Source organism: Urocitellus parryii, chromosome 9 (assembly GCF_045843805.1).
Source record: "Urocitellus parryii isolate mUroPar1 chromosome 9, mUroPar1.hap1, whole genome shotgun sequence".
Classification (NCBI taxonomy): Eukaryota; Metazoa; Chordata; class Mammalia; order Rodentia; family Sciuridae; genus Urocitellus; species Urocitellus parryii.
In genome coordinates, this window is record NC_135539.1 from 20,594,669 (window position 1) to 20,712,369 (window position 117,701).

Sequence of the window (117,701 nt, forward strand, 5' to 3'; positions counted from 1 at the left end):
TCCATTCATTCATTCATTCATTTTAATTTTTAGACAGTCTCAAATTGTTGCTGAGGCTGGAGTCTCCTAGAACGTATATAATAGGTGCTTTATAAATGTCATTGATTGATTTCTTTGAAGTTCCAAGCACAGGAAGTATTTTTATCTCAAAGGAAAAATAAACATGACTGATAGGGAACCTTAGAATATAAGTTTGGGAAATATTCAATAACTGAACAAGCTCAATAATAACCCCCTCCTTTGTTTTTCATATGCTAAGCTAAGGCCCAGAGAGGATAGAGACTTACCCCAAGTCCCTCAACCCAGTTAAGCCTCAACCAGAACTTCAGCCCTAGTTTCCTAATACCAATTTCTTTCCCACAAGATTCTGGTTCACTGGGTGAGGTCCGCAGACCATTTGGTCTAATCCCAGTGGTTCTGGAGGCTGAGGCAGGAGGATCTCAAGTTCAAAGCCAGCCTCAGCAAGTTAGTGAGTCCCTATGTAACTTAGCTGCCGCAAACTGCCCGGCCCCGGGCCGGCTGAGTCCCGCTCCTGCTGCCGAGCACTGCCTGCGGCACCCCTGCTGAGCGATCCCCTGCTGAGCTGTCAGTGCACGCGGGTTTGCAATCTTGCAACCCGGTTGGGCACAAAAACACAAGCCAGTCAAACTGAGACAAAGTTTTATTTAGAGAGAGGCCGTGTGCGTTCCCTAACAGGTGGGTCCGCCACGTGTGTGTCTACCTGAGCCGGGGGGTTTCCACTTCCCCCGGAACACCCTCCTACCATCCTTTTCCAACCAATGGGAACTCTCCCATTACAAGAGTGACATGAGTAACCTGAGTCCTGAAATTGGGCCCAGCTGGACAGCATGAGTCCAATTACCATATGAATGTGAATTGCTGGCTGGCAGTCAAATAAAATCCAAAGGTGCCTGTATCAATATTTTTGCTGTGGCTCCTAACATCTGCCCCCTACTGTTAAAATAAACAACAGGCAAATGTGGCTAGGGACCGTGCCTGTTAGGTATGTCCAATTCACATATGGTTCTTACCCGTCATGGGAAAACTGACCTTATTGCGTCAGTCTCCTGGCTTAGGTTGATACCACTGTAACCGAATCATACCCGTCACTGACTACCGGTCCAGTATATAGCCATACCTGTGTAATAGGCCTATGCACCAGTGGGGGGGTGAGGTTCTTGCCTCACCTCTGTTGGCCCCCAAATTTAACCTTGGTGCCAGTGGGGGGGTGAGGTTCTTGCCTCACCTCTGTTGGCCCCCAAAATCAGACCATCACTAGCAGAAGGGAGAAAGACGCAGAATTGCCACGACACCAAGCCAATTGACGGCTCCTTTGGAAACACTGGTGACACATCGGCTAAGATATTTAGCACTACCAGTTCGCTGTATCAACAAATAGAACACAATGCATACAGGTGATACATAGTCCAGACAAGTTGTGTAAGCAGTTCAAAGTGGAGGAGTCTATCAATATGTCCATTTCCTCCCAAGGTAAATTAAGTCCTTGATTGAGCAGTTAAAAACAAAATTTAATAACAGCTGTTTACCTAAAGTAAATTAAACCATATAAGTCACGTGACTAAAATTTTTTTTTTTTTTTTTTTTTTGAATACTTGTATCTATATATACATGAGCGCTCCTTATAAATGAAATATGGACATACACACATACAGACATACAACACAAAACAGCATACATAACATAGAACATATAAGACAATAGTAAATAAAGGCCTTGTAGCTATAGCTAGGTGAAATCTCCATTGCAATGTTTAAAAACTTTACAGTTAAAAAAAATAAATAAATAAAACACAGTCAAAAAAATAAAACTGATCAGAAAAACATTAACCTAGGTTTGTATGAGCTTAAAAAATAAGGTAAAATAAAATAAAATAAAATAAAATAGAACTTTATGATGTGGGAAAAATGCAAATAATAAAATAGATATTGAAAAAGGCACCGTGGTAAATCACTGTCGCAGATGCAAGAATAGCCAGGCTGGAACTCTGGATATCAGCTGTTATGGATTTGAGTCAAATCATCTTCTTTTTCTGTAGAAATTGTTTTAGTTAATCTCTCTGGAATCCAAATTGGTTGCTGTTCCTCCTGTGGAAAAACACAGACGGAGCCCCGACTCCAGACTATTACTGGGTCTGGACCTTTCCATTGTCCTGTTAGAATATCTTTCCAAAGTACCTTAGGCTTATGTACATTTTTCGGATACATATGTCTTTCCGCAGCACTAAGTCCTGATGAATCCAAATTTAGAAAGTTTAGAGTAAAAAGGGTTATTTTAAGTTTATCTTTGGGGGATATATACCCCTTACTAATTCCCTCCCTTTGCTTTAATAAGTACATTTTTATAGTTTGATGAGCTCTTTCAACTATGCCTTGTCCCTGTGGGTTGTATGGGATTCCTGTTATATGAGTAATGCCAAATGATGAGCAAAATTGTTTAAAAGACTTGGAGATGTAACCAGGACCGTTATCGGTTTTTAACTGTTTAGGAACACCCACAGTGGCAAAATTTTGTAAGCAATGAGCTATAACATCTTTAGTTTTTTCTCCGGGATGAAGGGAGCCCATCAAAAATCCAGAAGAAGTATCAACTGTAACATGTAAATATTTTAATTTTCCAAATTCTGGCAAGTGTGTGACGTCCATCTGCCAAATATGGTTAGGTATCAGTCCTCTAGGATTGACTCCAAGATTAATTTGTGGCAAAAATGTCACACAATTTTGACATTGTTTTATTATATGTCTGGCTTGTTCTTTAGTTATTTTAAAACGTTTTTGTAAAGTATTAGCATTGACATGGAACCTTTTATGAAAATTTATAGCTTCTTCTATTGTGGAGAAAATATGTATGTCATGTGTAGATTTATCTGCTAGTTCATTACCCAAACTAAGGGCTCCAGGCAATCCTGTATGTGCTCTGATATGTCCTATAAAGAATGGATCCTTTCTATCCCAGATTAGACTCTGTATAGCAGAAAACAAAGAGAAAACAGTAGAGGAAGGAGAAATCCTACCAGCATCTTCAAGAGATACGATAGCATTAACTACATACTGACTATCAGAAAATAAATTAAATGTAGAATCTTTGAACATCATAAAAGCTTGCAATACTGCATTGAGCTCTACCTTTTGAGCTGATTGTTTGGGTACTAAAAATGTAAAAGTTTGATCAGGAGTAACTACTGCTGCTGTACCATTATTTGACCCATCAGTGAATATATTTGGAGCATTTATGATAGGGGTTTTTCTTGTCATTTTTGGAAAAATTACAGGATGCTTAGACCAAAAGGACAACAAAGGATTAGATGGCAAGTGATTATCAAATGCAACACTAGATTTACACATGATTATTGCCCAAGTATTTAACTCATTAGCTAACTCATCAATTTGATCCATAGTATATGGAGTAATAATTTTATTGGGAGAAATCCCAAACACTCCTTTTGCTGCCTTTATTCCTTTGAGTATTAATTGCCCTACAGCCTCAGGATATCTAGTAAGAATAGTATTAGGAGAATAAGACAAATGTATCCATAATAATGGACCTTCTTGCCAAAATACCCCTGTAGGAATATTTTTTGTCGGTAGTACAATAAATAATAAAGGCAAACTTATATCAATTCTATCCAAATGCATATTTTCCATATATGTTTCAATGATTTTTAATGTCTTTCTAGCTTTAGGCGTTAACATGCGGGGTGAATTTGGATCTGATGGACCTTTTAAAATATCAAATAAAGGTCCTAATTCTCCTGTTGGTATGCCTAGATAAGGCCTTATCCAATTTATATCTCCCAATAACTTTTGAAAGTCATTAAGTGATTTGAGTTGATCTACTCGTATTTGAATTTTTGGTGGACGGACCATGGTTGAGGATAATAGAACTCCTAAATAATTAATTGGAAGATTTAATTGTACTTTATCTATTGCTATCTCTAGATTATAATTTTTTAATAAGTTTGTAAGCGTGGCATAACATTCTAGCAATGTGTTTTTATCTTTATGTGCCATTAACACATCATCCATATAGTGAAATATCTGTAGTTCAGGGTTTTGAATTCTAAGTGGCTGGATTGCTTTATCAACATAAATTTGGCACAAAGTTGGGCTGTTAGCCATCCCTTGAGGGAGTACTTTCCATTCATATCTCTGATCAGGACCTTCATGATTCAGTGCAGGGATAGTAAATGCAAAATGTGGACTATCCTCGGGGTGAATTGGAATTGAGAAGAAACAATCTTTAATATCTATAGCTAGAATATGCCACGTTTTTGGTAAAGCAGACAGTTGGGGAATCCCTGATTGAGCAGGTCCCATAATAACCATCTCATTATTAATGGCTCTTAAATCTTGTAATAATCTCCATTTACCAGATTTCTTTTTAATAACAAAAATGGGAGTATTATGGGGAGATACGGAAGGTTGTATATGTCCTTCCGCTAATTGCTGTTTGACCAGATCATGGGCTACTTGTATCTTTTCTTTAGTTAGGGGCCACTGAGGAACCCACACTGGTCTTTCTGATTTCCAAGTAATTTTGATTGTCTCAGTGGCCCTTTTTGAAAACCCAATCCATGTTTATCTATCTCTTGATCTACTTGAATTGGTGCTGTTATATCTTGTTCTTGATCTTTTAATCTCTTTTCTTTTCTAAAGCCTTGTTTTGCCCTAGTAGTGGGCGCGTTAGGATTGACGTTATTTGTTAATGTCAATCCTAATTGATCTAGGACGTCTCGTCCCCATAAATTTATGGGGAGATGGTCCAATACATAGGGCTGTATAGTTCCTTCACATCCTTCAGGATCCCTCCAATCTAATACCATTGCACTTCTATGGGGATTAGTTGCCACTCCTAGGCCTCTAAGTGTTTGGGTCGCTTGCTGTAATGGCCAATGCTTAGGCCATTCCTGGCGAGATATGATGCTGAGGTCAGCGCCTGTGTCCAGCAGTCCATTAAAATCATGCCCTTGAATATTTAATTTTAGCATAGGGCGAGAATCTAAATTTAAAGATAGCATAGCCCAATCTACACCTGTGGAGCCTAATCCCTTGGAACCTCTTTCTACATTACAACTGGAAAATTTATCATGTAGGCTTGGTATTATTAATAGCTGTGCTATTCTATCTCCTGATGAAATTACTGATATACCTCTTGGAGAACTAGCTATGATTTTTATTTCACCCTCATAATCGGGATCAATTACCCCAGGACTTATCATAAGTCCTTTAAGTGTAGAAGAACTGCGTCCTAATAATAAGCCTACTGTTCCCTGGGGAAGAGGTCCTTTTACTCCTGTGGGAATGATTTGAACTCCCATCTCTGGAGTTAATACTGCTCTGGCAGAGGCACAGATGTCCAACCCTGCGCTCCCTCTAGTCTGTCTGATGAGGGATCTGATGGATAATGCGTCCTGGGCACCACCTTGATGGTGCTGCTGGGTTCCTCCATTGCCCCGTATATTTGTGGTTTTGGGCCCCGGGGCATTGGGCCCTCCAATTCGTTTTTTGACAACGGGGCCTGATGCCTTTCTCCACGATATCGTGGGTAGACATTTGGTCTTTGTCCATTTTTTGATAACGGAATACCCTCTATGGTGGTTTGAGAATGGCATTCATTAGCCCAATGTCTCCCTCTATGGCATCGTGGGCAAATACCCGGGATTCTACTCTTTTGATACCTAGCTTTGTTAAACCCTCCTCCTATGGGGCAATTTCTTTTAAAATGCCCTTCTTGATTGCAATTATAGCATGTTTTTGGCTTGGCACTTAAAGCCTGTTTTACTTCAGCTGCCATGACTTGTCCTTGTTCATTAATGTCTCTACATAATTTAATATATGTGTTTAAATCTTCCTGTTTCCACGGTCTAATGACCTCTTTGCAGCAACGATTTGCTTGATCGTAAGCCAGCTGTTTTATAAATGGCATTGCCTGTTCTGTATTTTCAAATGTCTCAGAGGCTGCTTCAATAAGTCTAGCTACAAAGTCAGCGTAGGGCTCATTAACTCCTTGTATTATCTTAGATAGTTGACCTTGAAAATCCCCTTGTCCCTTTAAAGTTTTCCATGCCTTAATTGCATTTATAGCGACTTGAGCGTATACGCCAGGATCATATCTGAGCTGTTGCATTTGTTCTTGAAATTCTTCTTTTCCCAGTAACATTTTCAGGCCTCGTTCAGGGTAACCTGCTTCTGCATTTTGCCTAGCTGTCTCCTTGCAAAATTCCTCATTGGCAATTTTCCATAATAAATACTGTCCTCTATTTAGCACAGAATTACACACGTTAGCCCAATCTGCTGGTGTTAAGTTCCAGCCGGTAATAGATTCGACCATACTGACTGTGAAGGGAGCGGCCGGGCCGTAGGCTGCTACAGCTTCCTTTAATTGCTTTATTATTTTGAAATCTAAGGCACGGTAAACTCGTTCTTTATCTTCTCCCTGCTCAACTACAGGGCATGCTAGTTTTTGGGGTCCCGCCTCAGGATTCCGTTCATCATCTATGGAGGCAGGTAAAGCTGTTGGTTGAACTATGCCCTCTGGTGGTGGAACGGAGTTAGTAGCAGCCTCCCTATCTGACGACCGTTTTTTCCCTGAGCTTGCCTTGTTCAAATTTTCTTCTATCTGACTAGCTTGAGAGACCTTTTGTTTTGCTTGACCTAATATGTTTTCTGCCATGGCTTGGACCTCTAACAATTTACTTAACAGTTTTTCGGTTTGTTTTTTACTAGATTCTAATCTACTATAAAGGTAACGTAACCCAATAAGATAGGATAGAAGAAAGCCAAAACAGAATGAAACAGAAACGGAGAGGAGGAAAATGATTATGTCAATTTTCTCTCTCTCAGGGCCGAATAACTTCAAACCTTGAGCTAGCCATTTATCCCAACTGGTCTGGAAAAATTGTAAGGCTAGAGAGCCTGAAATAAGAGCAGAATAAATCAAAACAGAAATACCCATTCTGTCGCCTTTCCTTAGGGGCGAGCGATATTACTCACCTTTAAGTTTTGGGCGTTCCCAGTACAGGGCCACCAAAATGCCGCAAACTGCCCGGCCCCGGGCCGGCTGAGTCCCGCTCCTGCTGCCGAGCACTGCCTGCGGCACCCCTGCTGAGCGATCCCCTGCTGAGCTGTCAGTGCACGCGGGTTTGCAATCTTGCAACCCGGTTGGGCACAAAAACACAAGCCAGTCAAACTGAGACAAAGTTTTATTTAGAGAGAGGCCGTGTGCGTTCCCTAACAGGTGGGTCCGCCACGTGTGTGTCTACCTGAGCCGGGGGGTTTCCACTTCCCCCGGAACACCCTCCTACCATCCTTTTCCAACCAATGGGAACTCTCCCATTACAAGAGTGACATGAGTAACCTGAGTCCTGAAATTGGGCCCAGCTGGACAGCATGAGTCCAATTACCATATGAATGTGAATTGCTGGCTGGCAGTCAAATAAAATCCAAAGGTGCCTGTATCAATATTTTTGCTGTGGCTCCTAACACTTAGCCAGACCCTGTCTCAAAGTAAAAAATAGAAAAACATGCTGGAGATGTACAGGGAGGTTCCCCAGAGAACTCACCAAATTCTAGTCCCATTACAAAGCTAGGAGCACATCTGCCCATGCTTAACCATTTTTGAAATTTAGTTTAAAACCCAAACAGTTTATTCAGTTAACAGTTTTTTAAATGCATGCTATGATCCAGTTACAAAATTAATACCCATCTGGCTAGATCTTTGTCAATTCTTTTATATACTGAGAAGTCTAATTTCAAGGTAAGATAGGCATCAAAGTGCCCAGCATAGTACTGATATACCACAGGAGAGCAACAAATGTGAATTTCCCTCATTATTCTTGTATTGTGAAGTCATTATGCATACTTGGACAGAGTTCTTGTAAATGATCATAATTGATATTTTTATGTGGCTAAACTAAGTAATTCTGTGGACTAGTAGAGGCAAACTGATTAGAACAAGGAATGGACTTGAGACCAGAGAATTCTCATCTACTGCCATGAACAAATGGCTGTTTTGTTTGTTTTGTTACTGGAGTTTGAACCCAGGGGCAGTTTACCACTGAGTTACATTCCCAGCCTTATTTATTTATTTAAGGTACCAGGGATTGAACTCAGGGGCGTTCAATTACTGAACCACATCCCCAGCCCTATTTTGTATTTTATTTAGAGACAGGGTCTCACCAAGTTGCTTAGCACCTCACTGTTGCTGAGGCTGGCTTTGAACCTGGGATTCTTCTGCCTCAGACTCCCGAGCCACTGGGACTACAGGAGAGCCCACCTTTTATGTTTATTATGAAACAGAATCTCATTAAGTGGCTTAGGTTCTTGCTAAGTTGCTCAGGCTGACCTCCAATATGTTAACTCCTGCCTCAGCCTCTGGAGTCACTGGAATTACAGGTGTGACCCATGGCCCTCCCTGTGAACAGATATTTTACAAAGGGAAAAAAGCACGTGCGGCAGGGGGAACAGAAGACATAACGTTAGTTGTACACCTTAACACTCCAATGCTATGTCATCCCTTTTGAAGAAATCCACCCTACAGGCCTTCAAGGTGAATGTTACTATGGAAACCTGCTCTCTAGCCTAAATAATTTAATGAAGGTCACACAGATGGTAGGTGACAGAAGTCGGTTTATGAATCAAGCTTGGCACAGCCTAACCTGTGAGAATCAGAAAGCCAGTTGAGAATCACTTAGTCCCTTAAAGGAGATGGAGGGAGGGTTTCTTGATCATTCCATGTTGATAAATTCCTCCCAGAGCTCTGGCCTGCATAAAGCTTTTCCCAGAGATCTGTTTTTTTGGTTTATTTTTTCCTTCTAGGTTATTTGAAAGGTTGAAAAAAAAAAAAAAACCATTTGAGGGGCTGGGATTGTGGCTCAGTGGAAGGGCACTTGTTTAGCATGTGTGAGGAACTGGGTTTGATTCTTAGCACCGCATATAATTAAATAAATAATTTTAAAAAGCCTTGAACTGGGCGTGATGGCACACACCTGTAATCCCAGCGGCTCTGTAAGCTGAGGCAGGAAGATCACAAGTTCAAAGCCAGCCTCAGCAATGGTGAGGCACTAAGCAACTCAGTGAGACCCTGTCTCTAAACAGAATACAAAATAGGGCCCGGGATGTGGCTCAGTGGCTGCGTGCCTTTGAATTAAATCCCTAGTACCTGCCCCCTGCCCCCCCACCCCCCCCCAAAAAAAAAAAAACTTGAAGATCTGATGAAAGCATTTCATCCAGTCATAAACATCTCTTGGCCACCAGGTTCTATGCTGCAAGCTAGGAATACATTGGTGGGCAAAGTATTTCTGATCCCTGGCCTCCTGGAACTATAATCTGACTATAGACTCTCTGAAGAAAAATGCCTGCTCACTTAAACTTCTACTATTTCAATCAGTAGAACCTCAGTCCTTTTGGAGCCCATACTTGAACAAGAACCCATATAGGTATTAAATAGTTATATCTAAGTTTTTTCTCTGCCCTAGTTTTACTTTAGTTTTGTGTTTAATTTCATATAAAAACTGCTTCATATTTATTCATTTCCCCTTTTATACTTTTGTTGTTGTTGTTGTTGTTACCAGGGATTGAACTCAGGGGTACTCAACCTCTGAGCCACATCCCCAGCCCTATTTTGTATTTTATTTAGAGACAGGGTCTCACTGATTTGCTTAGCACCTCACCATTGCTGGGGTTGGCTTTGAATTCTCAATCCTCCTGCCTCAGCCCCACAAACCGCTGGGATTACAGGCATGTACCACAGTGCCCAGCTTGTACTTGGTTTTTATTCTATGTTGTTCATCCATTCAACCAACAAATCCATTCATTAAACAAACATTTAAACACTTGCTAAATGGAGGAAACCATATTTCCTATCACTGAAGACAGGCTTAATGAAAGAGCCAGATACACAAAGGATTAAGGTAAAATGTCAAATGCCATAACACACAATTAATAACATAATAGAGTGGGGGTGGACATCAGTGCTAGAGCACTTGCCTAGCATACAAGAGGCCCTGGGCTTAATCTCCAGCACTGGAAGCCAGGCACAGTGGCATACACCTGTAATCCTAGTGACTCAGGAGGCTGAGGAAGGAGGGGATCACAAGTTTGAGGCCAGCATGGGCAATTTAATGTGACCCAGAATTGAAATAAAATTAAACAGGACCAGGGATGTAGTTCACCCCAAAGTTCAAGTACTGCAAAAAAATATTTATAATAATAAAGCAATTGTTACCCTCTAAATAGGTCAAACAAAGATCATTGTATTGTCTCGAGCAACTAATAAAAAATAAAAAATAAAAAAATAAAATAAAATAACAAGAAAAAAATAAATAAATAGGTCAAACATTTAATGGCCTATTCAAACATATGAAGAACAAAATATTATCCCTACTTAATGGATAAGAAAACTAAGAGTTGGCAATACTAAGAAAGTTGCCCACCATCTCCAGTTAATCAATAGTTAAATTCCCCTCCCTCCCTCCCTCCCTCTCTCTCTCTCTCTCTCTCTCTCTCTCTCTCTCCCCCTCTCTCTTTCTCACACACACACACACACAAAAAAAAAAAACTATAAAAATAATGGAACAAATATGAGATCATGTTTCTAAACCTGGAATAGAAGAGATATGTTCGGAATAGGCAAACAACTGGGCATGTTTGCACATATCTGTAATCCCAATGACTCAGGAGGCTGAGGCAGGAAGATCACATAGTCAAGGCCAGCCCAGGCAATTTAGCAAGACACAGAAATTTAGGGAGACCCTGTCTCAAAAGAATAAAATTGTCTGGAGATATGGCTCAGGAGTAAAGCATCCATGGGTTCAATTCATACTACCAAAAAGAAGAAAAAGATTTACAAACATAGACCCATAAATTAAGCGAGGCACAGTGGTGCAGGCCTATAATCCCAGCAGCAGGGGAGGCTGAAGCAGCAGAATGGCAAATTCAAAGCCAGACTCAGCAAAATCGAGGCACTAAGCAACTCAGTGAGACCCCGTCTCTAAATAAACTACAAAATAGGGCTGGGGATGTGGCTCAGTGGTCCAGTGCCCCTGAGTTCAATCCCAGTACCAAAACAAAAACCCATAAATTAAGAAAACTGACATAAAATTTAAAAAATACATAAAAACAAAAATTGTTAAATTTAACAATTTAAATTAAATTTAAATTTAATGATTAAAGACCCCAGAGAAGTGAAAAGAGGGAGAAAAATAACTAAATTAGCTAAGGCTTAAATTGGTATAACATTTAATTAATTAATTTTTTTCCAGTACTGGAGTTTGAACACAGGAGTGCTTTACCATTGAGCTACTTCCCCAACTCTTTTTATTTTGAAACCAGGTCTTACTAAGTTGCTGAGGGCCATGCTAAATTGCTGCAGTTGGCCTCCAACTTGTGATCCACCTGCCTCAGCCTCCCAAATGGCTGGGATTACAGGCCTGCATCACCACAGCCAACTCATTTAATGGCCTTTAAATGTTACTTTATTCGAACACGTCAAGAACAGTAAATGAAAGGATTAGTAGTAACTAATCATGTTTCGTTTTTTACTGAGGTAAAACTTAATATAGAGTGAAATTCACAGAAGTTCAGTATAAAGAGTTCTGAAAAAATGTAATGTTAACACCTTAGTCACTTTCTGCACCCAGAAACTTCCTTAACTCCCTTTCCCACTCAGTTCCTACCTCTCAGGTCTAAAGGCAACCACTATTTAATTCTTTTTTATTTATTTATTTGTGGTGCTGGGGATTGAACCTAGGGCTTTTTGTTTGCTAGGCAAGCACTCTACCAACTGAGCTATATCCCCAATTCTTTTTTAAAATATATTTTTATTCTTAATTGACACATAGTAATTGTACAAATTTAAGGGGTATGGTGTAACATCTCAATATATGTATACAATGTATAATGATCAAGGTAATTTGCACGTCACCTCAGATATATATATATATATATATAGATAGATAGATAGATAGATATAGATATAGATATAGATATATAGATATAGATATATAGATATATAGATATATCTATATCTTTATATATAGATATAAATATATCTCATTTCTTTGTGTTTGAAACATTCAAAATCCTCTTTACTAGCTATTTTGAAACATACAACTAATTGTTATTAATCATAATTACCCTGCTGTGCTATAGAACATCAAAGTTATTCTTCCTATCCACTGTATCCCTGTATCCACAAACCATCCTCTTTTATCCCTCCTTCCCTTCCCCTACACTCTTCCCAGACTCTATGAACCTCTATTCTTTTCTCTCTCTCTCTCTCTCTCTCTCTCTCTCTCTCTCTCTCTCTCTCTCTTTTTGAGACAGGGACTCACGAAGTTGTGAGGCTGACTTCGAACTTGCCATCCTCCTGTCTCAGCCCCCACAGGTAGCTGGTATTACAGGTGTATACCACTGCTCCTGGCTAATAACCACTATTCTATTCTGTACTTCTATGACATCAATTTTGTAGCTTCCACAAATATGTAGGAACATGCAGCATTTGGTTTTTATCTTAATGTCCTCCAGTCCCATTCATGTTGTTCCAAATGATTGAATTTTATGTTTTTTTTTTTTTTTTTTTTTAGAAAGAGTGAGAGAGAGGGAGAGAGTGGGAGAGAGAGAGAGAGAGAATTTTAATATTTATTTTTTAGTATTTGGCGCACACAACATCTTAGTTTGTATGTGGTGCTGAGGATCGAACCCGGGCCGCACGCATGCCAGGCGAGCGCGCTACCGCTGAGCCACATCTCCAGCCCCATAGTTTAATTCTAAGTTTAGTTTTTTGAGAAACTACCAAAGTGTTTTCCAAAATGGCAGTACAATTTTACATTCCTTTCAGTAATGTACAAGAATTCCAATTTCTCCATCTTTACCAACACTTTTCCTTCCTTTCTCCCCTACCCCCTTTTGTTTGTTTGTTTGTTTGTTTCTGCTGGGGATTGAACCCAGGACCTCCAGTCTGCTAGGCAAGTGTTCTACTACTGACCCACACCCCCAACCCACTTATCATCTTTTTGATAATATCCATTCTAGTATACTGGAAATAGTATCTCATTGTGGTTTTAATTTGCATTTCCCAAATAACTAATTATATTTAACATGTTTTATGTGTTTATTTATCATTTGTTTATCTTCTTTGAAGAAATATCTATTATCTATTTCTGTTCCTTTGGAGAAGTATCTATATCCTGTGCCCTTTGTGTGTAGTGTGTGTGTATGTATAGGGGGTGTTTTACTGGAGATTGAACCCAGGGGAACTCTACCACTGATCCACATCTCCAGCTCTTTTTAAAATTTTTATTTTTATTTTTTATTTTGATACAGGATCTTGCTAAGCTGCTTAGGGCCTTGCTAAGTTGCTGAGGCTGGCCTTGAATTTGCAATCCTCCTGCCTTAGCCTCTCATGTCATTGGAATTATAGTCATGTGCCACCATGTCTGCCTGTGCCCATTTTTGAGTTAGGTTATTTGCAATTTTGTTGTTGAGTTATAGGGATCTTTGTGTATCATGCAAATTAGTCTTATCAGATATATAATTTTCAAATATTTACTTTCATTTTATGAGTTGTCTTATTCCTAAGTATTTTATTTTATATTTTTATTTTTTGTAGTGCTGGGGATCAAACCCAGGGCCTCCCACATGCTAGGCAAGCAAGCATTCTACCACTGAGCTACACCCCCAGTCCTATTTTATTCTTTTTGATGTTATTGTAAAAGGCATTGTTTTCTTAATTTTCTATTTGGATTTCCTGTTCCAGATAGGTCTTTTAATGAAAGCTACTGTATACTAAACACAGAGCTACATGCCTTTCAGGAATTATTTAATTTACATATCAAATGAAAACCTCATGAAAAACCTCCTATTATTATCCCCACCTCCTACCCCTTTTTAGATGTAGAAAATGAGAGGAATTTGCAAAATTCCTGTCTAATAAGTGGCAGAGCAAGTATTTAAACAAAGGTCGTCTAAGTCTAGAGTCTATGCTCTTAGTTTCTATAATATTTGTGTCCAGGTAATATGTTTAATATAAAATCTAGGTTCAGATTTTCCAGGCAGCACAGAACCAAGTGGCCCATGGTCTGTAGAGCAACAGGCCCAAGTTTTATTGCAACTGCTGTGATATATCCCTCACCCATGATGCTCTTCTGTGAGAAAGAAACATGGCAATGATAGGAAACACAAGAGAATATGAAAGACTCCTATCAGAAATGAATGGAGGAAGCTGGGCATGGTGGTGCAGGCCTGTAATCCCAGTGGTTGGAGAGACTGAGGTAAGAGGATCACAAGTTCAAAGCCAGCCTCAGAAACTTACCAAGGTCCTAAGCAACTTAGAAAGACCATGTTCCAAAATTAAAAATAAAAAGGGCTGAGAATTGAGTTTAGTGGTTTAGTGCCCCTGGGTTCAATCCCCAGTACGGAAAAGAAAAAGAAATGGGTGGAAGAGTAGGCTCAGAGCCTGATTGATGCAGCAACGGCTGTATTCAACAACAAGGAAGCGTTCTCCTACTCCCTTCTCTGCAATTCCTTTGGCAGATCCCACCTCCCACGGGTCCTCCTCAGCCTGGTAAGATGCCAGCACCCCACATGGAAGACCCTGTCATGATGTAAGTGATGGGCCCTCCTCTTCCTGGGATGATGCTTATGGAACCTGCTCCTGGAATGAAGGCATGCATGGGAGTCACATGCCACTGATGCCTGTCCTCCAAATGATGAGACCTCCTGCTTGTCCCATGATGGTGCCCACTTAGCTAGGAATGATGATCAGACAGCAATGGAGGGAGGGGAGCTTATTTATTTATTTATAAATAAATCCAGGGAAACTTTACCACTGAGATACATCCCAGTCCAACCTCCTTTTTTTCTTTATTTTTAATATGGAATCTTTCATGGATTTGCCTGTCATTCTTGCCCAGGGGCCATGATAATCTTATCTGTAATATTCCAATTTTTGTTTATATGCTGCTGAAGTGTGCACCCAGTCCTTCTCTGTTTTAAGGGTGGGTCTTATGAAATTGCCCAGGCTGTCCTAGAACTTGTGATCTAACTGCTTCAGCCTCCAGAGTCTCTGGGATTACAGGTGTGGGTCACCGTGCCCTGCAAGGGGACCCTCTTTATATTACGTATTCTACTTCACTAGGAGATCACAGGGTTATGATTCGGGAAGTTTTCTAACAGCATGACAACAAAGACTTGCTCCCCATTCTTATCAGACAGAGAATAGTTTTGGAGGAGATAACTTAGAAAGGAAAAGTGCAGTTTTATTTGTATTGTGAAATGTAAAAATGAGGTCAGGTCTTTTTGTTAAAAGCCTCTTCCCTTTTTTACTTCACTCTGTATTCTTTGTGTATTGTAAAGGAGATCAATAAACTAGATATAAATCTTTGCTAATGTGGATAGATCTCCAAAATATACATATTAAATGGGAAAAAAGAATAATATGCATATATTATGGAGAAGGAGAAAGAGGGTCTGGAAGGGCACAAAGGGCCTGTCATTAAGCTCAGGAGGCAGGTAGGAGTTAGAATTTTGCTTTCTCCTCAGGTATGGTGGCACACACCTGTAACCCCAGCAGCTTGGGGGGCTGAGGCAGGAGGATCACAAGTTCAAAGCCAGCCTCAGCAACTTAGTGAGGCCCTAAGCAACTCAGGGAGACCCTGTCTTTACATAAAAAATTAAAAAGGGCTAAGAATGTGGCCATACTCTGAGGCCAAGGTCAAGGTTAATATTTTTAAATGGCTACTGAAAAGCTCCATTTATTTAACAAATCATTTTGGAGGGTCCCTGTGTGCTGGGGGATCCAATGGCAAGCATAATAGTTAGCCTCAAGAGCTAACTTTGTGTCATAGAGACACCCGATTTCATATGGTTGAAAATAGTGCAAAAGTCGGAGTAGAGGGGCTGGGATTGTGGCTTTGGGCTAGAGCACTTCCCTAGCATGTGTGAGGCACTGAGTTCGATCCTAAGCACCGTATAAAAATAATAAAAGTATGTGTCTATCTACAATTTTAAAAAATTAAATCAGAGTGGAGGCTTTTTATAGCCTATTTCTCCCTAGAACTGCCAAAAAACCTGGTAAAAAAAGATGGGATGTAGCCAGGTATGGTGGCACATACCTTGGGAGGCTGAGGCAAGAGGATCATGAGTTCAAAGAAAGCCACAGCCACTTAGCAAGGCCCTAAGCAACTCAGCAAGACCCTGTCTCAAAAATTTTAGAAAATAGCCAGGTATGGTGGTGCACTCCTGTAATCCTAGTGCCTGGGGAGGCTGAGATGGGAGGATCACAAGTTCAAACCCAGCCTCAGCAACTTAGTGAGGCCCTAAGCAACTTAGTAAGAGTCTGTCTCTAATAAAATATTAAAAAGGTCTGGGGATGTGATTTGTTGGTTAAGCATCCCTGGGTTCAATCCCTAATATAGATGATAGATAGATAGATAGATAAAATCCCTGTCCTTTCCTCTTCCACATGTCCCTCTCCTCAACCCTCCCGTCCTCCCTCTCTTTCTTTCTCCCCACCTCATAATATTCAAAATATTCTGTTTGGGGAGGAAAATAGGAAGTATACAGGAAGAATACAAGAAAAAAAAATAAGTAGAAACTGTACCTGAGGAAGCAGAGACTTGGGACTTACTAGACAAAGACTTCAAGTCAACTGTTTATAATGTGCTCAAAGAACTAAAGGAAATCATAGACAAAGAACTCAGGGAAACCAAGAGAAGAGTGTCAAAACAAATATAGAATATCAGTAGAAAAAAGTTATAAAAAGGAACCAAATAGAAATTTGGGAACTAAAAAATACAATAACTGATATTCAAAATACATATAAGATTTGTTTTAATCAGTTAAGATATACAGACATGGAAATGACTGTCAGGAAGGAAGAACGAGGGCTGGGACTGTAACAGTGGTAGAGTGATTGCCTAACGTGTGTGAGACCTTGGGTTCAATCCTCAGCACTGCTAAAAAATAAAAGAAGAAGAAGGAATAATAAGTATGTTGCCCAGGAGGGTCTCAAACTCCTGGGATCAAGTGATCCTTAACAGGAGGCACCAAATACCATGCAGGAGCACATAGGGAAAGTTCTCAGGTCATTCATGAGGCAGAGGAAACAGGAAGACAATGTGGGCAAGAGCCTTTATTATGTTCTTTCTTTATTATATTCTTTCTTTCTTGGTATTAGGGATTGAACCCAGGGGTGCTTAACCACTGGGCTACAGCCCCAACCCCTTTTTATTTTGAAATAGGGTCTCACTAATTCCTATGGCCTCACCAAGTTGCTGAGGCTAGTCTCAAACTTGTGATCCTCTTGCCTCGGCCTCCTGAGTCACTGGGATTACAGCTATGTACCACCACACCCAGCATCTACTGTAGTTTCCATGGGAAGGACTAGGCAAACTGGGATAAACAGGTTTAGGACTGGCAAATTTGAATAATTTCAGCATGCTTCTGGGATTAGGGACTGTCCCAAATTGTCTGTTATCTGGCCAGGGTGTGACTATTACAGGGGTATTGTGCCTTAGAATGTAAAAGTTCAATAAAGGAATTGGTTTGGAGTATGGGTTTTGGACCATTTGTTTCGCATATGAAAGGCACACTTGCAGATGAGTCATTTATCATTTCTAGGAATTGCCTGTCCCAGATCACCAAGGCCCCAAGATACAAAAATATCAGGAAATACATAAAATAAAAAACAGGATTAATGTAAGAAAATGAAAAATGAACAAGATATATTCAATAGCAGACCTATAAAAGAAGCAGTGAATTTGGAGATAGGTCAAATGAAACGAAATTACCCAATCTTAGGACTAGAAAGGAAAAAGAATGAAGAAAAATTAGCAGAGCCTGAGAGACTTGCTAGACATCATAAATCATACCAATATTATCATAATTGGCATCTTAGCAGGAAAGGAGAGAGATTGACAATCTGAAGAAATCATATTTGAAAACTCCCCAAATTTGATTTAGAAAACAAAGAAACAAACAAACAAACAAAATATGAACTCACACATCCGATAAACTTAACTCCAACTAGGGTAAAGCCAAGAGGTCCACACTGAGATACATTATAATTAAATCATCAAAAGTCAAAGCTAAACAGAGAATCTTGAAAGCAGAAAAAAAAAGAAGAAGCAACTTCTAATGTACAAAGGATCCTCAATAAGATTAGTGGCCAATTTCTCACCAGAAAAGTGACAATGGGGTGACACAGTTGAAAGTGCAGAAAGAAACTGTCAATCATGAATTCTGTATTTGGAAAAACTGTCCTTCAAGAAGGAAAGAGGAATTAAGATATTAACAAGGGAGTGTGTCACTTGTAAACATGCCCTCCAGGGAATGTTAAAGGAAGTCCTTCAAGAGATGTGAAAGCACACTAGATAAGTAACTCAAAGATGGGGGGTGGGGGGGTGGGAAGGTGGTGGGTGTTGGATGAAAACTAACACATAGGTAGCTGGCCATGGTGGTACACACCTATAATCCCAGCAATTTGGGAGACTGAGACAGGAAGATCACAGGTTCAAGGCAGCCTGGGCAACATAGCGAGATCCTGTCTCAAACTAAAAAAATAAAAGGAACTGGAGATGTATCTCAGTGAGCACCACTGGCTTCGATCCCTAGTAGCAGGAAAAAAAAAAGACAACTATATAGGTAAATATAAAAGCCAGAATCTTTGTATTTTTGTGTTTGTAATATCTCTTTTCTTCCACATATAAAATAATTATGTCTATGTTCTTGGGCATACAATGTATAAAGAAGTAATTTGTGACAATAACAATATAAAGGATGAAGGATAGAGCTATATAGGAGGAGAATTGGATGTTTTTTTTTCACTAGTGGGAATTGAGCATAGGGTTATTCCACACTGAGCTGTATCCTCAGCTCTTTTTATTTTTCATTTTTGAGGCAGGGTCTTGCTAAGTTGTCCAGACTGACCTCAAACTTGCGATCTTCCTGCCTCAGCCTCCTGTGTTGCTGGGATGACAAGTATGTGCCACAGGAGGACAGTTTTTGAATAGTATTTAAGCTATATTGATAGTAATTTAAACTAGGTTATTTTAATTTAAGATGTCAATTGTAATTCTAAAATTAACAGCTAAGAAATTAATTATAAAGTATACAAAAAGGAAATAAGAGAATAAAAATGTACACTATAAAAAACAAACACAAAAGAAGGACATAATGGAGGAATTTAGGGAAAAAAAAGGACATGAGTTTCACAGAAAACAACAAAATGGTCAAATGAATTCTTATCAATAATTGCTTTAAATGTAAATGGATTAAACTCTCCTGTTAAAAGGCAGAGTTTTGGGCTGGGGTTGTGGCTCAGTGGTAGAGCGCTTGCCTCACACATGTGAGGCACTAGGTTTGATCCTCAGCACCATATAAAAATAAATAAATAAAAATAAAGGTATTATGTCCATCTACAACTAAAAAAAAAATTTAAAGGCAGAGATTAACTAGTTCTAGTGGTACATGTCTATAATACCGGCTACTCAGAAGGCTGAAGCAGAAGGATCATGAACTCCAGGACAGACTGGGCAACTTAGTAAGATCTCATCTCAAAATATATGACTGTGTATGTAGCTCAGTGTTAGAATGTGGTAGAGTGCTTGCCTAACATGTTGAGGTTCAATCCCCAACACAAAACAAACAAAACAAGCACACAGAAAAGGCAAAGAATATCAGAATGACTCAAAAACAAAAGAAGACAGGATTCATCAATATGCTGTTTAGAAGAGACTCACTTTAGATTCAAAGAAACAAAGAAAATTAAAGTAAATGGATAGAAAAAAAATGCTGCATGAAAACTGTATCCAAAAGAGAGCAGGGGAGGCTATGCTAATATCAGACAAAATAGATTTTTAAGTAAAAAATTGTTCAAAGAGTAGCCAGGCACAGTGGCATATACCTTTAATCCCCACTACTCAGGAAGCCAAGGTAGGAGAATAACAAGTTCTAGGCTAGCCTGGACTACTTAGTGAGGCTCTGTCTCAAAATGAAATTAGAAGGGCTGGGGATATAGCTCAGTTGTAGAATGCTTGCTTAGTAAGTACAAAGTCCTGTGTTAGATCGTAAGTGTTTAAAAATTTGGGGGGGGGCGTGTACAAAAGAAGAATATCATATGTTTTTGAAAGGGTCACTTCATCAAGATGACGAATTATAAACATTTGCACAAAGCTCCAAAATAGAGGAAGCAAAAATTGACACAATTGAAGGGAGAGACAGTTCTGCAATAAAATTTGGAAACTTCTATACTTCACCTTCAGTAATGGATAGAACAACTAGAAGGAAGATCAACGAGGAAATAAAGGACTTGAACAATGCTATAAACCAATTAGACCTAGGATTTTAGAGAACATTCTACTCAACATTAGCAAAATACATTCTTCTCAAATACAAAGGAAGAGTCTCCAGGATAGACCGTTAAAAGAGGCATAAATCAAATCTCAAATTTAAAAGATTAGAAAAATACAAAGTATATTCTCCAACCACAATGGTGTAAAACTAGAAATCAATAACTAGACAAAAACTGGAAAATTCACAAAGTGGAAATTAAATACCAAACTCTTAAACAACAAATGATTCAAAGAAGAAATCACAGGGATATTAGCAAATACTTTGAGACAAATTAAAATGAAAAAAGTCACATACAAAAATATAAAGGATGAAGAGAAAGCAGTGCCCAGAGGGGCATTTATAGATGTAAACATCTACATTTAAAAAGAAAAATTAATAACACCAGAAGAAACTAAAAAATGAATAAACTATATATGAATTTATATATAAAACTATATTATAAATTTAGTAAACAAAAGGAAAAAATGAATTGTAGGGATAAACAGAGAATAGAAAGAGTAGAAAAACAACAAAATCATAGTTAATTCTTTGAGAACACTAAGAAAATTTACAAACCTTTAGCTAGATTGACAGAAAGAGAAAACTCAAGTTGCAAAAATCAGAAACAAGGGAGGGACATTACTCCTGACCTTACAGAAATAAAATTTTATCAGAGAATACTATGAACTATTGTACGCAAACAAATTAGATAACCTGGATGAAATGAATAAGTGTCTATGTCTGGAAATACATAAAATACCAAAATTGAATCAAGAAGAAATAAAAAAAATTTGCACCATCTTATAACAAGAAATTACATTAGTAATAACAATTTAAAAAGAAGCTTCCCTACACAAAAAGTTTTTATTGGTGAATTCTACCAAACACTTAAGGAAGAATTACCCAATCTTTCATAAACTCTTCAAAAAGAGAAAAGGAGCCAGGTGGGATGGCACATGTCTGTAATCCCAGCAGCTTGAGAGGCTGAGACAGGAGGATCATGAGTTCAAAGCCAGCCTCAGTAAGGGAGAGGTGCTAAGCAACTCTAGAGAACACTCTACCCAACAACAATAGGTAGGTCTGGGGATGTGGCTCAGTGGTTTAGTGCCCCTGAATTCAATCTCTGATACCCCCCCCTTAAAAAAAAGAGAGAGAATAAAAGAGGGGATACTTCTTAGCTCATTCTATGAGGCCATCATTACCCTGATATCAAAGACAGAGACATCACAGGAAAAAACAGAAACTACAGAATTATGAACATAGATACAAAAATCCTGAGCAATATACTAGCTAACAAAATCCAGCAGCATATTAAAAGGATTGCAAACCAAGACCAACTGGGATTTATCTAAGGACGATTCAACATACAAAAATTAACTTTTTAAAAATATTTTTTAGTTGTCAATGGACCTTTATTTCATTTATTTATATGTGGTGCTGAGAATTGAATCCAATGCCTTACACATGCTAGGCACTGAACCACCACTCAGCCCCCTAACATTCATTCTTATAATACACCAAATTAATAGAATGAAGGAGAACAAACCCATGAGCATTTCAACAAATGCAGAGACATCTTTGACAAAACCAACACCTCTTCATGATAAAAAGTACTCAATAAACTAGAAGTGAAAGAGAACTTCTCCAGAAAAATAAAGGCCATAGATAGGTTTAAAAAAATACATAGCTAACATAATATCTAATAGTGAAGACTGAAAGCTTTGACCTTAAGATCAGGAACAAGATAAAATGTCTGCTCTTTCCACTTCTATATGACATAGTACTGGAATCTCTAGCTAAAACAGTCAGTCAAGAAGAAAAAATAACAGTCTGACAAATTGGAAAGGGAGTAGTAAAATTATCTCTTTTCACAGGTAACATGATCACATGAAGAAAAATCACAAATCTACAAAATAAATTTAGAACTAATAAATTCAGCAAAGTTGCAGGACATAAAATCATCACACAAAAATCAGCTGTATATTTATGTATTTACAATAAACAGCTAAAAGGGGACTTTTAAAAATAATTCAATTTGCAGTAGCATCAAAAGAATAAAATAAGAAGAAATTTAACCAAGATGGCCGAAAACATGTATACTAAGAATTTTTTTTTAAAGAGAGAAAGAATTTTTTAATGTTTATTTATTTATTTTTTAGTTTTCGGCGGACACAATATCTTTATTTGTATGTGGCGCTGAGGATCAAACCCAGGCCGCACGCATGCCAAGCAAGCGTGCTACCGCTTAAGCCATATCCCCAGCCCCAAGAATTTTTAAAAGACCTAAAAAAGAAAAGATATCCATGTTCATGGATTAGAAGACTCAATATTGATAAGTACTACCCAAAGTGAGCTACAGATTCAATGCAAATTTGTATCAAATCCCAATACTAGTTTGTATTTTTAATTTGGTTTGGTTTGGTTTTGCAGTGCTTGGGATCAACCCCAAAGCCTTGCACATGCTAGGCAAGTGCTCTGCCACTGAGTTATATCCTCAATCTTCCAATGGTGACTTTTAAAAGAAATTGAAAAATCCATCCTAAAATTCATACAGCACTGCAGGGGATCCAGTGTAGTCAAAACAATTTTGAAAGAGAAAAAATGTTGGAGGACTCACTTTACTGATTTCAAATTTTACTTTTTCAAAGATACAGTCTGGTCCTTACACAAGGATAGACAGATAAATCAATGGAATAGAATAGAGAACCCAGAAATAAACCCTTATTTGTATGGTTACTTGATCTTCAACAAAGGTGTCAAGACCACTCAATGGGGAAAGGATTCATCTTTTCAACAAATGGTGGTAGAGGAAGAATGCCAAATAATGAGGATAGATCACATGAGTACCAAACCCCAAATTTAACTCACATAAAAAAAATCAACTTAGCTGGGAGCTGTAATCACAGCAGCTAGGGAGGCTGAGACAGGAGAATTGTGAGTTCAAAGCTGGCCTCAGCAAAAGTGAGGCGCTAAGCAACTCAGTGAGACCCTGTCTCTAAATATAATACAAAATAGGGCTGGGGATGTGGCTCAGTGGTTGAGTGCCCCTGAGTTCCATCCCTGGTACCCACCCCCCCGCAAAAAAAAAAAAAAAAAAACTCAAAGGTCAGAGATATAAACTTAAATGTTAAAACTATAAAACTCCTAGAAGAAAACACATAAGAGCAAATATTCATAATACTGTATTTGGTGATGATTTCATGGATATGAAGCAGGCATAGGCAATAAAAATAAAAATAGACAAATTGGGGCTGGGGTTGTGTCTCAGTGGTAGAGCCCTTGCCTAGCACACGTGAGGCACTGGGTTCGATCTCCAGCACCACATAAACAAACTAAATAAACAAAATAAAGGTATTGTGTCCATCTACAACTAAAAAAATTTTTTTAAATAGACCAATTGAACTTTATCAAAATAAAACAAATTTTTTGTGGGCTAGAGATAAAGAACTTTCCTGGCATGCATGAGATCTGGGTTTAATTTCCAGCACCTCGAAATAAATGAATTGATAAAATACTTTTGTGCTTCAAAGAATACCAGCGATGAGTAAAAAGACAACCCCCAAATGGGAGAAAATATTTTAAATCGTATGTCTTATAAAGTGTCTGTATCTAGAAAATATAAATAATTCTGACAACTCCATAACCCAATGTAAAAATGGGAAAAGGGTCTGAATAAACTTTTCTCCAAAAAGATATATAAATGGCCAACAATCATATTTTAAAAGTTCAACATCATTAGTCCTTAGGGAAATGCCAGTCAAAAACACAATTAGATAATACTTCATACCCACTAGGATGGCCATAATTAATTTTTTAAAGGAAAACAACAGGTGTTCGCAAAGAAATGGAGAAATTGGTGCATTCATATATGACTGACGGGAATGTAAAATGTTACAGGTGCTATGAGAAAAGAGTTTGGCAGTTCTTCGATAAATTAAATATAGAAATATCATATGATCCAGCAATTTCACTCCTAAGCATAGGCTCCCAGAATTTGAAAACAGGTGTTCAAATAAAAAACATGTACATTAATGTTTACAGAAACTCTATTCACAATAGTCAAATGGTGGAAATAGTCCATGTGTCTGTCACCAGATGAATGGATAAACAAAATGTGTTGTATACAAACAATGAAATATTGTTCAGCTTTAAAAAGAAAGGATATTCTGTCACATGCTATCATATGAATTAACCTGAACATTATTATTTTTTTAAATTATTATTATTATTTTAGATATGGGAATTGAACTCAGGGGCCCTCAACCACTGAGCCACATCCCCAGCCCTATTTTGTATTTTATTTAGAGACAGGGTTTCACTGAGATGCTTAGCGCCTCACTTTCCCTGAAGCTGGCTTTGAACTTGAGATCCTCCTATCTCAGCCCCCCAAGCTGCTGGGATTATAGGCATGTGCTACCGCGCCCGGCTCTTCTGAACACTATTTAATGAGATATGTCAATCAGGAAAAGACAAATGCTTTATGATCCCACTTCCGTGGTGTACCTAGAGGAGTCAATCTCAGAATAAAAAACCAGAATGGTACTTGTAGGGGGTTAGAAGGAGGGGAATGGGAAGTTAGTGTTTAGTGGGTATGGAGTTTCAATTTGGGAAAATGAAAAACATCTGGAGATTGATAGTGGTGAAGGTTGTATAACAATATATACATATGTATTGTCAATGAACCACATACTTAAAAATGGTTGCAAGTGATAAATTTTATGTACATATTTTATCACAATAAAAAAACATGGAGACTTGGAAAAAGAATGAAATCCTGATGCATCCTGTGTAGATGAACATCGAAACATTATTCTAAGTGAAAGAAGCCAGACACAAGGAGTCACATATTGTATGATTCTAATTTAAATGAAATATCCAGAATAGGCAAAACTATAATCAGAGAAGGGAACAGGAAATGGCTGCTTAATAGGGTTGGGGTTTCTTTTGAGGTAATGGAAATGTTTTAGAACTAGATAGAGGCAATTACACAACACTATGAATGTACTTACTGCCATTAAATTGTGTCATTTGGTGCCTATTTAAAATGGGTAAAATGGTAAATTGCATGTTATGTGTAATTTACTAAACTTGCTTAAAATATTGAGTTATAACTTTTTTTTTTTTTTTTTTTTTTTTTGGTACTGGAGTTTGAACCCAGGCGCACTGAACCACTGAGACACATCCCCAGCCCATTTTTTTATATTTTATCTAGAGACAGAGTCTCACTGAGTTGCTGAGGCTAGCTTTGAACTCACGATCCCCCTGCCTCAGCCTCCTGAGCTTCTGGGATTATAGGCATGGGCCACCGCGCCTAGCTGAGTTTATGACTTTCTCTTAAATATTCTCCTCTTATCATATCTCCTTCTTAGGTAACAGTATTACCATCTCCCAAGCAAGAAATTTCTGAGTCAGCCTTGACTCCACCCTCTGTCCTTCTCCCACACATCCCATCCATCATCAAATTATCTCTGAAATCATCCACCCTCCCTCCACTTCTACTGCCATTGCTTACTTAAAGTTCTTATTAGCTCACATCAGAACCACTGCAGCTGCCTCCTATCCTCACTGCCTCCAGGTTCTCCTCCCTTCAATGCATCCTCCACATTACCTACTGGTTTCATTTCCCAAATGAGTAACCTTGAGATTCTGCTGCTGTGCCTAAAGACCTCTGCTGACTTCAAGAGAAAGTCCCAACTTTGGATACAGACAAGATCCTTCAGAACCTGGCCTGGACTTCCTGCATCGTCTCTCATTTTTCACTCCAATTACATAAATGTCTTGCAATTCTACAAATTCTACATCTCTTCATGGGATGCTCTTACTTACTTCTGCTTTTTACACTCTCTCTTCAAGACCAACCTTAAAAGTTACTGACTGCCTCAGTTGAGCCCTGTGGCTCAGGCCTGCAATCCTAGCAACTGGGGAAGCTGAGGCAGGAGGATCCCAAGTTCAAAGCCAGCCTCAACAACTTAGCAAGGCTCTAAGCAACTTAGCAAGACTCTGTCTCAAATAAAAAAAATAAAAAGGGCTGGGGATGTGGCTTAGTGGTTATGTGCTCCTAGGTAATGCTCTACCCCACTCTCAGGATTGAGCCAGCAAGGAAGGTTTCTTTGTGAAGGTGACATGTGAGCTGATTCCTAAAGGTGTGGATGTTTGCTGTGTGAAGGAGGTTTGCTTATTTGTGTTTTGTATGAAGAACTGAACTCAGGGACATTCTACCACTGATCTACATCCCCAGCATTTTTTATTTTTTATTTTGAGATAGGGTCTTGCTAAATTGCTAAGGCTGACCTCAAAATTGGAATCCTCCTGCCTCAGACTCTAGAGATGGTGGGATTATAGGTGTGTGCCATACCTGACTGCCAAGGGAGATTTTTAAGGAGGAAAATGATGTAAGATATTTAACTAATTTAATTTAAAAAAATATGCATTTTTAAAAGCTCGCTCAGCTTCTAATTGGAAAACAGTCTAAAAGGATACCAGAGTAGGAGATGGGAGACCAGTTAGGAATGATTCTTAGGATGCAGGGAAGACAGGGCAAGCTAAAGACAGGGGCATCATAGTGGAGTTAAGAGACAAGTGGGTGAACTAAGACATTGTGGAGGCAGAGACAAAAGGATTTGGTGACAGAGAGGAAAGGAGAAACCAGATTCCTTTCTAATAACTTTAACTAGCAACTGGGGTCTAATACTAATCCAACATCACAAGCACAAATTTTTGGCCAATATATGCAATTTCCACCTACATGGTGGGCAGCTCCTCAGTCATCTCCAACTCAGATACCCCAAATTGGACTTATAATGAGCTCATGTTCTGTCTCCAACTTATAAGAGCTCACCTTCTGCATCCTCTGTCCCTTGTGTTGGACAGCTGCATCATTTGGACTCTCAAAAGCCAAAAACCTAGGAATCAGGCTGGGCACATGGCACATGCAGGTAATGCCAGCAGCTTGTGGGACAAGAGGATCGCCAGTTCAAAGCCAGCCTCAGCAAAAGCTAGGTGCTAAGCAGCTCAGGGAGACCCTGTCTCTAAATAAAATACAAAATAGGGCTGGGGATGTGGCTCAGTGGTCAAGCACCCCTAAGTTGAATCTCCAGTACCAAAAACAAAAACAAAAACAAAAAACCCTAGGAATCAGCAGGATGCAGTGGCATACACCTGTAATCCCAGTGACTCAGGAGATTGAGGCAAGAGGATCACAAGTTCAAAGCCAGTCTCAGCAACTTAGCAAGGCCCTAAGCAGCTCAGCGAGACCCTGTCTCTAAATAAAAATACAAAAAAAGGGCTGGGGATATGGCTTAGTGGTTATGTGTTATGTTCAATTCCAGGTACAAAAATAAAACAAAATAAAAACCTAGCAATCATCCTCACCGCTCTTGATTCCTCAGCTCCTTGTCCCCAATCTGTCACTGAAATATCTGTCCTGCCATACAGGTATTCCCAGCCTAGTCTTTTCTCTGTTTTTCTGCTGCCGTTACCTTTGCACAGCGCCCCCAACATGCCTGTTGCTTGGACTGTTAAAACTATCTCCAAATTTATTTCCCTGAACTGCTTCTCTCAGAGGCAGAATGATCCTTCCAAAATATCAGTTTGATCATTCATTGTCCACCACTTTCAAGGTCAGGCTGGTTTCCTGGTTTGCTCCATGAGGCCCCCAGAGGTCCTACTCCTGCTTACTTACCTCTGCAGCAGCAGCCACATTGCTGTGATCCTTCTTGCACTTCAAGCTCCAATGAGAGCCGGACACTTATGTTCCCCAAAGACAAGCTGCTGTTTTCAATTCCTGTGCCTGTGCTCAACGGCTCCCTTCACCTAAGTTGCTCCCCACCCTGACAAACTCCTACTCATCATCCACGTGCTGAATTTATACCTCTAGTTTCAAACACCAGATTCATATATTTCACTAGCTACTTGACATCTCCACTTTAGATGTCTAATAGACCTCTGAAACTTAACAGATCCAAAACTGAATTCTTGATCTGTCCCCCTAAAAATTCCCATTTCTTCAGTATTCCTTTCTCAATACTGATAACTCCATTTTATCAGAAGCTCAGAAGCAGGAATTCTTGAGGTCATTCTTAATTCCTCTCTTTCTCTTTCATCCCTCTTCCATTTTTATAGCTATACCTTGAAAATATACCCAGAAATCTGTGGCTTTTTAAAATTATTATTACAAGAGCAAAGTCAGACCTGTCTGATTCGTTTCTGCATTTCTTAACACAAGTACAATGAGTTCGATGAATAATCTAAGTGACACCAAGATTAAAAGTCTGGAAATAATACTTATTGGGGAGGATATGGGAAAACAGGCCCACTCATAAGTGTCTATGGGAGCATAAAATGATCTCAACTCAGTGAAGGACAAAGTAAAAATAACTATCTAGTGGAACATAATCTTTGACCTAGCAATTCTACTTCTATGTGTTTATCTGGCAAACTTCTTTATGTGTTCCAAGAAGTATTACAAAGATATTAATTGCAGCCTTGTTTATCCTAGACCATGTTATGGTTTGGATATGAAGTATCTCCCTCCCCCTGAAGCTCCTGTGTTAATGCAGGAGTGTTCAGAGGTCAAATGATTACATTATGAGAGCTGTGACCTAATCAGTCCATCCTAGTTTGAATAGACCAACGGGTTGGTAACTGTAGGCAGATGGGGTGTGGCTGGAGGAGGAGGATCACTGGGGACATGCTCTTATCTTGGCACCCTGGATACCCCATTTTTTTCTGGCTACCATGAGGTAAGCTGCTTTCTTTTTCTATGCTCTTCTGCCATGATGCTCCACCTGACCTCAGGCTCAGAGCTATGCAATCAGCCAACCATGGACTAAACCTCTAAAACTCTGAGCTCAAAATAAACCCCTCCTCCTCCAAGTTGTTCTGTAGGTATTTTGTTCACAGTGACAAAGAACTGACAATACAGACTAGAAACAACCTAATCATCTTGCCACTGGGGTTTTAAACAAATTATGACATATCCATAAGAGAATACTATACAACTGCTAAATAGGATGAGACACATCTACATGTACAAATAAGATCAAAGATATATCAAGTGGAAACAATATAATGTAGGGAAACAAAGTATGCTGCTATTTGTGTTTTACAAAAGGATTAAATACATACATGCTTCTATGTGCATAGGAAGTTTTGAAAAGATAAACAAGAAACTCTGAACAGTGGTTGCTTCTACAGGGGAGAATTGGAGTGTCAGGGACCAAGGTGGGGGAAAACTTTATTGTACACTGCTTGAGTTTTGTTTTGCTTTGTTTTGTTTTAAACCTGTATTACCTTTCAATAATAATTTAAAATTTTAAAGAAATAACAAGTGACCTGGGTGTGGAGGTTTACGCCTGTAATCCCAGCGGCGCAGACAAGTTCAAAGCTGGCCTCACAACTTAGCGAGGTCTGGTCTCAAAAAATAAAAATGGCAGGGGATGTGACTCAGTGGCAAAGCATCTCTGGGTTTTATCTCCAGTACCAAAAACAATGACAACAACAACAACAACAAAAAAAAGAGCTTATTGGGGGCTGGGATCGTGGCTTAGTGGTAGAGCTCTCGTCTAGCATGTGCGAGGCCCTGGGTTCGATCCCCAGCACCACATAAAAATAAATAAACAAAATAAAGGTATTGGGGCTGGGGATGTGGCTCAAGCAGTAATGCGCTTGCCTGGCATGGGTACGGCCCGGGTTCGATCCTCAGCACCACATACAGACAAAGATGTTGTGTCCGCCAAATACTAAAAAAAAAATAGTAATAAAACATTAAAATTCTCTCTCCCCCTCTCTCTCACTCTTTAAAAAAAATAAAGGTATTGTGTCCAGCTACTTCTAAAAAATAATTTTAAAAAATAGCTTATTGGACAGGAATCGAAAAAAAGAGATTCAGCACTCCATTATGATTTAGGGGACTGACTGATAGAAAAATGTCAAATCTGTAGCAGCCTCTGTGTTTTCTGTCTCCCTGTCCCTCTCCCTGTCCATCTCTCATCTTTCTATCTCTTTTTTTGGCCATCACTTTCTAAATGGGCAGCTTGGCCAGAGAGGCATGCAGGATCTCAGGAGTATGGTTAGGTGGGAAAGGGGACATGTCTGAGACTAGAGGCCCAGACTTTGAATCTGATTCACTCCATGACACATGTGGCCATGGCCTACAGGGCTGTGTCCAAAGCGGCTTAAGAAAGGCTGTTGTTAAGATTAATATAAACCCGGTGAGGTGGCGCACACCTGTAATCCCAGCAGCTGGGGAGGCTGAGGCAGGAGGATTGTGAGTTCAAAGCCAGCCTCAGCAAAAGTAAGGCTCTAAGCAACTCAGTGAGACCCTGTCTCTAAATAAAATACAAAAACAGGGCTGGGGATGAAGTTCCATGGTTGAGCGCCCCAGAGTTCAATACCTGGCACTCCCCCTGACTCCAAAAACAGATACACATAGTATGTCAGAGGCAGTGAGAGAATCCCTGGGTGGCTCTAAATTATCAGTTTCTTCTACGACAAAGCCTGGCATAGTTTCCATGAGCACAGGAAAATAGTGGGCTAGCATTTAGCCAGGGGACTTTAGGATGGCAAGGGTCAGAACTAGCTCCAGTCCCAGGGACACAGCATTGTCAGATTGGGAAAGTAAGGGAGGCATCTTGGCTCACAGAACAGAGGAAAGGGGAAAGGCAGGGGTGTATGGGCCTCAGGTTTCCCAAGACTCAACTGAGGCAGTCAGAGGAAGGCAAAGTTCCCAGGGTGTGGCTTTTGGGAGAACGGAGTGACAGACATATTGTGTGGGAAGTGTCAGGGATGCAGAAAAGGAGATGAGTTAGAGGGGAGTCTAAAGCTTTTCCTGTTCCCTCCTATCTTCACAGGCCAAAGCAGCCATCATCCAATGGGGTCCCTTGCTCCTGATCCTGGGGCTGCAAGGGTCCCTAAGGATATTCTAGCCAAGCATACTGGAATTCATTCTATATTCTAGGTTTGAGTCACACCCTCACAGAACCAGTGAAGCCTTCAGAGACCAGCTACCCAAGGCCTCTCTCCTGCTTTCATCTCAGGGAAACAATCCTAAGGGAATTTTCCCCACAGTTTTCCTTTGCTTGGCCAAAATCCCAGCTCCCAGTAAGAAGCCCATACCTGAGAGAGTTCCACTTTCTCCTCCTCCGGAGCCAGCTTAAAGCCAGGAGGTGGCCCAGTGCTGAGAAGCTCAGAAAGTCCCCCAGATTCCTCTATGGTCAGGCCAGCAGCATTCAAATGAACTTTGTTCCCTGAGGATTTGCTCATGGAGGAGTTATTGTGTACTTGATCACAGTTCCCATGGCTACAGGCTCACAGTGAGAAGGGAATGGGTATACATCAGCATCTCCTGTAAAATGGGGGTTTTGACCTCATTTACAATCAAATTTGCAGCAGGAAACTTTGCAAATGGCACAGCATGAACAGAGTTTAGAGAGAGTTTTGAATGACTTAGAAGGAAAGAACATTAAATAAATAGTACATGTAGAAGTATGTACTCTATCCCTGGTTCAACCTAGGTGCTTAATTGCCTCTGATTGTTCATAACAGTACACATTTTTATATCCAGAAGGGAGGCCATCCAATCAAAAAGTTGCCAACTGGTAGCTCTCAAGCTAAATCCAACCCATAGACCTGTTTTGCCCAGAGTGTTTAAAACTCGTTTTGAATATATAACTTTCACTGAAAAAAGAAATCCAATTCCTTTTCTTGTTTGGTACCAGGAATTGAACACAAGGGTGCTTACCTGCTGACTCACATCCCTAACCACCCCCCCTTTTTTTAAGTTTGAGACAGGTTCTCACTAAGTTGCTGAGGCTGGCTTGGAACTCATGATCCTCCTCCCTCAGCCTCCTGAGCCACTGGGATTATGAGCATGTGCCACCACTCCCAGCTGAAAAATCCAATTTCCAGTGTTAATACCCTCTTGTCAAAGGCCACCAAGAACACACCTAAAACTAAATAAAGTTGGGTTTATTGACTTATTACAATGAGGGAAACCAAACAATCTGAGAAACTGTGAGGTGACTCCATAAGAGGGTGCTGAAAATGACTTACTATAGGGTTTATGTTGTGTTAAATTTCTGGGAAGAATTCAAGAGAAGGGCCTTTGCTCTGCTTAGAATGCTGTTGGGAAGCTGGGATAATTCTATGATCGGTTATCTGAATAATTCCTATCTAAAAGGTGGGAGGAAAAGAGCAAGACTGGGCTGGGGATGTGGCTCAAGCGGTAGCGCGCTCGCCTGGCATGCGTGCGGCCCGGGTTCGATCCCCAGCACCAAATACCAACAAAGATGTTGTGTCCGCCAATAACTAAAAAATAAATATTAAAAATTCTCTCTCTCTCTCCTCTCTCTCCTCTCTCACTCTCTCTTAAAAAAAAAAAAAAAGAGCAAGACTAAATAGTTTGGATAAGGTTCTTGGTTTTGTCTGCGTTCAGACTTGAGTACAGAGTTGTCTTGAACCATGGCAGTCACAGTGTGACCTTGTCTATGTGATAGTGGTATTCCATAAAATCGTGTATGTTCAATAAGAGAAAACAACAACCTAGTGTCGTTGTAGTACCTTCAACACCAAGGCCTGGATGGTAGTGCCAGGCTAGATCTGGGCTCCTAGGGTATGCTTTCTCTTGCTCATTCTCCCCACTTGGCCAAGGCAAATGGATTGAGGCTCTAAGATTTTATTATCCAGCTCTTTACCATTGACAAGGCTTTGCCTACCAGGAGATTGGAAAGAAAACATCTTTAGTTGGATTAAGTTTAGTGTCTCCTTCTCCTTTTATTGCAGGATGAGTTCTTGAATCCTCTGACATGAGAATGATTGCACAGTAGCATTTAAGACTCTGGACAGAATATATCAACCAACTCTATCACGGGCAATGACGAGAAACAAAAATGGTTATGATCCAGGAACACTGACACTTGCCTGTTAATCCCAGCAATTCTTGGAGGCGGAGGCAAGAGAATTGCAAGCTTGAGGCCAGACTCAGCAATTTAGCTTGTCTCAAAATAAAAAAAATAAATAAATAAAAAGGACTGGGGATGTAGCTCAGTAGGAGAGTGCCCCTGGGTTCAATCCCTAGTATCACATCCCTCAAATGGTTATGGATCCTTGCAAGAGACCCATTATCAAACCCAGGCAATGAGAATATGTCTAAACAAATCCAGCTCATCTTTTTTAGAGCTCCAAGTAACTTTTTCTTTTAGCACAGACCATTCTACCTGATCTGTAGTATTTAAATAGATTCGACAAGGAATATTTAATATAGATTTCCCCTTGGTTAATGAATTTCAATTTGAATTTAGTTATCAGGCTAAAGTTGTATCACTTGTGATGTCTGCTGGGGTTAGAGACAAGTTTGGGATCACCTTTTCTAATTGTGTTATCTCTACTCTGAGAAACACAGTACAGATAATATGCATGATAAAGGGACTCAAGTATCCCTCCTGAAATTTTTTGAGTAGTTTTTTTTTTCCTTTTGGGGCCAAAAGGAGCTGCCTGATTTTCAGTTTTTGAGATGGACAGATTTCTAGAGTAAAGCCACACAGTTCCTACAAAGTAGGTTGGAGTTACTCAGAAGAGAACAAACTATTGTAGTGAGAATAGCCCCAAATTTAGTCCCCATACCTGATGGATTAGGTTTTACCAATAGGTTATTAATGACCTCAACAGAATCTGAACATTTTGTTCAGGTTCAATTTTTATAAGACGGAAGTTTGGAATTAATCATGTAAAGAACATTTTAGATGAGAAAATATCTGTAGAAGGAAATCTACCCCCTGAAGTGTTTAAAGCTGTAAGACTGTTGTCAATAGGATTAGATCATGGGGTAGGGCAACAGATCCAACATTCAGTTGAATTCTGAGAAGTAGAAAGGTCTGAAAAATACACACCAGCTTTTTTTTTTTTTTTTTTTTTTTGTTGTTGTTGTTTGTTTGGTTTTGGTCTTAAATATCAAAAGACCATAGGAGTCAAAATTAACCGAATAGTTGGGCATGGTGGTGCAGTCCTGTAATCCCAGCAGTTTGGGAGGCTGAGGCAGGAGGATAGGAAGTTCAAAACTAGTCTCAGCAATTTAGTGAGGCCATAAGCAACTTAGGAAGACACTGACTCTAAATAAAAAATAAAAAGAGCTGGGATGTGGTTCAGTGGTTAAGTACCCCTGGGTTCAATCCCTGATACCCAAAAAAGAAAAAAAAAAAGAAAGAAAGAAAGACAAAAGTAACAGGATGAAGATAAGGAAAATCATATTTTAAAAAATTTAATTAAAGCATTAAATATATACTAGGCAATATAAGTAAAAGAAAAAGGTTCTGCTGTCTTCAATGGGAGAAAGTTATGTATGTTTTCTCAGTTAGAAAACACAAATCCAATAAAACATGGAGTGTCAGTTGCCTGTTAAGGTACTTTTTCTAGTGGTTCAAGGGCAGTTTTTTCCCCCGTTATTTTCCAAAAAGACCAAATCTCCAGGTTTCAGATCACACAGAGCTGCTTAAGTGGGTGTTTTGGAAATGCAGCTGGTACTTATTGGTGATAAATCTGGAGGTTTTGTGGTAGTGCCCTGAAGTAATTACTCATATAAATTTATAACAGCATTGAACAAGGATTGAAAGGAATTTCTAAATTCATGGGGCAATCTGTAATTAACTCAGAAGGAGATAACTTATGGGTCTCAGGGGGAATTGATCTTATTGCCATCAAGGTCAGTGGCAAAAGTTTGGATTTATGAGAGTTTTGATAAACTTCAATAATTATATAATAATTTATCACTAAGCAACATTCCAAGACCTTTTTATTTTTCATCTTGAAATAGGGTCTTGTTAAATTGCTGAGGCTGGTCTCAAACTTGCAATCATTCTGCCTCAGCCTCTCAAATCACTGGAATTACAAGCATGTGTCCTGTACCTGACTGATTTTCTTTTTTTTTTTTTTTTTTTAATTGTATACTGTGGAACAAATGAGCCAGGGGATGTTCTACCACTAAGCTACATCCCATGTCCTTTTTTACTTTTTGAGATAAGGTCTCACTAAGTTACTGAGGGTCTCACTAAATTAACCTCCAATTTGCAATCCTCCTGCCTTAGCTGTTGGGATTATAGGCATATGCTACCACACCTGGCTGTATCCTGATTTTTGACAAACAAAACAATCTCCTCATGAGCATTTCTTCCCTTCTGATTTTAAGATACCTCCCAAATCAACAATCCTGTTCTTATCAAAAGTTCCCCCCAAAAGCCACTGCAGTTCCAAATTGTTCCTGGTGAAATTTTAAGGGTACAAATTAGTGTAGTAATCAGAAAATAGGCAGGGAGAAGATCTTTGGCCCAGTGCTAGTTGAGACAAAGACCCACTTGTCCATTCAGTTTAGACTTTTCCTCTTATAGATGAACAACATTCAAAACGCTAGACAAGCAGATAAACTATAAGAACAGGGATAGAAGCCCAGAAGAGTTTCATCAAGGAAAAGTAAAAATTTGATAACCAAAAAAGTCCAGAGAGACCTTACTCCAAGGGAGAAAAACAGAAACAAAATAAACCCAATGCTTAAGGATCCCAACCAAATATCAGAGCTAAATTCAGCAAGATTCACCTCTAAGCCATGAGTAGAATGGTGCCTCAAACAGAAACACAAGAGGTTTCAGCTGTGCAAGATCTTGTGTCATGCTCCACGACTAAACACCTCAGGTCACTCCAAGTGAACTGGTCTGGCACGGAATAATCACACAGAGACAGAGAGGTACCTTTTTCTTTAGGTCCTGTGATGGCTCCTCTGACTTTAGGGGTCCATGGAAAGAGAGCGAGGAGCATGTGCTGAACCCCTTTTTTGGGGGAGAAGACATTCAAATGAGGCAAGGAGTAGGATTATAAAGAAACAGGTGAGGGCTGGGGATGTGGCTCAAGCGGTAGCGCGCTCGCCTGGGATGCGTGCGACCCGGGTTCGACCCTCAGCACCACATACCAACAAAGATGTTGTGTCCGCCGAGAGCTAAAAAATAAAATATTAAAAATTCTCTCTCTCTCTCTCTCTCTCTCTCTCTCTCTCTCTCTCTCTCTCTCCCCCCTCTCTCACTCTCTCTTTAAAAAAAAAAAAAAAGAAACAGGTGAGTGTAGCTCGACCCCTCTGGGTGCCACTTACTCCTGGGGCCACTCCTTGTTATCCAAGCCAGGGAAAAGCCCAAGTCACAAGTCATGGCACTACTGAGCAATCTTTCAGATCCCCTTGGTGCATCAGACTTAAAAGGGCATACATTTAGAGTGGCTCCCTGAAATCTTGTGCAGTCAATTGTATTTCACACAATTGAGGATTCCAGTCCAAGGTGGTGAGGGCTTGAGTAGAATTAAGGTGAACCTTGTATTTCTGACAACGCCCCCTAGCGACAGGCTACCAGGAATGCATCCATAGTCGAACAAGGGAGGCTGCAAATGCTGGGGAACCACTGGGGTACCTCTTGCTGGACATCTCAGCAAGAACATGTTTGAGGAGAATTATTATAGGATTTGGGCTCATGTTAGGTGACTTCATAGGTGAGTTCAAAAAGGGAGGGATTAAGCTGGATGCTGTCAGGTAGCAGGGATAATTATTTTTTGTTATCTTGATAATTCTTATCTGTAAGATGGGAAGAATGAACACCATACTAGGTAAAGCAAAAGCAGTCACATTGTGAGAGAGGGAGTTGTGTTTGGTCATTTTTGTGATTTGGACAATATTTTTGTTTTGGGTTCACATATATTATGAAATTTTCTTTTTCTTGGTCTATCAGTCAGAATGTGACCTTGTCTGATGCTGGTGTTTTGTGAAATTCTGCTCAACCGGACAACACCACAGCTTCACCCTTGGTGCCAGGCCAGCTCATAGCAACACCAAGGCTTGTGGAGGGGGAGTGAAAGCCAGCTCTCAGCTGTTAGGAGCTGGGTTTTTTGTTTCTTTGTTTTTTGTTTTTTTGTCTTTTTCACTATTACACTTGAAAAGCCAGAATTGACAACCTCTTCTGGCAGAACATGAGCTCTCCATGTTACAACATGCCCATTTCTCTCCAATCATTGACCCACTTCACTCGTTTCCACTCTTGTCTACTGAAAACGTTTAAATTCGCATCCCTCGCTAAATGGGAAAAGAACCAATTAAGCCCAGGGAGAAATGACTGGCCTAGGATCTCCCAGTGAACTGGTGGAAGGACTGTGGATTTCCCTCCAGCAAAACCCTTAGATATACATTAAGCCTCTGAGGTATCAGCCTCTAAACAGGTCATTTAAAAATACTTCTCACCACTTTATCTACAGTGGATTCCTATCTTACTGCTTCTTTCTTTCATGACTTTAGCTGGGATTCTAAGATCTTTGCTCAGTTGCTCCAGCCACCCCTGACATTCTCTCTGCTCCTCCAATTCACCAGACGTGATCACTGTATTTAATCTTCTCTCTGCCTGGACTCTCTTCCCTCTCATTTCCACCAGGCTACTTCTCCTCAGCTAACATTGAGAGCATCACCTGCTCAGCCACACCTTCCATCCTTGGCGCACTAGTACCACTGCTATCTCCTCTGGGATCTCCCAGCCCTTGGCCTCCTTTGAGAGCTTCCCTTGAATTTCTGTCGGCTGTTCTCACAGTCGGCCAAAGGCATCGGGGCTGCAGGCAGGAAACCTTGCCCAGTGCCCTGCCCACTCTGGGCTTCAGTGAGCAGAGACCCAATCATGGGTCGTGGGAATTCGCCTTCAACATCCACAGCGTGCAGAGGCCAGGCGCCCGCTCCGTCTAGACTCCGGGACGCGCGGTCAGAGCGCCCCTGGCACTGCCAGGCCAGCCTCTGTCAGCACGTGACCGGCCAACGCCCCCAACTGCGCGGACTCTGCACTCGTGGCCCCGCCCTGCGCCAGGGGGGTGGGGCCTATGCGCGCCTGCGCAGCTGCTCGGCTTCCGGGTGGCTGGAGCGCGAAGAGGCGGAGGGCCAGTGTTGCAGGGTGGCGGCTTAGAGTGGGCGTGTTTGCCTAGAGCTCCGACCAGGGGGCGGGGGTCCGGGGTCTTTAGAAGCTAGAGACAGCGGGCGGAGAGGGCCTGGGATTTCCGCCACCGCCACCTGGCATGTCGGCCGAGGCCTCTGGCCCGGCGGCAGCCGAGGCCCCATCTCTAGAAGTCCTTAAGCCCTCGGAGCCTGGCTCCGCCGCTTACGGTTTGAAGCCCCTGACCCCGAACAGCAAGTACGTGAAACTGAACGTGGGTGGCTCGCTGCACTACACCACGCTGCGCACCCTCACGGGACAGGACACCATGCTCAAGGCCATGTTCAGCGGCCGCGTGGAGGTGCTCACAGACGCCGGAGGTATGCGCGCCACCCTTTCACGTGCCCCCCGCCATCCCCCAGATTCCCAAATCCCATTCCTCCAGTTTTCATGGCCAAATCTCGTCATGTCTGCTCTCTAGCCTCACTGTAGTCCAGTCAGTTCGTTCTCATCTCCCTCCAGTCCCCGCTTCCCGTCGTATTTCTCTTTTCTCATTCAAAATATTCCTCCTGCCCCAGTCCTTTATCCCTAGCAATAACCAACTTTTATGGAATCCCTAACCCTGCCAGGCGCTGTGGTCAGTGATTCAACGTGTCCCTTCCTAGTCATTCTTCTACCCTTCATCCCTCAAAAGACTTGGGGACCAACCATCTGCCAGCAGTACCCCTTCAGGCAACCTCCATCAGTTTCTTCCAACTTGCTTAGTGTTTTGTTCCCTTCTCTTCTTCCGAACTGCTAAGAGCCAGCCTGGAGAAGTGGGAGATCTTGGCCGCCTCTGTGTTCCCCTAACGCAAGTTCCTGTACACGGAGGAGTCATCTGTAAACGCACTGTAGAAGGAGAAAGCTGCTTTGAGTTTGTCCAGGACAGCAGAGTGTAGGGTGGACAGTCTTGGCATGTGAACTTTATCTTCTTGGAGTGTTGCATTTAAGTTTGAGACCCATATGCCCTTAGTAGAACCTTGAAGTTTGCAGGAAAATAAAAATTTGGGAGGAGTTCAGCCTTTAACTACTAAAAGTGAAGAATTCATTTATTCAGTAAGTATTTGCAAAGTACCAGTTACTCCTGGAGACCCTTTGGTAAAGGAATCTGACAAGATCAGTCTTATGGAGTTTGCTTTTTTTTTAATATTTATTTTTTAGGTGTAGATGGACACATCACAATGCCTTTATTTTTATGTGGTGCTGAGGATCCAACCGGGCCACACCTGTGCTAGGCAAGCTTTCCACAGCTGAGCCACAATCCCAGCCCCTGGAGTTTACTTTTTGGGGAGGGGGTAGGGAGAGTCCAATAAGCAAGTAAACAATAAAATGTATGTATATAATCACAGTTAATAAGTCCTATGAATAATTTAAAGTTTAAAATGTTAGTGAAGGGAAGTAGAAGGTAGGGGTAGATATTTTAATTAAATAAAATGGTCAGAATCAACACCAGGGGTTATTGATAAGAACTTTGTCATGATGAAAGCCTTCAGAAAGATTTGTTAGCTCTAGGGACCCCAGCAAAGCCATCCTTTTTCCTGTGTCTGCCCACCCCACTAGGTTGGGTGTTGATTGACCGGAGCGGCCGCCACTTTGGTACGATCCTCAACTACCTGCGGGATGGGTCTGTGCCACTTCCTGAGAGTACCAGAGAACTGGGGGAGTTACTAGGAGAAGCCCGCTACTACCTGGTACAAGGCCTGATTGAGGACTGCCAGCTGGCACTACAGGTGAGGGTCTTCCCCTACTCCTCAGTTCCTATGTCCATTTGCCTCTGAGAGTTGCCCAGGCATTTGGCTGTTAGGCAGGAAAATGGAGATATAGGGTCTGCCCTGGAGAGCCTGGCTCTGGCTGGCAATAACCCCAGAGAATATGGGGGTGTGATCCTCTTCATCCCTGTTTCCTCAAGCACAGTCCCCTCACCACCTCATGGCAGGACTGTTGCAATGATAAATACCTGCTCTCTACTTCTTGCTGGTCCTTCCCAGACAATCCAGCTATTTAACCACGTAAGTAATTTATCCTTGAACACAACCCCCATCTATTTTCCTCCTTGCTCAGAAGTTCTGTGCCACTGGGGAAAACATATAAATTTAAATTGGAATATAATAACCTCCATGATCTAGTCCTATCCTGGGAGGCAGCATTTTCCCATGTCTCCTATCTCCCTAGGGTTTGTTTTTGTTTGAGTGAAATTCTTTTGTCAAATTAAATCTCACGGAAGCTGCAGAGCTGCATCTGCTGGGCTCCATTTCTGTGGATCCCTTAGGGATCTGAGAACAGGGCTTGGAAAGCACAGTCAGGACCCAGAGGGGTCCTTGTCACCTCTGCCGCAGCTAATTGAGCAACCTTGAGCAAGTCAGTTCCTACTGCTGGTACTCTGTCTCTGTGTCCCAAAAGATAGTCAGGAAAAATAAGTACAGTGTAGTGAGTTTTATATAAAGCCTTTTATTCTGTTTAGTTTTAACAATGTTAAAATGTCTTATCTTTTATGATACAATAATAATAGGAGATTATAAGAGTTTCTCTTTTATGCCCTTTATAGATTAAAAAGTAGTGAATAACTTTCAGGGAATATTTACTGCTTCTTGAAATTCAAAGGTATAAAATCCCTTTGAACGATATCCATGGTTTTCAAACTTTTTGACTGTAGCCCATAGGGAAAAAAAAATACTTTATATACTCATTCATGTAACTGAAATAAGAGTGTTATGAAAGGATACTTTTAGTGAAATGTACTTGGATATATTGTTTCTTTCCTTTCTTCCTTCCTTTCTTCTTCCTTATTCCTTCTTTCTTCTTTAATACAGTTCGAGACACATTAAAGTTATTTCATGACCCATTAATGAGTTACCACTTGGCAATTGGAAAAACATTAAACTAGATCTTAGAAATACATTCCTGCTCTATAATTTTAAACTGAGCTAATGTTATTGTATATCCACTATGCATTGGGAAGGATTTTGCTATCTGGTTGTGTGTACATTTTGTACCCTTGGTTGACATAAGAGAAACATGAGGTCAATGAGCAACCAAGGTCAATGAGACAGTAAGCAGCAGAGCTCAGATTCACCCCCAGGTTTTCTGACTCCCAAATGCTTTTCCTTTATGCTCCATCTGACTCCTTTCTAGGTTTTCTGAGGACCCCTCTCAGCTCCACCCCCTACAGCTCAGCACACTCCTCAGGGTATGGCACACAGTCATCATTGGTCTCTGCAAATCTTTTCTCTTTTTAGTTTTTCCTCATCATTCCCAATCACCTACTCACTTCCCTTTTCCTCAGGAGTATCCATCCATTTCTGATGTTTTGATAACATATGCTTGGATTATATTTGTTCCCTGGAAAAGCTAAAGCATTATTGTTATATACATTTTAAATTTTCATAAGTGGCATTGAGTAGTGGTTTGTGTTGTTTCATAGTTTTTCATTCAACACTTGTTTTTTTAAATCTATTCATACTGTTGCATGTACATCTAGTTCTTTGCTTCTAACAGCTGCACAGGAATCTGTGGTGTTCGCTTGCTATCTTTTATTTATACATTCCCCTGAGGTTGGAGACCTAGATTGTCCCCACAAATAGTGCCACTGTGAGTATCCTTGTACATGTCCCCTTTCGCTCCTGTGCCAGAGTTTCTTGTGATTGTAGCTGAAAGAATTATTGGGACATGGAACATATGCAATCTGAATTTCAGTAAATATTGTCAGATTGCTCTCCCAAATGGTTCTAGTGCTTTATTCTCATGATCTTCAGTGCATAAGAAATCCCGTTTGTTCAAATTCTCAACACGTGGCATCCTCCTTTCTAATTTTGCCAGTCTGATGGATATAGAGTGATCTCATTCCACTTTGCATGCCTCTTGATTACTAATGAGATTGAGCATCCTTTCATATACATACTCACTAGCTTTTTTGGTGTCACTCTTCTGTAAATTGCTTATTCATATTCTTTACCAAATTTTCTAGCGAGTCTCCTGTCTTTCTCTTGTTGCTTAGCAGGAGATCCTTGCATATTTTAGTTTAGTTCCTAGGGAAAATTAAGCCCTATTATGTAATGGCATGTATTACACATGCTCTAAGGCATGTTATAAATGAACTTTTCTTCTAAGCATCTAGGATAGTACTATTTTTCTATCATGCTTGAGAGGATTCAGAAAATAACACAAATTATTTTTCAGGTTTTGAGATTTACATAAGAAACCCCATCTAGATAATAATTTGTAGTCAATTTTAGATATTGTCAGTATTTTCTCTTAGAATGTCACCTGTCTATAGCATCTGGTGTTGATTTTTTTTTAATTACAAATAACCACTCATTATATTTAAAGCAATATTTATAATATCAATTAAAGAACTTTAGTAAACACAGATAACCAAAAAAATATGAGCAACAGTTTTTTTCCAGGTCTTTTGGGTGTGTGTTGTGTCTATGCAAAATGTGTGTCTCTGCCACAATAAGATCGTGCTGTGTGTACTGTTTTATAATCTGCTTTTTTAAATTATTAATAATTGCCATCTTTCTGTATCAATAAAGTTTTTATGTAACATCCAGGGCATATTCCAATTTCTCCAGTTGTTCCAGAAATGTTTTTATACCTGGTTCATCCAAACCAGAATCCAGTTTAGATTCTCACATTGCATCTGGTTATCATGTTCTGTAAGTCTTGTCCAATCCAAAACAGTCCTTTTTTCTCATGATGCTGACTTACTAGAGACTGCCAGTTGTCCTATACAATGGACCTGCTTATCAAACCTGCCTGATTATTTTCTCCTGATATCATTGTTGTGTTACCCAGCCCTGTCTTGAATTTCCTGTAAATTGAACGATAAATTTTAAGGCTTGATACTAAGCATTTTGGTTAGAATACCTTATAGGTATGTTATATATTTCATATTTGGCTACATCAAAAGATCCATAACATTGCTAATATGAGCCCTCATTAATGTTGCTCATAATTGGTCCCTGGATTTGGGTATTGGTTTGATTCTTTTATTATGTTTACTTTGCTTGTTGCCAACTGTGAAGCCATCTGTATGATATTATTTGGGCATTACAGGTAGCAATTACCTATCAACAGTAGACCAATTGATAAACCTTGCCTGAATCAATAATTTTATTATGGTTGTAGAATAGTTATAATTCTATCATTTCTTCAACATTATTCCATGGGGATTACTTACCAAGTTGTCTTCCATTGTCAACTGAGACATTCTTGACATTAATGTAGACAAATTATCTTTTTTTTTTTTTGCTTAGTAGTATATTTTACTTATTTAAGATATAAGAAGTTTTTTCCTGTTCTACATTTTTTATTAGCTTGTGTAATTCTGTTTTTATAGTTTCATATATGGACCTTTTACTCTTGGTAGTGTACTCAGTTTTTAAAATGTGAATTATGAAGGGATGTGACTCTTTTTTTTTTTAATCCTCCATAGAGTAAGCTAGTTTTCCTCTCCCATACTAAGTAGGGCTAACATGTCCCAAATAGATTGTTGAAGGGATATGGTGTGACTTTTGAAGCTAGGACATAAAAGGCATTACTACTTCTGCGCCTCTCTTGGATCATTTATTCTGGGAGCCAGACATTTTGTGAAGACACTCAAGCAGCCTTCAGGAGATCCATTTGGTAAGGAACTGATGCTTCTTGCCAACCACCAGCACAAACCTTCAGCCATCTGGATGAACTATCTTGGAAGCAGATACTCCAGGCCTGGTCAAATCTTCAGATGACATACCCTAGCCAACATCTAAACTATAACTTCATGAAAGACCCTGAACCAGGACCACCCACCTAGGCCAATCTTAAATTCCTGATTCATAGAAAGTATAAGGATTAATAAATGTTTATTTTAAGCTGCTAAGTTTGTAGTAATTTGTTACCCAGCAAGAGATACAGATTTTGGTTCCTGGAGTGGGGCATCTGCTATAAGAAAAACTTCAAATGTGGAAGTAGCTTTAGAACTAAGAAGTAAGGAGGAATTCAAAGGACTGAGGATAATGTTAGTAAAAACCTAAAGAGCTTTGAAGAGTTTGTTAATAGAAGATTGATGACAGTGAGACGGCAGCAGTGAGGGCTTAACAGTTAGGAAAATATTCTTGGAAACTAATGGAAAGTTATGTACTAGTTATATACTCCCAGAAAGCTTAGCAACCTTGTCTCTGGTAATTTAGAAAGTAGAAAATATACCTAGAGAACTTGGTTATCTAGTTACGGAGGTTCCCAGATAGAATGCTAAAGGTACCACCTAGTTTCTTATTGCTTATGGTAAAACAGAAGAGGAGAGAAAACCTAAAGAAAAAGCAGTGGAACAACAAAAAAAAAAAGCCATAAATTGTTCGATTTAGAAATTCCCAGCCTTCCAAATTATAAATATGTTCAAGTTAAACTGCCAGGCAAAGATTAAAAACAGGGTGTTCTCAGGAAAACATGGTCTAAAGATGAACCGGGAATGGGATTATAAAGTCCTTTGACTATAAAGTTCTCAGAAATATCCAAGAAGATGCCTCAGAGAATCATTTGATAAATAATAGCACTTCTAAGAAGTGCTTAGGATGTTGTCCCTCAGGAGTCAGCACAAGCCTAAAGTAGAGAAGGGCATATCTTACAGATTGTGAGTATGGCTTTTTTCTTGGGAAGCAAACCCCAAGACTTATAAGATGATAAGTATTAAAGATAATTATATTGACAGAAACACTACTAGCTTGGATCAAAAGGGACAGAGACAGCAAAAGAAGAGGCCTTTGGACTCCCAAACTTCCACAGGCAGGAAGTAGGCTGAGGAAACTATGGAGCTGTAAACATCTTTCATGGAAAAGGAAGGCTGACTCGGCATAGGAGCCTGGAGAATTGTTTCTGAACAAGGGTAGGCATTAAAGAATTCCTAGCCTGTGTCCAAAGGAATCACAGAATCTCTAGGACCAGGAATTTCTCTGTGCCTTCTGTTTCCCCTGCCCCCTTTTGAACAAGAGTGTCCCCCATGGTCATCCTGTGCCTGTTTGGCCATTGCATATTGAGTATGTGGAGGAGACAATTTATTTCTTATTCCCAAGTCTTTAGGGAAAATCCTTCAGGAGCTTTATTTAGGGAATTATACCCAAGTAGCCTCATCCCCACCCAGACCTGATTGAGATGTCAGCATTCTGTACTTTGAGTTGATGCTGTAATGGGATGAGACTTTGAGGGATGTTGGGAAGGGACAAATGGGTTTTGCATGTGAATCATCAGAGGGTGGGCTTTGCAGCCAATCTCCAGGGCAGCCCCAGTGATTCTTATCCTCAAGTAGTCATTCCTTGTGTCACCTCCTTGCACCTTGAGTAGGGCTCATGAATCTGTTTCAGAGGTCAGTGAGGCTTCTACCTTGCTCTTGCTTGAATTATTTGCTCTGGAGAAGCCAGCTGCTATGCTATGTTACGAGGATTCTCAAGCAAACCAGTAGAGAGGTCCATAAGGCAGGAATTGGGTGTTTCCTGCCAACAACTGTTACCAGCCATACAAGAAAGCTTCCTCAGAAATGGATCCTCTAGAGGGAATCCTCTTCAGATGCCAGTAACTCCTGCTGATCACAACCATGTGAGAGAACTCATGCCAGAATGGTCTGGTGAAGCCACTTCGGAATTCCTGACTTATGCAAACTGAAATAATGAATACATTTGTTAATTGAGGCTGCTAAGTTCGTGGGCAGTTTGTTCAGCAATAAGTAACTAACGTACTCTCCATACTTACCCCCGCTCATCTGTGGTGTCCTTTTTAAAATATCAGTTCTCATACACACCAGTCTGTTTCTGAGCAGTCTATTGTGTCCCATTTGTTTTTTACTTCTGCGTCAGAACTGCTCTTTTAAAAAACTAACCCTGAGGCAGGTGACATGGTACATGCTTTAATCCCAGCAATTTGGGAGCTGAGAAAGGAGGACCACAATTTCAAGGCCGACCTTAGCAATTTAGCAATGACCAGTCTCAAAAAATAAAAGGGGAAGGGTGTTTAGTGATAAAGTGCTCTGGGTTTGATCCCCAGTACTTCCCCCCACTCCCTAAAAAAAATTTGACTCTAGTTTTAGACTTTTATTCCATTTACATTTTGTTTTATTTATTAATTCACTTACTTATTTTGAGGTGGGGTCTTGTCACGTTGCCCAGGCTGGTCTTGAACTCCTGGTCTCCTGCCTCAGTCTCCCAAGTTACTGGGGCTACAGCATATGCTACTACACCAGCCTTCCATATTAATTTTGAAGAAGCCTTAGGGGAAAAAATAGGGAAATTGGCTGAGCACCATGGCGCACGCCTCTAGTCCCTGTGACTCAGGAGGCTGAGGCAGGATTACAAGTTTAAGGCCAGCCTAGCAACTTAGTCCCTAAAGCAACTTATCAAGACTCTGTCTCAAAGGATACAAAGCACTAGGGATGTGGCTCAGTGGTTAAGCAAACAGGAGGCTGCTTTAGCCAGGGCCCTTAGTGAGCAGGGCTGGCACTGTGAAGAGGCACCTTTGAGCCAAGATCTGAATAGTACAAAGCAGCCAACAGTGCAGGCAGCAGAGTGGAAACCCAGGGCCAGGATGGACACAGCTGGAAGCATGAAGGAGCAAGGCAGGCAGCAGAGCCAGCAGAGATGGGATCCTGCACAGCCTGGTGGACACTGAGTCTGGATTTTTCTCCTGCCCAGGGCCACAAGCAGCATTTATTTATTTATCTATCTATCTATCTATCTATCTATTTTTGGTGCTGGGGATTGAACCCAGGGCCTTGCACATGCAAGGCAAGTACTCTACCAACTGAACTATATCCCCAGCCCGCACAAGCAGCTTTTGAAGGGCTTTAAGTGAAGGAGCGAATGACCTCTGGTTATATTGTTAACCACCTTCCACTTCTTCCCCAGCAAAAAAGGGAGAACCTGTGCCCGCTGTGCCTCATTCCCACGGTGACATCTCCCCGGGAGGAGCAGCAGCTCCTGGCCAGCACCTCTAAGGTGAGGCCCCTGAGCTCTGTGGGGTGGAGGCTTAGGGCCTCTCCCTGCAGCCTGATCCCATCCTTCTCCTCCTTTCCCCCAACAGCCCGTGGTGAAGCTCCTGCACAACCGCAGCAACAACAAGTACTCCTATACCAGGTGACTGCTGTGGTGGGGCAGGGTGTGTGTGTTCACGTGCAAACCAGGCAAAACCCTGGGATGCACAGCTCTGCTGCGGGTCCAAAGGGAAGGCTATGGCCACACAGGGACAATAAGGACGCCTGCCTCAGTGCACATTCCAGCTCTGCCACTTGCCCACTGGGTACTTTGAGCAGATCATCCCCCATTCAGAGCTTCAGTTGTATCCTCAGTACACAGAGGTTTAGATGAGGACTACATGATGGCTGTCATGGACTAAGTGCTGATTTTCAAACCAGATTTCTTTAAGTGCTCTGTTAACTTAGACAACTCTCCCACTGTTTTGAGGTAGGTGTTGTGAACTCCATTGACAGATGAGGAGATTGAGGCACCAAGAGGTGTTAAGTAACTTGCCTAGTGTCAGTCAGTTAAAAAGTGGCAGAGCTGGGGTGCCTGATGTGGCAGCTTGGTGAAGCATCCTGGCTCAAGAGCCTACATGGGGAGCTGAATGGCTATGCTTGCTGGGATTTACCCAGCAAATGCTATTTCCCTTTTGAGGCCTGTTTGGCTGGAAGATCCTGCAGGGCAGAACCAGAGTGCCTTCAGGAGGGGGGGCGGAGCAGGAAGGGGAAGCCAGTCATGCTGAGGCCTTGCTGCCTCCCCCCCAACCTGGTCCTCAGCACTTCAGATGACAACCTGCTTAAGAACATCGAACTATTTGACAAATTGGCCCTGCGCTTCCACGGGCGACTGCTCTTCCTCAAGGATGTCCTGGGGGATGAGATCTGCTGCTGGTCTTTCTACGGGCAGGGTCGAAAAATCGCCGAGGTGTGTTGCACCTCCATTGTCTATGCCACGGAGAAGAAGCAAACCAAGGTCAGAGGGGTTCCAGGACTGGTCAGGGAGGCATGAGGGTGGGTAGAACCAGGACCCTGGACAGAGGCAGCTTAGCTGATGGGGCAGGGAGAGTCCTTCAGTTGGAGTCAGGGGCCACAGTTCTGGGGCCTTGGCTTATTAACTTGGGCAGGTCATCTTACTTCAGTGGTCACTTTCTCTCCCTGTAAAATGAGGGTGTTGGTTTAGAGCAGGGTTGTCTTCTGTGCTGAGAATTGAACTCGGGGCATCTCATAGAGCAGGGTTCTTAACCTCTGCATCCCCGGCAATAGTTTGCAGATTTGGAGGTGTGTACATTTTTCTGTCTAGAAAGTCCATGGTTGTCTTTATTATTTCAGAAGAATCTATTACCCACAAAAGTTTCTTAAAACCTAAGGACCACATGATCTCTTGGAACACATCTGAGTTTGTAGATTCTGAGTCATGAACATGACAATCATCAGCAAATGTTTCTCAAGCACCTGCTCTGCACTAAACACTGTCCCAGACTCGGAACCGCAGAGGAGGATAAGCTGAGTAATGAGCAAGCCCTTCTTCACCTGTTCCTTCTGAACTTAATATGAGGCTATGCCCTGGGTACTCCCCAAAGCCACTTCACACCTCCCACCTCTGCACACATTCTTTTTGGAATTTTTTTTTCCCTGTCCCTTTCCACTTAATGAACCTGTACCTAACCATTAAGACCCAGGCCAAGCATCATTTTCCTTGGGACACCTTTGCTCATGAACTTTGAATCCAACCATCTCAAAGTTGGTCACACTCCCTTCTTAGCTGGAGATAGCATTTATGATAGTGTATGGGTGTGGAAATGGGGGCTGCTTCAGTGGCCAGGCAATTCTTTGCCTTTTTTTTTTCCTGTCTCCCCAACACTAGCCTGGCCCTTGTCACACAGGTAGGAAACATTGATGGAATGCATGAGTGAATAAATGACTCAGCTTCTTGAAGGTTTCTTCTGCAATTGGGAAGAAAGGAAGATAAACCAATAATTAGAATACAACTTGTTCAGAGCTACGTACATTATATCCTTCCAAGGCCACACAAGTGGAGTACCCCAACAACTTGACTTTGTTTCTGTGTACTTCCGTTCATGACTCTGCCTCAATGGCATTGGCCTCCTGTTGATCTTTGAATAATCCACTAGGCATACCACTGACCTGGGTGCCATTGCCACTCCCCAGCCTGCTTTCTCTAGCTATCCCTGGTCTGCCTCCCTCCCCTGCTTTGGTTAGATATACCCTCCAGTGATATCCCTAAACTCCCTCTTGAAAGATGTCACACTGGCCATGGCCAATCTCCTTCCCTTTTCGTGATGTGTTTTTGCATAACATTTGTCATCATCTGACTTAGGTTATGTTTTGAGTGTATGTCTGAGTCCTCCTCCTAGAATGGAGACATGCCAAGGGCAGGCACTTTTGTGTTCTGTTCGCTGTCATTCCCCATTCCTATAACAGTACCTAGTGTAGTGCAGTCCCTCATTAGGCTTCAGAGCTTGGAGTATGAGTTTGCCAGGTAAAGAAGTTGCAGAGGGAACAGTCCACGCCCGAGAACCTGACTGCAGAGGCTGGGAGGCACATGGGTGCAGGAGCTGTGGGGGACAGGGACTATGGGACTAGACCAGAGGGTAGGAGTGGGGAGATTGATGGCCTTTTGCAGGTGGAATTCCCAGAGGCCCGGATCTTCGAGGAGACCCTGAATATCCTCATCTATGAGACTCCCCGGGACCCAGACCCAGCCCTCCTTGAGGCCACAGGGTGTGCATCTGGAGGTGGTGGGGCAGGCCGAGGGGAAGATGAAGAAAACCGGGAGCACCGTGTCCGCAGGATCCACGTCAGGCGCCACATCACCCACGATGAGCGTCCTCATGGCCAACAGATTGTTTTCAAGGACTGACTTTTGACCCTTCCCCTGGCATTTGACCCTTCCCTGCCTTCCTCCTGGGACCCATCCATACCTCTTGTTTTTCTCCCATCCCCAGACCTTTGCCCCGGCTCTGCTGGCCAAGTCGTGGGTCTTCTGTCCCTTCGTTGCATGGTACAGTTCACTTGTGCCCTTTTCTGTTCATGTTCACTCACTGCTAACAGTTGTACATTCCAGCCCTTCCCCTCAGGCAGAGCCCTTCAGAAGGCCCCTCCTCCCCATTCTTGTCCTGCGATCTTTCCTTCGCCAGATGGTTTAGAAGGACTTAGAATTCCCTTTCTCTTTTTTTAGTACAGTGTACACACCTAAGTGTTGAGCCAGTCCTTAGCAACATCCACCATGTTCTGAGCCACCTCCCACCATTGTGCAAGGTACTCTGCTTCCCTCCCCCCCTCCCTCCCTCCCCACCATTTTCCCTACCTCCTTAACTTTGTACTAGGCTGGCCTGGGCTGTTGCCAGCTTGGCTATCTTCTTGATCTGTTTCATATTATTTATTATTTTAATTTTATATTAAATTATTGGAATAAAGTTGAGTTGAAAGCCTGCTGCTGGTTCACCCAGGGAGAGGAATGGGGAGAAGGCTTGTGTTAGGTGATGCCTGGCTAGTTGTATGGCAGAAGGCAGGAGTTCCGCCCCAAGCCCTCCCTGAGGCTGGTAGCTGGGAAGGAAGTACACAGGAGTTAGGAAAGGGTTCAAAATTTATATTTCAGCACTTACTGGCCATCCACAGCCCCCTCCCAACCCTCGCAGAGGAGGTGGTCCTGGCTGCCACTAAAGCATCTCCAGCCAGGTGTCTGAAGGGAACACCTTCCTTCAAGGGTCTGGTGCGAAGACAAAGTCGAGGGCCTGACGTTCAGCCCCAGCCACGTTGGGGTGCCAGAGGTCCACAATGAAGACTACTCTAGGCCCATCTTCAGGGGAACCTAGGGCACATGAGGATAGAAACAGAACAGCAGCTGACATGAAGCACTCACTAGAGACTCAAAAGAGTATATAAGTGCCAACCCCTGTTCTAGCCCTTTATATGTATGAACTCTTAATCACCAAAACAAATTATGAGGTAGCTCCATGGTTATACAAAGCAACTAAGGTATAATAAGCTTAAGTGATTTTCCCAATATCTGACCCCAAAATGTAGAGGGAGGAGAGAAGCCCAGGTGATCCAAACCCGAAGTCCTGTGCTGTGAGCTATTTTGTATGCACCTCCGTTAACTTATTTAACCTGTGATTGCTTTATTAAAAAATAAAAAGGTAGTTTGTAATCCCAGCAATTTGGGAGACTGAGGGAGGATCACAATTTGAAGGTCAGCCTCCACAACTTAGTGAGACCCTGTCTCAAATTTTTAAAGAAGTAGTGGTAGAGTGCCCCTGGATTCTATCCCCTCTACCAAGAGAGAAAAATAAAGGGGGGGCAGTTGCCACACAGGTGATTGGAGTTATGTGACTCACTCAAGATCATGCAGTTGAGAATTAGTGGTGCTGGGACAGGAAGTCAGCTGGGCCTGATTCTGCAGCCCTCTAAGTCTCCTTCACTCTTCATCCTCACCCCCACCCTCAGCAGAGAAGAGCCACCATTACCATTATGAGCCACTGTGTACAGGAAGGAGTCATCCACCAGGAGGCAGTGCCCCTCAGCCCAGCACTGGGGCTCACCCCCAACCACCAGCTCACAGCCAGAGGGGATCTTCACACCTGTGGGAACAGACCAGGCATTTAACTCCCCTGCTTCTGCCCAAGGCGCCCACTCTGCTCAGTCAGCAGATCTAAAGGCCAGGTTCTGTGGTGGTCCCTCCTTGCTCTCTGGTTGGTGACTGGAGTATAATCAACAAAGCAATGGATGGAAGAAGTGCTAGGAGATCATGGAAGTGCTTCTGTGGGAAGCATAATCTGTCATCTTTAGAGAATAAAGAAAGCTTCCTGGAGCAAATGGCATCTCCTTCTTGGTTTCCTGACAATTCACTTCAAGAACCCACTATCTGCAGGCACAGTCTCCTCACAAGATACAACTAAGGAGTCCATCCTGGCCCAAGGATCATACAGTTGGGCATGGTGGAAAAAATGAGACCTACTTAAATGATGGACAATAGGCACGCATCCCAGAGGAGGCCCAGGATTTGAAAATACTCCCAAAGTCTGGGTAGGAGTCTTCTAGGCAATGATAAGGAGGAAGGCTTTCTAGAAGTTAGAAGTTCAACAGTATGTGATATCTGCCTGAATCAGCCAGAAAGCCTTCATGATTTACAGTATGGTGGGAGGAAGGAGAGGAAGGATCTGGACTTAGTCCTGAGGCCAGCCTGCCCCAAAGTATAGGACACATCCAACTGGCTGCAAGGAGATGCTTTTGGGTGAAACAAGGTCATGGCATAGAGTAACAATCAGAAAGTTGATTTCCATTTTCTTTCAATCTTCAAAACATCAAAAAGAAAATCTCAAGAGGCTTGTGGCTCAGTGGTAGAGCACTTTACCTAGCACGTGTGAGGCCCTGGGTTTGATCCTCAGCACCATATAAAGATAAAAAAATAAAATAAAGGTATTGGGCTGGGAATGTGGCTCAAGCGGTAGAGCGCTCGCCTGGCATGCGTGCGGCCTGGGTTTGATCTTCAGCACCACATACAAAGATGTTGTGTCCGCTGAAAACTAAAAAAAATAAATATTAAAAAAAGGTATTATATCCATCTACAACTACAAAAAATATATTTAAAAAAATCTCAGGTTGGTGCTACTGGAACTTTAACACCTCACTAATACTGATACCTTTTCGATGAAGAAAATAGAGGCCCCAGGCTTGGAGTGACCTGAGTATTTAACTAAAATGTTTAAGACTTTCTTTTTTCTTTATTTATATTTTAATTATAGGTGGGCACAATACTTTATTTTTATGTGGTACTGAGTATTGAACCTGGTGCCTCCCACATGGTAGGTGAGCGCTCTACCTCTGAGCCACAACCCCAGCCCTCTTTTTTTTTAATTTAAATTTTATAAGTACTTTCTATGTAGAGTAAGAAATACTGATGATCACTTACAATTCTATAAAGATTGCTTTTCATTAAATAATTAAAACCAAAGGTGGGAGGAGAGTCAATGTGAAGAAACATCATACTGGGGTTAAATAACTATGGTAGAGGTTATGAAGATGGTTTGCAGAGAAGTGAAACTCAGAAAATGCTACTGTGGCTGGGCACCATAGTGCATGCCTGTAATCCCAGCAGCTGGGGAGGCTGAGGCTGGAGGATGGCAAGTTCAAAGCCAACCTCAGCAACTTAAACAATTTAACAAGACCCTATATCAAAATAAAATACAAAAAAAAAAAAAAAAAAAGGACTGGGAATGTGGTTCAGTGGTAAAGTGCCCTGTGGGCAATAATGAATTATAGAAGATTCTGAGAAGAAAGGCATGAGGAAAGTTCATAACAGAAAGGTTCATCAGCTGAGAAGCGGGTCTGGATGAGGCATTGTAGAAGCAAGGAAGTTGTCTAAAGGCAGGATTTACTTACCCAGATGGCATCTAACCCGAGCGTTGGTGGGCCCACAGCGGCCCTCGAGCCGGGCCCCAGGTAGAAGGACAGAAAAGCCAGCATTGCCGAAGGTGTTGGCACTCATAAAGCTCCGCAGCCCTCTCAGTGCCCTATAGGCTCCCGGGCACCGTCGGCAGTTGCTGGGTTGGCACCGGCCTGCTTGGTATAGCAGGAGCTGGTAGCACCCAGGGGCTAGGGGTGGGGACCAGCCCCGAGGCAGAGGGGTAGTCCCTGAGAAGTCCCAGCTCACAGCCCCAAAGTCCCGCAAAATGGCAGGGAAGCTGCTTTCTAAGAGTTCCACATCATGCCGTTGGGCATCCCGTGGCACAAAGGGGGCTGAAGGCAGGTCTGGTAGAAAAAACAGGCCTGGGCGCTGAATGCCCAGGACACCGGGCCCTCCTCCAGGGCCTGGGCCACCCTGAGCTGCCCGCCTCACCCTACCCATGCCAGCCCATGAATAGCGCCTGGCATAGGCCCGAAGTCGACGGCTCACTAGGCCTTCTGCTCTGGGTCCTTCTCCAGGCTCCCCAGGGCTCCTTGGGCCTGGTCTGCCAACCTCAGGGCATCCCCTAGGCCCACCACTAACACCTCCAGCCTGGCTCCCAGCCCCCAGGGCCTGTATGTCTTGGGAACCCAGCCGATAGCAGTACCAGAGGAACAGGGAAGTGAGGGCTCCGAGGAGCAAGGTAAGTGCTGAGGAGGCCAGGGGCAGAGGCCATGGAAGCATAACAGGCAGGGAGGCCCTGGCCAAGAGGCCTGGGGCATCTTCCAGACCCCAGTTTCCTGGTCCCCCCAGCTCTCCACCTGGCCCCTCAATGGCTGCTTCCTGGTCCCCCGCTGGGCAGTTTCCCTTCCACATGCCCTTTCCTGGTTCGTTGGCCTCTCTGATGTCTCCTCTCTACTTTGCACCTCTCTCTCCCCTCCCTCAGGTGCTAGGAGCCTCCTAGCTTGCTCTCCCCTCTCTTACCTCTCCTTCCTCCATTCAGTTGTCTCCCCTCCCTCTATCGCTCTCCTTCCTTCTCCTCTATCGTCCTTCTCTCCCTCTCTCTTCCTTCTCCTCGGGCAGTCTCCCCTCTCTCTGCCTTTCTCCACCCTCAGTCTTCCACTCTCCCCTCTTTTCTTCTTCCTCCACCCCCGCTCCTTCTTTAGCTCGCCCTCCCTTTCCCTTCTAGCTTCCCCGGACAGCCAGCCGTTCCTACCCCGCCTGGACCCGCAGCCCAGGACCCCGCAGCCTGTCCTCCTCCGTGGTGGCCTCTCTCTCTCCTTCCTCCCTCTTCTCTCCTTCTTGCCCTCGCTCCTCACTCGACCCGACCCGCTGGTCTTGCCTCTCTCTCGTTCCCTCTCTCCTACTCGCTCCTTCCTTGGCTCCCACTCACCCTGACGTCACTCCTTCCCGCAGCCCTCCCAGCTTAGCTACCTCCGACCCCTCCCAGTGGCAACGCGACTTAGCTCTGGGGGAGGGGTAACTCAGCTCTGGATTTGCCTCCCTGCCCCCCACAGCCCGGACCTGGCGCCACGTGGGGCACAGGGGGCACTGTGCCAACCTCCCGCAGCCCCGCAATGCGAAAAGGAGGGGCGGGGTCTGGATAGGGGCGGGGCTAACCCAGGGGGTGGAGCGAGAGCAGGGACTGACTGACTCCGCCGGGGCTCGGGGACTGCAGGCAGGGAGGCCACCGCCAGTCAGTGGGTCTGCGAGTCCCTCGAGTAGTCAGCCTGTGACTCCTCCTCCCCCTTGGCCTTCACAAGAGCCAGCCCACGGCGGGAGCCCGAACGTTAGTGAAAGCGGCTTCAGCCAATGCCCGCCAAGCCGAGGGCCGGCGGACGCAGGCGGGGCCGAGAAGAGCTGTCCGCGCGCTGGTGGTGCTGAAAAGGGCGCTCCCTAAGCGTGGCGAGGGAGACCAGTTGAAGCTGCCTGGCAGCTGGCCGGGGTCGTGTTGTAAGAGGAAGGGTCTCTCCTTTCCAGGTCACCCCTTAGACGTTTCACAAACATGGAAACTCGCCGTTTTCCTGCGGGAGGGGAAGGCCCATCTCATCTGAGTTTTTCAGTAAAATGCAAAGGGGGAAGTCCAATGGGGGATCGGGTCGTGGACAGAGGGCATACTGGAGGACCAAACAGGCGCGAACCAAGCTGTGCCGCTCCTTGGCGTCCTGGGAAGAGGAAATTCAGATTCCAGATGTGCTGGAATGGCGGGGGGAGGGGGCCTAATTACTGCTGGGACTGGAGAGTTTCCTTTGCCTCCCCTAGGGGCCGCGGGAGTGAGTATTACGGTCTTGGCTCCTGATCCCTCCTTCCACCATCTGCACTTCCTCCTCCTCCCTCCTCCGCAAATAAATCCCAGGCCCCTCCCTTCTCCCGTCCCCAGGATCTGACGTGGGCTCGACACCTTTCTCAGCTTCTCCCTCCCGCAGCTTCAGTGCCCGAGCTTCGGCTCTCCGGGTTCCGCAACCCCTTCCCCTCCCAGACAAGCCCCACTAGAGCCCCGTAGGGACCCTCCCCATCCTCAACCCCACCCTAGACCCCCCGGAAGCTGTATTTCCCCTCCCCACTCCCCCGCTTGGGATACAGCCAGCCCGGTGGACCCAGGCGCCCGAACAAGAGGGTAACCTTCGGCCCTCTCGGCCCCACCCCCTCCAGCCGGAGCCGCGCCCCCCTCTACCACGGATCCAGGAGCAGAGGACAGAGATTAAGCAAAAAGGGGTGGACTCCAGGCAACCTCTAGCCCAATTCTGTCCCTCCATCTCAAGGAGCAGAGAAATTGTCTTCCATTGCTGACCCCCAGCAGGAAAACAAAATTAAGGAGAAAGATAAAAGGACACGGAGGAAAAGTGGCAACTAGATTATTTAGGAGAGGCACAGAGGAGAGAAATTGGGGTGAGTCGCCATGGGGACTCCCAAGGCCCAGCACCCACCGCCTCCCCAGCTGCTGTTCCTAATTCTGCTGAGCTGTCCCTGGATTCAGGGTAAGGACAAGAGGGGGTGGGGGTGGACTCTGGGAAGGTCCCCAGCAGAGTCCTCCACCTTCTTTCTCTGAACATCTTGCGTCTTTTGAGCTCGCGGGGGGGGGGGGGGGGAGGGGAGGGGCACAACTGATTGGGAAGGGGCAAGCCAGAGCTTTCCGGCTAGTACCTTTAGTCCCTTAACCCTCAATGTTGAGGAGGTGGGGAAATGAACAAGGGAAGCTTTTAGTAGCATCTTAGGGGTTAACCACGGGGAAGGAGGGCTGGGGAAGTTGGGGGGATGTCTGCGGAGGCGGCAGAAGCATGCAGGGTACCTGGGTGGGAGATGGAGGGGCTGGAAGAGACGCCAGTTGCTGCACACACAAATGTTCTTGGACATATGGACAAAAACAGATGAACAGAGAGGCATAGTGAGAGACCAGATATTCATATTCAGTCCCCTACTTCGTTTTGACCCCCAGTCAGATTCTAGGGAAAGAGGCAGCGACTGCAGAGAGAGAGAGAGAGAGAGAGAGAAGACAGCTACACTGCAGAGATGGAAACCCAGAGAGAAAACTGGGCATTGCAGAAGCAAGGGCTGCAAGGTGCCGCCAGACCCTTCTCAGAGCCCCAGGGTTGGGGAGAGTGCCACTGAGAAGTAAGAAAGGCAGCCTCAAAGCCCCTGCTTGGCCCTGTAGGCGCTGTCCAGGGTTCACAAGAGCTGATATGCTCATGAAGACCCACACAGCCCTGGCAGTGGAGAGAGAGGAGGTGTAGGAGTGTGAGGGGCAGCTGGCAGCTGGGAGTTTCTCCCCTGATCTTGGCTCTCAGCCCAGTCTGGGACCCTCTGAGCCCGTGCAGGCCCATCTGACAAGGAAGCTCTGGAAAAGATCTCTCTGGAGAAGGAAGGGATATGGGGGAGTGGAGAGGCTCACACAATTTCACCTCCTAGGTCTGCCCCTGAAGGAGGAGGAGGCGCTGCCAGAGCCTGGAAGTGAGACCCCCACAGTGGCCTCTGAGGCCCTGGCTGAGCTGATCCATGGGGCCCTGCTGAGAAGGGGCCCAGAGATGGGCTATTTGCCGGGTGAGGCCTGCAAATGGGCAGAAATGACATAAAGGCAAAGTGAGAGACATTGGCTTGGGAAGATGGGAGCCAGGACCAAGAAAGAGAAGCAGACAAAGAGAGACTGCAGAGACACCCCCCCCCCCCGAAAGATGAGTGAAACTCCGAGACAGGCAGTTGAAGAAAAAGTCAAAACTTGGCATTGACAAAACCAGAGAAATAGAAACAGGACGATTAAGAGACAGAAAAAAAGACACACAGAAAGATAGATGGAATTCAGAGAACTGGAGTTAGAGAAATGGTAGAACAGAAAGAGGAAATACAAACACTAGCAGATTCCAGTAGATCCAGGATCGTAAAATCAGAGAACATTAGTAATACTAATCAGAAATAAAGAGCTCCAGAGAGAGCAAGACAGAGAAGAGAGAAAAGGGTAACCGAGAGAACCAGACTTGAATGGGGGACAGGGAGAAGCGCTAGGAGACTAAGGGGGGCGGGACCTGGGTGGAGGGAGAAAGAAGGGTCAGCTGTGAAAACTTGGGAAGAGGTGGGGAGTTTGGGTGGGCAAGGTTAAGAGTGGGGGCTTTACTTTATGGTGGAGTCCCTTAGGGTTCATTACGGGAACCCCTGTTTCCCTCAGCCTTGCTCCTGCCCAGCCCCCCAACATCCTCCCACCCCCCACAGCACCCCACCCTTCCGCCAGCCAATTTGCTGCTCCTGTGCCTGACTTCCCTTGCACTGTCCCAGGATCTGATCCAGACCCCACACTAGCCACCCCTCCAGCCGGCCAGACACTTGCAGCACCCTTCCTGCCGCGGGCCACAGAGCCAGGGACAGGGCCTCTGACAACAGCTGTAACCCCTAAGGGGGTCAGGGGGGCAGGCCCCACCGCACCGGAGCTACTGACCCCGCCCCCAGGAACTACGGCCCCACCCCTTCCCGGCCCCGCCTCCCCAGTCCCGCCCCTCGGGCCTGAGGGAGGAGAGGAGGAGACCACCACTACCATCATCACCACGACAACTGTCACCACTACAGTCACCAGCCCAGGTGAGGCCATGGAAAGGGGATGGGGGTAATGTCTAGGAGCACGGATGTGAGAGAGGAGGATGCCAGGATGGATGGGGAAAGGTCGCCTGGAGCATGTGGATGAAGGGGCTCTGGGTCCAGATGGGAGAGGAGCTTCTGCTTAATAATGACAAACGCTAATATTTATATACACTTACTATGTGCCAGGTGCCATTCTATGTCTTCTGCCTATAATACAGTTGGGTAAAGGAGCTCTCAGTACAGGTGGGAGAGGGAGCATTGAATAAAGATGGTGAGGGATCCTGGGGAGAAGACAGATGAGGACCTGTGGAGTTGTTTAGCTGGGAGGGCAAGAGCACAGGGCCTCTCTCAATCCCAGCCACTTATATCTCTTTAGTTCTGTGTAATAACAACATCTCCGAGGGTGAAGGGTACGTGGAGTCTCCAGATTTGGGGAGCACTGCCAGCCGCACCTTGGGGCTCCTAGACTGCACATACAGCATCCATGTCTACCCTGGCTACGGAATTGAGATCCAGGTAACTGGACCTAAGCGTATTACTGTGAAACTTCCAATCCCTTTTCTCTGGGCTCAGTGGTGTGCATCATTTTAGCTGGGAAGCCAGAAAACCAGTATTCTGACTCAGATGGGCCTGTTTTCTGACTCAGATGATCTCAAAAACCCTTCTAGAGTTCTTCAAAATGGGCAACATCCCTGTGGTCTGGGTGGGGTCGCTACAGACTGGGAAAGGGAAGGCAAGGGGAGAGGGCTTAGGGAGCCACTTCCCCAGGCTGACTTGCCCTGGCCTATGACTGGTTTTTCTAGGTGCAGACACTGAACCTGTCTCAGGAGGAGGAACTCCTGGTGCTGGCTGGTGGGGGGTCCCCAGGACTGGCCCCCCGACTCCTTGCTAACTCCTCCATGCTGGGAGAAGGACAGGTCCTTCGAAGCCCAACCAATCGACTGCTCCTGCACTTCCAGAGTCCACGGGTCCCAAGGGGTGGTGGCTTCAGAATCCACTATCAGGGTGAGGAGTCTGGGGATGCTGGTGGAAGGGCAGGGGCCACATTGGGTATAAGGGACATCTCTGGTGGCCTCCTAAGCACAGAGTATTGAGGAGGAGGTTTCCTCTTGACTAGGACCCTAGGTGGGCAGAGACCTCAGAAAGACCCATGCACACTTATCTCATACACTGACAGATATGTGCCTAGGTGTGCACATATCCAAGTAGCAATTGATCCATTCAACTTAGGGGAAAGAATGAATGAATTAGGTATAAATCTGAATTTAGGGAACTCGGAATCTGTCTAGAGAGATAGATAAGTAATCAGAGTAATTATGATTCAATGAAATAAGGGTTATGATGGAGATAGGAGAAGCAAATATCAAAAGACCTAGAGCAGGATGACTAAGCTAGGACCCACCAGATGAGTTAGCAAGGGGACAGGTGAAGGAAGAAAAAGAGGGAGACAACTGTCTTTGAAAATAGATGAATGTAAAAATACACCCCAGGATTCAGAGAGGAGAGAAAATTGACCTCTAGAGAAGATGAAGTCATTTAACATGGAAGATAGAATTGTTCTAGCTGTCTGACCTGAGACAATTTACTTAAACATTCTGTGATTCATGGTCTCATCTGAAAGATAGGGATCAGAAAATTTAACACACAATATTATTGGAAAGATCCAGTGAGTTGATATGAGTACTTATAACAGTGTCTGGTACACAGTGCAAGCTCAAAAACATCAGTCATTTCCAGGTGCAGTGCCATACTCCTGTAATCCCAGCAATTTGGGAGGCTGAAGCAGGAGGACTCAAGTTCAAGGTCAGCCTCAGCAATTTAGCAAGGCCCTAAGCAATTTAGTGAGACCCTGTCTCAAAAAATAAAAAGGGCTGGGGATGTGGCTCAGTGGTTAAGTGCCCCTGAGTTCAATCCCCAGTACCAAAAAAAAAAAAAAAAAAAAAAAATCAGTCATTACTATTATAGTCAAAGCACTAAAAGTGGAAAGGGAGAAATGGGTTAAGAGACCAGGTTGGAATCAGGTTGGGTTCAGATCATAAAGGGCCTTATCAGCTCATAAGGAATTGAGACCACTTTAACCTGCAAGTGAGAGGGAAACACTAGAAACATTTTAAGCAGGGAAATGACAGTCTCATGTTTGTGATCTAGAAAGTTCCATTTGACCTCTGGGAGCAAAGACAGAGAATATATCATGTGTGACTGCATTCTTGAGTATCCATCCACAGATCTCCTATACATGTGGCATCCATGCTAACCTGTGTCTACAGGGACCTTCCCACAGTACAAGTGTATGTTCTAGCATACAAGAACGCACCAGGCAAAGGGCTCAGCCAGTGTCCCTATTCCAAACACTGCTGTCTTATTCAAGTTCCCTCCCTGTGCTCCTCAGGAACAGAGAGAGAACTGTCTGTTAGACCAATTCCACCATCATATCATTTCATGGCTTTGCCTGGGTGCATGTACCATACGCACCTTATGAGCTTTGCTGACCCCAGATACTTTGTACATCTTACAGGACATAACCTACATCCCTTCCTTATGTCCCCTGCACAGGACCTGCCCCAGAGCACATTGTGCAAGGTAGAAGCATCCACTACCACCAGGCCTATTTGTGGAGAGATCAGGGAGCTAGGGCACATTCTTGGTGGTAGGAATTCGGTTACTGGGGAACAAGAGCACACCTAAGATGTTACAAAAATGGCTCCCCAGTGGCTCCTTTAAACATCCACTTCCCAGGAGCTTTGAAAATAGGACTCTTTAGGCTAAATGGAACATTTGGGGAAGCAGGGCTATTGCATAAATTGGCCTTCATTACCTGCCTCCATCTTCCCTGCTTTGCAATTCCTCCAGGCCCCTCTGGGAATGAGGCCCTGTTTAAGTCCTTCCCTAATTGCATTAACTGGGGCCTGTAGTCCAGAGTGGCCTCATTATCAATTCCAAAAGGGTCAAAGGCTTATCACCCTTCATCCAAGTCCATCAGACTTGCCGTGTAGCTGGGTATGGTGGTGCATGCTATAATCCCAGCAACTCAGGAGGCTGAGGCAGGAAGTTCAAGGCCAACCTTAGCAATTTAGCAAGCCCCTAAGGAACTTAGTGAGACCCTTTCTCAAAATTAAAAAAAAAATAAATGAAAAGGGCTGGGGATGTAGCTCAGGGGTTAAGCACCCCTGGGTTCATTTCCCAGTACCCTCCCCCACAAAAAAAAACCTAACTACAAACCCCTTTTACCTACCATTGTTTCATTTACTCCTAAGAGCAACCCTGGGAGTTGACACTGTCAGTTCAGTCTCTCAGGAAAGAAGGTTTGTATGAATTTGTCACCCACCTGCAAGTTCATCACAGAGTCACCAATTAGATCTCTAAATTCTTGACTCTCAATCATACATTAATCGAGGCTAAGGGAGAGGTGACTAACATTCTCTGAGTGCTAGGGGCTTTGCATGTTTTTTTTATCTAATTTTCAAGCCAATCCTCACTGTTAACAATTATTACCATTAATGAGTGAGAAGCCCCCAGTGGTGAAGTCACTTGCTCAGTCATATAGCTATAAGCTGTGGAGCTAGAACAGGAACCCAGGTCAGCCAGTCTCCAAATTGATCAGTTAAACTAGGTTTTTTGTCTTTATAAATAAGACTTGACTCAGGCTGGGGTTGTGGCTCAGTGGGAGAGCGCTTGCCTCGAACATGTGATGCACTGGGTTCGATACTCAGCACCACCTAAAAATAACTAAAATAAAGATATTGTGTCCATGTGTAACTAAAAAATATAAGAAAAAAAGACTTGACTCAGTCTCATAGTAACAATAGACAATGGCTAATATGATGGTAAAATTTGAATTTGAAATTGTGTATAGGCAAGAGAGAAAGTAAATGTTGGAGGCAAGAGGGGTCAGGAAGTCTTCCTGGAAGGGGTGGTACTTAAGTTAGTTTTTCCTTTTCTTTTCTTTCTTTTTGGTAACAGAGATTGATCCCAGGGGCACTTAACCACTGAGCCACATCCCCACCCTTTTTAATTTTTAGTCTGAGACAGGGACTCACTAAGTTACTGAGGTCCTCACTAACTTGCTGAGGCTGACTTTGAATTTGGGATCCTCCTGCCTCAGCCTCCTGAGCCACTGGGATTATAGGTATACACCACCACAGCCGACTTAAGTTACTCTTTGAAAGATAAGAGCCCAGAATGGGCTTTGTAGTAGGGGCACAATTGTGAGCAAAAATATGGTGGTGGGACAGTAAAGAGTCACAAAGGTGTTGAATAGGACACCCGGGTCTCAAGTGCTGACCCAAAAGTGCTGAGCAGGATGCAGCCATGAAAGGGGTTTGAATGTCAATCCAAAGCATTCGGACTTGATTCTGTTGGTCATGGAGACCAATACAGAATCTAACAACTATGAAAGCCACTGTGTTCTAAAAGATGGTTTTTATAACTGTCTATCTCAGTAGACTGTAGATTCCTGAAGGGCAAGGACTAGATCTTTTTCTCCTCCTCTCTGTCCCCACAACCTGGCCAAGAAAGAGCTTATTGAATTTTGAAATATGGAGGGGTAGGTCTCTTACAGACTCACTGAGGGCTGGAGAGTCCAGAAAGGCAAGAGCTCAGGCAGGCAAACTGGCATCTCCCAAGCCCTCTGTTCACCAGAGGCTGCCCCTCCAGCTTTGGCTCACTTCCTCCAGGAAGCCCTCCTTGATGATCTCTGCTAAGTTCCTGTCAGGATCAGATTCAGAATAATTGACTAACAACTGACTTTCTATTGAATTCTATTATATTCTTGCTTCTGTGAGAATTTCAAGTGACTTTTAAAAAGAATGCAAGCAACACAATTATATAGAATAAGTAAGGGGAAAACAGCATCAGAGAATGATTATTAGAGTTAAAAAAAAAAATAGGCCAGGCATGGTGGCACATGCCTGTAATCAAAGTGACTGCAGAGGCTGAGGCAAGAGGATGGCAGGTTCAAGGCCAACTTAAACAACTTAGGAAAAATTAAAAGTTAAAAGGATTGGGCCAGGTGCTAGCACATTTCTATTATCCCAGCAACTGAGGAGGCTGTGACTAGAGGATCACCAAGCTTGAGGCCAGCCTTAGCAACTTAGCAAGTTCCTGTCTCAAAAGGAAAATAATTTTTTAAAGGGCTGGGAATGTAGCTAAGTGGTACAGTATCCCTTGGTTCAATCTTCAGTACCAGGAAAAAAAAACAAAACAGAACAAAAACGTGAGTTGACAAGTCAGTGTTGCTAAGGACAAGCCTTAATCTTGTTCCCAGCTTTCTGGTAGCTAGTGCAAAAAGGGAAGTTAGGCAGTTCTTACTACAAGAAAGGAAAACCAGATTTTCAAAGAAAACAAAGCTTTCCATAGCACTTCATTTTCATTAGAGAATGTGTTCAGGGAACACTGAGTATAAAGATCTTTAATGACCAAATAGTCAAGATTCTTAAAGAAATTTCATGTCAATTAGTAACTTGGAGCCTCAATTTCCACATCTGGAAAATGGGTAACACAGTTTCTCTTGTCTACCTCAAAAGTACTGCACGTAGTTACTTGGGAAGCTAAACAAGCTCTGCAAATATTGTTTGTTATTCTTAGAGCTGGATGGAGTCTGGAATAGTCAGTTGATTTGCCTGAGGCCACACAGCCAGTGGGTCCAGAATAACATCTTTGTTTTTTAATCTTTTATTTTTTTATTCCAATTTGTTATATATGACAGCAGAATGTATTACAGTTCATATTACACATATAGAGAACAATTTTTCCTATCTCTGGTTGTATACAAAGTATATTCACACCATTCATGTCTTCATACATGTACTTAGGGTAATGATGTCCACCTCCAGAATAACATCTTTGAGCCTCAGTTACCTCATCTATAAAATGGAGGCCAAAATGGGTAAATTACAAAGATCAGAGGAGATAAGAGCTGTTGAAATGGCTTCTTCATGAGACAGGGAACCTGTGTAAGGAGCTCATATTCTTCAGTGTGGACCCCAGTATACAGCCTGTCTGTGTCTCCTGGGAAAGTGCTGGGGGACTGCTGTAGAGGGTGGCATGAACAATGGATTCTCCTTCTCCCTGTTCTTCCTGGTTCAGCCTACCTCCTGAGCTGTGGCTTCCCTCCCCGGCCGGCCCATGGGGACGTCAGTGTGACAGATCTACACCCTGGTGGCACTGCCACCTTCCACTGTGATTCCGGCTACCAGCTGCAGGGTGAGGAGACTCTCGTCTGCCTCAATGGCACCCGGCCAGCCTGGAATGGAGAGCCCCCTAGCTGCATGGGTGAGTCTCTGCCATAATAGTTGACGGCTTCTTTTCTGGGAACCTCATTAGGAGAGTCCGTTTGTAGAAGTCTCTGTCTTCAGGAAAAACTCATCCTGAAGGGGTTTCTTTTCTGAAGAGTCCCTCTCCTTTGGCATCCCTCGGGAGTTCTTCCCACTGAAGATTCTATCCTTAGAACCTCCATTCTTGGGTATTCCCCCTCTTGGGATGGCTCTTCTTTCTTTTGGAGAGCCCTCATCCTAGAGGAAACCAATCTTGGGGTTCTCTCTCCTGGAGAGTCTTCCTCCTGTGATCTCCCATCCTGTGGTGTCCTTATTTTGGGAATTCCCATCATGAATGTCTCTCATCTGGGAGTTTCAATTTGGGGGATTCCCATAACTCACAGTCACAGGGTGTCCCTGTTCAGGGAATCTTCATTTTAGCAGACTCTTCGTTCTGGAGGTCATCCAACCAAGGAGAGTCCATCCAGTGGGGGAGGGGTTCTATTTCAGGCCTGGTTCCCCTCTTCAATGATGCCCTGGAGAAGGTCCCACCCCCTGGAGTGCATTCATGGGGCAGAGACCATCCCTGGCCCAACCCAAAGATGTAGATGCAAAAGCTCTGAAGACACCCTGAGAAAGGCTGAGGCCCCAAGGAGAAGGACAAGTCACTTAAGCTGGTCTTAACCTGCCCTCCTCTGCCCACAGCATCCTGTGGTGGCATCATCCACAATGCTACACTGGGCCGCATCGTGTCTCCTGAGCCTGGGGGAGCCGCAGGGCCTAACCTCACCTGCCGTTGGGTCATTGAAGCAGCTGAGGGACGCCGGCTGCACTTGCACTTTGAGAGGGTCTCACTGGATGAGGACAATGACCGGTGAGGGTCTGGGCCTTGAATCAGAGGTCCCTACCGGGGGGAAGTAGGGAGGCTACGGTGGGGAGTCAGATCTGAGCTGGATCCATGTTGAAATATGTATGAAACAGAGTTTAATCCTAACCATTTCTTAGGGAATGTAGCTGGGCAACCTTGGATGAATCAGCTAACTTCTGTAACTCAATTTTTTATCTGTAGAATAGAGATGGTATCACTCTACAGGCATAATTAATAAATTAATTAAGATATGCAAAGTAGCTGGGCACAGTGGCACACACCTGTAATCCCAGTGGCTTGGGAGGCTGAGGCAGGAGGATCACAAGTTCAAAGCCAGCCTCAGCAATTTAGTGAGGCCCTAAGTAACGCAGTAAGACCCTGTCTCTAAGTAAAATGAGGCTCGGTGTTTCAGCGTCCGTAGGTTCAATCACTTGTGCCAAAAAAAAAATATATATATATATATAGTGGGGGGGCTGGGGATTTAGCTCAGTGGTTAAGCACCCCTGTGTTCAATCCTCAGAGAGAGAGACAGACACACAGAACTTGGGATGGTGATGCCTAGGACACAATAAGCACTATAATATGAAAGTGTTTGCTCTCATCGTCTTCATTATCATTCTTTATCTAGTACCCTGGTATCCCAGCTCTGCCACCACTTGCTCTGTGCTCTTGGGCAGGTTACTTAATTTGTATGCCTCCATATCCTGTCTATAAAATGAGGGATAATAATGGTATCTGACTCAAGGGTTCTTATGAAAATTAAACAAGATAAAATGCATAAAGGCTTAGAAGAATGCATGGCATATGGTTAATGTTTGATAATAGTGGCTGTAAAGATAAGCTTGGAGAGCAGATAAGAGGTGGGGCAGCTGCTGAAGTTCCTGGCCACCTTTTGTTCATCCCAGGCTGATGGTGCGCTCTGGGGGCAGTCCCCTATCTCCTGTGATCTATGACTCTGACATGGATGATGTCCCAGAGCGTGGTCTCATCAGTGACGCCCAGTCCCTCTATGTGGAGTTGCTCTCAGAGACACCTGCTAATCCCCTGCTGCTCAGCCTCCGATTTGAAGGTAATAGTCTCACTTCCCCACTGGACTCTAACTTCCGCACCTTCTCTTTATGGCATAAGCACATACTCCCTCCCTGCTCATCTCAGTAGTTAGATCCCTGAAAACTGACTTGTCTTTCCACCCCAAAACTACAAGGATCCCTTCATAAGAATCCCATCTCACTGGGCACGGTGGCACATACCTGTAATCCCAGCAGCTCGAAAGGCTGAGGTAGGAGGATCATGAGTTCAAAGCCAGCCTCATGAGACCCTATCTCTAAATAAAATATAAAACGGAGATGTGGCTCAATGGTTGAGTGCCCCTGAGTTCAATCCCCAGTACCCCTACCCCCCGAAAAGGATCCCTTCTCATTCCCCGAGGTAGCCTTTTCTGATTAAGCTTCATGTATGGCTGGACCCAGTTACACAGCCAAGGAACCAGTTATCTCAGTCTCTCAGTCCTTTGCTATTTTGCATTGGCTTCATTCTCAGGCAGGCTTTCCCTGTGATGGACCTAGCTGCAGACTTTCATACTGCCTACCTAATAACTCCATCAGAGAAAGTGGAAGCTCATATCTTTCCTGAGAGCTTCAGAACAATGCCAGAAAAGGCTCTCATTGACCTGGTTAAGGTCCTGTGCCTTTGCCTGAGCCAATCACTGTGGCTAAGGGCAGATGGTGTTATGATTGACAGATTAGCCTCACGTGGCCATTTCTGGTTGGCTCCAACTGAACTGCTCGGGCTGGAAGGCATGCTTTTCAAAATGAAAATAAAGGCGACTTTAAGAGAAAAAGGAGGAACGGGGTTCTGGACAGGTAGAAATAAGGTCGGTGGCTGGCCATGGGAGAAGAGGCATTTAATCTTGGCCTTAAAGGATGGAAGGTAATTTAGAAGAAGCTGGAGGAGAAAGCAGCTCTGGTGAATGGGATAGTGGGGGCAAAGGGGAGGAGGTAGAGAAGTGCTTGGTATGTTTGGGAAACAGGATTTCGAGGTAGCTGCAGCAGAAGATTTCTCTGAACAGTATCAGGAGAGAGATAAAGAGAAATGCTCAGAGATGTGGGGGACTAGTTTCTAGTATGAATCATGAGAGAAATGGAATTGGCACTGGCCCTGATGGATCAGTAAGATTTGGACATGATTCCTTATCAGTTCAAGTAACATTGAAATAAAACAGTGAATCTGCAGGAAAAAAAAAATACAGGATAGATTGTGAAAGTACTGAAGTGCAAAGATCTCTGTCTTTTGGTGACAGTCTCCGGCTGTGAGGCCTGCCTCCACAGATGTGAACCACTGTTGTTCCGTGAGAGTCAGATTCCCCCATCTGTATCACAAGGCTCTGACGTCATACCTCACAGGTAGTTTTGCAGCTGTCAGGTGGACAGAAACAAGAATGTCCTACAAATATTCCTTTTTGCTGACTTAGTCCAAAGTAAAAACTGAGCAGCTTTTGCCTTAGCTGCAATTTTGGATTCTAGCAACAGCATGGATGATCAGAATCCAACTGTTATTTTTGAGAAGAGAACACACCTACGCAAGCCTGTTCCCCACCCCCACCCACTTGCAGTTCCAAGAGCCACGTGTCTGTGGCTGGGAACCAAACCATCTGGGTTGGAGACTTGGTGCTGCCATTACCTGCTGAGTGAGTGACCTTGGGCATGTGGCTGTGTGGCTGTGGACCTCCTCATCTGTAGAATAGTGGCTGGGATTTGACTAGTCTAGGGGTTTCCCTCCAAAGGCCATTGAGGTAGTATAAATGTGTGAGTGAAGAATGTTCTGGGTTTTGACATTGGGGACTGAAAGCTAAGCTCAAGAGCAGTTCATTTTTAAAAAACCCACTGAGTGGCCAAACACCTGAATTCAGTCCCAGTTCCCAGATCGAGGTCTGAGGCCTATCCTAATGCTTAAATTTATTTTATTTTCCTTTCCTTTCTTTGTGGTGCTGGGGACAGCACCCAGGTCCTCACACATGCTAGGCAAATGCTCAACCCCTAAGCCACATCTCCAGCCCACTCACTCTTAATGCTTAATTTTTGTGATGGATTCCTCCCTAGCCTTTGAAGAGGATCGCTGCTTCGCCCCTTTCCTGGCACATGGCAACGTTACTACCACAGACCCTGAGTACCGCCCAGGGGCACTGGCCACCTTCTCATGCCTCCCAGGATATGCTCTGGAGCCCCCAGGCCCCCCCAATGCCATCGAATGTGTGGACCCCACAGAACCTCACTGGAATGACACAGAACCAGCCTGCAAGGGTGAGCCCTCCACACCCTACAAGGTCCTTCAGACTACCCCCTGAACCAGGGTCCCCAGGAAGTCCATTTGGGAAGGAGACCTTGCATATTCAAACCTAGTAAAGCCAAGCCCTGAGGAAATTCCTGTGCTCTCAGAGGCTGTTTTCTAGGCTGAATAATTGACAGGCTAGTGACCAAATTCAGAGCTCATACACCCAGATGTCTTCAGCAGCTGGAACCAGAGTTGGACTGAGTTATGGATTGGGTGTCTAAGTTTGTGAGTGTGCAGGGTTAAGAGCAAGGCTGAAGATTGGGTACAAGATCTAGATGTGACGAGAAGCAGGTGGGTCATCGATACTGGGAAACATGAGTGATCTGGTGGTGCACACCCCTGGGAGTGGTGAGGACCTTTGCAAATGGAGACTGTGAGCCCTTGTGGGTCCTAAACCTCACACCTCTTCTGCCCTAAGCCATGTGTGGAGGGGAGCTGTCAGAGCCAGCTGGTGTGGTCCTCTCTCCCGACTGGCCCCAGAGCTACAGCCCCGGCCAGGACTGCGTGTGGGGCATGCACGTCCAGGAAGAGAAGCGCATCTTGCTCCAAGTTGAGATGTATGTTTGGGTCCTGAAGAGGGTATGATGGGGGTGGGCTCCCTAAGCACGGCACTAGCATCCTGAACCTGGCTGGTTCTTCCATGTCAACATGGATTATGGTCCTGTGAAAGAGACCACTAAGGGTTCAGGATGGGATGGGAAACCTAGGGCCAAATCACTTATTAGCCAGGTGACCTTGGACAACTAGAGGGGTAATGCAGCCCTCCTCAAGGGCTCTGCCTGGTGTCTGTCACCCTGGAGGTGTCTGAGGCTGCCCTGGAGCTATTTCCAGAGACCCAGGCCCAGACTGTTGGATCATCACCGGCACCCAAGGTGGGTGTGGGTGCGGGGAGAATCCAGTGAGCTGATTTGGCATGAGGTGGTCTTGTGAATGGACAGAACCAGAAGTGGGCGTGGCCCCTGAAGCAGGTACTTAGGCCCACCACGAGGATTGAGGGGTAGCAAAGAGTGTGGTCTATGATTCATCACAGCTGTAGCTGGGCGTCCCACGGTGATGGAGGAGGGACTGGAGAGTGGGGGAGGGACTGGAGAGTGGGTGGAACTAGTAATGAGCAAGGCTGGGGATTTGGAAGAGGGAAATGGGAGAAGCCATAGAACAGGTGGGACCTAGAGCGACTAGCATAGAAGAAATTCAAGACTGCTCAAAACTAAGTCTGTGCCAGTCCTGGGAGAGGGGAATATGCGGCAGGGCTGGAAAGTAGGCGGATTACCAATGAACAAAGTTAGGGATTGGGCAGAACCAGATGGGAGGGACCAGTCGTTGCTCCATCTTATATTCTGATCCCATTCCCTGCAGCTTGAATGTGCGTGAAGGGGACATGTTGACACTTTTCGATGGGGATGGTCCCAGCGCCCGTGTCTTGGCTCAGTTGCGGGGACCTCAACCACGTCGTCGCCTCCTCTCCTCTGGGCCCGACCTCACACTCCAATTCCAGGCACCTCCTGGGCCCCCAAATCCGGGCCTGGGCCAGGGCTTTGTATTACACTTCAAAGGTACACAGGGATAGGGACCCCGAGATGGGTAGAGTTCTGGGAGGTCAGAGGTCCCAAGTGAGGGCACTGGGGTCAAGCCATCCAGGCTGAATCAAAGGGCAGCCCCCAAACTCAATCTCTCCCCTGCAGAGGTCCCGAGGAACGACACTTGCCCTGAGCTGCCGCCTCCCGAGTGGGGCTGGAGGACAGCATCCCACGGGGACCTGATCCGAGGCACCGTGCTCACTTACCAGTGTGAGCCTGGCTACGAGCTGCTGGGCTCTGACATTCTCACCTGTCAGTGGGACCTATCCTGGAGCGCTGCTCCACCTGCCTGCCAAAAGAGTGAGCTAGACCCTGCCCTTGTCCTCTGTGGGCCCCATCCCAACCTCTGGGTTTCTCCCCTTGGCTTGGACCCTGCTCCCTCCCTTTCCTTTTTGGGGTCCCTGTACTGCCTGGGTTCCACCCTTGGCTCCTGCCTGAATCTTCTTCAGGCCCCGCCCCTGTTCAGGTCCAACGCCTCCATTTAGGACCCCTCTGGTTCCTGCTTTTATTTTTTCGGGGCTGCATCTCTCTGTTTCACAGACCAGGACTCTGCCGGGGTTTCCTGAGTTGACTTTATTGTTTGATGGCCCCACCCGCTTCCTCTCTTGATCCCACCTCTGCCTTCCTCTCTCGATCCCACCTCTACAGAGTCTGAATCCCACCCCTCCCAGGTTCTGCCTGGGATCTACCCCTTCACCTCTTGGTTCTGTTCTAAGCTGGCCACAGGCTCTCAGTTCCAAACAGATGACATTGTGGGAAGTCCCATTGCTAAGACCAAGGCTTGTCCAAGTACCTGGTTTACTTCGGTGCAGTCACTGAGGCCCTCTGCTGGGTCAGGATTATGGGATTCTGGTCCCTCCCTATCCTGGCCATGCTCTCAGCCTGGGAGGGGGACAGATACCTAAACAACTAAGGACAATATAAAGTAGTAGCCAGAGGGTGACTCGGTCAAGGTACTTACCATCTCTGAGCCTTGGCTTCCTCACGGGTGAGTGGGAGTCGGGTTGGGAAGAGCATGTGGAGGTCAGGTCTTCACACCGGGCTGTGGGGTAAACTGTGAGTGAGTCGTAGTGGCTTTAAGGATAAAGCAGCTTTGTGGGAAGAGTGGTGGGTTAATTCTCCCAGGGATGGTGCCAATTTCAGAGGAGGTGACATTTAAAGAAGCTGGGAGTGTGCATCTTTTAGAAGAGCAGAAAGGGGTGGCTTTTTTTTTTTCTTTTTCTTTTTTTTAAATTTCAGACGGAGCCTTGCTAAGTTGCTGAGGCTTACTTTGAACTTGCCATCCTCCTGCCTCAGCCTCCCCAGCCACTGAGATTGCAGGTTTGGGCCACAGTGCCCAGTAAGGGGTAGCATCTTGTCACTTTTTCCAAATTTTGGGAAGCCTGCTACAAAGATGTAGGATTGTTGGTCTTCCACACAGCCCCTGGGACCGTGGAGATGGTGAGATCAGTGGACTGGACACAAGGAAAACTGTCTAGTTGATGTGGCACCCCAGATCTGGAATGCTGGGCATATAGGCTGGGGTGGGCTGGCCCAGCTGACTCAGGAGAGCCTCAAGCTGAGACCCACATCTCTGTATCTCTATCCAGTGCTTCATGGCTGTGTCTCTGAGCAGATTCCAGCTCAGATGATTCTGGCTAGAGTGCTAAGTTCTGGGCCCCAAGAGAAAGGACAGTGACATTGACTTGTTTGGATTATCTGGGTTAAATATTATGTTTGTAAAATACTTATCAGGGTGCCTGGCATGAGTTTTTATGTACAATAAATGACTATGATTATGATCTTACACAATAGGGTTGTAAACTCAAATGCAAGCAGTATAAGTGAGCAAAGCCACTGGGCATAATGAGAATGTGGGGAGTCAGGTGTGGTGGTACAAGCCTGTAATCCAAGCAACTCAGGAGGATCACAAGTTCAAAGCCAGCCTCAGCAACAGCAAGGCCCTAAGCAATTTAGTGAGATACTGTCTCAGAATCGCAGAATAAAAAATAAAGAAGACTTGGGGGTGTAGCTCAGTAGTACAGCCCCTCAATTTAACCCCCAGTACCATAAAAGAAAAAAAAATGAAACTGAGAGATAGGCTGCTGTCCTGCCTGGTGATCTGCCATGCTGGGTTGACAATGCTGGGATTTAGCTGGCATGTTCTGGTGTTGTGATTAAATATTTTGAATTTTACCCCAGGATTGGGCTGCCCAATCACCCTGTTTTCCAAAAAAAGCCCGAAACATATGGAATTAAATTTTTCTAATTCACGCCCTGTTCCTTCTGAGGAATTCACAGGAGGTGGGAGGGGGTTGTTTAGTGGAGATGGCCTGACGTGCAGGCCTCTCCCAGCCCTAAGTTCCAGGTAGATCTTTTAAGGCCCTCATTCCCCCGGATCTTGCTCTTCTGCCACCAGTCATGACTTGTGCTGACCCTGGTGAGATCACCAACGGGCACCGGACGGCCTCAGACGCTGGCTTCCCTGTTGGCTCCCATGTCCAGTACCGCTGTCTGCCAGGGTACAGCCTGGAGGGGGCAGCCGTGCTTACCTGCTATAGCCGAGACACAGGCACACCCAAGTGGAGCGACCGGGTCCCCAAGTGTGCCTGTGAGTCTGGGGAACCTCCAGGAAGGGGGCTGGGTAACTTTGGCAACAGCCTGCAGGCCCTTGCTGGGCCTGCGCAGTAACACCAGTGGCATGTTGACTGGCCTGCTCCCTGCAGTGAAGTACGAGCCGTGCCTGAACCCCGGCGTTCCAGAGAATGGCTACCAGACCTTGTACAAGCATCACTACCAGGCTGGCGAGTCTCTACGCTTCTTCTGCTACGAAGGCTTTGAGCTCATCGGCGAGGTCACCATCACCTGTGTGCCGGGCCACCCCTCACAGTGGACCAGCCAGCCCCCGCTCTGCAAAGGTGCCTGGGCAGACAGAGCAGGAGGGGCACGTCAGTGTCCAGGGACTGACAGGGCTGGGAAAGTTGGATAGAAAATTCAAGACCAATGGGTGACCCCACTGAGCTCCCTCTTCTCTTCCTGTGGGCTCATCCTCATAGGCATGTCCAGAAGTCCTGAGGAAATCTGAGGTCACGGAATTATCTTAAGGGATGTAGTAGAGGGGGCCTTGGTTTGGAAGTCCTTTGCCCACTCTAGATAGGTCTCAGTGTCCCCATGGCTGACGAATTCTAAAGACCTGGTTGGCTCAGAATGTTCAGGAACCTTGAACCTTAGGGGTCTGGAGAAGGAAGACCTTGGCCCTGCCGGGATCAGTCCTCTCTCCCCCACCAAGGGAGCAAAGGGCAGAGAACCAGGCTGTCCAGCCCAGCCCCACTGGGCTCTGACCCTTTACCCAGCCTCCTTCCCTCCCTGGCTCAGACCCCGTCCCCCTCCCCCTCCTCTCCCTGCAGTGGCCTATGAGGAGCTCCTGGACAACCGAAAACTGGAAGGTCAGTGAGGGCAAGGTGGAGGCCCAGGCCTGGCCAGGTCGGGAGGGCAAGGCAGAGGCTGGGGGTAGAAGGCCAGGCCCCGGAGGGGTGAGGCCCAGGGTTCAGGGCCCAGGGCAGGAGGCTGGGAGAGCCCAGGACTGGGCCCAGCATCTGCTCACTGGCCTCTCCTCCTCCCCCAGTGACCCAGACTACAGACCCATCGAGGCAGCTGGAGGGTGGGAACCTCGCCTTGGCCATCCTGCTACCCCTCGGCTTGGTCATTGTCCTTGGCAGTGGCGTTTACATATACTATACCAAGTAAGTACCCTTCCCAGGGAACTGCCCTCTGGGGCAAATGACATGCATGGAAGGCCAGATGAGAGGAGCTTAAGGTCTCACCTGCTGATAAAACCCTCTCTGTTCCCTCCCTTTTCTAGGCTCCAGGGAAAATCCCTGTTTGGTTTCTCAGGCTCCCACTCCTACAGCCCCATCACGGTGGAGTCAGACTTCAGCAACCCGCTGTATGAAGCTGGGGTGAGCCCCTCCCCTTCCCCTGCAGTGCCACATCTCTCAGCTCCCCCCAGGACCCCATAACCTTCTCTAAAATCTCTGTGATCTCTTTTTTGGGAACTTTAAACTCAGCTGCCTACAAAAGGCCATGCCAATGAGCAAAGCAAGCTGTGTGTGAACAATAGGGAGTGGTAGGGACTGTGGCCAACTGGAGAAATGGTGCCCATCCAAAGGCTACAGCTATAACCCATCGTGGACACTCAGGCCCAGTTGCCAAATCCTCCAACTGTTCAAGACAACTCAGAAATTCAGATTTTTATGTTGTTTTTTTAAGACATGAAAGGATGAACCAAACAAATCCATTGTCCAGATTCAGCCTCATTCTCACTTTGTGACCCCCCCCAGCCCCCTATGATTCAATGTTACTTTAAAAACCAAGGGTCTTTCCCCCTCCTCGTCCATGCCTCCTCCCATTTTTCCACCCCTTCCCTTCCTTCTCACTTCAACAACTGATCTGATCTCTCTGTCTTCAGGATACACGGGAGTATGAAGTTTCCATCTGAATGCCAAGACTAAGGCTGCAGGACCCAGGACACCCGTTCCCTCCTCATTCAGGGCAGTGGGGAGCACAGGACCTGGTCTCTGGCTCCTGGCTTCCCTCCTCCCTGTTGTGTAAATAATCTCCCTGTCCCACAAGGGGGTTTTGATGGCCCTGGAGACCCTACAGTAAATAAACCAGCATCCTGCCGCCCAAAGGCTCCTTTTCTCAGTTGCCAAACAAGGGGCCTGCCCCCTGCCCTACTGGCTTTTGGACCCTGGGAGGGGAACTCAGTGCCCTTGCAATTCTTGGGACCCCCTCCCACCCAGGGCACCCCTGAAGGACTGCCCCAACTGCTCTACTGTTCCCTTGGCCTTGTAGGCTTCTCTCCTCCCAGATGCCTAACTCCTGGGCCTTGGAGGGTGAGAAGAGGAAGGATGAGGGGGACAGCTGGGCCAAAGCCCCTCCCTGTTCCTGCTGTGTCCCGAACCCACAATTTCTCCACCTTTGCTTCTGGATTTTTGTTTTTGAGCAATAAATGGAAAATCATCACTTGTAACTGGGCCGGTCAGGGGTATGGGAAGGTGGGCCACAAAATATTAGAGATGGTGATGGTGATCTTTCTGGAGAGAGGCTTGGGGAAGGGGAAATGTTTGGAAAACAGACAGAAATCAAAATTTGGCAGGTCAATGTCACAGGCACTGGCCTGGCTTCAAAAAGTCCTGACTTTTGGCTCAGCCTCTGGAAGACTGGCTGGGACTTCTAGACTCTCCAGCAGGCCTTGAAGTTACTGGACAGGTGACAGTAGCTACCCCTCTCTGCTCACTGTAAGGCAGGAGGCAGACAACTCTGTTTGCTTCATGACCGATTTATCCAAACTTCAGTGCCCTTGAGAGTTCATGTAAACCATTACCTCTGCATTTGCAGAATTCCTGCTGTAACGTGTCTACTTAGCCTGAGTTTATAGGTATCCTTTTCTTCTATAATATCCAATCTACTTTTGAACATTCTAAGCAACTTATAGCATTTTTGTTTTTTGTTTCTACGCTGGCAAACAAACTCAAGGGCTCTACTATGCAAAGCATGCGCTCTACCACTGGGTTACACCCCCAGCCCAATTTTATTTATTGTAGTAAGGGAGACTGAACCCAGGGGCACTATTCCACTGAGATATATCCTAAAGTCTTTTTGTGGAGGATGGCCTCAAACTTGTGATCTTCTTGCCTTGGCCTTCTGAGTGGCTAGGATTTTTTTTTTTTTTGGTACCGGGGATTGAACCCAGGGGTGCTTTACCACTGAGTGACATTCCCAAGCTCTTTTAATTTTTTATTGTAAGACAGGGTCTCACTAAATTACTCATAGCCTCAGTAAATTCCTGGGGTTGGCCTCAAGCCTGTGATCCTCCTGCCTCAGACTCCTAATTTGCTGGGATTACAGGTGTGCACCATCATACCCAGTGGGAGTTGCTAAGATTACAGAAATGTGCCAACATGCCCAGCTCCCCAGCTCAATTTATAGCCTATTTGTCTAAAGGGCCTTTCTCCAAATTAACTGACTTTTACTAATTAAATTTATATATCTCAGTACAACTGAACATTTTCAGGACACTTAAAAGGATGCTAAAATATTCAAAGGGAGGTGAATGAGACAAACTGATCTTGATAATAGCCTGTTAGCTGTTGAGCCAGCCGGGCACTGTGCTAAGCACTTCGCATTCATTATGTTTTTTAATTCTTATGAGAATCCTGTGAAAATGGTCAACTTATTCCCATTTTTTAGATAAGGAAACTGAGGCTCAGGGTGGTCAATCAACTTCTTCAGGAGGCCCAAATAAGTGGCCAAGTTGTGAGTGAAATGTACAAAGCCGCCTGCAGAGCTTTCTGGCTAGTAATGTGTGTGATATGTTCCTGTAGGTGTGAGGCCCCAGGGTCCAAGTGAAAGGTCATGGATCAGGATCCTCAGCACCAAAGGTTGCTGAGGCTGCTCCTTGGAAGCAAGAGGGGACCCTCCCAGATGTCATAGCCCTAGACTGTAAGATTCTAGCTGTAAGGATGGGTGGGCATCCATGACATCAATTCTGCCACCTGGCTGACAGAGAAGCGTCTAAATGAAAACCATCCCAATTGCATGCTTATATCCAGCAACCATATCTGGACCTCCACCCCAGAGAAGCAACACCAGAGCACTTCCTGAATTGGGGGGAAGGGGAAGAACCCCATGACTTTATTAAAGCCTTTTCTTCCTGGTGGTATCTTTGTTGGCTGAAGATGGAGATCTGTGCGATGCATCCAGAACATTTCCTTGGCTTCCAGGGTGGCACTGCTCATGACCAGGAATCCCCCCACCCAAATGAAGTATTTAACAAGTTCTGAAAGAGGAGTTTTGAGGCATGTTCTAGAGGGAAAAATGGGGGAGGGCATGAGAGACCAAGAACAGCACCAAAAAGGGTTGGGCTAATAGAATGTCAAACTGTGGGGAGAACTCTCTGGAAGACAGCTTTTGACTCTTTAGACCCAAAGCTTATGTCTTACCATCTTTCCATCCTTTACCCATCCATCAAACCCATGCACCACCCACCCATTTATGCATCCACCATTTCCTATCCATCTCTCCATCTCCCCACCCACCCACATTTTCCTTCCACCCATCCATCTGCATATCTATCCATCATTCCCCATCTGCCTTTCCACTCACTCATCCATCTACCCCCATCTATCCAGCCACCCACTCACCTCTCTTTCATCTACTCACTCTGCCCCTTTTAAACTCCTTACCAGTAGGGATTCTGTTTTGTTCACTGCTATACTTCACCCTCTAGAGAAGTACTAGAACACAGTAAGTGCTTAATATATGTTCAATGAATATATCCATTTACCCATCCACCATTTACCTACCTCCCCATCTACTCACCCATTCCCTCTCCTAACATTTTTGATTAGCCGCAATGCCAACAATTCAAAGGCTTCCAGGTTCTTCTTTGAAGGTAAGCAAGAAAAAGTCTCCTGAAATCATGGGGGGCTGGCAGGTGGATGAGGGAAAGATGTTTGCTCAGGATGAAATCCTTAATCAAATGTCATCTGGGAAGGAGGGGAAACCACTGTACGGACTGGCAGGTCCTCACAGAGCATCTTGGGATGGCGGAAGAAGGAAAGCAACTTACATTAGTTAGCAGATAAATTATTAAGGCCGGGGCTTTTCTGATTAGTCAAACTATTTCTAATATCAGCCCCGTTAGGAGAGATCTAATGTCCCAAAGGCACTAAAAAAATCAGCTCCTTAAGGACAAGAGAAGTGGCTTATTCTCGGCTGTATTTTGCCTCAAGTTTGGTGATTAATACTTGAAGTAGTGGCCCATGTCAGAAAAATGACTTGTCCCCATGGCTTGATGAACCTGGCACATCATACTCAATAAACATCTGTTGGCTTCAGTTTCTTCTCCCTGAATCCTTTCTTCTTCTGCCAATCCATTACAGGGAGTTCTCCAGGGCTCCACCCTTAGTACCTTTTCCTTTCTTACTCTACCCAAAGCCTCACAGGGCCACCACATACTCTCCCTTCAACTGCCAGCTCCCTCCTCATGACCTCAGGGTCAACTCTCAATCACTAGCCTAGATCTATCCTTTGAGTGTAGAATCCATATTTCCAGCTGTCTGTCTATAGAATATTTCCACCTGGAGTCCCCCATGAGCATGATAAACACACTTAAATAAAGTAATAAAAACATTTCCTGCCTAAAGTCGGAAACATGCTTGCCATGTTCCAGAAAGAATGAGAAGGCCCAGGTGCAGAGACAGGGAAATAAGTGGAGAAGTTACAGACAATGAAATCACAGAGACAATAGTTGTGGAGTGCTCATGCTGGGCCATGTGAGCACTGAAGGACACTGGCTTTTACAAAAATTGGAAGCTACCGTAGAGTTCCAAGAGGAAACATGACATGATCAGACTCAGGTTGCCCAAGTCAGAAACTTGGCAGTCGTCTGATTCCCTTTTTCCCTCTACCATTTCTAATCAGGGCTCCTCCTCCCATCTCTACCATTACTGTCCAGGTTAGGACCATCATCTCTAGTTTGGTTTCTTTGCAGTAATTCCTAACTGGCCTCCCTGCCTTCGGTCTTTCCCCCTTTCCAGTAACTATCAAAGTGACTGATATAAAATTCCCACTTCTTACTCCAACTCTTCAATGGTTTCTTACCTATAGAAAAATGCCTATGATCTTAACAAGGCACACACAGGTCTCTTGGTTAGTCCCTGTCTACCTTGCCTGCATATTCCAGGGGTTAAGCTGCTTCAGGCCCTATCCTCCACCCTCAGTGCACATGCATCTGCTTACACTCACCCTTCTAAAACATCTCTCTGCCCTTACTCATGGAATCTCTACTACTTAGAGTACTCCCACCAGCCCTTGTTTTCTTGCATTTTTTTTTTTTTTTGTGTGTGTGTGTACCAGGGATTGAACCCAGGGGGTTCACTGAGCCAGACCCCCAGCCCTTTTTAATTTTTATTTTGAGACAGGGTCTTCCTAAGTTGCTTAGGGCCTCACTAAGTTGAAGCTGGCTTTGAACTTGCAATCCTCCTGCCTTAGCCTCCCAAGCCACTAGGATTACAAGCATTACACTACCATGTCCAGTGTTCTCCTGGAAAATTCATTAGGTGTCTCCAGGAAGCTCCATGATTCCTTTCCTTCCTGTCCTAATTTAAGTTGGGATAGAAGTATTCTTCTCATTGTTTCCACTTCTCATTGTGTTCATACTATATTGTAATTAGCCATTTAATTGTCTGTCCTCACATTAAACTGTGAATAATTCAAAGGCTGAGACTCTATTATATATTTCTGTGTCCCGAGTTCCTAAAGCAAGTACTGGCACATAGTGCAAACTCTAAATGTTTTGTTAATACTGAAAAGTCTCATAGATACCTTATCACGAAGGGATAGCCGGTGTGCCTTGGTGTGGATATGGTCTCTGTCAGAGCTGGAGATGGCAGAAGAGAAAGGAGAAGGTTGAATGAGAACTCTGAATTTGAGGATCAGAGCAGAATAAAATAGAACTGCATGGTTCTAAAATCCCTCTACCCCGCTGGAATGTTTGCCAAACCCTTGCTCTCTCCCCTATAGGTTCCTTATCTTTTTCCCAGGACAAAGGACACCTCCATGAAGCCTCACTCACCAGGTGTCTGTGCCTCCGGTCATGGTGAAGAGCACTGGAAGCAGAGGCCCCAGTTAGAGAAATGACTATGCCCAACCCAAGGGCAGCAAGAGATACGGCTAGGGCAGAAGGGGCCAAGGGAATTTCTGGCCAGCAGTGAGGAGTGGGTACTGGGTTAGGGTTTATGGGGCACTGTGCCTAGGACCAGCTCTGAGACAGGCCACTCAGGCACAGATTCCTGGAGAGGTCAGCTATGATCAGGAGAGGGTCAGGGACTGGAACCAGGCATATGGGAGGGCCTCTAGACACAGCAGTCCTGAGGTGGAGGTCACCGTGACTGGATATCTGAGTCCCTTGGTCTTTTGTCTGCTTTTCCTCAGTGGGCACAGGATTCATGTGGCAGCCAGCTATAAACAAGGCCTCCTCTGTAAGTTCGTTGCTGATCCGAGTCAGGAATTCCTCAGAACGAGATATTGAAACCTTCTGGGAAAGGAAGTCAGAAGATCTGAGTGTGAAAACTTCTGTACAGCCTCAGAATGCTGGGTCTGGGGGCTTCCCAGCTGGAGGCTCTGGGGCTGAAGAGTCTGTTTTGGAGGGTGGAGCCTTGAGATTTGACTAGAAGGCCCTAGACCTGTGAGGAGCAGTCTGAGGGAGGCTCAGGGCTCGGGATGGAGGTTAGTGTCCCAGGGCTTGCAGCTCAGACCAGCTGCCTCTGCCTGGGGCCTCCTCACCTCATTACACTCCCACCTCCAATGCTCACCTGCCCTCCACTCAAGGAGGACACAGTTTGAGACAGCCAGCTGCTCTTTTTTTCGTCATTCCTGGTAGGAGTGGATGCCATCCCCTGTGAACAGTCAAAGCCTGTGTTAGGCTGAGAAGCCAGCCTGCTTTCCCAAGAACTAAGCTGACCTCCATTCCCAGAGCCAAGGTTTAATCAATGCTCTTGGAAGAAATATCCCATGGTCTCAATTTTCTCCTCTCTCTGGGTGGGAGAGGGTATAGGTATATATGTAATCTCAGCCCTAAACTTTTTTTTTTTTTTTTGTGGGGGGGGGAGATGACTCTCACAAAACCACAAGCCCAGACAGAATCTTCCTCTATCTTTCCTCCCAAGGCCCTTCCCAAGCCAAGGCAGCCTACTCGCCGCCCCAGACCTGGCAGATAGGTTGAAATCTTGGGGTACTCAGCAGGAGGGGGAGACGGAGCGGTCTAAGGGGCCCCTATTATGGATCAAGGGGGAAGGGGAGGAGATGGGAAGGGGAAAGTGGAAAGAGGGGGAGCCCGGGAGGCGCCGAGACCCGTTGCTATAAAAAACCTTAATGTTTGTGAAGATTCTACAGCCCCGTTGCTAGGAGATTAGAGATTCTAGAACCAAAGATGAGGACATTTTCTTAGCATGCAAAGTTCGTTCCTCCACCTCCCCTCCAGCGTCCTCCAGGTCCCTCACTGGAGGGGGTGACCCCAGCGCTAGAGGCTTAAGTTTGGGAGGATAACGTAGGGTGGGCCCGATCCTCCCACCACTAGGGTGTCCCTAGAAGCCAGAAGCAAGCCAGTCCTGGGCCGCTCTGAAGCCTCTCTAGCCTCTCTCCTCCTGGAGCCGGCGAGAGCAAATGAGGCCAGGGAGTTAGGGGGCGGGGAAGGAGAATGTGGACTGTACCAACTAGCCTTGTTTCCAGGGGAGGCGAAGACTCAGGAGGGCGGAATCTTAACCCTTTATCTTTGCCGTCAGGAAGTCATATCCTTCGTAAAAAGGAAAAAAAGAGATATTCATTTAGGCTGCCTTTCTTTTGCCCTTTTCCTCTTCAGTTCCTTCTTTGGCTCGGCGCCGATGGTTCTTTGCTCCCTCTTCTCCCTCTGTGCTTTGGTACGATCCGATGCAAAGGGGCGGAGAGATGAAAAGGAAAAGGAAACGGGCAGGTCTTAAAGGGGCCGCAGCCATTTTTTAAAGCTTCTTCCTCCTTTCTCTGATCTCCAATTTTGCAAGGACGAGCGCAGAAGAGTAGGTTTCCGGAAGCCGAGCACAGCTGGAGCAGCCGGGATCTCTGCTGGGTCGGCTGCGCCTACGGGGTGGGCGGAGGCGAGGCTCTGCCCATCGGAAGGGCGGGTTGCTCGCGCCCCCTGCGCCCAGAGCACATCTGGTTGGCCCATGATCCCGCCGGTTGCGAGCTTTAACATCTGGGGCCGGGCGCAGGCAGCGGGGTCCAGGGCGCAGGAGAGGCGGCCGATGTGCCGGGCCGGAGGGTGAGGCCGCGCGGGTGGGACTGGGACAGCGTTGGCACCTCCGGAGCTGGTCCGGGGCGGCAAGTGGAACGCCGCGATGCCAAGCGAAAATATTTTCCTTTTCGTGCCTAACCTTATCGGTGAGTGCTGCCTGCGGCCCCGGGAAGAACGGGAGGGCGAGGGGCCTGGGACAGGCTCCCTGATCCCTCGCTGTTCACCCACTTCCCTTTCCAAGGTTATGCCCGGATTGTCTTCGCCATCATTGCTTTCTACTTCATGCCCTGCTGCCCCTTCACGGCCTCCTCCTTCTATCTGCTCAGCGGACTTCTGGACGCTTTTGATGGACATGCTGCTCGGGCCCTCAATCAAGGTGAGAGGCACCCCCTACCTGCCAGCCTTGTCCCCTTTCCCTGTCTCCTAGGACCTCACCGAGGGCTCTGTCATTCCTTTCTCTCTAGAAAGCAGAACAGAACGGCCTGGTTTCATAGCAGAAGGGACTTAAGCTAGCTCTTGAGAATTCCCTGCTATGAGGGTTGGATAAAGGGCAAGCCTGGACTTGGCTCTGGTACTGCTAGAGATCTCCCTGAATAAATTTCCATTCAACAAGTGTTTACTGGGGGCCTACTGTGTGCTGGGCACCTGCAATAGGGAGTTCAATTCGAGATGGGGGATGGGGAGAGAAGGGTGTGGCTTCTGGAGGGTAATTAATCTGCTCTCCAGACCCACCTTAAACTCCTGTTTTGCCCTGGAGCCTGGGTTCTAGGGCTGATGAGTTAAAGATATAGCTTCCCCTCCCCCCCCAACACTGTTTTCTTCCAGCTCATTTCTCATTTCATGCCAGGGTGACCTTTGCACACTTGTCTCACACCCCACCGCTAGCAGCAGTTTTTCTCCCTAGGCAGTAGATATTTTCCACCCTTTTAGACTCTGCATCAGAGTAATATACCAGATATGAGCACCTAGCATGGGGTTCACTGCTCCCTTCCTACCTAACAGTCCCCATTTTTCAGGAACCCGGTTTGGGGCCATGTTGGACATGCTTACCGACCGCTGCTCTACCATGTGTCTGTTGGTCAACTTGGCCCTGCTGTACCCTCGAGCTACCCTTCTCTTCCAGCTCAGCATGAGCTTGGATGTGGCCAGTCACTGGCTGCACCTCCACAGGTCTGCTTCAGTTCTGGGGTGTTGACCGCTTGAAAACACTACAGTGGGGAGGGTGTCTCTGGATGGCCTCAGGCTGTTCAGGAGGTCTCCTTGTAAACTCTGCTCTGTTGAAGGACCCTGGGCAAACCATGTGTGTGTGTCTCTCTCTGAATTAGTTTCAGTCTTATTTACAGTTGGAATTAAGCAATTCCTTAAGGCACTTTTGGCTTGCTATTGTAGGATTCCAAATGGGCACCTGGGCACGGTGATACATACCTATAACCCCAGCTGCTGGGGGGGATCACAAATTTGAGGCCAACCTCAGTAACTAGGAAGGGGCATGGAAGCTTTCAATGAGGCAGGCATTTGAGTTTTGATTGCCCCCTCCCCCCCCACACACAATTTGTAATTGTGTAGCTTTGGGAAAGATCCTGGTTTTCAGCCCCTCCGCTCTACATAGCATCTTCCACATTGGGTTGATGTGAGGGTTAGATAGACATTAAAGGAAATGAATGTTCATGGATTCCTCCTATTTTCTCTCCAAGTTCTGTGGTCCGGGGTAGTGAGAGTCACAAGATGATTGACCTGTCTGGGAATCCAGTGCTTCGGATCTACTACACCTCCAGGGTGAGCATTCCTTGCCCCTCAGCTTCTGGGTGAAGGAACTTTGGTGCAGGGTCAAGAGAGGGCACAGTGATAGGGAGGGACAGTGAAGACCCTCTGGGAAGGAGGGACCTCTAGGCTGAGGCATGAAGGAGCAGGATTGGCGGGGAAGGCTTGAGTGGATCCTCCTGACTACATTGGGGATGAGGCCTCTGTGCACCCATTGGGAGTAACTGGCCGGAGGGAGAAGAGGGAGAGAAATAGAGTGGGGCGTGGTTGGGAGTCAGGCTGAGCCTGGACTTTTAAACTGTGAACCAGAAGTTTTGTAAAGAGAAGTGATTTGCTGAAATGCACTGCCCCCTCCGTGGTAGAGGGCCTTGTGGGGTGCGGGGTGCGTGAGACCCTGCTGGCTACTAAAGCGTTCTTTGTGTGCAGCCTGCTCTGTTCACCCTGTGTGCTGGAAATGAGCTCTTCTACTGCCTCCTTTACCTGTTCAATTTCTCCGAGGGACCATTAGGTAGGAGAGGACGGGCTGGGAGGCAGGTGGGAGAGGGGTCCTGCCCTGCCAGTGGGAGATAAAGGCCTCAGACATCTGGGCGCATCAATCTCCTGTTCCCATATTCATTCCCTCTCTCCACACCCCCTTCCCCTGCTGTCTCCCCGCAGTTGGCTCTGTGGGGCTCTTCCGAATGGGTCTCTGGGTCACCGCCCCCATCGCCTTGCTCAAGTCCCTCATCAGTGTCATCCACCTGATCACAGCTGCCCGCAACATGGCTGCCTTGGATGCGGCAGACCGTGCCAAGAAGAAGTGACCCTGACAACTCCTGGAACCTCCCACCTGATTGGTCATCTTATTGTGCCACATGGCTTCCCTCCCCCTCCCAGGAAGCCCATTCTCATGTCTTCCTAATGTGTTCTCCAACCTGCTGGGATGGGGGTCAGCCTCTCTTTGGTGTTGTCACAATCTCTGTAACCCTGAAGATTAGGCCCACCCTTGTGATCCCCAAAGACCTGGTCTGCAAATCAAAAAGGATGCTCAGGAGGCCCCTGTGGTAGGCAGCCTGTTTAAGGATTACGCATCGCCACACATGAGGTTGGCTCAGCCCTGGCTTCTGGCTTGGCCTGAGGTTTTAGGGACACTTGAGAGAGATGGTGCAGGAGCCATGTTTCCCAAAAGGCAGGTGAGTCAGACCTCTGCCCCCTGCCACAGGAAGCCTGGGACACCGTGCCCAGGAGGAAAGGGCCATCTAGATCCTTCCTATGGCAGTCTCCTCCGTCCGGTCTACCCTGACCTTGAAAGCCTTGATAATAAAGGCAACAGCTTCTCTCTTCTGGACTTGGTTTCCTTTTAGACATTTTTGGATCAGGCCCTGGATTAAGGGGAGATTGGAAAAAAGGAAGATCTACCTGGATGTTTTCCCCCCGGTTTGCGGCTGGCTCCTTTCCGTCATTCCAGAATGACAGAGAAAAGTCCTTCCGACCACCCACGCTCATGCCACATCTTCTCAACCCACCTTTATGTCCCTGATGGTCTGCTTTGACTCATTGATATTTCTACCCCCACTAGAGTGTAAACTCCCTGAATGCACAGACTTCCTGTTCCTCTCTCTATGGTTAGATGGATATTTACCTTAATCTGAAATGAATAGTTACTTAATAAATATTCCAGAAAAGATTAGTTGGTTTCTCAGAATGTGGCCCTTAGACCACTTATAGGTTATTCTCAGAATGCAACCTCTTGGACCTTCAGAATCAATCAGTCTCTTGGGGCTGGGGTTGTGGCTCAGAGGTAGAGCGCTCGCCTCACATGTGCGGGGCCCTGGGTTCGATCCTCAACACCACATAAAAAATAGGTAAGTGAAATAAAGGTATTGTGTCCAACTACAACTAAGAAATAAATTTAAAAAGAAATTAAGTCTCCAGAGATGAGCCCAGAAGTCTGCAATTTTAATAAACTCCACTCGATTCTTCCTTCCAATGTTGAGAATCACTGTTTGATCTTAAACATTTTTGGGACACCTGTTATATACCATATGCTGGGCATTGTTCTGGGCCTCTGTCCCTAACAGCTACTCCTATCATTAGCTCTCCTGCTCTCTAATGCCAGCTTTCTTTTTAAAACTATCGGAACTACCATATGCCAGACCCTGTGCTGGGTTCTTGGCAAATCTTACTCATTTCATCTTCATAATAGCATAGCAGGTGGCCCCAAAGGCCTTCACATCCAGGGGAACTAAAATTCATCAGAGCTGGGCATAGTGGTACCTATCTATAATCCCAGCAGCTTGGGAGGCTGAGGCAGGAGGATTGCAGGTTCAAAGCCAGCCTCAGCAACTTAGGGAGGCCCCACGCAACTTAGCAAGACCCTGTCTCTAAATGAAATATAAAAAAGACTGGGGATGTGGCTCTGTTGTTAAGCAGCCCCAGATTCAATTCTGCCTACCCCTCCAATATATACGTGTTTGTATACATACATACATATGGGCTTTAACTCCTAAGCCCAGGAGACAATTGGCTTCCCAGCCCTCTTTAAGATCATGGGTGGACAGGGCTGGAGGAGGTAGCAATAATCAGGGAGGTGCTCATGGGGATAGGAGTAGAAGACCTGCAGCACCTCCCTTAGGTTTTGGTGAAGAGGGTGGGTATCTTAAGTAGAAAGCTGGTGGGGACTGGGGAAGGGTGTGTGTGTGGGGGGGGGCGGGGAACAGCCTGCAAAGGAAGGGGAACCAGAGAGCTCCCAGGCACTGATAGGCATTGATAGACCTCAATTGATGTGGCTAGAACACCAAGTGCTGGGGGTGATTGGGGAGCTGGAGAGATGAGGCAGAAGCAGCCAGCTGGAGTGGCTGAAGGAACTCAGTAGGACATTAGGACTTTATTGTCTATATTTTAAATTTCATTCTGTATGTGGGCTGTGTCACTGCTAACTGTGCTTTTCATGTGCATTATCTCAATCATCTTAACTGAATTCCACTGTGTTCTCTGCAGTAGACAAACCTATTAATGTGCTCATTTTCCAGAGGGGAATAGAGGCCCTGAGAAGAGGCCAGTTTGGCCCTGGATCCTGTCCTCTTAGCATTGATCACCGACATCAGTCCCAAGACAGCAGACTTCTTAATGGTTGCATTGAATGCCAGCGATTATCGATTTAACCAGGTCCAGGCACCGTGAATGATGCTGTGGCAAATCCTCTCACACTTCTTCCTGGAAACACTTGTGGCATGAGTGTTGAAGGGCTTTACTCAGGGCAGGGGCAGGGGCAGGGGCAGATCTGTGCTTAAGGTATAGGGACTGCCCAAAACCGAGTTGTGGTTCGGATGCACAAGCCTCGCCCTGCCTGACCTGCTCCGGTGTAAGAGGAGACCAGATAAGGTGTCCTCCCAGCTCCTGCAGCAGAACCCTCTCTTTCCCCTCATCCTTCCAGAATTAACTGTCCCTTCAGCCAGATGGGTCCTCTGAGCACTGGACCAAACCTGGAGCAGTGAATCCTCGGCCCTCCTGGCTCCCACAGCCCTGACTGGCTCCTGGGCTCTTTGATGCTAACCATTTACAGTGCCACCAGAAGTCTCTACGCCAATCCAGCTGTAATGTGATCTTAAAAGAGGGGGAGCTGGGGAGGAGAGTGTGTGTGCTTCTACTTAAGACTCTGCCTAGAGCAGGCTTTCTGGGGAAGGCTGGGTACATTAGCACATATTGCTCCACTTGCATCCACTGGTTACAGCTCAGTCTCATGGCCACGTCTGCATGCAAGGGATGTTGGGAAATAAAGGTTAGCTGTGGTCTTAAGAGGAAGAAGAAAATTGATATGGTAAAAAGCATTTTGCCGTACTGGATGTGTTTGCTGTTGACAGATTTTTCTTACAGAAGGCTTCCTTAACAAATCAATTACTTTATCAGGTGTTCAACAAAAGAAAAACTATTTGTTTCAGTGCTGGAGAAAAACATGCTCTGTTGATCATCATCAGACATCACACCACAATGTTCTATATATTATGGGCAATTTAAGGGTAAAATTGGAACTGACTTGGAATTGGCCTCTGATGTGGGGGCTCTGCTCTATTTCCAGCAAGGTTCATTTTCCTTTTTTTGCGGGGAGGGGGGAAACTGGGGATTTGAACTCAGGGGCACTTCACCACTGAGCCACATCCCCAGCCCCATTTTGTATTTTATTTAGAGACAGGGCCTCACTGAATTGCTTAGCACCTCACTTTTGCTGAGGCTGGCTTTGAACTCATGATCCTCCTGCTTCGGCCACCCAAGCTGCTGGGATTACAGGTGGGCACCACTGTACCTGGCTAAGGTTTATTTCCCTAACACTGAGGTATACCCGTCTCCCTCATGGTACGATTCATGCTGGGCTCATCTTCATGAATATGATTTGGAGCAGTCTCCCTGTTGCTTATTGGATCACACAACCTCAAGAAGTACATGTAATAGTCTGGATAGGCTATGTTGTGCTCTGGTTAACAAAACCCCCAAAGTCTATTGCTTCACGTGGCAAACATTTCTTGCTCCTGCAACATACCTATTGTGGGTCACTTGTGGCTATATTTGCTGTTTTCTCCCTGGGATCCAGGCTGATGGAGTCATTTCTAGGTAGAACATTACTGGTCACCCTTTTATGAAAAAAGGAAGAGGGAGTATAGCGATTATGTCATTCTTACATTTCATTGGCTAGAACAAGTCACATGAGCAAGTCTGATGGCCACTGAACATGCATGTGGAGAAGTCAATCATCAACTGGAAACGTGTCCAGAGTACAGGAGTGAGGTTAAGGCTGGAGCAATGAATTTTGAAGTCAGGAGTGTATAGACATGATCTGATGTCATGAGACCGTCTGAAAATGTCAGTAGGAAGAAGAAACCTGGGGGACTGTTCAGAGACTGAGCAGGGAGGGTGAGGTCAGCCAAGGAAACAGGAGGTGCAGCCCAAAAGGCAGAGAGTAGAGGTGATGTCCTGGAGCCCAGTGTGGGAGGAGGGGCGGCCACCTGTGCCCAGTGACAGGCAAGGCTGAACAAAAGGTGACCTACCTCCTGGATTTAGTAACAGAATGTCACTGCGGATGCCTATAAAAGCAGTTTCCAAAAAGCAAGGGGTGGAGACAAGCTAATTGGAGTGGTTTGAAGAGGTTCAGTTAGTCAGCTTTTTGTCACTGTCACCAAAATACCCAACAGAAACAACTTTAAAAAAGGAAAAATGTATTTTTCCTTCTGAAATCCTCAGTTTCAGAGGATTCAGTTCACCGTTGGCCATCTCCATTGCTCTGGGCATGAGGTGAAGAAGAACATCATGGCAGAGGGAAGCTGTCAGCCAGGAAGGAGAGAGAGAGAGAGAGAGAGAGACACACACAGAGGAAAGGACTGGGAGAAAATAAACCCTTTCAGGGCATACTCCAGTGACCTACTTCCTCCAATGAGGTCCTATATCCCAGTAGTCTAATCAGCCACTGGATGGATTAATCCACTGATGAGGTCAGAGCCCTCCCGATTCAAAGCCCCACCTCTGTACAAATGAGACTTTGGTGTACATTCCAGATCAAAACCATAACAAGAGTTGAGGAATGGAAACAGACTGGAGAACTCTGGAGAAATTTGTCTCTAAAGGAAAAAGGAGAGATAGGAGTTGGAGAAGGTGGGGCGCTAAGGGATCATTTACCTGTTTTATGTGGCAGAAAAAGTGGGGTGTTTTTCTATACACATGACAGTGGCCAAGGACAGAAGGGTGTTGGGGGTAGAGGTATAGCTCTGGAGGACATTGATAGGTGAGATCTAGGGTCCAAGGGGAGGAGTCCTTGCTGGGAACAGGAGGGAGGACAGAGTCCAGATGCCCACACTGTTGATTTGCTACTGGGAAGGGAGAGGCTTCCTGCCCAATTGGCTTCTATTTTCTCCAAGAGGTGAGAAAAAGTGGGCAGGAGTGTGGGAGTTGAGAACAGAGGAGGTGTGAATGGTTGTTTTGAAGGGCATCTCATTCTAGATAGAGAAACACAATTAGAAAGGGAGGCCTCCCCTGAAGTTTGGGCCATGAGTTTAAAATGAGACCAGCAGGTTCTGTGGGGTGTCCCTCCTCCAACAATAAGCAGCTGGTCTGGGGCTGGCAGAGGGAGCCAGGGGGGTTAAGAAAGGATGGATGGAAAGGGAGACAAGGAGTTAGGGGAGGTTTCACATGAATTACTTGGACAGATCACACATGCTAAGCCTGGTACAACGGAAATGCGAAGGCATGAGGGCTCAAACAGTGGTTGGAGGGGCTGGGGTTGTGGCTCAGAGGTAGAGTGCTCTCCTAGCATGTGCGAGGCCCTGGATTCGATCCTCTGCACCACATTAAAATAAAGATGTTGTGTCCGCCAAAAACTGAATATTAAAAAAAAAAAGTGGTTGGAGTCAAGGTCACTGAAGCTTTAAGTGGAGGTTCCAGAGGTGGTGCCATTGCTAGCAATGTTAAGCAAGGTGGAGGGATGGCCATGGTCAAGGTGGCCATGCAGAAAGGAACCTACCCACCATGCATAATCTTACTTGATTCTGTCACGAGGCCCTTGGTAATGTACAGCCCTAACACAGCAGCACTTAATACGTGCCAGGTACCAGATGAAGAACCTTAAATTAATTATCCCTAGAGGGAAGAAGTGAGGGGGGGGCGCTGAGTCACTTGCCTATTCCACAGACACAGCCAGCCTCACCTTGCTGTGAGCCGAGGATGTACTCCCTTGGACTCGGCACGCTCAGACTTGAGTGGAGCCACTGATCATACATATGCAACTCAACTTGGAAAGAAATGAGGCTCAGGGGGTCAGGCCACAGAGGGGAAATACGAATAAGACCTTGAAAAGGAATCATTCTTATATTTGTGTCAACCCCTTTCCAGTGGGGGATTTGCTGGCCCACTGCACAGATGGGGAAGAGATTAGAGAGGTTGTGCAGCCTACTCTACCCACACAGCCCAGCCCAAGCTTTCCTCTCCATCCCTAGGATCTTTTAGCTTCCTCAGTGGAGATGGGGCGGGCTTGGCACCTACAGCTCTACCTGCCACAAGGAGCTGGTGTGCTTAGACTGATTGGGCCTGGGTCCTCCCAAATAATGGGCCCTTACTGGTTGTGGGGGAGGTTGGAAAAAGAGTACCCTTGGTGCTCCTGATTATCCCAGACCAGAAACTAGTTCCTACAACGGTTGGGCATAGTCCTCTTCCTCAGTGCAACATCCCCATCTGAGAAGGGAAAAGTGTACAGGTGCTGGTACTGGCCTGGCACACCTATGGGTGCTGTAGGCTGCTGGTATGACCAGCAGGTGGCGCCAAAGGGGAGTTGCCTAAATAGGCTTTGGGGGGGGGGGGCTCCATGGTGGCTGGGGGTAGATTCCAGAACTGCCAGGCCACCCTGGGTTCTTAGAGGCATGAATGGATGGAGAGGTTGCCAGTCCCAGCCATCCCAGAGAACTTGGCAGGCAGACTGCGTTCTTCCATGGGTGACATCATCTTCCTGACCTGGGATCTAGGAAAGTTGACTCCCTAGAGGACAGACAGCTTGCTAAGGCTTTGCGGATCCCATTGTGATCAGGGCAACTTTGGGCTCATCTCTGACTCCGTTTCCTCTCCACTTTCCAGATGTGCATAGTCTCTAGTAATTACCTTCCAGATGTCAGGGGTACACTTCCCTCCACCAGTGAGCTCCTCGTAGCCCAGGCTTGAGATAAAGAATTTAAATGCCCAGAAATGTCCACTTTATTGGTCAGTTGTGAGTGAGTAAGAGCTAAGGCACAATTTGGTTGCCTCCAGCAGTTGGAGAGGTGGGAGGAGCCCGAATATGTAAACCCTCCTGAGGGCTGAGCCCACTGGCTGCCATTCGGGCCTGGGGCTGACCATCAGACCCTAGCCCCAGCAGCCCAAAGGCTGTGTTGAAGAGGTTGATGGGAGAGGAGCCATCAGTGATCAAGGTGGATTTCAGACCAAGGGACTGGAGCAGTTTGACCTGGAGGTGAAGAGGAAGAGGAGGAGGAAGGAAAGAAGACAGGGTCAGATGTTGGTCACTTCTTGCACTTCCAAGTGACCCTCCTGAAACCAACGGATTTGAAGTGTCAGCTCCCGTTCATCCCATCACCCAGCCTGCCTTCCTTGGAAGCATCAGTCACAGACCAACACCCCGGTATTCACCGTCTCCCCCAAGAGTTCCAGCTCTCTGCTGAGTCTAATACAGTGCCTGATGTTGACACACATGACACTGTGCTCAAGTGATAAAGGGACATCTTTTCACTCCCTCTCCATGACACTCTGGATGTTATTTCCTTTCTGCCTTCTTAGTTCCAAGGCTGGTACCAAGTCAAACACTCCCCTCCAACCTCCCCTAACCCTCACCTGCATCTCTGGCCCGGCCACAGCCAGGTCCCTGATGGTGCTGGGGCCCAGGGCCTCTGTCATCTGCTTGAACTTCTTTGCCTCCACCTCAGCCAGTTGCTGGGCCTTGCTCACTTCCAGCTCCAGCTGAGCCCGGGCATAGACCAGTTCCAGCTCTCGTACTTTCTGGACCCGCTGGAGCTCAGCCTCCTGCAAGGGAAGAAACGTGGCTGGCTTAAGATCATGTGGTCCCTGGGAACTGTCCAGAAGGTCACCCTAGCCAGCGAGCCTGAAGGAACTGAGGCAGAGGGCACACAGCTCTAATCTTTTAGTTAGCAGGGTGTGAATCCTCGCTATGCCACTGCTTAGCTAGTGACGCACAGGCGCTCCTTAATCTGAGCATCAGTGCAGTGGTGCTCATGCCTGTGATCCCAGCCACTTAGGAGGCAGACACAGGAGGATTGCCAGTTTGAGGCCAACCAGGGCCACTTAACAAGATCCTGTATGAAAATAAAAAAGGGTGGGATGTAGGTCAGTGGTAAAACACCCCTGGGTTCAATCTCTGGTACCACACACACACACACACAAAAAAGATAAGACCTAACTCAATGGGATTTCAAGCACAAAATAAGAACATAAATGTAAAGCACATGCTTCACAACTTGGCACAAAGGTGCCAGTGTTTGAGTACTCATCTGCAAAATGGGTATAATAATCCTTATTCTCAAAGAATGGATTAAATGCATTGCTATAGGGCAAAGGTCTTTGTAAAACACAAAGTACTTGAAGAAGGCTTTATATTAGGGTGCTTAGTATCATACTTGGCTTCAGAGATCAAAATGAATGGGTCTCTTCCAGGTTCCAAGGCCACACCCTTCCACAAGCAGTCCCCAACTCACCGTCTCAATGGCCAAAGCCTGTGCTTTCAGCTTGGCCTGCAGCACGGAGCCTTCGCCCTCAATCCGCGCAGCCTCTCCACGGGACTCGGCTTCGGCCTTGGCAGTCCCGGTGCTCTTTACAACCGTGCTGGAGGGGGAGGCAGAGTCCCATAAGACTCAAAAGAAAGCCCTGACCACTTGGGGCCTTGATTTAGGCCATGCAACATGCTGTTCCGTCTCAAACACACCCTGGTGCCCCCACCCACCACTTCCCAAGACCATCCTCCTGGGGTTCTCCACCCACCTCAAAGCTTCAAGCTCCAAGAGTTCTTTGCGAGCTTTTTCAGCTTCTGATTGGTCCAAGATCTTCTGCCTCTCTAGTCGGCCTCTGGCTTCTTGTTCCAATCTCTGGGCCTCGTGCCTGGATGAGATCAGGGACAGGCTGAGATGCTGGCACAGGGCCACAGCTGGATAGGACTGCCAAGGGCAGAGACTGCCAAACTATAGGGAGCCAAGACAGACCCTGGCCTGCAGAAGGCACTGGATACGCACCTCCACTCAAAACAGCGTGCACGCTGTTCGCATCTCCAGGGTGGCTCTAGACCTGGGGAAGGCAGCATGCTCAGGGCCCCTGCTTCAACCAATATCCCCTCCAGTGGGGAAAAAAAAACAAGCAAGGGCAATTTCAGATAGAAACAAGCACCTTGGAGATGGTAAAAATGGGTGTCTGGGCAAAGAGGGTGCTACTGCAGTCATGGGAGAAAGAAAAGGAGGAGACCTTCAGACTGAGATCAAGAGGAGGAGTCTGGTTTGAAAATGCTCTGGAGGAAGCATCTAGGCAGCGGATAAGACTGTGCAAAAGGCTGTTGGGCTGGGCGCAGTGGCGCGCACCTGTAATATCAGCTGCTCAAGAGGCTGAGGCAGGAGGATCACCTCAGCAATGGCGAGGTGCTAAGCAACTCAGAGACCCTGACTCTAAACAAAATCAGAACAGGGCTGGGGATGTGGCTCAATGGTCGAGTGCCTGGGAATTCAGTCCCCAGCACACCTCCCCGAAATAAAAGGCTTCAGGTGGGGAAGCCCTTAGAAGTTCATTTGCGGTGCCAGAGATGGAACCCACGCTAGGCAAGTGCTCTACTGCTAATCTGTACCCCCTGCGCCAGGAGCAAGGTGGGAAGCTAAGGGAGTACAGGTGGGATCTCATTCACATTTTTAAGGGGGTCACGCCATCCACAATGTAAAGAGGTCCTTGAGGACAAGGATGCAGCAGGTCGACATAATGGACTCCATGCTACTCACGCCCTGGGAGTATAAGATGGAGACCCCGGAGAGGCATTCTAGGCAGCTGAGCCCCAGGTGTCACTCACTTGGCTGCCGCCTCCTGGGAGTTGGTGGTGATCTCAATGGCCAGCTGGACACTGCGCTGCAGGGCGTCCCGGGTCCTCTGGTCCACAGGCTCCACCGACTGCACATCCACACTGCTCACTACCAGCCCATTCTGGGGGAAGACGGCCTGGTCCCGGGGCTTGGGCAGGCTCATGCCATCAGAGCCCTTGACTTCTGAGGTCTCAAAGCCAAAGACGGCTGTGCGAATGATGCGAGCCGAGTTCTTGTGGAAGTCATCGAAGGTGACGGAGGCCACGGTTCCTCGCACCCGGGAGGCGATGGCCTTACAGGCATCCCCCACAAAGTCAGGCACCGAGAAGAGCTTGGCTGCCTCCTGAGGATCATTCCGGTCACTCAATTCAAAGTGCCTGTGGACAAAGAGGCCCAGAAGAGAAACCTGTTTTCTTAACCAGGCACAGTGACACAAGCCTGTAATCTCAGTGGCTCAGGAGGCTGAGACAGGAGGATGGCACATTCAAAGCCAGCCTCAGCAACTTAGCAAGGCCCTAAGCAACTCAGCAAGAGCCTGTGTATAAATGTCCAAATAAAAAAATAAAAAGGGCTGGAGAACCACTTCAGTCCCTGCCCCCCCCAAAAAAAAAGACTTTCTTTGAGTAGAATTTCAACACTCATCCCCTATAGCTGGGCAGGGCCCCTTACAATAGATAATGCTAACTTGTACCCAGTAAGGTCCCAAGGAACTTACCATGTTTCCATTTAATCTTCTCAGCTACCCTAGTAAGTGGGGATAAACATTCTCCCCATTTTACAGAGGTTAACCGACTCGCCCAAGATCATACAATGTGTGGCAGGAAGGAATTCTGAATCCAGGCAATCTGTCTCTTAATGATTATGCCACAGTGCCCTGGAATATGCCAGGACCATCCACCTCACAGGGTACTGGCTACTCTCAGCCAAGAAATGAGAAACACACACTTGGGAGTTGGTGAGCATTAGTTCTGCAAGTAACTTATCTCATCCTAATTCTAAGGGCTGCCATTGGAACTCTCATCATATACAGGGACTGTTCTAATTCTCTCAGCACCCTGTCAACAGCCCTGTGATGTAGGTGATGCTGTTGCACATAGGTAAGCTGAGGAGAGCACCAAGCGGTTTGCACAGGTCCATAGCTAGGGAGAAGCAGACCTGGGCTGTGGTTTCAGAACAGGTGCTTTGGCCACATGGTCTGCCCACTCCTGCCTGCTGTATCCCATTGATCTTTTAATAACCTTTCACTTGTGTTGTGTTAAATGTATGTTGGGAGTCTCCCTGGGGTAGTGTTCAGCTACTGGTTTCCAAAGTCCCAGAATGCGAGTGAGCCCACAACTTTCCTGGATTTGCTAATGCCTGGCTTCCCTCTGCACCAGGCATGAGTCAGGCATTCTGCCCTCATTAGGAGGCATCTCTCTTCCTCAGGGCTCCCCAGGGCTGCACCCAGCAGGCCCTCACCCAAGACTCCCAGCCCTTACCAGTTATAGGCAAGCTGCAGCTGCAGTCTGGCATGATCCGCTGTTTCTATGGTGATGACATCTGTAAAGAAGTCAGGTCCCAGCAGCAGACAGAGGGCTCGGCGGGCATGGGGACGTTTGGGCCGCCCCGCTGACAGGGACAACACTGTGAACTGCTCCTCAGGACCCAGCGACACCAGCTCTGGCCCAAAGACCACCCTGAAGGGAGAGCCAGAAGTCAGGTGGGGGGAGAGCCAGAAGTCAGGTGGGGGGAGAGCCTCCCCTACCACCCCGGAGGCTGGGGCCAGCCGCTCACCGGGCTCTCTTCTCTCTGTAGTCGTACACCTGCACGGCTGCGTTGTGAGGGATGCGGTAGCTGACCACACGCGTCTTGTTCCGGGGAGCTGAGGGCTGAACGGTCTTAGCTGTGTCCTCCTTGCCCCTGTCTGCCAGAGGGTCATGCCTCTTGTTCAACAGCTCCTCCACCCCAGGGGGCAGCTCCTTCTCCCACAGGACTTCGTCCTGCGTCAGCATGTAGGTGCTTCCGATCACAGCACGTACCTTGAGAGGTGGGGACAAGAAGAGGTCTTATCAGTGAGGGTTAGAGGGACGCCCCCCGCCGTCCTGAGCAGAGCTGATCCACCCTGGAGCAACACAGCGGGTCAGCATGGTCCATGCAGCAAAGCTTCATCTGGGCAAGCTACTCGAGCCTTTGCTTTGGGTTCTTCATCTATAAAATGGACATGACAGTGGCCACCTTGTGGGGTCAAGGGCCTGTTTCATGTGTCCAATTCAAAGAACACTTGGCATACAGCAAGTGCTTAATATTATTCCTGGGATGCTCGGAGGGTGTCACAGAGAGATGCAATGCTAGGAAGCACCTCCTCAGATTCTAATCTGAATTTCTAGGTTGGATTCTTAGAGAAAGAGGTTGGAGATGTGGTTCTCAGTCAAACCAAGGTTGAAGTTTTAGGTGAAGCAGCAAAAAGGAAATCTTTCACTAGCCTATGGGCATGGGGGAGGAGGGTAATATTGCTCCCAGGTCACACTCCAGGGAGATGTTCAAGCTAGGACCAGATTTGCAGTGGGGCAGAATCCCCATCCCAGTACCAGGTCATCCCTGCAGTTTGAGGTTTTAGGTTTTTTTGTGTTTTTTTTTTTTTCTACCAGGGATTGAACCCAGGGGGCTCTTTACCCCTGAGCCACATCTCCAGCCCTTTTTAATTTTTGAGACAGGGTCTCACTAAGTTGCTTAGAGTCTTGCTAAGTTACTGAGGCTGCCCTCAAACTTGTGATCCTCCTGCCTCAGCCTCCCAAGTTGCTGGGATTACTGGCATGTACCACCATGCCCGGCTTCAGTTGCAGTTTTGAAGTAAGATATTTTAGACAAAGAAATGGCAAATATCCCATGGAATGCCCTCGAGTCCACCAGCAGCCCACGCAGATGCTATTATAGATATTGCTGGCGTCCCCTCCCCCACGCCCACCATGTGCCTCTCTCCAGCAGCATCAGATGCTTGCTCAGAGGAAGTCCCCACCATGGTCACATAGCAGTGACAGCCGCCCATCCCTCAGCAGTTACCCTTCCAGTCTTGACGTCCTGCACATAGATGCCCTCATTCTCGTCCAGAGGGATGGCCTGCCGCTCCTCCACCACCTCCACCTTGGCAGATGGCACATACTCCAGGGGCCCTCGGATGAGCCAGCGGTCCCCCGCCTGGTGGGAGACCTTCTCCTCCTCCTCCCCCTCCTCCAGGGACTGCAGAGCCCTCAGCAGCAGCCCCTGCTGCTCCGACAGCACATACACATCTTGAATGCCTCGCTCCAGCCTCTCCCCTGGCTGCAGGAAAAAAGACTTCTCTCCCTGGTGGGGACACAGGTGAGGAGAGGGTTAGGAGCAGTTGCCACCCAGGGCTACAGGTGCCTCCAGTGGCACCTCCCCAGCCCTGTGCTACCCTGGGCTTGTGCTGAGTACAGGAGCCCCAAAGCATGCCCCACCCCCACAGTATAATACTGTGGTGCACTATCTGGACTGTGAGGCTCTAAGGGCTATAAAATCTCACTTGGTCAAACATGTCTCTGAAAGACTGAACTGTCACACCTGGATCATTACAAGTTAAACTTTTGATAGCGGGGACTGTACCCAGGGGTGCTTTATCACTGAGCCACATGCCCAGCCCTTCTTACTTGTTTATGTGGTGCTGAGGATCAAACTTAGTGCTTCACATGTGCGAAGCGAGCACTCTACCACTGAGCCACAACTCCAGCCCTCTTTTTATATATATATATTTTTTTAATTTTTAGACATGGTCTTGCCAAGTTGCTTAGGGCCTCGCTAAACTGGTGAGGCTGACCTCAAACTTGGAGTTCTCCCCTTTCAGCCTCCAGAGCTGCTGGGATTACAGGCATGCACCAAGACCTCACCCAGCTACAAGTTAAACTGTTTAGAGTCAACCTATTCACAAGAGTTACAAAGCTGGTTATAGTGGTGCATGCCTGTAATCTCTGCAATTCAGGAGGCTGATGCAGGAGGATCACAAGTTTCAGGCTAGCCTGGGGCCATTTAAGCAAGATCTTATCTCAAAATAAGAACTCAAAAGGGCTGGAGATATAGTTCAGGGGTAGAGCGCCCCTGAGTTCAATCCCCAATACCAAAATAGATAGATAAATAAAAATAAAAATGAATAAAATAATGCAATATTCTGGGAACATGGCAGCCTCCTCTGTTTTTACTTGTCTGGGCCGCATTTACAAGACAACAGCTGAACAATTGGCCTTCAACAGCAACCCTGTGCTATAGGCAGAAACTACTGCTGCGCAGCCCTTTAGGGGAAGTGTGCGGTCCCCGGAGTCCCTACATAAAGTTCATGGAGCAGGGGAGAAGGTCAACTGTGGGATTTGTTTTACACAAGACGACCAAGGTCCTAGAACACAGAGGTGTGACACAGGAGACGGTTTCAGGGTCTTCCGGCATGGGGTGGAGGGCAGGATGCAGAACAGGGAGCATGTCCCTGAGGTTCCCTGGAGGCTGCCCGGGTTTCAAATGGGAAGGGTCCTAGGCACACAGAACTAAGTGTTCAAAGGCACCAAGGGTGTTTCTAGAATGTGGAGTGAGTGGAAGTCAGGCCTCCTGTACTCAAGAGCATTTACCCTCATAGGACAGGCTCTGGGGAAAAGGAGGAACTCACCTTGATGACCCGCTTTTGTCCCAGCTGGTTCTTGCCATCTGGTCCCACGGGGTCCAGGACCACACAGTAGTTTTGGGGGCCCAGTGTGGTGATGGGCACGACTCCTAGTACTTCCTCATGGACATCGGGCACGTGAGCTGCTGTGTCCTGGACTGTCACTAGCCACTCCTCCCCAGTGCGGCGGGTCACTCCACGCAAGTCCTGGAAGTTCTGCCGAGCCCGGAGGTGCAGGGCTGTCTGCAGAAGGAGACGCTGGGTGTTCAGTAAGTCTCCCTCCAACTTCCTCCTACCACTTCCTTGGGGGATTCTGGAAACACCACTGGCCACTAACTCTGCTCCCAGGTCTGAGGGACTTTTTAACCCTTCCAGATAGCCCAAGATAGTCCTCAGTTGATGTGACCTCTGGGGTTTTTATAGTGACCCTAGTAATGTCTTCCTTTCACTCTCACATTGTCTGCTGCTATTCTTTGCCACTTTTGAGCATTCCCTAGCCCAGGGTCCCTTTTCTCATCCCCAGGCCACAAACCTTTTCCGTAAGGATTACAGCATCCACCAAATCCAGAACCTCCTCGAACACTGCTGGGAGATATGCACCCACAGAGCGGACCAGCCATTCTTCTCCTGGTCAAGGGCAGGAGGTCAAGGTCAGAAGTTATGCAGCTTCCCCCAGATGTCTTTTCCACAGCTTAGATAACAGGACAACAGGACTTCAAAGGTGAAGAGAAGTCACTGCCCCCAGGTTCAAAGGCCTGACAGGAGCCCTTGGACTCATTCCTTTCTGCCCAGAATTAAAGAAAAAAAAAAAAACTTCTAGAATGCTCAAGGAGTTGCTACGTGAACACTCTGCTATTTCTTCTCTATGCCCCAAAGACTAAGTTTTTCCCTCCCCTAAAATGGGCAGGAAAATTGCCTCTATTAGCCAGGCACGGAGGTGCACGCCTGTAATCCCAGCAGCTCAGGAGGCTAAAATAGGAGGATCGGGAGTTCAAAGCCAGCCTCAGCAAAAGCAAGACACTACTGGGCTGGGGATGTGGCTCAAGCGGTAGCGCGCTCGCCTGGCATGCGTGCGGCCCGGGTTTGATCCTCAACACCACATACAAAGATGTTGTGTCCGTCAAAAACTAAAAAAGTATTAAAAAATTTCTCTCTTCTTTCTCTCAACCTTAAAACAAATAAAACAAAATAAAAAAACAAGGCACTAAGCAACTCAGCGAGACCCTGTCTCTAAATAAAATACAAAATATGGCTGGGGGTGTGGCTCAGTGGTTGAGTAACCCCAAGTTCAATCCCTGGTGCCCTGGTGCCTCCAGTAGAGTTGTGGGTATCCTTTTGTTTCCTGGAGCAGCAAGGACGCCCAAGCCTCAGCCTTGCCCCATCTGGCCACATATCCTGGGCAAGTCACCGGATCTGTGCCTCAGCCTTGCCATATGGAAGACAGGAAAGTCACATCAAGGTTGTTGGTGGACTCAATAAGCTACAATTTGTAAAGCATTTTGATCCACATCCAGCAATGCACTTGGGTGCATTTGTTCACTGTATTTGAACCTCTGCATTGTTGATCCAGAATCAGATAAGACCTGGCCACTGCCCACAGCTCAAGTTGAAGGGTGGGAGAGGGAAAGGCCACGTCCATGTGCTTATGATCACAGGATCAGGGCTGGGGCAGAGCCAGCGCTGGACAGCCCTCCATAATTCAAGAAATACCGAGGGCTGGGGATGTGGCTCAAGTGGTAACGCACTCGCAAGAGCGTGGCGCTGGGTTCGATCCTCAGCACTACATAATAAAGACGTTGTGTCCACTGAAAACTGAAAAATATTAAAAAAAATTCTCCTCTTAAAAAAAACCCAAAAAACGAAATGCCAGAGTTTTTTCAAAGTGAACTCATTTACTAACTATAATGCTCTATTATGTGCATGCAAGGCAACTCTACCAACCGAGCTGTAGCCCAGCCCTAAAAAATGAAAAGAGAAACCAGGGAAGCACTGCCCTCTGGCTACAAGTGGCTTTCCCTGCCTCCCCTGCAAGCAAAGTCCCTCCTGCCCACCCACCATCAGTATCCCTTGGGGTCCCCACCTGTCACCCTCTCCTTGCCATCCCGGTCCAAGCACTCCTTGCGGGCCCTCAGCCTCAGTGCCTGATTCTGTCTGATGACAGTAGCCTGAATGATCTCCACAACCTCCACCTCCTTCCGGGGGATGTACGTGCCTGGGAAAGGGGAGATGGAACAGAAGCTGAGGATAGAAGAGGTCAGGGCGATGGTGGGAAGGCAAAGACCCTGACCCCAACCAAAGACCCCGACCTCTCCTAATGGAGAGTTAACTTACCCGGTCCCTCAAATAGCCATTCGTCTCCTGCTACTATCTTGTATCCATCCTTATCCTCAAAGTCCAGCAGCGCCTTAAGATGTAGGGCAGTATTGGGCAGGACCACTTGCAGTGGGGTGATGTCCTAGTGGGGGATGAAGAGGCCAGGGGCACTCAGTGCTATGACCTTGATGGTTAAACCGGATAGTATGAAGGTCAGAACCTATGGCATCAATCTTTATGTGTCCCAAAATAAGACCCAGGTGGAATACCCAAGGTAGAGGTGGTCCCAAGGATATCTGATCTAAAGAACTAAAGGATGGAGTAGATCAAGCAGGAGGATGCCATCACTGATGAGCTCAGGAGATGTTTAGAGCTAATAATCTAAGAGGGAGACTGAGTAGAAGGCTTGAGATATTTTAGAAATATCTGGGAAGCTTAATCAATGAAATTTCCTGGTCTGTTGTTCACGGGTGCTCTCTAGGGATTATATGAAGGTGGGAAGATATAAACCTCTATAACATTAACAGGCAAGTTTTAAGCATAGCTTTGCCTCAGGGTTATAAGATAGTCCTTGGTGTTCCAGTCTTCACATCTTCAGACAAGGGGAACCTGGCAAAAAAAAAGTAGATGCACCTTCTAAAAGTTTGTAGAAATGTCTCCACAAACATGAATTCCTTTGATATTTGACAATGTTCAGAGAGAGAGAGGAAAGGAAAAAAAGAAAAGGAACACAGATATTAGGAGACAAGATCAAGGTCATACAGCCAGTAAAGAATGGAATCAAGACTTGAATCCTAGGGAATCTTGCCTGCTCTCCCGACTCCAACTACACTGGCCCTGGGCTGTGGAAAATGGAGTAAACACTCTGCCCTCTGGCCACACACTGGCTAGAGTCTCCCTTTCCCTGTTCACCTCCTATACACAGGACGCTCTGGTCATCGTGACTGAGGACACAGCCTCTGTCTTCATGAAGTTTCAGTTCCAGCAGGGAGATAAGGCAGGACTCTTCTCCCTAGACTGCAGATGTCGGGAGGGTGGTTCTGCAGAAACTCACTTGAAGGAGAAGTTTGGGAACTGGCTTTTTTTTTTTTTTGGTATTGAGAATTGAACCCAGGGGAGTTCTCTCACTGAACCACATCCCCAGTCCATTTTATATTTTATTTTGAGACAGGGTCTCACTAAGTTGCTGAGGGTCTTGCTAAATGCTGAGGTTAGCTTTGAACTTGTGATCCACCTGCCTCAACCTTCTGAGTTGCTGGGATACCCAGCTAAGAAGTTAGAGATGGAAAGGAGAGAGAAGTGAGAGGTGAGGAGCAGAGCCTCAGGAGACAGAGGATGAGTTGGGCTTCATCACGTCCACTTGATGGAGGGGAAGCTCCCCAAGGCTCCACAGTGGAGACAGGAGAGGAGGGTAGGTTGGGGACACAGAGGAGGAAGCAGGGGGCTGGCAAGGCGAGTAGAAAGACGGTGAATCAATTTTGCCCTGGTGAGAACCAGCAAATGTCCCTCCCAGCCCTTCCCACTGTCCCCTCAGAAGACAGTGCAGAGCCCTAGGACAGGCAGAGTGGGGGATGGGGAAGCAAGCCAAGTACCTTTTCCAGCACTTCCCCTGGGTACAAGGGAAAGGGGTCCTGGGCCAACCGGATCTCTTGGTCAGCGTGGCGAAGCCGTACTTGCCCTGTGACATCGAACAGCACAGAGCCCTGGGCATCCCGGGACACAGGGTTGGTCACTGTGCAGTAGTGGCGTGGGGGGACTGTTACCATGCGCACGGGGGCAAACAGCACCCTGTTAGAAGGCGAGAAGGGGTGTGAAGACCCAGGTCCCTGTTCCCAGAGGAGACAGCAAACAGGAGAAAGCTCCCTGCCACCCAAGTTTGTGAACAAGGCAGCGACCAATGTGCCCTTCTTGTCCCTGAGGACCCCACACCAACCTCTCATTATCCTGCCGGATGTAGGTCTTTGGCCCGATCTCCACCCGGGACACGTTGCTGTTCTGGTCCAGAACATGGATGTAGTGGTATGGCGGGATGCGGATGATGGACTCTTCAGTTGCCATGGTGACTTCTAAGCACAGAGCTCTGACAGACAGATGGGAAGACGACACAAAATAAGCACAGGGGACCTGGGATGAAGCAGGCCCCAGTCTAAAGATGGCCTATGGGTGGCCCTTCATTTTTCAGCTCAAATGACGCCTCCCATTTCCTGTCCCCACTCCCATCTTTCCCACCCAGGACTCCAGAGCCCATCCACAAAAGGTTAGATCAAAAAGTTCATTCAAAAGATTCCCCTCTAGGGGCACAGAGTTAGAGCTACCTCCAGCTGAAGTGTAGATCCGTCTATGGGGACAGGGATGTAGCCTCTCACAGCACACAGGGGGAAGCGGCCACGATGCAGGGCGCTCTGGCTCCTCCAGAGGCAGGCAGCTTTTATTTCAGGGGATCCCAAAGGCCAGGCAATATAAAGTGTTAGCCCGCGGCCAAAGAATATCTGCAGGATCTTTTTCTGCACCCCTCCCCTTCCTTGAGCGTTAAGCAATCCTGGGGTGAACAGGTGAGACGTGATCCACCAGGGAAGGGATCCCTGACCGCATTGATGCTCCCATAGAATCACCCAGATTGGTAACAGCCAGTCATTCTAGTCTTTGCCTCTAGTTCGCTTTCTGGTCTGTTGTCACCCTGTTGTTATGGGATCGGGGAAGGGAAAAGGGGGCAAATAATTTTTGTATTCCACCCACCCCAGGCTACCTGCCTCCATATCTGGGTAGTTTCATCCAGAGGCTGGGCTGTTCAGGAACATCACACACATGACCTAATGCCCATCCCTACATCCCGCACCTCTTGGACTCTGCCATGTTTTTTGAGTCAGCAAAGGAAATCAAGTTTACTACCCAACTCTAAGCCTTGTCCTTAGAAGGAAACGTCTGACTCTAACCTGTTTTTATTTTTTTTGGGGGGGTGGGGCGTGGATATTGGGTGGTAGGTAACACATAAATATGAGCCTTGGGAACATGAGGTTAAGGGGATAATTCTATAAACTGGGTCTATCATGCTAACCCCACATGCTTTCTTTCAAAAAGTAAAATACCCACCTAGCTTAAGAAATGCTACATTCCTCAGCAAATACCTGTGATCTGCAGGAAGAATGCTGAACACAGTTACCCTGGGGAAGGGGCACTTCTGTGACCCTTACACAGACCAGATCCCTGAACTCGGGGAGATAAGGATAATTCCCCCTAACTGGTTCCAATTACAACTGGTCAGTGTGGGCCTAGCTCACTCAAAGTTGCCTCTAGATCTTTAGCAGGTCATTATAATGTAAAATCTCCCCTCTAAGGGTAAGACCATACAAAGTATGGACATCTGGTGCAATCCTGCCTTCCCTGGGGCCCCCATTAAAATTGGTGGGCGGCAGGGGTGTGTCATTCTCCTGAGAGGACCCCCAGTCTCTTGAGAGCATGCCCCCTTTTACCTTTTCCTTTCCCTTCTAATAAGCTCCTGCTTGTTACTCTGAGCAACGTGTCTGAAATCATACATACAACAGGGCCCTGGATTCCACCCTGATATCACAGAGCAAAGACTCGCCATTCCAGAGATGATCCCAGGAATGGCGAGTCTTTGCTCTCTGATATCAGGGTGGAATCCAGGGCCCTGTTTGTAAGTACTCTACTGCTGAGCCGCACCCTCAGGCACCACATATTTCTGAAGTCACCACCAAAAGGAGTGGTTCTTCATTCATTCACTCAGGCAGTTTTCCATCTGGGGAACAATGAAAGTAAGATGGTTTTGAAGTGGTTTCTCACAGGACAAATAGGCAGAAGCCCGGAAATAACAGAATCAAAACTGGAAGAGAGACCCAAGAGAACAGTTTTGCTTGATCCACACAACCTATCAATTGTCAGTTTGTTTGTGTCACAATTATGAGATTTTAGCTGGGCATGGTGGCACATGCCTATAATCCCAACAACTCAGGAGGCCGAGGCAGGCAGATCACAGTTTGAGGCCAGCCTCAGCAGCACAGTGAGATACAATCTCAAAAAAACAGAAAGGACTAGGGTGTAGACCACCCCTGGGTTCAATCCAAAGTAAGACAAAAAACCCAAAACCAAATCATGAACTTTTACAAGCTCTGAATTCGTGCTTCTCTTGAAGATTTTGGAGACCAGCAACACAACATCCACATTTCCAGGTGGCAAAGTTGGCAAGAGCCAAGTAGCAGCTACACCCCTGTTCTTACTTTTGGTGGTATTGGTGGTATTGGGGACTGATCCCAGGGGTGCTCTACCGCTAAGCTACATCCCCAGTCCTCAGTCCTCTTTTTGGAAATGCTAAATCATTGAGGGTCTCTCCCTAATTTGTTGAGGCTGGCCTTGAACTTTGATTCTCCTGCCTCAGCCTCCCCGGACTTGCAGCAGCATGACTGGCAAGCTGCACAAACTTTTCTGCTCACCACAGTCCCAGGCACTTCCTATTATCTTATACCTGAGCAGCCACATGCATATCAGCTGCCTGGTTCCTATTTAAAATCCTTTAACCTGGGCTGGGGTTGTGACTCAGAGGTAGAGAGCTCCCCTAGCATGCGTGAGGCACTGGGTTCGATCCTCAGCACCACATATAAAAATAAATGAAGATATTATGTCCACTTATAACTAAAAGTAAATATTAAAAAAATCCTTTAACTCGGCATTATCAGTAGAACTTTTTACTATTCTAAATCTGCTCTGTCTTTGGACTAAACACATGTGACAACTGAATACTTGGAATGTGGCTAATTTTATCTGCTGGGTGTAGTAGTGCATGTCTGTAATCTCAGGGACTCTGGAGACTGAGGCAGGAGGATTCCAAGTTGGAGACCAGTCTCAGGAACTTAGGGAGACCCTAAGCAACTTAGATCCCGTCTCAAAAAATAAAAGGGGCTGAGGGTATAGCTCAATGGTAAAGCATGGGTCTGGCATGTATCAGAGCCCTGGTACTCCCCGGCCATTTTGTTCTTATACCAGGGTTTGAACCCAGGGGTGCTTACCCAGTGAGCCACATCCCCAGCCCTTTTTATTTCATTTTTATTTTGAGTCAGGATCTTCCTTGCTAAGTTGCTGAGGCTGATTTCAAACTTGCAATCCTGTGATTATAGGTGTGTGCCACCATGCCTAGCCCCTTGAATTTTTAAAAAATTTTAACTTAAATAGAAAAAGGAGACTCGCTGATCCCATAATGAACTGTATCGCTTTAAGCAGTTGAGACCCACATAGGGTCAATGAGTCACTCAGGGCCACAAAACAAGTTAGTGATACTATCAGGACTAGAGGGCTTTTGGAAGGTCTAGATTTCAGGCCTGGCCCTACCTTCCCAGATCTACTCCCCCACCCATCTCCCTTCAGTCCCTTTGAGACCTGTCCCCTAGTTGGCTGGGTGGGGGGTATGGAGAACATGCTCAGCCTGGTCTCACCACAAGTGCCTCCAATATCATGAAGTTTTCTGAAAACAGCCAACATTCACCTGAAGTCTCAGAGACCACTATTCCCCTAACACAACACAGAGAATGGATGTCAGGATGGATGGGCAGAGAACTAAACAGCCTGACCTGTCTTCAGCTGAAGCTGGGTTCATCCTCTATTTTTAAAAGGGGCTCCTGGGCTGGGGAGTGGCTCAGTGGTAGGGCACTTGCCTAGCATGTACAAGGCCTAGGCTTGAATCCCCAGCACTGTGAAGACAAAATAAAACAGGGGCTCGTGATCCCAAGCTCCTATCTTTAAAATAATACCAGGCTTCAGCCAAAATTAAAGAGTCCTGAATCCCTACTTTTCAGGGGCCTTCAGAATCACCTGGTAGATGCAGTAAATTGGAAACAGCAGATGCCAAAGTTGTGTATGTGGTGTGCAGTGAGCGAGTGGCAGAGCACCAACTAAAAGCTTAATAGTGATGCAGAATCTTGTCCCCATCCCCTAACTGTAGAATCAGCCATCATTTTTACAAGATTCTCCGAGGATTTGGGCACCCTGCAAAGTATGGGAAGAGCAGGTGCACAGTAGCCACACCCAACCCAGGCTGCACAGGAGAGGTACCTGGAGATCTTCTAAAGACACTCATTTCCGGGCTGGGGAAGGGTCCAAGCACTGGTTCTAATATATAGTCAGGACTGAGAACCAGTGGGGAAGTGTCAATCTGGCAGGTTCTGGCATCACCAGCACGATCTTGGGTCACCTACTAGCACCTGAGCCTTGCTCTGCTCAACTGTGAAGTGGGAATAAATGATGCTTCCTGAAGCTGCAGGCATTAATTAGAGAGAAGGAAGTCTGGAATGCATAGTAGAAGCTCAACAAACAGCTAGGAGCAAGAGTGAACCTGAGATCAAATCAGAATGCTCCTGGAGGGCAGGGGATTTCATTTATTCTCCTTCAGCCCTTCCCCTGTCCCAGCTCTAAGCAGCCCCTTTGTCCCCACTCCTGGGGTCTCTATCCAAGTAGGCCTGAAGTTGGAGGTGAGGATGGTCACCCCAGCTCTGGCACTCGATCTCCATCAACCTTAGGTTTAGAAAAGTGTGTGAAGTTCAGTTTAAACAGGGATTTTTTTTTTTTTTTTTTTTTGGTCAATGGAGTTTGCCTTCATGATTCTGAGTTAAACATTCTATTTTATGAGTCACATGACTCCGAAATTGCAGAGAGCTTATTTTTCATTTGGTGGTTTCCCGGCTTACCAAAACCATTTCCTGCTTTAGGGGACTATTAATGGGAATTGAGAATGTGTGGCTGAAGTTAAATCATTTTAAAATTTGTTGGTGGCAAAGTCTTGGGAGCTTTTCTTCTTAAGAAGACCCTACCTGAGATCTAACCCACTTTGGGGGAAGTGGAGTAGCTCAGTGGCCTCAAGGGGGGCAGAGCAGTTCTACCAGCCCCAAACTCTGCTCCTTTGATCTCCTGGATGCTGCCAATAAAAGACAATCACTGAAGATAAGGATTGTAATCTAGAAGTGACCCAGAAACCAGGATTCAGACTCTAAGCTAGATCAATATTTTCTTTTTTGGGGGGTGGGGTGGGGATTGAACCCACGTGTGCTTAACCACTGACCAACATCCCCAACCCTTTTTTATTTTGAGACAATCTCACTAATTTGCTGAAGCTGGCCTCAAACTTGCCATCCTCCTGCCTCAGCCTCCTGAGTCACTGGGATTATAAGGCTGCACCACCCTGTAATCAACAGCCTGTCCTGAACCCACCTTCAGCTGAAGACAATACTTCCTAAACTCACCCAATCATAGGACTTGGCTGCAAAGGGGTCCTGTCTGTGGCCCAAACTGGCCTTGAGCTCCTAGGCCCAAATGATCCTCCTGTCTTAGTTTCCCAAGTAGCAGGAACTGCAGGAACATGCCACCATGCCTGGTATCTGGCTGGGATACTTAATCCTGTTCATGCTGTTTCCCAGCATGAACCCACTGGGTCAAGGTTTCCAGGAGAGACTCCCCAACTTGTATTTGAGAAAAGTACCCTCACATAATAGCTCTTAACTTGAATCCTGGTACAGGTTACGTTTGCAGTAAGTGCCTTTAATCAACTCATTTTTCCTTCCTAAGAACTTGGAAGTGAAGGAACTTGCTCAGGATCACACAGCTCTCAAAGGCTGGAGTCAGAATTCCACCTGGGGCATTGTGACCAGAGGACTCTGGTTTTCCAGGCAGAAGCATGAAGATTTGAATCCTACATTGAGGACTTAAGAGCCTGAGTGAGGCTGGGTGCTTCCCAGGAAATAGTGCGAGTGGGGGGTTCATAAGTGAGCATTTTTTTCGAGTGCAGGCAGGATCAGCGCCCACTTCTGCTCCTTCAGAACCTGAGAGAGCAACACCAAACAAGGAGGCCTGAGCACCCAGTTTCCTGAGAGCCCTGAGGTCATCTCTAGGCTATCCACTCAAGGTTACAGAGAACTGTCCTAACCAAACAGCCCCACCCCAGGGCAGGCCAGGTGCTCTGTGTGCCAAAGGCTGTCACAAGTGGGAGTTTCCAGGGAGAGCCACCAGCACACTCCACAGGACATCTCTTTCCCCTATCTCTCAGGGGTTCCCCCCAAGCAGAGTACACAGGGGACATGTGTCAACTGCCACCACCACCACCCCCTCCTCTGCTCTAGAGTAACAGCTCCAAGATCCCCAGAATCACAGGCTGGTGGGTCCAACTGAGCTTTCTATGTTTCACTTCCTCCTCCCCAAGAGAAGAGAGCCTCTCTTACCAACTCCACCTGTTGGAAATCAAGCCCACTTTAAGATCACTCTGCCCATGATCTGTCTAGTGACTGGCCAAGGCTCCCCACTGGCACAGCCCTGCAAAGGGCAGTAGGAAAGCCTAACATTTGGCAGAGTTAAGGAAACTTCAACAGGGACAAATCACATTCTAGGAGCTTGAAGGGACAGGCCAGAACCCAGGTCCCTACAGAATGAAGGGTGAGGGCAGCCAAGATGTGTATGGGGGTGGGGTCGGGGGTGGAAAAAACCCAGGCCCTTGTGCATGCTAGACAAGTGCTCTAGCCCCAAGGTTCAGCCCCAGTCCCCATCTTTTAAGAAAGTGTGTATATGGGGGAGGCCGGGGGGTGGGTCTCACTATGTTGTCCAGGCTGGCCCTGAACTCTGGGACCACAGCCACATACCACTGTGCCTAGTAAGGTCCCCTTCTTACTTTGGGAGAGAGACTTCTTACTCAAGTCAGAGAGAGGCCTGAGATTTGAAGAGTGGGAGGGGTGGCCCTAATCTACCTTCACTCCAAAACGCAGCAAACTCCAACAAACAAAACCTCCCAAAGCAGCCTCCTTGCTCCTTTCTTCCCCAGGTTCAGGGAGGTCTTAGCTACCCCAGCAAAAGGCCCTAGAAAGCAGGACAGGGTCAAAGAGAGCCTTAGAAGGGACAGATACCCACCACTGGTTTGGGGACCAGTGTGATTTACTCACATCTAGAAACCAGGCTAGCAGCAGCACCCTCAGATCAGGAGACTCCCTCACAGTCCAGGGAACCCTTCCAGGCCACCCAGGGCAGGGCTGGGCTGGACGAGGGAGGCGGGGCAGGAGTGGGCTTGGATGTTTATAGGGCCCCTGCCACGGGGCTCATTTTCTCCCCGGGGCTACTTTGGCTACAGCTGGTGGCACCATAGTTCATTCCACACAGGAATTTCTGCCTTAGAGCCAGCTGGCGGCACTGGAGTGAGACTAGGAGGATCAGAAGGCCCGAGATAGGAGGGCAGATGGTGACTGAGTTCTCCTCTATTGCATGTGGCTTTCATTTTCCAATCTGGGTGAATAAGATTCTACCTTTCTGCTAAGTGTGGCCAACTGTTTGGGCTCTAGCTTCAGCCCCCTCGAGAGAAGGTAAGTTTGCATTTAGAAAATTTGGATTCAGAAAAGTTTGGATTCAGAGAATTTCACCCAGGTCTCCAAATAGACATTCAACCCAAAATAGCACTGAATAGCAACAGCCTTGGGGATTTTTAAAGCTTAATTTTGGATATAGATGGTAGTGTGTGGTTCTCTTTTGGAATTTCTTTTTCAGGTGATTTAATGTAACTTAATACTACTATAAGAACTTCAGAGCAAAGGAAGTGGCTTAATGATCCTTGAAGGGATTTCTTCTGATGGTAGCTTTTATATTATCAAGTAAGATCCTATTTTCAGTTGTGTGTGAGCAAGTTTTTCTAGTGTAGGAAAATTTTTTTCTTTGACAAAACAAGATGTAAATGTATGAAATTTTGTGAATTGTATCTTAAACTTATATCATAATTTCAACACCCAAACCTGAAAATTATGACTAAAGGTTAAAATGCCTTAGGCATGAGATTTCTGCTCAGAATAGCAGTTTTCCCTGTTCCTTCCAGACCTCAGCCAGGACTTATGTTGAAATGCATATTGGAAGAAGCCTGCAAGCTCAGTAGGAGACTTATCTGAGGCTCAAGAAAAAAAAAAAAAAAAAGGAGTAAAGGTGTCTTTTTACCTGAACTCAAACTAGACTAAATCAAGAAGTAAATTGTATGATATTTACTAATTACTGGCCCGTCATTTTTTTTCTAGGACTCTTGCTTTTTCTTAGATTCTGTATTTTTTTTTTTGAACTCATGATTTGGATCCTACAGACCTAAGTTAATGTTTTTCTGATCAGTTCTATTTTTATTCAGCTGTGGAGTTTTTAAACATTGCAATGGAGATTTCACCTGAGTAAAGCTACAAGGCTTTTACTATTGACTTATGTGTGCACACTTGTGTATATGTTGTATGTCTGTATGTGCGTATGCCCATATATCATGCACATGATATGAAAGTTGGCAGATATATGAGGAACGCTCATAAAAAATAAAAAAATTGGATCCAAATATCTTTGATTCATGTGATTTAAATGGTTCAATTTAAGTTGGGTAAACAGATGAAAATAATGACGTCTTTAAAATTAAGCTTACAAGTTTTTCTAGGTGTTCAAAGAAAATAAAATGTTTGTCTATGAAATGTCCAATATGCTTTGGTTCTAGAACTTTTTTTTCAACAAGGAAAAATGGCTAACACTGTTCAATACGCTTATCTGATGTTTTGATAAAATAAGTAGATTTGACATGGGATTACTCATTTATGAGTACTTTTGTTAGATATCTGAATGATTTGTAGATTTGACATGGGATTACTCATTTATGAGTACTTTTGTTAGATATATGATTGATTTACAAGGTTAAAATGCTAAATGTTAAATATACCATTGAGAACTCTTAACTCCTTGAATTGCATTGGGTAACATTATTGATGTTTTTGTAAGTTGGTAAATGAAAAAAAAAAGTTTTTCATCACTGATCTTAGACGTTGTGTTTTCATGAAATGGTAAAGAGATGTGACTCTAGATACAAGTGTTTATAGAAGATTTCTATATACAAAGGCTCAAAAGTTTCAACTGTTCCAATTAAGAGTACTGTAAGTAAAATCAAGTATTTCTTTTTATTAAAATGAAATAATCTGTCTAAATTCAGAAATTTACAAGGATAGTTTCAAAAAGTGAAGAGAAAAGGAGGTTAACAGATGGAAAGGAGAAATTAGAAGGTTCTAGGTATGGAAATCATATTTAATAGAAGAAAAGCAAGTGTTCCTGGATAAGAAAGTCCTTATGTGATGAAGTAAATAAGAGAGTTTAAGTAAGTGATAAAGAAGGTCTGTGTAAGTTTGTTTTTACAATCAGTCATATGTTAAAAGGACAAAGATTTCTTAAAACATTAATAAAACACAATGTTATGGGTAAACTAAGTTTTGTTTCTTAAATAATCTTAAAGGAATTAAACAGCTGGCTAAACAAGAACTGTTATTTTAGAGAATTGTGCTATATTATGTCTTTAAAAGCTAAACTTGGTTATTATAAAAACATCAATGTAATTGTGTGCTGTTAATGTGTTCATATCTTCCAGGTGTACAAGTCTGTAAGGTAGAAGCTTTAAAAGAGCATTATATCAAGCTGGTGTGTGGGAGGCCATCCTTGCTCGTAATTTGAGTTACCTCCCTGGCTGGGCAAGAGGCGCTTAGACACATCCTTGTGTCCAGAGCTTTCCCCACCCTTCTCAGGTCCGAGGGCTTGTCCATGTGGAGGCGTGTCTGGCCACTAGCCAGAAGACCCAGTCGTTGCACCTGAACTTGGGACACTCCCCCCCCCTTAATCTTCATTGGATGGGATTTTCCCCAGAATTTCTTGTTCCCCAATAAAAGTCCACTCCCTGGTGTGTTCTCTCTCTCTCACTGGCCTCTTCAGTAAACCTCACTACCACAGTAGGTAGCTGGAGGCTGGAGCTAGGAGAAGCCGTCCTGGAGCTGGTTTAAAGGTAGAGTCTGTCTCTTTAATTCAAAACTCCCTAAGGATTTCTCACATACTGAACCTTCTTCTATGAAGCCTGTGCTGACCTCGGGCTAAATTTGCCACCCAACGTGGGGCATGTGAGTCAAATCCTCTAGGTTTAGTGGGGAAACGCACTATAGAAATTTAGTAAATTGTGAAAATTTTTAGGGTCATGGAGGTACCAGGCAGTTTTTGGGGCTAAGGACGCTAAAAATTAATAATGGGAAATTCAACTTCTACTGATAAGGACATGTATTTGACCATTTTAGAGACAATAATTAATCAGAAGGGAAAGCAGGTCAGAAGGACCCAGCTACTACATAAAGACTCTTGGTGAATTCTGTCCTTGGTTTTATGACCAAGATTCACCGGATTTACATATTTGGGACAAATTAGTAAGGAAATTACATAAAGTTTGTCTTTCTAAATTACATAAAGTTTGTCTGGCAATACTGAAAATATTCAAAAGGTTTGGACTGCATTAGAGATTTGCCTTTTTGATTACAGGGGTCAAAGTCCTTGGCCCCCTGAAGATCTATTGAAAGGTATTCAGAGCCATTAAGTCTATACAAATGGAAAAATTGCCTGAGGCTAAAGGAATCTCTCTTCCTTTACGGAGGTTGAGAGCAAAATCAAATTCTATTCAGGTGGAAAACCTTGGTGCCAAGCCCAAGACGGAAAAACTTAGCTTTACCTGACCAGACCGTGTTAGTCGGGAGGAGAACCATAGAGAAGAAGCCTCCGGAGGGATAGATAATCCCTCTTGGAGAGAGGAAAATCAAGAGGAAATTCAGAGGCAGAGAGTCCTCTTCCTGCTAGAGGCTTTGGAGGACAAAGTCAAGATGTTGATGGGGAAGGGCTCACAGGTGGGTCTCAGACTGAGGGAGAAAATCAGACAATGAAGTCCAGGAATTACCAGGAAATTTTAACAGATTATGCCTAACAAGACTTACTATGGCCATTCAAATTCGGCTGCTTCCTGTTAGGAGGACAAATTTTAACAGATATTCTGAACTGGCGATGACCTTTCTTACGCTATTACTATTACCGCTATTGACCTGTGACGAGTCCTTGCTTCCCCAATGTTGAAGACTATCACCAGAGAAGCACGCCAAGGCAAGGTCAGAGTGGAAATTAGAAGTTTATTAAAGGACAGCAGAAAAGACTTCTCCCGGAGGAAGAAGGGGACCCAAGAGGGGGAATCCGTGAAAGTGCGGTTGTCTCTCCATTTTATAGTTTTTGGTGATGGAATGTAGGTGGGAAGGCCCGAGGGTTGGGACACAGGTGGGCCAAAGAAGTAATCTGGGCAGGAAGGACTTCCATTAACATTTCTTTGGGATGAACTATCTTTAAATCTGCTGGGGCTGTTCATTAACATTTCTTTGGGATGGATTTTGGGCCTAGGGCTTTTCTTGGGACTTCATTAACATTAAGAGTTGCTCAACTTTTCTGGAAATTCATTCTCAACATGGCCTCCATTTTAAATTTCACTCGATATTAGACCCGATTTACCTAACTACACTGACTGCCTAATTTTAAATCTCGCTTCATTCCCCCCTCTAATTTTGGGAACTCCTTACTGCTGTAAGGAAAGGAGGCGAAGATCGTTCTGGCCTTTTCAGGCTGAAAGGGGATGATGTTGGGCAAGCAGTTTGGAGTCCCCTTTAAAAATCGGGTCTATCGAGTGGTCCACGATAGAAGTCCGATTGAGAAGTAATAGGCTGGAGGGCCATTTGAGTGATGGGTGGTCTATAAGAGAAACAAGAATTCATTAGTACTGGAACCAGATTGATGCAGCAAAAAATGCAACAGCACAGGAATATGCCAATGAGTATGATGCCAAAGACAGAGACTAACAATGTTTTCCACCAGGAAGTAACTGAGAACCAGGAGCTAAGATATTGTTCCCGTGACAAAGTTGGTGAGGACATGGCTTCTATCTGAGCATGTAAATCTTTAAGGATATTTGTCACGTTGCCAGAATTGTCAGGGATGTAAACACAACATCTAACTTTTAGGGTTATAGATGTCCTTTTTCTTAAGATACAATTTAATAATTTAATGTCATCTGATCTTGCAAAATCTTTTTTTCTAGTATGACTTCTGTGTCTAATAGAGAAACCTTTAATCTTGTTACTCAGGGCTGGATAATCATACTAGCAAACACCAAGCCTACCTGTGTAGGTTAGAAATAGCTGTAAGCCTTAAACTAAAAACTACTCTGGCAGTTTCTTTTGATAGTTATCAGGCATTTCTGTCTGAGAATCCTTCTTTGTAGCCTCCAGTCTTACGTATTTTGGGAGGCTAACATAAAGTGTGTACCTTAAAATAATAATAATATTATTATTATTATTTAAAATGTCCAGGAATGGCTGTGTTTTGGTTTTAACTGTCTTTGCTAAGTGTTTAAGATGAATCAGTCAAACTGACTTTTGTTAACAGTCAGTTATATTGTTAACAGCTGAGTTTTTATGGGAGTTATTCCTGGGGAAATTTGAGAGCGGCTTCTCAGTTCTGCTAGTGCTATTTGCGCTAGGATGGGTCCAGGTCTTGCTTGACCATGTGGCTTCCCTCAGAAGCACCAGGGATGTCTCCCTTTTCTGATGCCCCTCCTCTTCATAGCAAATTCACTGATTGGCTTTCTGTTCTCCAGTGGTCTCATTAATCTCCCTGATTGGGAGGTTATGAGGCCCAGAGTTGCAAAGCTCTTTGGAGAAGTCCCCTGCACCCTGGATTCAGACTGACTCAGAGGGCAAGAGCCAAATATTGGTTTTCTTGGCCCTTTCAATTTAACTTTAATTTTAAAACTTAATCTTAAACATCCAGCAAATAAATTTCAACAGCCTTATATTAAGAGTACTGGGCTTTAATGTCTATCTCTCTATCCTGTAGGTGATAACTCATTATCTTAAATCAATCCAGGTTGTGTGTTCTTAAATCAGTGTTCTTAAATCTCTGCAAAACATTAACAGGCAATCTTTAGACCATTTATAAGAAAACTACAAAATAAAATTATCAAGAGTAAAAACATATTTAGTTCATGTAATAGCTACCTTGAATTTTGGCAGAGTTATACATTATATCCCCTGTTTGAGATCCAAGTAATCTTGACAAAAATCAACTTTTGGACACAACTTTAAATGTACTGAAATCTGGCCTACTTCTTTCATAGTCATTTTCACATGTAGTGAGATGGGACATAGAACCTTTTCTCAGGTAAGGCGGGGCTCTTTATAAATCTTAAGTACTATAGTTCTGAAGCTGATCTTTGTTTTTTAGACATCATTTTATAAAGCCTACATAAATTGTTGCTCAAGTTTACAAAAATATTAACACAATATAAATATCACATCTAAAACATGAATTAAAGACTGAAAGATTTTAACCTTTTGTAGAAAAGTAGCAAAGTACTTTTGTAATTTGCAATAAAACCTTTACATAGGCTCTCATTAACTTAAAAATACTTTTAAATTGTATCTTAGTGTAAAAAGTAACATAGAACTTTACATATCTTATTGATAACAAGTCCAGTTATAGAACACAAATGATATAAATACACCTGCAACATGTTTGTTTTTTTTTTTTAAAGCCTAAAATTACCATACAACTTTAGAATACCAGCTTGATATGATGCTCTTTTAAAGCTTCTACCTTACAGACTTGTATACCTGGAAGATATGAACACATTAATAGCACCACAATTACATTGATGTTTCTATATTAACCAAGTTTAGCTTTTAAAGAAATAACATAGCACAATTCTCTAAAACAACAGTACTTGTTTAACCAGTTGTTTAATTTCTTTAAGATTACTTGCTCAAAAAACTTACACATATAACCAACTTACACAGACCTTCTCTATCACTTACTAAAACCTTTTTATTTACTTAATCACATAGACTCTCTTATCCAGAAACACATTTTTCTTCTATTAAATCCATATCTAGAACCTTTTAATTTCTCTTTTCCATCTCTTTTTATTCACA

General features: G+C 45.5%; 6 protein-coding genes and 1 non-coding gene across 9 annotated transcripts; 3 read left to right on the forward strand and 4 right to left on the reverse strand.

The window, feature by feature from the left end:
- Positions 1-14,884: 14,884 nt before the first annotated feature.
- On the reverse strand, positions 14,885-14,991 carry LOC113176473 (U6 spliceosomal RNA). Its single transcript, XR_003300070.1, has one exon. It is a non-coding gene; the product is annotated as a U6 spliceosomal RNA (small nuclear RNA).
- Positions 14,992-38,275: 23,284 nt separating this feature from the next.
- Kctd13 (potassium channel tetramerization domain containing 13) lies at positions 38,276-50,613 on the forward strand. Its single transcript, XM_026380953.2, has 6 exons — positions 38,276-38,658; positions 39,878-40,047; positions 47,188-47,277; positions 47,363-47,415; positions 48,075-48,270; positions 49,942-50,613. Exons 1-6 carry the CDS (start codon positions 38,421-38,423, stop codon positions 50,176-50,178), a joined length of 984 nt encoding a protein of 327 aa, XP_026236738.1. The 5' UTR covers positions 38,276-38,420; the 3' UTR covers positions 50,179-50,613.
- A 406-nt stretch (positions 50,614-51,019) lies between these two features.
- Positions 51,020-54,579, reverse strand: Asphd1 (aspartate beta-hydroxylase domain containing 1). The gene is made up of 3 exons (XM_026380958.1): positions 53,700-54,579; positions 51,785-51,898; positions 51,020-51,129 (listed from the first exon to the last, which is right to left on the reverse strand). Exons 1-3 carry the CDS (start codon positions 54,577-54,579, stop codon positions 51,020-51,022), a joined length of 1,104 nt encoding a protein of 367 aa, XP_026236743.1.
- A 1,597-nt stretch (positions 54,580-56,176) lies between these two features.
- Sez6l2 (seizure related 6 homolog like 2) lies at positions 56,177-75,747 on the forward strand. The gene is made up of 18 exons (XM_026380924.2): positions 56,177-56,681; positions 57,610-57,741; positions 58,468-58,767; positions 59,144-59,283; positions 59,571-59,772; positions 64,852-65,037; positions 65,724-65,892; positions 66,792-66,955; positions 68,985-69,185; positions 69,635-69,773; positions 70,573-70,769; positions 70,899-71,093; positions 73,192-73,383; positions 73,499-73,690; positions 74,180-74,218; positions 74,398-74,515; positions 74,635-74,731; positions 75,241-75,747. Exons 1-18 carry the CDS (start codon positions 56,603-56,605, stop codon positions 75,268-75,270), a joined length of 2,772 nt encoding a protein of 923 aa, XP_026236709.1. The 5' UTR covers positions 56,177-56,602; the 3' UTR covers positions 75,271-75,747.
- A 1,738-nt stretch (positions 75,748-77,485) lies between these two features.
- Positions 77,486-81,980, reverse strand: LOC113176470 (putative protein T-ENOL). 3 transcript variants are annotated; one of them, XR_003300068.2, is made up of 7 exons: positions 81,707-81,980; positions 81,152-81,235; positions 80,724-80,874; positions 80,413-80,446; positions 80,163-80,217; positions 78,156-78,373; positions 77,486-77,639 (listed from the first exon to the last, which is right to left on the reverse strand). XR_003300068.2 is itself a non-coding variant. In XM_026380957.2 (6 exons), the coding sequence occupies exons 2-6, from the start codon at positions 81,230-81,232 to the stop codon at positions 78,308-78,310; spliced, it is 387 nt and encodes a 128-aa protein (XP_026236742.1). In that variant the 5' UTR covers positions 81,233-81,235; positions 81,707-81,980; the 3' UTR covers positions 77,486-78,307. The 3 variants fall into 3 exon arrangements, 1 of the variants encoding a protein (XP_026236742.1); XR_003300069.2 differs by having other exon boundaries at positions 77,486-78,070; XM_026380957.2 differs by having other exon boundaries at positions 77,486-78,373.
- Positions 81,981-82,267: 287 nt separating this feature from the next.
- Cdipt (CDP-diacylglycerol--inositol 3-phosphatidyltransferase) lies at positions 82,268-85,693 on the forward strand. The gene is made up of 6 exons (XM_026380926.2): positions 82,268-82,751; positions 82,847-82,981; positions 83,622-83,775; positions 84,300-84,381; positions 84,793-84,874; positions 85,024-85,693. Exons 1-6 carry the CDS (start codon positions 82,709-82,711, stop codon positions 85,167-85,169), a joined length of 642 nt encoding a protein of 213 aa, XP_026236711.1. The 5' UTR covers positions 82,268-82,708; the 3' UTR covers positions 85,170-85,693.
- A 6,401-nt stretch (positions 85,694-92,094) lies between these two features.
- On the reverse strand, positions 92,095-110,865 carry LOC113190842 (major vault protein). The gene is made up of 15 exons (XM_077802483.1): positions 110,817-110,865; positions 103,823-103,969; positions 103,482-103,677; positions 101,908-102,031; positions 101,657-101,788; positions 100,109-100,203; positions 99,583-99,819; positions 97,977-98,258; positions 96,711-96,955; positions 96,416-96,613; positions 94,928-95,314; positions 93,865-93,981; positions 93,582-93,708; positions 92,704-92,892; positions 92,095-92,320 (listed from the first exon to the last, which is right to left on the reverse strand). The coding sequence occupies exons 2-15, from the start codon at positions 103,945-103,947 to the stop codon at positions 92,102-92,104; spliced, it is 2,673 nt and encodes an 890-aa protein (XP_077658609.1). The 5' UTR covers positions 103,948-103,969; positions 110,817-110,865; the 3' UTR covers positions 92,095-92,101.
- Positions 110,866-117,701: the final 6,836 nt, after the last annotated feature.

Coding starts and splice junctions, on each gene's coding strand:
- Kctd13 (XM_026380953.2), top strand. CDS start 38,421: ATGTCGGCCGAGGCCTCTGGCCCGGCGGCAGCCGAGGCCCCATCTCTA. Junction 40,048..47,187: donor ACTGCCAGCTGGCACTACAG/GTGAGGGTCTTC, acceptor CTTCTTCCCCAG/CAAAAAAGGGAGAACCTGTG. Junction 47,416..48,074: donor AACAAGTACTCCTATACCAG/GTGACTGCTGTG, acceptor CCTGGTCCTCAG/CACTTCAGATGACAACCTGC.
- Asphd1 (XM_026380958.1), bottom strand. CDS start 54,579: ATGTGGAAGGGAAACTGCCCAGCGGGGGACCAGGAAGCAGCCATTGAG. Junction 51,899..53,699: donor TCGGGTTAGATGCCATCTGG/GTAAGTAAATCC, acceptor CTGTTCCCACAG/GTGTGAAGATCCCCTCTGGC. Junction 51,130..51,784: donor GTACACAGTGGCTCATAATG/GTAATGGTGGCT, acceptor CATGTGCCCTAG/GTTCCCCTGAAGATGGGCCT.
- Sez6l2 (XM_026380924.2), top strand. CDS start 56,603: ATGGGGACTCCCAAGGCCCAGCACCCACCGCCTCCCCAGCTGCTGTTC. Junction 59,284..59,570: donor GCTACGGAATTGAGATCCAG/GTAACTGGACCT, acceptor TGGTTTTTCTAG/GTGCAGACACTGAACCTGTC. Junction 74,732..75,240: donor ACCCGCTGTATGAAGCTGGG/GTGAGCCCCTCC, acceptor CTCTGTCTTCAG/GATACACGGGAGTATGAAGT.
- LOC113176470 (XM_026380957.2), bottom strand. CDS start 81,232: ATGGCATCCACTCCTACCAGGAATGACGAAAAAAAGAGCAGCTGGCTG. Junction 80,875..81,151: donor CCTCCTTGAGTGGAGGGCAG/GTGAGCATTGGA, acceptor TTCCTTTCCCAG/AAGGTTTCAATATCTCGTTC. Junction 80,447..80,723: donor GACTCAGATATCCAGTCACG/GTGACCTCCACC, acceptor CTCTGCTTCCAG/TGCTCTTCACCATGACCGGA.
- Cdipt (XM_026380926.2), top strand. CDS start 82,709: ATGCCAAGCGAAAATATTTTCCTTTTCGTGCCTAACCTTATCG. Junction 82,752..82,846: donor TTTCGTGCCTAACCTTATCG/GTGAGTGCTGCC, acceptor TCCCTTTCCAAG/GTTATGCCCGGATTGTCTTC. Junction 83,776..84,299: donor CACTGGCTGCACCTCCACAG/GTCTGCTTCAGT, acceptor TTTCTCTCCAAG/TTCTGTGGTCCGGGGTAGTG.
- LOC113190842 (XM_077802483.1), bottom strand. CDS start 103,947: ATGGCAACTGAAGAGTCCATCATCCGCATCCCGCCATACCACTACATC. Junction 103,678..103,822: donor ATCCGGCAGGATAATGAGAG/GTTGGTGTGGGG, acceptor GCCTTCTAACAG/GGTGCTGTTTGCCCCCGTGC. Junction 93,982..94,927: donor TCCCAGGAGGCGGCAGCCAA/GTGAGTGACACC, acceptor GATCTCATCCAG/GCACGAGGCCCAGAGATTGG.